Raw genomic sequence first — 144,179 nt, forward strand, 5'->3', positions numbered from 1 at the left:
TACATACAAATAAAAGTTAATCTAGAAATACAGAGAATACAAAGACATTTCAAATGGTGCCATCTCATGGAGCAAGTCACTACTGCCAGTTATCTGTAGTTTCCTCTTCTACTTTCCTAACACAGCTAAACGTTTCGTGGCTCTGCCTTTGTATTCTAGATAATTTTGTCCAATAGAAATATGTGAGCCAACTGCATATCTTTAACTTTTCTTGTAGTTGCATTAAAAAAGCAGGAACAGGTAAAATTACTTTTAATTATATTTCACTTAATCAAATATATCCAAAATATTATTTAATTAATACCAAACCATTTACAAAATATTTTTCTTTTTCTTATGTGCTAAGTGTTTGAAATCAGGTGTATGTTTTATACGTATAGGACACATCAGTTTGAACTAAGCCCATTTCAGTTGCTCAATAGTCACATACATTTAGTGCTTCCTGGATTGGACTGTGTAGCTCTAGGTAGAAGATAGTATCAATGCAGGGAAATTGCCTCTTAAAAATCATGAAAATTTGTTATCAGCTGTAAATGACAGAATAACCTATTAAAGAAGGCTTGAAATGAAAGGGCATTTGTTATTTACTTAACAAGGATACTGGAGGCAGGGGGTTGTTCAGAGTATTAAAAATGTCATCAGAGATCCAGGATCTTTCCAGCCTTTCACCTCATGGGTCATCCTTCTTTGTGCTTCTCATCTCATGGTCATAAAGTACCTATCGCAGCTCCTGATATCAACCCCTAATACCTGTAAGGGGACAGAGCAAAAGTCTTTTTCTCTCAAGACTCTCTTTCATCCAGGAAGAAAAAGATTGCTCCCAGCGGACATGCTCTGCCATATCACTGGCTAGATTTGTGTCACATGGTAACTCCTGACTGCAAAGGATCTTGGGAAACTGAAAAGTTACAAAGGTTAAGAGAATGACTTGGAAGGCTTTGTTTTGAGGATCAATCCTGATATATTTCTGCTCCAGAAAAAAAAAAAAAATCAGACTTCTGTTAGCCTACAAGGAAGAAGGAGATGGCTACTGGGTAGCTAGCCAGTAATATCTGCCAGGGGGGCATTCTCTCAAGGAGAGGGGGACAAAGAACAACAAAAATCAAAATGGTCTATAATAAGATAATAATTGCTTGAATAACTACTCGCATTTACTGAGTACTTACATAGCATGTGTAAGTGTTGAATGGCTTATCTAATTCACACACACACACACACACACACACACACACACACGTGCGTGTTATGCTATATATCCTCTGATTGCCCCTCTAGATCTGCTCTCCATCCTTTTCTACCCTGATATCTACCCAGAGGCTGAGCTGTACAAACTACATCTGTGGGCTTCCTTGCTGCAGTGGTTGCTAATAGTAAAATCAGTGCAGAATTATCAGATTATTCTATGAGCTCCCTAAGGGTTTCTTATGTTTGTTTTGTATCTCATAGCACCGTGTTTGTCAATGTTTGAATGAATGACTTTATTCATTCAAGGCAGTTTATGTCTCCCCTTCAAATCTTGTTTCTAGCCTGTGTCGCTTTCTCTCTTCAAAGTCGTGTGTGTTACCCCCTTTAAAATTATTAGTGCAACTACCCACACTGACTCAGGCACAGGTTCAGGCCCTCTCCATGAACCCCCTGCAACTCCTTGCATAGGCTGCCGAGTGTTCCTGTTTTGGAGGGGGTCATGGCTAGAAACCACAGCCAACCAGTGAGTCAGCAATCTCCTCATTGGAGTTTCCCCCATTCAGACTTATTTGAAGACTTTAGGGAAATAACACTAGTTTCTCCAAAACAGATTTGAAGACTCCTAGGCCTATGTCTTATGATCTCTCTTAATCTTCCTTGCAGTTTGCTAGGCTCTTTCAGTTGGTAAGGAATAGAGATTAAACTCAAGTTTCCTCCATTACTGGGAGTTTATTATATAAAAAACACCTTAGCCCCCCCACCTATCCAGACCTCACAGAGAATGGGGGTGCTGTTCAGGATAAAACAGTAGCAGTAGCTCTAATGATCCATCAGTATCTTGTGTTACTCTGAAGCAATTTCTTTATTTCATCTCCTTAGAAATGGGCATCCAATGGCCTGGTGCTTAACCATTGTGGTTAAGCCATTTTCTAATATAGCTCTTCCACCACATAACCTCTTTCTCTACTGCTTAACTCACGGCTTCTGTTTAGTCATTATAGTCTCCACTACTTTAAAGTCTCTGTGCCATTCTGCTATCTAGTGAATTGCTCTGAAATTTCCCTTTAAAATTTCCCAGAAAGAGTGTTTATTTGAAATGATCCTCCAGGATTTTCCATGGTTGGGGTGCCTTCATTGGTTAGAAGCCCCATGCCAGACCAGATCAGTGATAATTAGAGATATCAGGCACCTTTCTCTAGTTCAATCATCCACCTTCAGGATGACCAAGTCCGGTGGTAAACAATGTGATATATGTGTATACATTAAACAAAGCCCTCCAGCCCTCAGGTTTACCCGAACCTATTATGCTCAACTAAAAATAAGTCTGAGCCTTGCATTCCACATGATTTTAGAAAGTCAAGTCATTTATCAACTTTCCCTCTCCCATTTTTCTGGTATTATATTACCAATAAGTACTTATTACTAATAAGTAATACAAATAGTTAGTTATTCTATGAGTCCTTTCTGTTTGTTCCATTTAGTTTTAGTCAGCCCAAACTTGTACTTGGTTTTCCTCTTTCCATTTTGTGAAAAGTGGTTTAATCCAGGGGTTGCCTCTCTGGGGTTGGGAGAAGTGGCTCTGAAAGGAACATGAGAGTCCTTTTTGGGCGATGAAAGTTTCATTTATTTGCATCAGGGTCTTGGTGACCTGGGGTGTGTTCATGGGCAACAGTAACTGAAGTGGACTCTTAAGATCTATATGATTTTATCTATGGAAATTATTCCTCGATCTGATCAGTTAACAACAACTAAAAGGAAGTGGTCGTGGTAATCAGGTTCCCAGCACGAAGCTGGTAAACGCTCCACTGGGCTATTTGAAGAGAGTTTAATAAAAGACCAATTACAAAAGGGTCAATAGGATGTAGCAGCCCAGGTCTGGAATCTGGATTCCCATTGCCATTTCCATAATAAAGAGGCAAGGAAGGGGGCCTGTTATCAGAATGCACCAAACATGCCAAATGGAGACCATTTTGGCAGATGCTGGGACCTTGTAGCAAGGGATGCAGCCAGTAAATCTTAACCCTCTGGTGAGGGAATTGGGGGAATAAATTCCCTAATCTCAGACCCCTCCTTCCCTACCTCTAATTTCCTCCTGAATAAACCCAGCCAGAAGCCCGAGAGCAAGAAAGCCCATAGACTAATTTGTACAGCTCAGCCTCAGGGTAGAGAATGGGTTAGAGAAGGATGGAGAGCAGATCCAGAGGGGCAAACAGAAGATATGCAGCATCATGTTTTCCATTTTCCCTGAATTACTTCATTCCAAGTGTGGACAGTTGCTCCTTTTGTGATTCTTTAAAATGTAAGCGATGCAAATAAGGCATGATTTTGGCATTTAAAAATTTTACTGAAAGCTTGAGGACACCAGATGGGTTTACATTGAAGAAAAAGCAAACTTAAAACCTCAAAATAGCTTTCCCAGATTCAGATTTCATTGGCCAGGCCTTGTGTGGGGAGTCTGTCTCTGTCTTCCTTTTTAGCCTCAGCTACATCATGTGGAAAGGCCAATTCACCTACCCCAGTGGTAAATTCCTTCACTTCCTCCTCACATCCAAAGTCTGATCCTACTCTTCAAACCCCCAAAGACAGAGGGAATTTTCTCCTTCCTTTCCTCCGTCCTTTCTTATAAACGACTAGAGGTCCAGTGCATGAAATTTGTGCACAGGTGCGGTCTCTAGGCCTGGCCGACAATCGAAGCGTGAGCATCTGGCATGGAAGGGCAGGTCCCAGCTGACCTCTGGGACCTGGGCAGCACCTGTGCCCCTGTGCCCCTGCATGGCCCCCTCCACCTGAGGCATTGGGCTCCTGCCCTGCTCCCTCAGTGCTTGGGAGCCAGGTGGTGCCCCCACCCCCTGCCACCACTGCTGGTTGCTGTCTGCGGGGTGATCAGTGGGACAATCGGGCCCCTCTTCCACCCACCTTGGCCTGGCACCACCTGCTTACCTGCTCCACCATCCCACCATGGTCCCACTCTTGCCAGGGCCCATCAGGGCTGGCAGCACCTCCACTGCGGCCCACTGCCAGCACCACGTTGCCAACGCTCGCCATGTTTTGCACTGCCCCATGGTGGTCCGCGCACATCATAGTGAGTGGTTAAACTCCCGGTCCCGGGGAAAATTTTCATATTAGGCTTTTATAGGGTGATTCATAGTGGGAACATTCATTTCATGTGGGGAAGCCACTGTCCTTACCACAGGTAATGGTCTGGCGATGGTACATATTATTCCAATCAGCTGTGGTCAGGTGGTTGTGTCATTAGGTTCAAAAGTTTTGGATGATGAGGAATGACATCAGGGTTGGGAAGAACACCAGGACAGCTAGGCCAGGCCAGGCTCTGGAAGAAGGGGACATGCTATCTAGGGGTATCCTGCAGATGGGTACTCAGGGGCCTCTCAAGAGTCCCAAGTTGGAAGACTTTGGATCGAATTCCATGTTTATCACTTGTCAGCTATGTGACCTTGGGCAAGTGACTTAATTACTTTGAGGTATTAATTTTGATTTTCTTCCTTTCCTTTAAGAAAAGAGTTGATGATGTGAAAAAGATCATGAAAACACTGTGCAAAACAGTACAGTTCAAATGAACATAAGCCCTTCTTTTCTAGTAATTGTCAATCTTTAGCTGTTGCCACGACATCTACATGTATAGTAAGTACACTCCCATCATGTCATGCAATAACTGTTAAGGGCAAAAGCAAATACTGGGGAGGGGAAATATATGCCTCAAGGTATATTGTAAGTAGGCACTGGGTTAGTTGATAAAGTTCTTCATGGAGATTTTGATATGAGGCTACCCTCCCACAGCACCCCCAACTGGATCATTTCTAGTTGAGAGATCTTTGAGAGTGAAGTTTAAAAACTGGGAGTAGAAATGGCTAGATATTTTGTTTGGCTTTCACTGAATTGTGAAGTTTTAAAATTAGGTGTAGAATTTTGAAATCAGAAGGTTTTATACACACAAAATCATACTTCTACTTTTTCTTGAAATACAGAATTTATTTTTAAAATTTTTTATTGATTGATATTTTTTATTTTAGAAACAGAGAGGAAGGGGGGGAGAGAGAGAGGGAGAGGGAGAGAGAAAGAGAGAGAGAGAGAGAGAGAGAGAGAGAGAGAGAGAGAGAGAAAGAAACATGGACTTGTTCCACTTATTTATGCATTCATGGGTTGATTCTTGTATGTGCCCTGACCTGAGATCAAACCCTCAACCTTGGTGTATTGGGATGATGCTCTAACCAACCGAGCTACCTGGCCAGGGCTGAAATACAGAATTTCTGGCAAAATCAAGCTCACATTCTTGAATACCCAAATTTGGTTGGAGTTAAATAGTGTTTGTCCCTTTAGACATTGCATGCCTCCTCCAGCTGGTATCATATATTTGTGTCACCAATTTAGTTTAGTTTGCCATCCCTGGTCTAGGCTATCAAGCCATTGATACTGGAGCCAGAAGGGACTTCCAGTTGTCACTGAGCCCTGGCTTTGTTTTTGTCTTGTCAGGATTTGGTTTCCCCATTTATAGAAAAAGCCCCCTGGTTTCAGTGATCTGCCCAACCTCCCTCAGGTGGGCTGAAGAGGGTCTGGTGATGGCCACTGACCAGAATTGAGGTCAATTTCCTCCCAGTAAGGGCCTTTTCCTAGCACGGTGTGTTCCTTCTCAAACTGCAGATCACAGTCAGTGAAGCGCCATCAGTGGGACCATTGTGAGGAAAGGTCAGACCGTAGATGAGCCAGGCTTCTGGAGCCGAAGAGCAACACTTCCAACACCGGAACACACACGCTCTCATGTGGCTGACCTTGAGCCCCACCGCCCAGCCCCATGGGAACAAATATGAATGGAGGAGCAGGGCCGGAAGGACTGTGAGTTTGGAGTTGCTAGTGTCCTTGACCCTCTGGCAAAACTCCCGGGCTGGAGAAACCCTCTGGCTTTCTTGGTGTGGGGTGGGGATGGAAGGTGGGGGTGGGGGAGGAGGGGAGAAAAACAGGGATACAGAGCTGTTTTCTTTTCTTCCAGAAATCCAGCTCTTGTGTGCCTGTGCCACATGTGTGCAGTGAGGTTTTCATTTTCTTCCTCTTTCTTTTTTCTGGTTCTGGGATTGGTGTGTTGCCGCATTGCTGATGTTTGTTTTGGCTGCGGGGGGACGTATTGACAAAGGAAGTAGAAGAACAAACAAATTTTTCTAAGCAGCCAGCTTGAGAAGAACAATAAGGCGGAACTGGAGACAGTTTGTTGGGGGTGAGATTCCCTGAGACTGTTGAAGGCCAGCATCCCTGGAGCTTGCAGCCAGGAGTGGAGGGAACAGGGCCTTAGGGGTGCAGGGGTCACAGAGAACACTTCAGGGCGCTCTGTGGAGCTGTGCTTTGAGGTTCTGGTTTTCATGCTTTCTTAGACGCTTTCCCTTGGCCTCAGCTTCTCCCCTGTCCCCATTGTTCCCTCCCATGTGTCAATGCTGGGGCAGCAAGCTTTTTCAGTAAGAGATAGTCGACACCAGGGAAATGTCTCTTTTTTTTCTGGGTGTGCATATGAGGTTAAATAGTAAGATCATGATACAAAATTATGAAAAGGATCCCATAAATATTTGGTTTTATCTTCCGGAATTTTAAAAACACCTGAACATTGTCAAAATGCCAAGTAATTTTAGTGAAATCTGGAAAGAATACTCTTTTTAAAAAATATGTTTTTATTGATTTTTAGACCGAGAGGAAGGAAGAGGGAGAGAGGTAAAAACATTGATGAGAGACAAACATCAACATAGATCAGCTCCTCCTGCATGCCCCCTGCTGGGGATCAAGCCCACAACCCTCGGGCATATGTCCTGACAGGGAATTGAACCCGTGGCCTCTTGGCTCATGGGTCGATACTCACTCTTTCACTTCCCACCTAGGGGTTGGAGGAGAGTTTTCACACAACCAAGTGATGGCTTTTATAGGGTGATTCATAGTGGGAACATTCATTTCATGTGGGGAAGCCACTGTCCTTACCACAGGTAATGGTCTGGCGATGGTACATATTATTCCAATCAGCTGTGGTCAGGTGGTTGTGTCATTAGGTTCAAAAGTTTTGGATGATGAGGAATGACATCAGGGTTGGGAAGAACACCAGGGCAGCAAGGCCAGGCCAGGCACTGGAAGAAGGGGGCATGTTATCTAGGGGTATCCTGCAGATGGGTACTCAGGGGCCTCTCAAGAGTCCCAAGTTGGAAGACTTTGGATCGAATTCCATGTTTATCACTTGTCAGCTATGTGATCTTGGGCAAGTGACTTGTTTTACTTAATGGTCCCAAAGTGCAAGAATAGTGATGCTGGCAACTCAGATATGCTAAAGAGAAGCCGTAAAGGTCTTCCTTTAAGTGAAAAGGTGAAAGTTCTCAACTTGATAAGGAAAGAAAAAAACAAACAAACATATTCTGAAGTTGCTAAGATCTATGGTAAGAAGGAATCTTCTATCTGTGAAATTTGAGGAAGGCAAGAGAAATCTGCTAATTTTGCTCTCACACTCCTAATTGTAAACATATCTCATCTCATAGGCACTGTATCATCTCATATCATCACAAGAAGGGTGAGTACATATAGTACAGTGATGTATTTTGAGAGAGAGACACTACATTCATTAACTTTTGTTACAGCATATTGTTATAATTGTTTTATGTTATTATTAGTTATTGTCATTAATCTATTACTGTGCCTAATTTATAAATTAAACTTTATCATAGGTGTATGTATGTATAGGGAAAAATATAGTATATTGGGTTTGGAACTATTATTGGTTTCAGGAATCAACGGGAGGTCTTGGAATGTATCCCCCGCAGATAGGGGGGCTACTGTATGCTTCATGTGTACAGGTATCTGGAGCTGGTGCCTATTGTTTTGTGTGAGGAGAGGACAACTTTAGCACTGTTTCTTGATTCCCTTGGATTTTTGTTTCTGTTTTTCATTTTTTGAGGTATAATTAACAAAAATTGTATATATTTGAGGTGTAAAACTTGGTGTTTTGATATATGTATACTCTCTTAAATTCCCATATTTTGAAACACAGTAAAATATCTTTGGGAAATTACTATTTTTCTTAAGCTATATGAGTGTCCTTTTTATTTATTTTTTAAATTATTATTTTTCTAATTCTCACCCGAGGACATTCTTATTGATTTTAGAGAGAGGAGGATAAGGAGAGAGAGAGAGAGAGAGAGAGAGAGAGAGAGAGAGAGAGACATAGATGTGGGAGAGAAACATTGATCGGTTGCCTTCTTATAATTCACCCCAACCTGGGATCAAACCTGCAACCTAGGTATGTGCCCTGATCAGGAATCAAACTCGCAACCTTTCAGTGCATAGGACAATGTGCCAAACAACTGAGTCACCAGGCCAGAGCTATACTAGTGTCCTTTTAGTATTTGAGTTAATAGGGGAGAAAGAAGAGATCTGCATCGAAGAATGTGGAGGCAGATTCTGGCACAGACTGGAAAAGCCGCACTACTTTTTTTTAAAATATATTTTTATTGATTTTTACAGAGAGGAAGGGAGAGGGATAGAGAGTTAGAAACATCGATGAGAGAGAAACATCAGCCTCCTGCACAACTCCCTACTGGGGGTGTGCCTGCAACCAAGGTACATGCCCTTGACTGGAATCAACCCGGGACCTTTCAGTCCTCAGGCCGACACTTCTCTATTTTAATAGACAGGAGACTCTCCTTGAGAACTTGATGAAGTAAGCAGCTAGGCTTGGTAAATCCATGTAGTGAGGAGTGGCAGGTGTCCCCTAGGGCCTGAAGACAGCAGTCAGCAAAAAGCTGGGGCCCGAGTCATAACTGCAAGGAAACTAATTCTGCCAATGATTGGAGGAAATTTGGAAGTAGATTCTTCCCCATTTGAGCCTTTGATGAGACTGTATCCCAACTAATATCTTGATTGCAGCCTTGTGAGACCCTGAGTGGACAACCCAGCTAAGTTGTACCCAGACTCCTGATCCATGGAAAATGAGATAATAAATATGTGGTGTTGAGTGCACTAAGTCTGTGGTAATTGTTATGCAGCATTAATTCAGAATTCTGGGATTTGTTTCCATTATATTATCTGAGCTGGGCACCACTGAGTTTACTTGTCAAGGTAAATATTTCCCTTTATTTATCAGTACTAGTATGATGACTATAAAAGAATAAACTTCCATAAAAGCTCAATTATGTGCTTTGTGGTTGTGAAGTCATCTATACCTGGGAAATAGTTTCTAGAATGGGAAGAGGAGAATGGCAGTGTAAGAAATAGCAATCTACTCTGCTATGGGGACACATGCATCTCTAGAGACTCTGTTCTAAGAAAAAAACAATAATCAGAATGAAAAAGGAATGCTGATTTATATAATGAATACTACCATATGTTAGGGCCTTCAGGGGTAAGAGGAAACACATGAAGCTAAGGCTGTGCCCTCACAGAGTTTAGAATAGTTCTTATTGCCTAGTCCTCTATGCAGACATAAGCTTGAACCTGATGCTAGCTTTCCCTTACACTTCATTAGCCACATAATAACCAAACAATCCCAGCTTGTGAACACCACTTCTATTTTTAAAACCCATCTAGAACTATCACATCTTTTTTTTGCCATTCATCTCTACATTTAACAACTCTTACATTCAGAATTTTTAACTTATAGTTCACGTAAATCCCTTATTCTTCAGCTAAAGCCTGCATTTTTTCATATCTATCTCCAAACAGACAGGTACTGCTGATTATGTGAATCTCTTGACTACCTTTGTGATACCATTTTCTTTTGTTGCATTTAATTACTGACTGACTTAAGTGAGGCGAGTGAACTGGGTTTTACCCTGTAGCTCAGAAACACGTGTGGGTGGCCTTTTTACTTCCTCTGTGACCTGACTTTAATTTCAAACGTATAGAGATGACTCAATGTGTAGTAACTAATATGAAAAGTCATGCTGTTTATAATATACAGCCAAATAACTAACTTGACACACCTCAATTGACTTTGAAGTTTCCTAGGTAGGGGAACAAAGCAGTTGAAAGTGGTGGGAAATGAATGTCTATTCCCAGCAGAGTGGAAGATTCAATCATCATTGAAATTTCCATCTTCCTTATGTCTCATACCACTTGTCTCATAACAAAAGCAAAGCATCACTTTGTTAAAGGTGGAATCAACTGTGTTTCTCCTTATGTTCACAGAGGTGCCATCCATCTTCCAGTCATAGGGAACAGAGATAGAAGGGAGGGAATCATTCCTTTAGTGATATACATCATAGAACAAGTTTGCTGGGGGAAACAAAGATTACTTGGACATGGGAGGTAGGGGTAGCTCTTTCCATGAATAGGGTCTCATTATTGTTCTTTGTTTTTATTTTCTATATTGATAAAGTGTAGATTACACTTTTGCAGAACAGATGAGGATAATGTTTACAATTATGTAGCTGATTTGATTTATTTGACAATTATTTTCATTTACGGATGTAAAAAACAACACCACATTCTTACCATACTGCAATGCTGGGACACCATGTTGTGATGTTGCCCTACTTCCTTGTTCCATTACCCATATCTCCAACTCTACAAGTTCTTGAGTCTCTACTTGCTGTTCTGCATTTACTTCTCTTGGCAGCTGGTGGGAATTTCCTGGATGGCAATTACTATTTTGGCTGCTCTTTCTAGTGGTTAGGGTCCTTGGCCCTCTTGAGTTGGGACTATCCCTCTGCCAAGACCCCACCCCCCGCTGCATTTGTAATTCCAAATAGTTCACAGATAGATCCTTTTTATAAAGGCATATACTTGTTAATTTGGATTCAAACAGAAATTAGGTAATTTTACATTACACTCACAAATTGCAATATGTTCTATAAAGCAAGGCTTTAATTAAGTGTAAAGGACATACCTTGTCATAAGGATTAAACTGAGGTAGAGCTAATTCTAAATATTTTACTGTTTTTCTCTTCATCCTGAATATAAGGCTGTGCTAGGTAATGATATAAGTCATGCTGCTTATAACATACAGCCAAATAACTAACTTGACTTACCTCAATTGGCTTTGAAGTTTCCTAGGTAGGGGAACAAAGCAGTTGAAAGTGGTAGGAAATGAATGTCTGATTCCCAGCAGAGTGGAAGATTCAATCAACATATCACTAGCCCTACCTATCCCATTTCATTCTTTGCTGTTACTCCATGCGCATGTGTTAAGTACCACATTAACGCTTGTTTGCTGCGTCCATAAGAAACAACAGTGACTCAGCTGGCTGAACACCAGCCGACTTCACCTCTCCAGCCTTTATGGGCATCAATGCTGTTCAGCACTGTTTGCCTTCTGGATTTCCCTTTCGAGTATCTCTTAAACTAGAGGTATGTAAAGGAGTTATCTTGTTTTACTCAGAATTGTTCATTCTTACACTTATCTAACAATCATGTCACTTTGTTTTGTGCCAACCATTGTGCTGGGTGCTAAGAATACAAAGATGAATAAAACATAATTTTCTGACTTGAAAGAACTTCCAAAGATGGAGAGAGTCATGTCAGTGCATCATTATGAAATGATTTAAGTGCCCCAGCAGGGCTAGGAGCACTGAATCAACCTGGAGGAATCAGAGGAGGTAACATTTCAGTTGGGTCTGACAGATGCCTAAGGATTTAGCAGATGTGTAGGTCTGAGGGGGTGGCAGCTGCAGAAGTGATTTCTAGACCGAGGAAACAGCATGAATAATAATGTGGAGGCATAAAAGGACAAGGTTGGCTTGGAGAAAAGTGAGAAGTTGGGTGTGACTGGAGCATAATGTGTGTGTGTGTGTGTGTGTGTGTGTGTGTGTGTGTGTGTGTGTGTTGTGCCTCTGGGAGAAGAGCTGAGGATGGGGGCAATTTGGAAAGAGAAAGGGTATTTGTAGGCGAGGTGTGGAATTCTGATTTGCTTCTGTAGCAATGGGGGATAGTGAAATGCTAAAACAGAGTAGTTACATGATAGTACACAGAGGTGCATAGATGAGACCAGAGTGGGGAGAGATGGGTCAGAGGGAGGCCCTAGAAAAAGTCTGTTAATGCCGCCTACAGGAGGCCACTGCCATGGAGTCCTCTACCAGTAGATCTGGGTATGAGGCTCTTGCAGTTGGGCTGGGGCTTAAGTCAAGTGGAGTGAAATGCAGAGGAAGGGCTCTAGCTGAGAAATATTTCAGAGGTAGAATTGCCAAGATATCATGACTGATGGGGTGAATAGGATGAGAAAGGGGAAGTGAGGGTGACTCCAGAATTCTCTCCTTGGGAGACTCTTTGGCTAGTGGAATCCTCTATAATAAAACCCTAATATGCAAATCGACTGAATGGCAGAACAACCGGTTGCTATGATGCACACTGATCACCAGGGGGCAGATACTCAATGCAGAAGCTGCGCCCTGGTGGTCAGTGCACTCCCACAGGGGGAGCGCCTCTCAACCAGAAGTCGGGTTCATGGCTGGCGAGCACAGTGGTGGTTGTGGGAGCCTCTCCTGCCTCCATGGAAGTGCTAAGTAGCAGTGAACAAGCGGGTGGTAAGGAGCGAGGGGTCCCAGACTGCGAGAGGGATCCCAGACTGCTAGAGGGATGTCTGGCTGCTAGCTTAGGACCAATCCCCAAGTAAGCTGGCAGTCGGACATTCCCCAATGGGTCCTGGACTGCAAGAGGGCACAGGCTGGGCTGAAGCACTCCCCCTCCCCCAGTGCACAAATTTCATGCACCAGGCCTCTAGTTATTAATAAAAATAGACAATAGAAGAAGGACAGAAGTTTAGGCTCAGAGGGAGGGAAGAAGGTAGGGTGGTATAGGAAGCATATTCAATATTCCTGGCTTCCCTTCTTTTTAAAAATATGTTTTTATCGACTTTAGAGCGAGAGAAAGGAAGAGGGAAAAAGTGAGAGAAACATCGATGTGAGGGAGAAACATCAATCAGCTGTGTCCCACATGCCCCCTACTGGGGATTGAGCCTGCAACCTGGGCATGTGCCCTGACCTGGAATGGAACCGGTGACCCTTTGATGCATAGGATGACACTGAACCAACTGAGTCACACTGGTCAGGGACCCTCTGTTCTTGACCTTGGTTGGGGTAGACCATTATAGGGCAGCTTCACTTGTGCTGAGAGGATCTTGCCTCCTGCAGTCCTCTAGTCTTCACTTTCCATCCCTGAGTCCAGGCACGTAAATTTTGAGGTAGTAACACTCAGAATACAATCACAAATCAATGTGGAAGGTATTCAAAGGATAAATGCTCCCACTTCTCTTCTTTGGGAGGCATTCTGCTCCTTTCTAGAATGTCTGCTAGAATTAAGCCCTGATGCTCACAGTGGAACCTCAATAACACACTTTTATGTTGGCTTCCCCCACCTGTCTTGCCCTTTCCACTCCTACATTCCTGCTCCTTAGGGATCAATCACCTCTCATGTAAACTATTTGCAAGTAACTTCTTATTTCAGGCGGAACTTTTCAAGCAACCTAAGCAAGACAGGTGGAGAGGCAAAGATTGGTTTGATTTTAGATGAGTTAAGTATGTGATGGCCAGAACCTCTGCTTGTATCTTTGGGGCTTTATTAAGGGGTCTGAATGGAGGTTTACATTCCATATGTCTAAATATTTAAAAGTTATAAATCAAGCTAACACATTATTAAATAAAATGTTATATTCTCCTATATACCTGCATATGTCTGAACATAGAATTCTTGGACTCCTCTGAGCTCCCTGCTGGAATGTGGCTATATGAGAATGCGCAGGCCCAGAGCTCACCCACTTCTCTTTCCACCTCTGTCCCTGTTACACACTGTGTGTGGCCCCTCCAGCCTGCAAGTTCTGTCCACACTCCCAACAAGAAGCCACCCTCACAACTAGGGATGTCTACAAAGTGGTGCAGCTTGCCCTCACGAGAATCAACCTGGGAAGCAAGACTTTGAACGCTTTGGAAGTGGGTCCTGGGTACCTGGAGCATGTTTCAGATGTGGAGGCATGGACTCTGGGTGGGCAGGTCCCACTGGCCAGAAGAATCCTCACCCTGTGATGAGGGTTGTAGAGGAGAGCCACAGTGAAGTCCTTTAGACTAGTGACTTTCAACCTTTTTCATCTCATGACACACATAGACTAATGACTAAAGTTCTGCAGCACACCACAAACATATTGTATTTTTTGTCTCTCTGACGAAAGAAAAATAGGTATAATTTTGATTCATTCACACTGGATGGCTATTGTGCTGGCTGTTGTCATTTTTTATTTGACAATCTAAGGGAAAAGAGGTCAGTGCCCCTGACTAAATAGTCAGGTATTGCATATTTTAAAAATTCTTACAGCACACCGGTTGAAAATCGCTGCTCATGAGGCCCTCTTGGTGATGTTTATGGGTGTGGCCGTGATGTATCCTGATAGAGCTGTCTGTCTGGTAGGTGATTAGTAACATAAATCTGGGGCTTGGAGAAGTTGGAACTTGATATAAATATCTGGGAATTGGCAGTGTACGGATTTTCATTGAATAGTGGGAGTACATGGACTCAATCAGGAAGATGAGGTAGAGTGAGCAGTGAAGGTCTAAGAACAGAACTCTAGGGGTGGCTGGGGAGGCAAAACCAGGAGAAGAGGCAAAGAAGCAACAGCCTCTTGGAGTGAGTCAGTGTTTCATCGTGACATTGGAGGAATTTTATTTTTCTAAACCGAAAAGGCAAATATGAATTAATCCCTAAGGCAGCATAATAGAGTCAAAGTGTTTTCTCCTTGAGCTCACTCAATGTTCTAAGTATGTAGACTCTTATTATATCACTGGTCACATTATGCTCACCAAGCTGTCTGGGATTTTGAGGACTCTAGTGTTCAATGTCCAATGAAACAAAGTCTTACATAGGGAAATGTATAGTGCCTTTGGAAGCATTAATGTAACACTTAGAAAAAAATATCATGGGATCAAGGAAGAAATCCCTCAGATCATAAGCCCTCACATGTCTCTAGGTGTCCATGTCCTTAAATGGGATATGGGATTAATAACATCATCATTAGTTCTTTGTGAAAGCCAGGTTAAATAATATATAGGAAAACCCATTGGCAGAAATTAAATGTTCTATACAGATGCAGCGTATTGGCTGATTCTAATGATTTCATTTGGAAGAATCTCAAATAGGAGCTCAGTGCTCTGAAGGGCTTTAGTGCTCGTTTTATCAGACTCATCTATTTCCCAAATAAAGAAGAGAGGATGCAGGAAGGGTGAGGAACTTATCCTAAATTTTACAACTATTTAGTGGCAAAGATGGGCCCTAAGCTTTGGTTCATTGACTTAATCTACTTCTGCTATTACAGACCTTTAGGCTGTAAGGACACTTGATGTCCCTAGAAAGAGGGGGGAAATAAAAGGAAGATAAGCACATGAAAGGTGTGACAAGAGTCTGTCAGGAAAGTAAGAGAGAATGATTTTTTTTGTGTTGCGATTTACTAACTGTTCTACTCGTGGCTTGCTGTACAGTCCTCTGATGATTCCTGTCATGGCTCTGTCATAACCAGGCTCTGAGTGAATGATGCATGGCCAGACACTAGGACAACCCTGGGAACATGGAGCCAGAGTCCCCATGGGATTTTATACCAGGGGAAAAAACAGAAATTAACAAGTAATTATAAATATCAAATGTATTATTCAATTATATGATTAAGTATGAATAATTAAATAATTACTCTAGGTTATAAACTTTATGAGGGCAAGATCACACTTGTTTTGCCCCTTACATAGCACAGTATTTGGCAAATCCACAAATAGTTACTGAGTGATATAATAGATGTAAGAAATGCTAAGAAGGACCATTGCCAGATGTTCTGAAAGCATATGAAAGATGGCCAAACCTAGACTGGGGACAGAAAAAGCTCCTAAGGAAATGCTATTTAAGCGGATATATGAAGCAATTGTGGTAACGAGAGGAAAGGAGCAGCATGGGAGAAGACCCACAGGTAAGAGGGAACCTACCATAGTTCTGGAAGTGAGAGAAGTTTAGCAAGGAGCAGCGGACAATGGTGGAGCTAGAGTGTTATATTAGTTGTCTATTGCTACTTAACAGACTTTAGAACATAGTGGATTAAAACAACAAACATTTATGATCTTATAGTTTCTGTGTAAGTCGGGTATCCAGGAGCGGCTTAGATGATGATTCTGGCTCATAATCTCTCATGAGGTTGTAATAAAAATATTGGTTGTGGCAGCAGTCATCTGAAGGATTGACTGGGGTTGGAGCATTTGCTTCCAAGCAGGCTCTCGCATATGGTAGCTGGCTGGATTCTTCAGTTCTCCCCTGGCTGTAGGCCAGGGACCTTGTTTTCTCACCACAGGGTCCATAGGGTGGCCCACAACAGGGCAGCTAACTTTGTCTAGAGTAAGTGACGCACAAGAGAGTTAGAGAGAGGCAGAGGATGTAATGACTTTTATGATCTAGTCTCAAAAGTGAGATGCCATCACTTTTACTATATGCTATTGGCCACCCAGACTAATATTGATACAACACAGGGCACACTTCGCAAGAATGTTAACACCAGGAGGCTGGGATCATTGCAAATGGTAATGAAATAGAGGTTAGGTAGAGTAGGGTGTTTAGATCATACTAGGGTTTTTAGACTTTATTTTAAGAACCATGAGAAGACTTGGAAGAATTTTAAGTAGAATCCAGCCACAGGACTGGAGATTTAAGGGCAAGATTATTATCCTGGAGAGTGTGAGGGAGTGAGCAGCAGGATCTCATTCCCAGGGCCTGGGTGTGCATTAGTTCACTCAGCCAATGTTTATTGTGGAGCACGGATGTGCCAGCCTATATATCAGATGTGAGAATGCAGAGATGCCAAGACCTATTCATACCCTGACCTCCTGGGGCTTACAATCCAAGAGAAAACAGAGATTAGCAAGTGGGCAGTTATACTTCAGCACAGGAACTTCTATAATAGGGTAAAGTACAGGTTTCTATGACAACACTGGGAAGGGAATATAACTCATTTTTGGGGAGTCAGGAAAGGACTTCTGGAGGAGGTACCATCTAAACAGGGACCTGAAGGATGAGTAGGCAAAGGGTAAATGTTCCATGTGTGAACATAGGCCAGGAAATGAGAAAGAGAATGGCTTGTTTGGGGGAACTGAAAGTAGTTGAATATGTCTGGATTCTAGATTGGAGGTGAGTGTGGGTGGAAGGGTGAGCAATACGAAGTCAGTGTGGTAACTGGGGTTTTACCAGGATGAGCTCTTTATTCCTGTTAAGGAGTTTTGACTTTATTTAGGGAGCAAGAGGAAGTTATTGCAGAGTTTTAAGTTGAAAATAGACACTCCAGAATGATTACTCTGGTTGCAACATGGAGAATAATGTGAGAGCAGAAAATTTCAAGGCTTGGAGAGGAATTCAGAGGCCAGGATAATAATAATGCAGGTATGAATCGATGGTGGCCCACATTGAGGTTAGTGAAAATTGGAGTTAAGAGCTATTTAGAAGGTAAAGTTGCTAGAATCTGATGATTATGCAGTTGGGAGGTGAGGAAGAGGAAGTCTAGGGTAGTGCCAGCATCATGGCTTAATCTTCTGAGTTCCAGGCAGTGACTAAGACTAGCACAGAAGAAGGAAGGAAGGGATATGGTCATCGGAACTGAAGTACATGTTAACTGATCAGTTGCTAGGGGTAGAAGGAGATCATCAGTAAGTATGGCTTTATTTTAAGTCTTCTGAAAATTATGCCCTATGCCCTGGGAAGAGGGGAGCCTGCAAATGTGAAGTAGCTCCTCTTACCCTGGGGGCCAGAGGGCAGAAAATAAAGCAGTTTCTAAGAGTTTAAGAATTTCTTCAACTCTAAGAAATTCTTAGAGTTGAGGGCAAAGCAATGAAGAATGTTTATGTACCCCAGAAGACAATGGGGTGAATCCCATGAGACTTTACATGGTGCAAAAGAGAAGTTAATTCTTATCTGAGATATTTTTATCAAAAACATAGTTCTAGCTGGTTTTGCTCCATGGATAGAGTATCGGCCCACAGACTGAAGGGTCCCGGGGCCAATTCCAGTCAAGGGCACGTACCTCAGTTTCAAGTTTGATCACAGGACCTGGTCAGGGAGGCAACCAATCTCTCTCTCTCTCTCTCTCTCTCTCTCTCTCTCTCTCTCTCTCTCTCTCCCTCTCTCTCCCCTTTCCACTCTTTCTAAAAACCAATGGAAAAATATCCCCAGGTGAGGGTTAATAAAAAAATTCTATATCAGCAAATTTGCCTACAATGAGAAACTATAACCTTTTTACTGGGATAAAAACCTCTTGCTCATAAATGTATATCAGTTGTTCATACTTTCTCTTTAAGCTTCTCAGTTCTAAGAGAGTTGAATTAGTGATGAAATCCACTTTACAATACCAATATCCCAAATTCCACTTCTTAGAGTAGTGAGATATTAGCAGCAACTACTATGTGTGTGTGTGTGTGTGTGTGTGTGTGTAGATACTATATACAGAATTGCCCCAAGTGAGACATATTTGATATTGGGTGTCAAGAGTTAAAATTATGTCAAACACAGAGAGCCAAATAACTTTCCATTTGGCTTTTTCTTCTCTCCACTTTATCCCAGATCATTACAACTCTTACTGGTCCCTTTATACACCCAAGCTAGTCTGATTCATCTGCTTCTCTTCCCTCCTTCCCTCCTACAGAAACTGCTAAAATTATTTTCTACTGAGTTATAACAGCATTTCTCTAGAATCCCAAGTTCCTCGTTTAGGTTCCATTGAAAATAGGCTCAAAGATAAGTCTTCACTTGGGATGATTTTTCTGACTTTCTTGGTTGTGTGGTCCATTTTATGACCTCATGGAAGAAGTGTTTGGGGTCCACTGGGACTCACTATGCTGCACCAAGTAAGCTGGAGACCATTTTCTGGCAGCAAAAGCAGCTTTCTCATGTTGTTTGCTGCTCTGTCCCTCTCACCTTCTCCCACTGCAGCTCTGTGGACTCTCTCCCATTGATTGTAATGCTGGAAACCCTTTCTGCAACCACAATTAACTTGACTTTTTTATTTTCCAAAAAATGACTCTGTAAGCAGAACTTGTGCTGTGTTCACTTCCAGAATATTTGCGTATGAGACATTTCATAGAGAAATCAATCGGAGCAAAAGTGAGTTTGCACCATAGCTGCATTAGCTGAGAAGTATTGAATGGAATGTCAGCACTGGCTGAGCCAGACACTCAAGTCAGAGGTTTGTCCCATGGGGCAGCTGCCATATAATGAAGCATGAGACAGGCTAAATGAATGTGGAGCTAGCAACTCACTCCTGAAATCTTGAATTCATTTCTCAGCCTGTTACCTGTGAGACTGGTCATTTGAGCTATCTGTAACAAGTGCACAGACAAAAATGATTCTATTAAGCTCCACTTGAACATAATCACCACCAACCTCAAATATCTTTTCAGGTCTCTACATATAATTAAGTGTTATTCCCATTGTACAGATGAAGACAGTAAAGACTAGGGGTTAGGTGACATAGTTACTATGTTACAGCGAGTAAGGAACTGAGCTAGACAAAGAAACCAATTCTCTTAATTTGTGGCTTAATATTAGATCCTCTTACAACACTCCAAATTTTAATTTTTCTTTTTCTTCAACAACAAGTGTTTAGAAGAGATGCAAGGCGCTGTCATATGTTAATGACAAAAGACACAGATCCGACTGGCATGTACCTTGTAGATATGTAGGTCCTGGGGATAATTGTATACTTAGAAATAAAAAAAATCAGTATACATGAAGATCATTCCAATTCACAAATACAGTGAAAAACAATGTGAGGGTGGTTTAGGAAAAGCTAGAAAAGGTGGAAATAAGGCATAAGATCCTTTTCATACTTTCTCTTTAAGCTTCTCAGTTCTAAGAGAATTGAATTAGTGATGAAATCCACTTTATAATACCGATATCACAAATCCCACTTCTTAGAATAGTGAAATATTAGCAGCAACCACTGTGTGTGTGTGTGTGTGTGTGTGTGTTTGTATAGATACTATATACTAATATCCCCAATTGAGATCTAATTGACATTGGGGGTCAAGAGTTAAAATAATGTCAAACACAAAGAGCCAAATAGCTTTTCCATTTGGCTTCTTCAGGCTGGTAGGTGAGTTCTGGAGACCAGATGACTACTTTGGTTGAAGAAAGGATTTACATAGGGTAGTGCCTTGTAGGCTTGACTGCAGAGTCTTCAATAATAAACTGAGTGTGAATTTCCCTATGAAAGCTACTAACAAGTTCCTAAAATTTTGGGCGGCAAAATGATAGCTTTCCATAATATATTTATTGACATTTATATATCAGATACTGTCCTAGTGTAGAGATTCAACATTAAGTAAGACAGTGTCTGCATTATTACCAAATTTTCAGTTTAATGGAGATAGACAAGTAGACAGGCATCTATAAAATACTACTACTGTTTATAATCACTCAAAAAATAAAATACTGAAGATATATCTAACAAAACATGTCCAGCACATGTGTACTAAAACTATAACATGCTGATGAAAGAAATCAAAGAAGATTACCTACATGGAGTGACATACTGTCCTTATTGATTGGAAAATCAAGAGTGTAAAGATGCATTTCTCCCTTAATTGATATGCAGATTTAATGTACTCCATATCAATATACCAGGAAGATGTTTATGTAGATATAGATTAGACTATTCTAAAATTTATGAGGTAAGGCAAAAGCCTAGATCAATAAAACAATTTTGAAAAAAGCAAAAATAGTTGGAGGAACCAGTCAACCTGATTTCAAGACTTATTGAGTTACAGTACTCAAGATTGTGTGGTACTGGTGGAGGGATAGACACATAATCAATGGAATAGAATTGAGAACCCAAAAATAGATACACACAAATATGTCCAACTTATTTTTTTAAAATATGTTTTTACTAGAGGCCTGGTGCACAGGGGAATGGGCCTAAGCTGGCAGTCGGACATCTTTACAGCTGTCATGGAGGCGGGAGAGGTTCCTGCCACCACCACTGCACTCACCAGCCATGAGCCTGGCTTCTGGCTGAGTGGCGCTTCCCCTGTCGGAGTGCGCTGACCACTAGAGGGCAGCTCCTGCACTGAGCATCTGCCCCCTAGTGGTCAGTGCACATCATAGTGACTGGTCGACCAGTCGACTGTCTGCCCCCTGGTGGTCAGTGCATGCCATAGCGAGTGTCTGAGCGGCCTTAGCATATCATTAACATATTACACTTTGATTGGTTGAACAGCTGACAGGACGACCAGACACTTAGCATATTAGGCTTTTATTATATAGGATTGACTTTAGAGAGAGATGAAAGGAGAGGGAGAGAGAGATAGAGACATCGATGAGAGAGCAATATTGATCAGCTGCTTCCTGCATGGTCCCTACCAGGGATTGAGCTGGCAACCCCAGGCATGTGCCTTGACTGTGAATTGAACCAGTGACCACTTGGTGCATAGGATGACGCTCAATCTACTGAGCCACACTGGACAGGCATGTCCAATTTATTTTTGACAAAAGTGAAAAATAAATTCAGTGGCAAGCTACAGACTGGGAGACAATATTGGCAAACCACATATCTGACAAAGGACCAATAACTAAAAAATATGAAAATCTCTTAAAACTCAACTACTTAAAAAATCCAATGAGAAAAATCCATGAATAGCTATTTCACTAAAGAGGATATACAGGTGGTAAGTAAACACATGAGATATTCAATATTATTAGCCACCAGGAATTATAAATTATAACCACAATGGGCTATCACTCCACACCTAAAACAACAACAACCACAAAAATAAAAACACCTAGTGCTGGTGAGGATGCAGAGAAACTGGATTGAATTATTCATACATTGCTTGTAGGAATGTGAAAAATCATAGCCATTCTGGAAAATGTTTTGGCAGCTTCCTAAAACAAAACTAAACATGCAGCAACCATATGATCCAGCCATTATATTTTCTCATATTTATCCCAAAGAATAGAAATGTTATTTTCATTCAAAAATCTTTACATGGATATTTATAGTAGCTTTATTCATAAAAAAATACCCAAAAAACCAGATGGTTTTAATAAGTAAGTGATTGAACAAACCATGGTGCATTCATTCCATGGAATATTATCAGCAATAAAAAATTGAATTGTTGATATATGCAACAACATGGGTGATTTACCAGAGAATTATGCTGAATGAAAAAAAGTCAATTTCCAAAGGTTATAAATTTATTACATAATTTAAATAACAATATTGAAATAAAATTATAGAAAGGGAGAAAAGATTAGTGGTTGCTGGAGGTTAAGAAGGGTATAGGGGTAGAAAGGAAGTGAATGACTATTATAGGAAAACTAGAGGCCCAGTGCACAAAAATTTGTGCACTCGGGGGGATCCCTCAGCCTGGCCTGTGCCCTTTCACAGTCTGAGACCCCTTGGGGGATGACCACCTGCTGGTTTAGGCCCGCTCCCTGGGGAATTGGGCCTAAGCTGGCAATCAGACATCCCTCTGGCAGCCTGGCATCCCCCTCGGGGGATGTCCACTTGCCAGTGGGGAGCAGGCCTAAACTGCAGTCAGACATCCTTAGCGCTGCTGAGGAGGCAGGAGAGACTCCCACCACCAATGCTGTACTGGCAGCAGTCAGCTTGGCTTGTGGCTGAGAAGAGTTCCCCCTGTGGGAGCACACTGACCACCAGGGGGTAGCTCCTGATTTGAGTGTCTTCCTCCTGGTGGTCAGTGTGTGTCATAGTGACCAGTCATTCCCAGTCTTTCTGCTATTAGGGTCAGTTTGCATATTACCCTTTTATTATATAGGATAGAGGCCTAGTGCATGATTGGGGGCCGGCTGGTTTGCCCTGAAGGGTGTCCCAGATCAGGGTGGGGGTCCCACTGGGGTGCCTGGCCAGCCTGGATGAGGGGCTGATGGGTGTTTGCAGGCTGGTCACACCCCTTTCAGGGTGGGGGTCCCCACTGGGGTGCCTGGCCAGCCTGGGTGAGGGGCTGATGGCTGTTTTCAGGCTGGCCACACCAATTTAGGGTGGGGGGGTCCCCACTGGGGTGCCTGGCCAGTCTGGGTGAGGGGCTGAGGGCCGTTTTCAGGCTGGCCAAGCCCCCCGGCGATGGAAGCTCCCAGCCTTTACTTTTTTTCTTTAATTCTGGGGTTTATTTACCTTCTATAATTGAAACTTTGTTGCTTTGAGTGGAGCTCAGAGCCAGCCGGGAAGCTTGGCTTCCTCCATCACTGGAGCAACCAAGCCTCCTGCTCCCTTCAGCTCCGTGACTGCCGGCTGCCATCTTGGTTGGGTTAATTTGCATATAGTTGCTCTGATTGGCTGGTGGGCATGGCTTAAGGCATAGCAAAGGTACGGTCAATTTGCATGTTTGTCTTTTATTAGATTAGATATAAGGAATCCTTGTGATGGAACTCTTTTATATCTTGACTATATCAATATCAATAGGCTCTGGTATTATACTATGGTTTTCTAAGTTCATACCATTACGGAAACTAGGTAAAGGGTACATGGATTATCTCTTATCTCTTTATTATGTCTTACAAGTACATGTGAATATATAATTATCAAAGGTAAAACTTTAATTAAAAAAATTAAATTGTTTTTAAGATTGAGTTAGCCTAGAGGCAATAGGGGAGAAAGGCATTCCAGGTAGGTGGAAAAATGAACTGAAACTATGTCAGCAAAGCTGGAGTGCAGGGTACTTGTTGAGTGGAGATTAAAGTTGGAGGGGTCAATCAAGGCCAAATTATAAAAGCCATATTTTAAGGAATTTGAAAATTTTAAAACTTAACAAGAGCATTTGAGAAATTTTAAGTAGCAGAGTGATACAATCAGATTTTTGTTTATAGTGATAATTGGAGGAGGACTAGAAATCCAGTCAATAGACAGGAGCTGACAGACTGGGGGAAAGGTGAGATGAAATGTTTGGAGGTGTTGATAAGGTATAAGAATAGGGCTAGTGAGAATAAAGAGTAAGAAAAGGTAGAAAGATGCAATTTGGGGGTAGAATAGTTTTAGAAAATAGCAAAGAACTGGATTTGGAATAAGAGTAAATTGATGAAATAAAGTGGCGAGTCAAAAGACTGTGGTCAGCTAGGTAGTGCACTTGGACATCAAGTTCATCTGGAACCTAGAATGATGGCAGATCTAGAGAAGAAAGGAGAGTAATAAATACGAGCCAGGTGCCCAAATACGTAATAAATGTGACTAGTAACTGGAAAGTCAATAATAACAATGACAATGGGAAGAGTGGGAGTTACATATAGGTGCTATAACCTTTAAAGGAGGTGTTTTTCTACAAAGCAGGAGGGGTAGTAATCTGAAGGGAGCAATATTGAGCAAGAAAAATAGGATTTTTATCCCTCTTATCATATGGGCAGTGAGACAAAGAGTAATTTAGGATTGGGAGGTGGAAACAAGCAAGTAGAGGGAGTGTTTGGGGGAAAGGTAGAAAATCGAGGATACCTTACAAAGATCGAGGATCCTAGAGAGTTACATGAGAAGGGCTAAAGGATTTGTCAATAATGGAAGGGATGATAGGTGGATTTGGGGGCAGAGACACAGAACCGAATGGGGTGAAAATAGAAGAAAGGAAACATGACCAGAGGGGCTTGCATTTTGGAAAGTGGTGAAGGATGACAGTCAGTGACAGGCATGGTTGAATTAACTGGCCTCCAATGCTGACTGGATTTCTGCCATCAAATGGCTTTTAGACTGGCAGAGCCATTAGGCCCTGGTGGTGTCTGAGACAGGGTGACATATGTTGTTTGTGTCCTGATCAGTGATTGCAGCGTAGCCTTCAGAAAGCAGTTGGTTTCTGTTCAGTAAAGTCCAATCCAAAGGATGAGGTTGGAAAGAATTTCCAGCATTGGCAAGACTCAGGTTTTGGGAGAGAAGGTTGATGTGGTTAAGTTCAGGCAGGCCTATCTCTAACATTTGCAGGGCCTGGAGCAAAAGGAGAAACGAAGGCCCCAGCCTGTGGTTCACCCCCTTGTCTTCATAGCCCTGGCTTTGTTCTGTAACAAGAGGAGTCCTGGGGATTCCCCAGCCCACACATCCAAGCTGTGTCCACTAAATCCGGGCAGCTGCCTCTTGGCTGCCATTCAGGTCTAGGGGAGAGGACACTGTTGGCCCAGCCCTTGCTCAGGAGGCCTGTTCTGGGAAAAAGTCCAGGTAGGCTTTGAAATGAGTTCCAGGCTATTGGTTGGGCAAGGAATTCTGAGGTTCTGGGCACCTAGACTCTTGTCTAGATAGGGGTGAGTATGGGCATCAGATTGGCTTGTTCTCATGAACCCCTTGCCCTGTGGAAAGGGCACAACCAGGTCATGGTCAGAAAGGGGCCATCCAAATGACAGGCACAGCTCTGGACACATGGGCCTGAGTCTAAGGCGGGCACTGGGCTCGAGTCAAGGTGAAGTGATGTTCTTGAGGTCTTTTGGCCTGAATGAAGCACAGCATGTGGCAGAAGGCAGTGACATGTTTAGAGCCATTCCTTTACCCTTCTTCCTTCTCTCCAGTTTCATCCTCCAGAGGTAACCAATGTAGATGGATGAAGCATTCGTCCATTTATTTTTCAACAATTGCTTTTTGTTATTCTAAAGATCTCATGGATGTGCGTATCAGCTGTTATACATAGAAATACAACATATTTTAAATGGTAACCTATTTTTTTTTAGTAATAGGGTTACTGTTATTTATTTAGCTAACATTAAGGTTGTTTATAAGTTTTTTCACTATTATAAACAATGTTGAAATTTACCCATTTATTTAACATATACTTATTGAGCACCCACTGCTCCAGGAATTATTTTGTCACTGGAAATACAAGCAAGGAACAATGACAGCAAAAGTGGGGTGTACATGCCACTGGAACAAGTTGGGCCATAAAAATAATTAAATTATATAGAATCTCAGATGAGGGTAAGTGCTGCAAAGAAAAATAAAACAGGGCAGGGTGTTGCAATTTTAAATAAGGTGGTCTAGGGAAATTAATATTCCTGAGAAGAACAAGGAGATGAGAGGACAGAGGCAACAAATGTCTGAAAAGAATATGTTTCAAGCAGAGACCAGTAGTGATTCTCTTTATGTCCTTGGGTTAATATTTACATACAATAGATTCTTAGATGTGTTATAGCTGGGTCAAAAGCCAGGTGCCTTTTAAATGTAACTAATTTATACCTTTATCAGAGACTTGTCAAAACTCTTGAAAGCAACTATTTTGGTGGGAATATATTTGGTAAGACTTTTAAGGTGGGGGATGTACCTCCAAATGAACTTGCTTTAGCTATAATAGTCTCTTAATTGTTTTCTCAAGAGGTTCCATCTAGCTATCTGAAAGAGTTTTATTGGTTTGTAATCATTTTTTGAATATTTTGGAGACCAACACTTCATTATGTGTGTTGCAAGTATTTCCACGCATATAATATTGTCCCTAGGGGTGGTGGACCACAAGGTGGGTGTATTCTGAGTTGCTGTATGACATCATAGAGAGCTACCTGCTGACCAGCAGCACTTCCTCTAAACCCAAATAAACTTCTTGTTCTTCAGGCAACTGAAATATTGTCCTTTATTTGTGAGGGCAGCTTAACTGACCCTAACTAATGCTTTTGATTTTCTAGGTAGATAATCATATCATCTAGTAAGAGTATATTTAGTTTTGTAAGAAACTGCCAACTGCCTTCAAAGTGGCTGTACCATTTTGCATTCCTATCACCAATGACTGAGAGGACCTGTTGCTCCACATCTTCACTAGCATTTTGTGTTGTCAGCATTTATATTTTAACCATTCAAATAGGTGTGTAGTAGTATCTCACTTGTTTCCTAATCCCATTTTGACATGGTCTAAAAAATGTCTTTGCTTAGAGAATCTTTAAATGCCATAGAATTAATTATGTTCCTCTACTGATTATATATATATGCAGAAAGAGAACTTGAAACAGAGATGGAAATAAAATAAGCAATTTTAGGGTTGTGGGACAGGATTTTGTGTGTGTGGGCATGCACATGTTCTTACACTAAATAGGCCATTTTCCCTTCTGTTTAGTAATCTAGAAATCTCTCCAACTCTTGAGAGTTCAAGACAATTCAAGAACATACAGAAAGGTTGATAGAGTAATTTAGTGGTATGTGGGAGGCTCTTGAGTCATTAGGTGTAGTAAATTTATAACCTAAAGTATTATCTATTTTATTGTTTAATAAAAAGGAATTACAAGGAGGAAGTTGGTTAAATAAAAATTTTGTAGGACGATTAAGACTAGTGGGCCTGAAGAGAAACTAAAGGTATCTGGTGACCCATTATGGCACTTTGAGAACTAGGTAGGAAAGTTTAGAGACCCTTTTATATGAGAAAATATACCAGGTTACACTCAAGAGACTTAAAGTTTAGGAAGGACTGTATGATAGACAGAATAATGTACTCCTGAAGATATACATACATTCATCTCTAGAACCTGTGACTATGTTGCCTTCCATAGCAAAAGATTTTGCAGATATGATTAAATTAACAACCTTCAGGTGGGGAGATTATCCTAGTGGGACCAACATAATCACAAGAGTCCTTGAAAAAGGGAGGCAAGAGGAATGATCAAGCAGAAACTGTGGGGACAGGAGCAGTGGTAGGATGCCGGGAGCCGGTCCATCCTTGCTGTTTCAAAGGACCTGGCATATATGGCATACTGTTCTTAAAGTGTTTGCTCACCTTCTTGGCACTATGTGTTTTAACCAAGGTCTCCTCTCTGAGAAAGGTTGTTTCCCCAGGTAGGGATTTTCCCCTGAAGTTAGGGAGGGAATAAAACCCCTCAACTAAGTGCCAGGCGGGTACTTAATCACTTTAACTACGAACAATCATGCTTAAACTACATAATCTTTTCTCCCTGGAATGGAGATAAGAAATGCCCTAACCTTTGTAATAGAGATTGATAGGATTGAATCAACTGGTATAAATACAGTTGTAACAAGACAGAAAGACACAGAACTTAGGAGACAGGACTTAGAAGACAGGACCAAGAGAGACAGAACCTAGGCACAGAACCTACAAAGAACATTCTCTAGAGACAGAAGAACTTCGCTGGAGAGAACATGGCAAAAGATCCTGGACAGAAACTGGCCTCAGAACCTAGAGACAGAACCTAGCGAGAGAACATGGCAAAAGATCCTGGACTGAACCTGACTACAGAAATTGGCAAGAGAACCTGACTAGAACCTGGTGACTGAACCTGGCTGGAGAACCTGGACAGAACCTGGCTGGAGAACCTAGCGAGGGAACATGGCTACAGAACCTGGAGAACCTGGAGAACCTAGCAAGAGAACATGGACACAGAACCTGGCTGGAGATCCTAACCAGAACTTCGCTGGAGATCCATACCAGAACCTCTCTGGAGATCCAGACCAGAACTTGGCTGGAGATCCTGGCTGGAGATCCTGGCTAGGCTGCTGATCAACTGAACACTGTCTCCGTGTCCTTCCTTCTTCGCCGACTCCGTCCACACCTTTGGGGACCCCTGGACCTGCTGGGGTTGGACCCCGGCATCTGGCGCCCGAACAGGGACCCCTAGGTAAGCCCCACTCTCGGGATGGATAGGACTCCACCATAGGAAGAGGGTGGATAGTCTTTGCCGACTCCATCCACGCCTTTGGGAACCCCTGGACCTGCTGGGGTTGGACCCCAGCAGTCGGAGAAGAGGAAAGAGAGCCGTACACTGCTGGCTTTGAAGATAGAGGAAGGGGCCATGAGCCGAGGAATGCAGCTTGCCTCTGGAATCCTGAAAAGAAAAAGCGTTCTCCCACAGAGCCTCCACAGGGAACCTGAGCTCTCTAGGAGCCCACCGAGAGCCCGCGTTAGCACACACTCAGGTATGGCTGACGTGGGCTTATTATGAGAACCAAACGATACTCCCTTTACTCCTGTCACTCAGGAAATTTCAAGAGTTTCAGAAATTTTTGTGTCAGGAACTGGGGAAGAAGACTGAAAATATATTTCTTATTATAGTTACAATATTACAAGCAACTGTAGAAATCAAGTAATTATTTTTCTTAAAGTTTGGTATCTGGCAAAATAAAGTAGAAAAGAATACTATTCGTGTGAGCTCTAGGAATCTTGCTAAGTGTGTTTTCTTTATTTCCAGTCATTACGTGTTAAATTAATAGAATGGGTCACTGGAACTATGAAACTCAGAATGTTCCATAGATTGAATTAAGGAAAGACATCATGCATGGAATCATGAGTCTAAGACTCTCCTGGGTGTTAGCAGGTTCAGAGAGCTGAGACTAGAGCTGTGCCTCTTCATTGGTGATGCAAGTTCACCTGCTATTGATTTATTGCCTCTCAGCTCCGAATCCACCCTGCATTGTCATGCCTGAAGTGGATCTTGTAACCATTTCTTCTTTACCTCCGGGCACCGCGTTAAGTTTTGTCAGTAGAGGGCAAAGAGGAAACCCTCCAGGCAGCGGCTTTCCTTCCGGGTTCAGAGGTGCTTTTCTGTCCTTGTCCCTGTGGTGTTTGGCCATCCTGCTGCAGAACTGCCAGTGGAGGGGCTGGGCCAGCAAGCTTCAGCGGTCCCAACAGCAGGCAGCTTCTCTGTGAGGCAAGCAGCATCCCTGTGGGTGGGGCCTGTGGGTGCCTCTGACACCTTCCCAGTGAATGTCACAGCCGCCTCTGCTGGCGGCTTCCATTGGCACCCAGTGGTGGTGCCCTGCACCCCAGCCTTGGCCCTCTGACTGCAGAACAGCTGTGGCCTCAGGCAGTCCAGCAACTTCTCTTGCATCCCATATGCTACCCCACAGCCTCTAACCAGGTCTGATGGCCAGCCTTGGGGAGGGGCCTCTTTCTTCTTTGGGTTCCCTCACTCAGACCTAGGGTAATCTTTAGAGTTCGCTTTGATCCCCTTTTGGTAGCTGATCCCCTGGAAATAGTTCATAATTCTCCATGTTAAACCTTTCCTATCCAAATGACTATGGGGTTTCTGCATCTTGACTGGCCTTTGATTGATATTAAGACATGAAGCCAAGGAAAGACTTAGGTAGTGTTCCACATGGGGCTAAGTTCACACATTAACTGCACTTCCTTTCAGAATCCTCATCACAGTGTTGTTTCTTTCGGATATATTTTTTTGTCCTGGCTTGGGGTTTGATGTTGTTACAAACATTTCCTGAGTACATTTTGTGTACTTGAGAACTAATCAGAGTATCTAAAAGCAGTGCATAATGAACGATGCATACGTGCACATGAACACACACACACACACACACACACACACACACTAATTTCATGAGGAACGAGACAATAGGCTCTAGACCAGCCGTGGGCAAACTATGGCCCACGGGCCGAATCCGGCCGTTTGAAATGAATAAAACTAAAAAAAAAAAAAGACCCTTCCCTTTTATGTAATGATGTTTACTTTGAATTTATATTAGTTCACACAAACACTCCATCCATGCTTTTGTTCCGGCCCTCCGGTCCAGTTTAAGAACCCATTGTGGCCCTCGAGTCAAAAAGTTTGTCCACCCCTGGTCTAGACTCAACTCTGACCCTGACTCTGAGAGTAAGAGAGTGTCAGAGAGAAATCACTCGGAGCTTTGCTCTTCCAGAGTTTGATGAGGCAGAGTTAAGATATTTTCTGCTCAAAGGTTCTATGAAATTTGATCTAAGTGGTATGAACATTCAAACAATAAAATGTTGCTGAAACAATAGGAAAGTTTTGAAGCTTAGATCCTGGGGTGGAGAGAGACACATGTGACCCTGAGACATAGAACATCTTCATTGAGAATGAGATCAGCCCTGGCTGGTGTGGCTCAGTTGGTTGGGCCTTAGCCTGTGCACTGAAAGTTTGCTAGTCTGGTTCCCGGTCAGGGCATGTGCCAGGGTTGTGGGCTTGATCCCCAGTAGGGGTGTGCAGGAGGCAGCAGATGGCTGTTTTGCTCTCACATTGAAGTTTCTCTCTCTCCTCTTCTCCCTTCCTCTTTCTCTAATAATCAATAAAAAATGTTTTAAAAAAGAGAATGAGAAGAGATGTAAGCTGGAAGTTATTCTCGTTGGGCCAAAGGCAGGGAAATCTAGAAAAGTCCTCTCATCAGAACAGCGACAGATAGAAGCCATTTCTAGGCAGCTGCATAGCCAACATTTTGTTTAGAGTTGGAGTGGTTATACAAAAACACATGGAAACAGATGTAAAGTTACAAAAGTATTGTTGATACTTCTTTACTTTAAAGTCTGAGTTAAGCATTTGCAGATTGAAAGACTGGGATTTTTTTTTTTTTAAACAGTCCTGCATTTTACAATAAGCAGATCAATGTGAGTTAGATTAGTTCAATATATATATTTTTAAATCAGCTGATTATGAAGAAGATCCAGGAAAACTATCAAATTAAAAAGATTGTGTGGAGTAATTATTCTGGGTAGTTAATGGTCTTGGACCTAGAGAATCATTTCTAACCAGGACAAAGAAGAAAACAGGATGGGCTATCCCTTTGAGAGTAGGTTAAAAAAAGACGCTGGCTTCTGTCTTCTCCCTCTCTCTCCATCTCTCTCTTGCTCGTTCTGATGAACTCAGCAGCCATGGTGTGGGCTGCCCTATGGAGAAGCACCTGGGACAAGGAGCCAAGGGCAGCCTCTGCCCAGCACTCAGTGGGAATCCGAGGCCTGGAGGCTCCCGAAAGCCTGAATCCAAGTCCTGCCTGTTTTTCTCATTCAAGTGTAAAGATGAGACCACAGCCCACACTTGGTCACAGTTTTTTAAGAGCCTGTGAGGCAGGGATGCCTTGCTGAGTTGTGCCAAGATTCCTGACCCACAGAAACTGAGACAAAATAAATGCTTGTAGTTTTAAGCCTCTGAGTTTTGTTATGAGCAATAGAGAATTCATATCAATGTCTAAAAATAGCATATTCGTGTACTATGGCTGCTCTAACAAACTTGATGGCCCCTAGAACAACAGAAATTTGTTCTCTCTCAGGCCTGGAGGCCAGAAGAGCAATATCTTTACCACTGGGCTGAAATCAAGGTGCGGGCAGGGCTGCACTCCCTCCAGAAGCTCTGGGACAATCCCTGTCTCTTCCAGTTTCTGGTGGCTGCAGACATTCTTTGTCTTTTGACCACACCACTCCAGTTGTCAAGGCCAGCTCCTTTAAATCTCTCTCTGCTTCATCTTCAAATTGGCTTTACCTGTGAGAGAGAGGGAGAGAGAGAGAGAGAGAGAGAGAGAGAGAGAGAGAGAGAGAGAGAAATCTCCCTCTGCCTCCCTCTGATAAGGATACCTGGGTTGCATTTAGGGTCCCCTCAGGTAATCCAGATATTCTGCCTGTCTCAAGCTCCTTAATTAATAACATCTCCAAAAATGCTTGTTCCAGGTAAGGTAACATTTAAAAGTTCTGGGATTTTGGACATGGATATCTTTTGGAGGGCCATTTTCAGCCTACCACACATAGCTAACATTTAAAACTCTTATTATGCTCTAGATTCCATTGTAAATACTTTACATGTATTTGCATGTGTTTATTTACATGGGTTATCATTCCTCATTTATGTACAAAGAAGCTGAGTCTCAGAGAGTTTCATGACTTTGACTACGTCACACAGCGAATATGCAGTGAAGCCAGGGGCAACCACACAGTCTGACCTCCGAGCTTGTACATCTAACTGCTATGTTGTCTTGCCTCCCTATAGGTTCATGCACTTAACCTAACTAATCAGAAAAGGGAATGTCTATTTTACTGCATGCAATATGTTCAGTGAGTTCTTGTTAACATTGTGTCTTTTGCTATCTTTTAAATCCTTAAGTTAAAAGAACCCTTTCAATTATTCTTAAGGAGAGACACTTGAACTGAGAGGACCTTACTTAACACTTAGAACAAAAATCCTGTCCCTATTGAAGATAGACCAAGTAACTCAGCTTCTGTACAGAATGGATCGTGAACGAGGTCTATTCTTCTTTGGATGTGCCACAGAAAACAGTCTCTGTGGTGGAGGATTTAAAGAGCTGGAATAGCCCAAACCTCATTCTTTTGTGCAAGGCTCTCTCGGAAAACTGATTGCTTTGAGCACCTACAAGCACCTCTCCATCATTAGTTTTTGGTGGATTTATTTTTATCTTTCCTGGGAAACATGGGTCTAGAGATGAAATATGAATGGAAAAAAAGAAGAAGAGGTTATGCTTGCATTGATCAATGTTCAAAATGAGAATGTAGGTAATGGATTCCAGATTAGGTTCTGCTTAACATTTGCTATGTTATTCCAACAATTTGCTGATTTTCTATGTATGACCTGGTAGTCTAAAAATTGCAGATCACACACAAACTCCAGCCCTGTGTAGATTTAAGCTTTGGGTAATGAATCTCCTTTCCAAATGTTTCTTCATGGAAGCAAGTAGATCCCAAATTTAAGGAAGTAATGGTATTGGAGGCCTTGGAGAAATCTTGAGCTTTTGCTTTCAATGCCACTGCATTAATGATGGCATGACCATCCCTTCCTCAATGTGACATGCCTGAGCAGGTGTGCACATGGTTAAAGGACTAGGGAGATGGAACTCAGATGGCAGATGGTGATACCTTGTCATGGTTCCAACCACACTTTGAACATTCTGTTCCCCCTCAGACTTACGTCACTTCAGATGGCAACCTCATTTGGAGGTGAATTGTTCTTTGCTGTTGGTTGTTTTTTTTCATGTTGGAGTTGACCTCATGCCTGGCACTGTGTGAAATGTATTGGCCTGCTTTCTGCCCCAGGGATGACAGTGGCTTTTTGGTACTTAGTGTGTGCTTTGTCATATTGATTTTAGAAAATAATGCCTGAAGAGATCCTCTAATTGTGTTGAGATTACTCAGTCACTGGCACTATTCTATTTACCTCAGAGCAGTATCTCTCCAAGAACAGGTGCTTCATAGAAGGAATTCTAGAGTCAAGTGAGTTGGGATGCTTCCCAGTAGAAAGTGTTTTGAGGGCAAATGAAGTTAGAGAATGTTGACATCCCCATGACCCCTGTAGCCAACATGTTGACACTCATACTTTCTCTCTTCATCACCTCTTTGAATATAGCCTTGGTAGATGCTTCTGACAGTTCACCTAGAGTGGTGAACTGTCATCTGGTTCAAACATCTGAGATTTCAGAAGAAGTACGCAGACATTATTTAGCCCAAGGATAAGTAACTATGGCTTATGGACAAAACTCAGCCTGCTGTCTATTTTTTATAGCATGCAAGGTGAGAATAGTTTTACATTTGTAAATGGTTGGAAAACATTTTTTAAAAATAGTATTTCATGACAAATAAGAGGAAGAAGAAGAAAAAGGTAAAGATACAAATCATGAGCAACAAATACACATCTATCAACAAGTGAATCTAAAAATCAAGTGAATAAATAATCTGATGAACAGAATGAACTGGTGATTATAATAGAATATGGGACATAGAAAGGGAATGGACTGACTATTCTTGGGGGGGAAAGCGGTGTGGGGGATGCGGGAAGAGACTGGACAAAAATTGTGCACCTATGGATGAGGACAGTGGGTGGGGAGTGAGGGCGGAGGGTGGGGTGGGAACTGGGAGGAGGGGAGTTATGGGGGAAAAAGAGGAACAAATGTAGTAATCTGAACAATAAAGATTTAATAAAATAAAAAAAAGTCAATGTGAAATTCCAGCTTTAGTGTCCATATATAAAGTTTTATTGGAACACAGAAACACCCATTTGTTTATGCATTGTCTATAGCAGCAATGGCAGAGCCAAGTAGTTGTAACAGAGACTGTATGATCCACAAGCCTAAGATATTTACTGTCTGATCCTTTACAGAAAAAGTTTGCCAGTCCCTGATTCAGATTCTTAAAAAAATGAAAAGAATTGCATAAGTCCATATATGCATATCATCATCAGTCAATAGATGGTAGCAGATAAGTCAGAGGAGAGTTGGGAGTAGTGCTTGGGAATTCTATTCCATGAAGCACTGCTAACAAGCTTCAGTGGATTTTGGACAAATGATACTGCATTTTAAAATATCAGTATCCTTATTTATAAAATGGAAGGACTGGACTGAGGCTTCTTAAACTCTATTAATGTTTTTAACTATTTTCTTAGATTCTGTATTTGTCTACTTACACTCACTAATCAATCACAAGGTCAAACTAATGGCCAGAGTTGTTTATAGCTCCCATGCAATCCAGTTTTTGCAGGTGTGCAAAAATTATATTACAAATTCTCCAACCTATCCCCAATCAATCAACTCCTTTATCTAACTCTCACCAAAGCAATGTTTCCCCTGCCTAATCACCCAGGGCCAGGTACCAGATAACTAGAGATCACCTCTTATAACCCAAAAGCTGCCAACATTATTCAAACTTGCCAATCTTAAGCTACTTTTCCTTCCCTGCCTTTCCTCTTCCATGACTAACAATCCAAGCTGCAGATCATGCTGTCTCCTCTCTCCTGCTTCCGCCTCCTGATCAGCTGTGGTGCTTCCCAGTGGCCCTGCCTGGTGTGCCATGACTCTCATTCCTAGGGGACTGTGAGTAATAACACACTTCTTTTAGTGGCGCTGATCTCTTCGTGTCGTCACTTAGTCACCTCTGTAAATTCAGACTCAGGCACCAACTATTTAAGCACAAATGATTTCTAGTTCTGTGCAATTGTCTAAGAATTTAATGTGTATAATCCGAGAACATGAGTTGTTCCTGATGTTCAGCCCATGCCACGCCTCTTTTATTGCAGCTCAGTTCCGTCACCCTTCATCTACGAGCTGTGGGAAAGTGAACACATAGGCTGTACCCTTGCCGCACAGGGAGCCGTGGACCATTTCACATGACTTGTTAGTAAGTCTTGTGGTTTGCCTCCTCATAAATCGAAATCTGAGATTCAGGAAAGCTTTCTCATCACATCATACGGTTTTCTAGTTGTCTCTCCTCCTCTCACTGCTCCGAGTCCCTATGTTTTCTACTTACACCAATGTGAGCTATGCTGTATTAACTTTTCTAGGTGTTTTCTTTAGTTCTGTCAGGTATGGCCATGTCCTTTTCAGAAAGTTGTCTGTCTTCTGGGACCTCCCCTCACTGTTGGCATCATCATCTTCCTTTTAAGGATTCTGTCTCTATGTGGCCCTTAGGAATCAAGATCAATCAGGACTTACAGGGGAGTGGTGGTGGCACTGATGGCAGACCAAGTAGGACACAGTAAGGGTGATGGGGACTATGGTGAACAAGTGACTATATCCTCTGTTGACTTGGCTGCTATTTCTCAGCCTTGAGTAATTATTGTCACATAAAAATTCTGTCCAGTGGTGACAAAATTTTTTTAAAATATATTTTATTGATTTTTCACAGAGAGGAAGGGAGAGAGATAGAGAGAGTTAGAAACATCGATGAGAGAGAAACATCGATCAGCTGCCTCTTGCACATCCCCCACCGGGGATGTGCCCGCAACCCAGGTACATGCCCTTGACCGGAATCGAACCCAGGACCTCTCAGTCCGCAGGCTGACGCTCTATCCACTGAGCCAAACCGGTTTCGGCGACAAAATTTTTCATTTTTTTTGAAGAGAAGTCCAAAATCTAGACTGTTAGATAGCATCTCTAGAATTTTAAATATTTGCAACAAATGCAAATTAAAAAACAGAACTGTATGAGCCAAACCAAATGTAACTGAGAATTTGATGGAGCCTGTAAGCCATCACTGTGCTATGTATGATCTGTGATACATGGGAAAATTCTTGCAGACGTATCCTTGCTTGTACCTCAGTTTATTTCTTGACTTTAGAACTTAGGACTGCCAAACTTTTTGGCCTTTGTTGGCACTTAATTTTCCCATACACCATCTTCTCAGAATCCAGCTTCTTGGTGAATTAACCAATCTAATGAACTCATTTATCCTAGTGGGAATTCTTCCTAGGCTCTTTCCTTCCTTCTCTGTTAAAATGTATGCTTTATGAGTGAAGATATAGAGGTAATATTCTTAGCAATTCTTCACTAAAGTTGAGGATTTTAAACCTGTAAAAGAATCAAAAGTCTATGGCAAGCCAGAAAGGGCTTTTTGGGTATATTGCAAGTGACACTTTGTCCTACCTCCCAAATCAGCAAGCTGCCAGTGTCTAGGGCCAGGTCTGAAAACACTTCGGACCAGTATCACTGTGCTCATGGTTGTATTGTTATCAGTACCAGCATCTGGTAAGGGCTGATTTATAGAGGACGTTAACGAACTTTTGTCAGTTCTCCCTTTCCAAAGTTGAGGGAGCTTTTTGGTGTTGACAGGTACCATGTTTTTAAAAAAGTCATTTGTTTATACACCTGGTAATTGGTTCTATTGGTAATTGGTTCTATTTGGCATCTTCTATATTGCCTAAGACTGTTTAGCATATTTAACAAGATTCTCCTGAGCTCTAAAAACATTTAAATGGAAGATTTAGATTCCATGAAAAGAAGAGGCAGCTGGTGAGACTTGGTCGTATGACAGGTTGAGAGCATATTTTTGGGTTGAGAAGCTCAAAACAGACTTTCTAGTCTTTTCTGCCTATTGACTTGGAAGGCACCACATTGAACCCTCCTTCTTTTATTCAGCAACACCAGTGAAATGTCTGCTGCTTGCATCTTCTTCTACTGCCAGCAGCACTTACCAGAACCCACTGAGGAGCCTTCGATGGTTAGTCGACCAGCTCCTTGTCAGGCATAGTAGGGTCCTGTGCCAGGATTGCATACATATATCAGCACAGCGGGAGTCATTCTTTTGCCCCAAGCGTTGGTAAAAATCCAATCAGTGAGTTGAAAAGAATGGTGATTTGGTTCCTTTTATTTCCACTGCCAAGTAGAGTGAGGATGAAGATTAGCACGCAGTCAAATTTTTTAGATGCTTATTCGCAGAATTAATGTATAGTCCCCTTGTGGGAGGGATGTCTTGACCACAGTGTTAAATTTTATCTTTCGTGAGAGGAAAGTGAAACTGTTTTCATTTCCTTTTGGGGTAATTTTTTTGAGGCTAGCACCACCATGTGGATAAAGTGGATACAGGCTTCTCCTTGGCTTGCATAACAGGCCAACATCGTGTCTCTGGAAATGTGATTTTGGTATCTTCTTGCCTATGTCTTATATCTCTTCTGAGTCATCGCAGAGCAGCATAGTGATAAAAATATATTTTTTTCAGCAGTGTTATACTGCTTGCAAGAATCTGCGCTTATAAAATGACTGCACTGCATGCAGGAACATGACAGGGGAAGACTCACAGAGCAGCTTTGTACTAGGCAGAGTGGAAACCAGACCCCTGTGTGGAATCAGCTGATTTGGACTCCGAGAAATGCCAGGGGCTGTTATTGAGGCAACTTCCTGACCTTTATTGCCCAAGGGATGTGGGCTGTATCAAAGAAAAGGAAGAGAAATAAAACCTGATTGTAGGGTGTAAAATAATTTTATCCTATCACCTTTCCCCCCTTTGACTCTTTTGGGTGAATGAAGAGGAAAGAAGAGAACAATTAGAAACACTCTATTGACTATGGCTGTAGTCCTAATAACATAGTGGGGGAGTGGCTGGCAAAGATAATTTTTTTTTTTTACCTGCACAGTGGCCTTTCCCGTGCCACTGGCACCAAGATCCCTGGAGAGGGGAAGGCCTGTTTCTCAGAGGTTCCTCATTTCCAAATTGGCTGGTAAGCATCTCAGGAGAGGGCTCTGATAGTGGAGATAGGGAGAGCTGTTGCTTTTCAAGATCTAGTACCACTCTCAGGTGTGCTACCATTTTCTTCTCTTTGATGAGCTACTAAAGTGATAGGAAAATAAATGGAACAGTTTCTTGCCACCCATCACTATTGCCTTAACACATCCCTTCTACTCTTTCCCATAACCAGTCTTGCTCCTGCAGCTGTAGACATTAATATATCTGGAGTTACAGATTGAAAGAGCTTCTTGTGGTTGAATATGGGCTGATGCCCATCTGGGGAGAGTTTCTAGGGGCATATTGAGGCGCTGTCCTCTGTAGAAGGCCATTTATCAAACTTAAGTGTGACAAGAAGCTGAGTGAGCCAGATGATATGTGTAGATTTAGAGTTAAATTAGGATTAGAACACAGATAAATAGAGGACAGCAAGAGAAACCAAAAGTTAGTTCTTGGAAAAGATCAACAAATTGACAAACCTTTAGTTAGATGACTGAAAAAAAAAGAAGGGTTAAGTAACTAAAATCAGAAATAAAAGTAGGGGCATTATTACCAATGCTACAGAATTTAAAAAGTATTAGAAGAGAGTGTTATAAACTTCTGTAAATCAACAAATTATATAATCTGGATGAAATGGACAAATCCTAGAAATACAAAATCTGTCAAGACTGGATCATGAAAAAGGGTAGAAAACCTATTCTATGTAACAGATTTATAACAAGTATGGAGACTGAATTAGTGATCACACATCTCCCAACAAAGAAAAGCCCTGGACCTGATGGCTTCACTGGTGAAATTTAACGTTTAAAGAACTAACACTAATTAGTCTCACTTTTCAAAAAAAGGAAGAGGAGGGAACACTTCCTAACTTATTCTCTGAGGCCAGCATTTCTCTGATATCAAAACCAGACAAAGGCACTATGAGAAAACTGGAGACAAATTTCCTTATAATTATTGATGTAAGAATTCTCAACAAAATACTGGAAAATCAAGTTCAGCAGCATTTTAAAAGACTGATGCACCAAGTGGGATTTATTCTGGGAATGTAAACATGATTGAAATGAAAACTGATCAATGTATTACACCACAATAACAGAATGAGGATAAAACCTCATGATCTTCACAATTGATACAGAAAAAACATTTCACAAAACCCAACATTCTTTCATGATAAAAATACTCAGCAAACTAGAAATAGAAGGACAGTACCTCAACATAATTAAAAAGCCATATATAAAAAAAATCTGTGGTGAAAGACTGAAAGCCTTTTCGCAAAAATCAGGAACAAGGGAAGGATGCTGGCTTTCACACTTCCATTCAATACAGTGCTGGATATTTTAGTCAGAGAAATTAGGAAAAAAGTAATAAAAGGCATCCAAATGGGAAAGGAAGAAGTAAAATTATCTCTGTTCATAGATTTTACACACACACACACACACACACACACACACACACACACCCCTAAAGATGTCACCAAAAAACCTGTTAGAACTAATAAACAAAGTCAGCAAAGTAGCAGAATACAAAATCAACATGCAAAATTAGTTGCACATGTAGATACTAACAATGAACAGTTTGAAAGAAAATTAGGAAAACAATTCCATTTATAGTAGTGTTAAAAAGAATAAAATGCTTAGGAGTTAACTAAGGAGGTGAAAGACTTTAATAATAAAAGCTACAAAACATTGCTGGATGAAATTAAAGAAGACATAATTAAATGGAAAAATATCTCATGTTCATGAATTGAAAAAACATAATATTAAGATGCCAATATTACCCATAGAGATCTACAACTTCGATGCAACCCCTACCAAAATTCAAGATCCCAATGACTTTTTATTTTTTGTTTTGCAAAAAAGCAAAAACTCATTCAAAAATTTATATGTAATCTCAAAGAACAATGGATAGTCAAAATAATCTTTAAAAAAAAGAAGAAAAAAGTAGGACTAACATTTTTCCGATGTCAAAACTTACTACAAAGTTATGTAGTACGCTATCAAGACAGTGTGGTACTGGGATAAGGACATGCACATAGACAAATGGATCAGAATAGAGAGCCCAGAAATAAATCCTTGCATATGTGTTTAAATGATTTTCAACAAGGATGCCAAGATCATTCAATGGAGAAAGGTCACTTTTATTTTCAACAAATGGGGCTTGGAAAACTGATTACCCACATGCAAAAGAATGAAGTTGGATTCTTACCTAACACCATCTACAAAAATTAGATAAAATGGGTCAAAGACCTAAACATAAAAGAATTTAAACTATGAAACTTTTAGGAGAAAACATGGTATAAAACCTTTACACCATTAAATTTGTCAATGATTTCTTGAATGTAATAACAAAGGCATGGCAACAAAAGAAAAAATAGACATATTTGACTTCTTGAAACTAAAAATAATGTTATGTTAACAGGATAAAAGGCAACTAAGAAAATGGAAATAAATATTTGCAATATATATCAATATATATATCAATATATATATATATATATATGATAAACAATATTCACAATATGTCAAGAATTCCTAAAACTCAAAAACTAAAGAATAACCCGATTCAAAAATGAGTAAAGGACGCGAATAAATATTCCTTCAAAGAGGATATGGCCATATAAACAATAAAAATGGCCAATAAGCACATGAAAAGGTGCTCAACATGACTATTTATTAGGGAAATCAAAATCATAAAAAATCACACCACTTTACACCTATTAGTATGGCTACTATATTAAAAATACCAACAGCAAATAACATGTGTTGACATGGATGTGGACACTTGGTGGGAGTGTACAATGGAACAACCATTGGAAAACAGTATGTCAGTTCCTTAAAATTAAACATAGAAATACCATATGACCCAGCAATTCCAATCTTGGGTATATGTTACAAAGAATTCAAAGCAGGGTCTTGAAGAGATATTTGTCCACCTATGCTCATAGCAGAATATTTACTTTAGCTAAAATGTAAAAGTAACCCAAATGTCCACTGATGGATGAATGAATAAGCAAAATGTGGTATATCCATACAATGGAACATATTTACCCTTAAGAAAGGAAGGACATTTATACAAACACTACAACGTAGATAAATTTTAAGAGCATTACGCTAAATGAAATAAGCCACTCACAAAAGTAAAATATTGTATAATTCCAGTTATATGAGGTACCTAGAGTAGTCAAACTCATAGAGACAGAAGTATAATGGTATTTGCCAGGGACTTGGGGTAGGGGTAATGGGAGTTACTGTTTAATGACTTATACTTTCAGTTTTGCAAGATGAAAAGAATTCTGGAGATAGATGGTGGTGATGGCTGCACAACATAATTGTAATTAATACAACTGAACTATATATTTAAAGTGGTTAAGACAGTACATTTTATGTTATGTGTACTTTAATACAATAAAAAATGTTAATGGATGGCCCTGGCTGAGTGGCTCAGCTGGTTGGAACATCATCCTGTACACCAAAATGTTGCGGGTTTGATCCTCGGTCAGGGCGTGAATGAGAGGCAACTGATTGATGTTTCTTTCTCACATCAATCTCTCTCTCTCTGCCCCTTCCTTTCCCTCTAAACCCAATAAAAAGCATATCCTTTGGTGAATATTTAAAAAAAAAGTTAATGAACAATCTGAACAGACCAATAACAAGTAAGGAGATTGATCAAAACTCTTCCAACAAAGAAACATTCAGGACCATGGCTTCACTAATGAAGTCTACCAAGCATTTACAAAAGATTACCAATCTATCTCAGACTCTTCCAAGAAATTAAAGAGGAAGGAACACTTCCAACTGGCTTCATAAGGCTTGCAATACCCTAATACCAAAGCCAGACAAGGACACTACAAGAAAAGAAAATTACAGGCCAATATCCCTGATAAACATAGATGCAAAAATCCAAGATAAAATTCTAGCAAAACAAATTTAACAACACATTAAAAATATCATACACTATGCTCAAGTGGGATTCCAGGGTGCAAAGATGGTTCAACATATATAAATCAATCCATATATTACATCACATTAACAAAATGAAGGATAAAAATCATATGAACATTTCAATTGATGCAGTAAAAGCATTTAGCAAAATTAACATCTTTTCATGATAACTCTCAACAAATTAGATATGAAAGGAGTGTACCTCAACATAATATATGGACATATATGACAAGTCCACAGCTGACTTTATACTCAGTTGCAAGCTTTTCCTCTAAGATCAGGAAAAATGTGCCTATTCTCATTACTTCTGTTAAACATAGTACTGGAAGTCCTAGCAGATTAATTAGGCCAGTAAAAGAAATAATAGGTATCCAAATCAGAGAGGTAGAAGTAAAATTGTTTCTGTTTGCAGATGATATGATCTTATACAGTGTGTCCCAAAAATGCATACATACTTTAACAGCTAATAGTTCAATTTTGAAAATGAGATGTATTTTAAGAAAACCTGCCTTTATAATTATTCAAAGTGTATACATTTTTGGGGACACTCTATATATAGAAACCCATAAAGACTCCACCAAAAAAAAAATAAAAAGCATTAAAACAAATAAGTGAATGCAGTCAAGTTGCAGGATACAAAATCAACACACAAAAATCATATGCATTCCTATACACTAACAATGTCTTATCTAAAAAAGAAATCAAGAAAACAACTCCATTTATCCTATCTAATAATAGAAAAACATGGTAATTAACCGTACCTCCAACATGCTTCCCATTGGCTAATCAGAGCGATATGCAAATTAACTGCCAACTAAGATGGCAGCCAGCAGCCAGGCAGCTGAGGTGAACAGGAGGCTTGCTTGCTCCAGTGAAGGAGGAAGCCAAGGTTCCCCGCCTGCCGCTGCTGGGCTCTGAGCTTGCACTCTAAGAAACAATGTTGCAAATATAGAAGCTGAACAATCCCCATGCTTTCAGCCAGCCGGCTGAGCTGGAGTTGTAACAGTGTTTCAATTATAGAACCCAAACAAACCAGATACCTGCTTTCAGCATCCGAGGCCTCAGAGCTGGAGCCGAGCCTCAGAGCTAAAGCTGGCTCTCAGCTCCAGTGACAGCCATAGAAAGTAAATAAATCCCAGAATAAAAAAGACAAAAAAGAAAAAAAAAAGAGGTTGGGGGGAGCTTCAGTCACCTGCCAGCCTGAAAACAGCCCTCACTCAGCCCCTCACCCAGACTGGCCAGGCACCCCAGTGGGGAACCCCCACCCTGAAGGGGGTGTGGCCAGCTGCAAACAGCCATCAACCCCTCATCCAGGCTGGCCAGGAACCCCACCCTGATCTGGGACACCCTTCAGGGCAAACCAGCTGGCCCCCACCCATGCACCAGGCCTCTATCCTATATAGTAAAAGGGTAATATGACTCCCAGCACTGAGATCAGCGGAGCCGCAAGGCCTCCCGAACCCGGGATCAGCGGAGCAGCGAGGCCTCACTGCCCCTGTGTCAAGAGGAGCTGTGAGGCCTCCCAGCACTGGGATCAGTGGAGCCGTGAGGCCTCCTGGCCCCTGGAACAGCGTGACAGGGGGCAGTGCTCAAACTCCCTGATCGCCCTGCAGCTGTGTGTGTGACAGGGGGCAGGGCCACAACCTCCCTATCTGCCCTGCTCTGTTCGTGACAGGGGAAGGCGCCCCAACCCCCTGATCAGCCCTGCTCTGTGCCTGAGAGGGGGGAGCTCCCCAACCCCCTGATTGCACTATGGCTCTGTGTGTGACAGGGTGCAGTGCCCCAACCCCCTGATCGGCCCTGATCTGTGTGTGACAGGGTGTGGCGCCCCAACCCCACCATGGGCCCTGCTCTGTGTGTGACGGAGTGAAGCTGCAACCTCCCCATTGGCCCTGCCCTGAGTGTGACAGGGAGGAGCGCCCCAACCCCCTGATCCACCCTGTTCTGTGTGTGACAGGGTACGGAGCCCCAACCCCCCTGATGGGCCCTGCTCTGCATGACAGGGGGTGACACCACAACCTCCCCATCTACCCTGCCTTGAGTGTGACAGGGGTTGGCGCCCCAACCCCCCAATCGGCCCTACCCTGAGTGTGACTGGGGGTGGCATCGCAACCTCCTGATCCGCCCTACTCTGTGCATGACAGGGGGCGGCGCCCCAACTCCCCAATCGGCCCTGCTCTGAGCTCCATCAGGAGCTGCGGGGCAGGCACCTAGGGATTGCGCCTGCCCTCTGCCACCCGGGAGTAGGCCTAAGCCAGCAGGTTGTTATCTCCCGAGGGGTCCCAGACTGTGAGAGGGCACAAGTGGGGCTGAGGGACACCCCCACCTCCAGTGCACAAATTTTTGTGCACCGGGCCTCTAGTAATATCATAAAAAAGAATAAAATATTTAGGAATAAATTTAACCATGGAGGTAAAAGACCTGTTTACTGAGAACTGTAAAACACTGATGAAAGAAATTGAAGAAGACATAAATAAATGGAACTGTGGAGCCTACACATTCAATTCAATCTCTATCAAAATTCCAATGGCATGTTTTGCATAAATAGAAAAAACAATCCTAAAATTTGGATGGAACCACATGAGTCACCAAATGGTTCAAGCAATCACTAGCAGGAAGAACAAACGGGAAGCATCACACTTCCCAATTTCAAACTGCATCGTAATCAAAAGAATATGCTATTGGCATCAAAAGAGACATAGATCAGTGGAACAGAATAGAGTCCATCATTAAACCCAGGCATACACGGTCAACTAAGTTTTGAGGAAGGCCTCAAGAATACACAATGGGGGAAATAGTCTCTTCGATAAATGGTTTTCTGGATAAACTAGATATCCAGATGCAAAAGAATGAAGTTGGAGCTTTACACCACAGATAAAAATCAACTCAGAATGGATCAACGCAAAACACTTAAATGTAAGACCTGAAACCATAAAATTCCCAGAAGAAAACATGAGGGAAAAGCTCCTTGACATTGGCCTGACTCTGGAGAAAACCAAGAGGAAAGAAGAGAAGGATGTATAAGATTCTTCTCTAATCTAGGTGTCACCAGGGCCCCCCGCTCTTTGATATTAGCTGAGACTGCCTTTCCTGCCATCCTCCACATTCCAGGTTTTTCTTCTCTTCCTGAGGATTTTTGCAAATCTTTTCTCCTAGTTACTTCTCCATTCTATAACTAACAAGGCTGTTTATCTCTGATTCAGCATTGATTTAAACTTGAGACATAATCCTTTATTTTCTCCCAAAATTTGCTCGTAAGAGTCAAATATCTACAATCATGTGTGGTAGATTTTACTAGCAATTGAAGTAAGTGTGTGGGAGCATAGGTTGCAGCACCACTTAGAAAATAAAATAAAATTGAAAGTAGCTTCTAAAAGTCCCTTTATCATTTCTACCAACTTGGATTTCAGTGTTTCATCCCATCTCAGCTTTCTCTCTTGCTTCCTCTCCCAGATGTGACAAAAATTCCTTTATATCATGATTTAAAGAGCATTTCAGCTCTAGCTCTTACTACTCCCCCACAATTTACACTTTGCATAGCTCAAGATTTATTAATGCTCTCTGCTAAAAAAAGGTTGATGTGTTCCAAATGTCACCCTTTCTTCTCTTGCCTTTCCTGTTAGTTTCTATAGGAGCAGGGACAGAAATATGGAAATTTACTTCCCCAGAAGTAAGAATTATACCTTTACTTTAGAAGACAGGAGGGTAAAATTGATTTTGGTTTTAAATAACAATTGCAACAAAATTGCCATTATGTTGGTGCCTTACCTTAAAGGCTGAAAGAGTCTGGGAATGCTAGTTTACTAAAAGGACCACTGAAAAGGGACTCAAGAGACCAGGTTCTTGTCCTGGTTCTGTTACTAACTAGTTGAGTGATCTTGGGGAAAGTACCTCACTGGATTTGAATGAGCGATCCCCAAATTTCCTGCCAATTCCACGAGTCTATGCTTTGTTTGAGAGTCTCCTGGTTGCCTAATTCTTCTATAAATGCAATTGTGGCTGGGATTTCCCCTTTCACAGGTGGGTGAACATACCAACACTCTGGACTATGAACATACCAACCTCTCCCTGGCCAGCTGTCTGGTCAACATCTGCTGTCAATTACAGGGGTTTTACAGGCCAAGCTTTGGAGCCAGACACAGGCATGGATCTTGGTTACTTCAACTCAGAACTTCAGTTGCTTGATTTGCTTTCAGAACCAGCTTCCTTATTTGTAAACTGGGCATGATAATATCTACCTTGTAAGACCGTGTTTAATATAAGAATGCAAGAGAAACACTAAAGTGCCTGGCCTATGATAAGAGTTCAATAAATGGAATTTTTGATCATTAACATCATGTCTGTTGTAAAGGGGCTGAGTGAGTGTCATGGCAAACTCATGCTGTGCTCTTTCTGGATCTGCTGAGGAATTCTATTGTGTGTGGTAAAAAGAACTCAGTTAACTGTATAGGTCACTCCTAGACTGTAGTTTTGTTGAGTGGGAAATACAATCTGAGAGGGAGAGCCGAATGGTTCTAGGCAGCAATATTTTTTTAAGGCTGTGTGGAGTAAGAAGCAAGCAGATTATTGAAAGAGTTGGGAGGAGAGAGGACTTTAAAAAGGAAAAATAAACATTGCCAAGAGGAAACTTGGTTAGGTTTCTGCAGAGTGATAAGCACCATGCACCCCTTTTTCCTCTGACTTCATAAATTTTAAATATTTATAAAACTTTATTTAGCCCCAAGGAGTACGATCTGTTGTTTGGATTTATCAAAGTGTGGAGTCCTGCTTCAAGGTGGGCGTAGGTGTAAGAACAGAGTATGTTAAGGAAATTTACTCAGAACATATGTTTTGAAGATTTTAGGCAGGTTATAATAGCTCTTGGGACAGGGTACTACGTGTGTCATCTATGCTCTTGAGGTTCAAACCTTTCTGGCCTAGGAACCTGCGGGAAAAAATGGGACAAGTTTGCTTTTATCGTGGACTTGCTCCTATCTGGTCTGCATCTAGCAGGCTGGTTGGTAATGTAAAGAAAGAGCGGGATAGCACAGGCATCGTGAAACAGTGCCCTCTACTGTTCCTGAGGGAACCATGCAGCTGTGGTCAAATCATGAGGGAAGTGCAAGGCTCCAGAGCCAAAAAAAAAAAAAAAAAAAAAAGCCGCTCTGCTGTCTGCAACCATTAGGACACTGGGAGGCCAGCTGCTGGCACCTATAGCCCGTCTCAGCTGTACATACTCAGCAGAAGCAAGACAGCCCCGCCAGCAGCAGCTTACCTCCCCACTCTAGTTTATAGGCAGGCGCTGACCCCGTGCTGCCTGTGAATGCTGCCCTCCCACTTCTCCCTGCAAACACAGAAGAGCTATTCGTTTTGGTTCTTAGCAGAAATAATTTTTAAAATATTTAAAAAATTGATTTCAGAGAGGAAGGGGAGGGAGGGAGGGATAGAAACATCAATGATGAGAGAGAATCATTGATTGGCTGCTTGCTGCACACCCCACACTGGGAATGGAGCCTGCAACCCCGGCATATGCCCTGATGGGGAATCAAACCTCCACCTCCTGGTTCATAGGTTGATGTTCAACCCCTGAGCCATGCCAGCCAGACAGCAGAAATAATTTTTATTATTTTTATTGTTATTTTTATTTTTTCGAGGTTACTGGTTTGTTATAAAAATCTAACTCGGGAACAGACAAATGGAAGAGATGCGAGGTATGGGGAAAGGGAAGGAGCTTCCATGCCCCCCGCCCCCCCCCCCCCCAGCACATCACTGCCCCCAAATCTCCACATGTCACCAATCTGGAAGTTCCGACAGAAAGAATTTTTAAAACAGTGATTTCAACCATTGAACTTTGCCTTTCGAAGACTTCCGCTTCTCAGTATTATGACATTAAAAAATTTAAACCACTTCAAGGAGGCTGTCATAGAAAACAGTTCATTCAAAGTTTATACCAATAAGGGATCAACATATTCTTTTTCCTTTTCTTTTCTTCCTTTCTTCCCCCCTTGTCTTCCCCCTCCTCCTCTTCCTCCTTTTTTTTTTTTTTTAATAAAACCATCTAAAATACCACAGAATCTTTTTTCTTCATCTTTTATTTTCAAAGGCCACAGAATCATTTTCTATAGTAATGATGTTATTTGGGGGAAGCTGTTTTGCTAACTTTCTCTGCCTTCTGGGAACAGGTTAGATTTATTTTTTATTTTTATTGCTGGCCCTCCTCACCTTCTGAGCAGACATCTGCGCTCTGAATTCTCACTCTCAACTACTGTATTCTGGGTGTGACCCCAAACCGTAGTCAGCCTTTTCCTTTACTTTAAACAACAAAGAGGAGAATTCTGAGGATCTTAAGCCTGCAGTGGGGATTTGCATTCTCTACAATAACTTTTGAGCTGTTTTCTCAGCATCATTCTACTTAGCTACGGCAAAGAAAATACAGCGATGAGTAATGAAATAGGCATGAAAGGAAACATTTTAAAAAGTTTTCTTAAAAGACTCTGAAGCTTCAGTGTGTGAAAATGCGTTTTCTTTCATGATTCCAAGTTTCAGTTCATGAGTTTAGAGCAGGGGTCTTCAAACTACGGCCCGCGGGCCACATGCAAATACAAATATTGTATTTGTTCCCATTTTTTTTTTTTTTACTTCAAAATAAGATATGTGCAGTGTGCATAGGAATTTGTTCATAGTTTTTTTTAAACTATAGTCCGGCCCTCCAACGGTCTGAGGGACAGTGAACTGGCCCCCCTGTTTAAAAAGTTTGAGGACGCCTGGTTTAGAGGGCACGTATTTCTGGCTCTATCATGTGGCAGGACATTGGTAAATGGAAGCTGGCCACACCTCATCTTTCCCTTCCATCAAGAATATAGTCCATTTTAATGCAGTATTGGCCACCCCGTGGAAAGGAACTGCCAGGTGCCACTGGATCCCAGAATTCCACTGCCATTCATTACAGGAACAAGTGGTGGGGGGAATGCAGATCTTATTGACATTATGGAGGGTATTTCCATGTAGGGTGCTGGGTAAATAACTCAGAGTTCATTGTATTGTCAGCCTGCAGGTATTTGTGCATTACTCCACGCACACAGACACAGCTTTGGTGTTCTCTGAAGCCAGGAGTTAGGAATTTACTCATTACATGAAATTTACCAGATTAGAAAAGTTGCTCAATTTTTTGGTATTTCTATTTGATTACTTCTATTTAGTTACTACTATTTGGTTGCTTCTACTTAAAATATTCATCTTGGGTAGAAGATACTTTTAGTCTTTCAGTAAAGAATGGCTTTGCTAACACACGGTCAGCTGACTTAGTGCTTGGTATGTCATTTCCTGTCTCAGACTAGCATAATACATGGATCTGATCTCACCTATTGAACATAGATAGGCATGGGAATCCCTCCTCAATTGTTTCTATTGTAGGACTCATCATGCATGCATGTGCTTTATCTGTCCTTCCTACCTTCCCAAGGACATCTTGTCTCTAAGAGGAGAATGCACATTCAAAGAGAGAAGAGAGAGATGAAACCCAATAACATTGCTTTGAGGCTTCTGAGTCCAACCATACCTGAAGCCGCAGACTTTTAGTTCCATGAGGCAATAATATTTTTTGATATAAATTTATAAATCAGCTAAGCGAAGGTCACTCGCAACCAAAGAGTGCTAATATAAGTAGTAAGCAATCTTCTGCATTGCAGGGATCCAGTTTCTTAGATTGTTAACATTCACTAGAAGAACTGATAAACTCTAACTTTGCTCAGCCTCCATGACATTATTCTAAAAACAGTCAAGTTCGTTTACTGTCTGGTACTGTTTAGCTTATCCATAGAGCCACAGACATCTATTGACAGAGCTCTTTACTGGGCAAGGTCAATCTTGGAAAGACAGCATGGGGAGGAAAGGTAATCAGGTAGGCAAACCTCAAGGGGAAAACGGAAGAAAACCTTTTCCCTCCTCAAGTTCTGCTGTCTCCTAGACGGACACCACTTGCTTCTTTTGCTCAAGGATATTTCCTGGGGGTCAGTGGGGTAGCATGTCCTCTGTCTCAAGCGTGAGAGATGGAAACAGGAAGCTTCTTAGCTTCCACAAGATGCCCCTGCTCAGTATCTTGGGCAGTACGTTGATAAGTACATCTGGATTTATAAAACTTATATGGAAAAACAAGTAGCCCAGAAGTCTGATGAAAAACAGGGTGATGAAAAAGGAGTATCGGAAAATCCTGAAAAGAGAAAGCCAAGAAACTGTTAACCAGAGGTTCGAAAACCTGGAACAAAATAAGTCATATGTAAAGGCATGTCTAGCTTCTTCTGGGTAGTCAGATGTCTCCCACTCATTGCTGCTTTTATTCTCAACAATCCCTTATAAAGGCAGCCCCTACCCATAGCTACTCTCTCCTGTCACTGGGTTTTACTTTGTTCTAGCATTTCTCACTGTCTGAAATGTTATTCCTTTATTTATTTATTTATTTATTTATTTATTTATTTATTTATTTATTTATTTATTTATTTTTGTTTCCAAAAATTGTTTTACAAAGTAGTGGTACCAAATTATACCCCACCAGCAAGATATATTTTTTTGTGAATCTGCATCCTCCCCAACACTTAATATGATCAAATTAAAAAAAAATTGGCCAATCAAATGGATGTAAATTAATGCCTTAGCATAGTCTTGGTTTTTATTTTTCTGATGAACAATGATGCTGAACATCTGATCATAGGCTTATTGGTCTTATGTGCTTTCTCTTGCCTGTTGACCTAGTATGTTGTCTGGGCTTTCTTATTAATTATAGGAGTCCTTTATATCTGATATAAATCCTTTTCCATTGTGTGTATTTTAGTATCTCCCCTCTACTTTATAACTTTCACTTGCTCTAACGTATGAAAGAACAAAAATTATTAATTTTAATAGTCTAGTTTATCAGCCCTTTCTTTAATTAGAATCAGTGCTTTTTGTGTCTTGTTTAAAAAATAAAATCATTCCCTAACTGAAGACCTAAGAGACACTATTTTATTAAGAGTTTATGGTAGTTTAAAAATATGTCCACAAATTCTTTGATATTTTTCCCTTCAGGAGATTCCTCTCCATTGGAATGCGGACTGGACTCAATGACTTGTTTCAAAAGAAGAGAATATTGTGGAAGTGACAGTGTGTGACTTCCTAGACTGCATGCTGAAGACAGTGCAGCTTCCTCTTTACTCTTAGGAGCGAGCCAGCAGTCATGCTGGGAGGACACACAATCAGCCCTGGGAGAGGTCCATTAGACGAGGAACTAAGCTCTCTTGCCAATAACCAACAAAATTTGCCAGGTGTGTGTATAAATTGCCTTAAATGTTGACCCCCTAGTCCCAGCTAAGCCTTCAATGACTTTGGCCAACATCTTAACCATAACCTCCTAAGAGGCCCTGAGCTAGAACCATCAACTAGGTGGTTCACAAATTCCTGACCCATAGAAACTGTGAAATAACAAATGTTTGTTGTTTGAAGCCACTAAGTTTTGGAGTCATTTTTTTTTCTTTTGAAAATATTTGTTTTGTATTGTTTTATTTATTTTATTCATTTTATTTTTGCCATCACCATTTATCCCCTCTATGCCCTCTTCCACTTCCATCCACCCCCACAATCACCACACTGTTGTCCATGTCCATGAGTTCTCTCTCTCTCTCTTTTTTTCTTTTTTGCGGCAGTAGATAATGCCCATTTTTGTTTGTTTGTTTTTTGATATTTAATTCCTCAACACATCTGGACTTGCTTTTTGTATATACTGTACAGTAATAACCTGATCTTATTTTATAAATCTGGATAACCATTTTCTCCTCACCATATTTATAGAACAATTCTTCCTTTCCCCTCTGACATACAATCGCTGTCACATATCAATGTTCTATAAGTGAACTGTTTCAGAACTTTTGTTTTATTTCATTGGTCAATTTTCTAAGTCCTGTGACAATATTACATGATCATAATTGCTGTAGCTTCATAGTAATTCCTGGAAGGGCATGTTCCCCACTCCTTGCTCTTCTTTAAAATTGCCCAGGTTATTTTTAATCCTTACTCTCCCATATACAGTATTTTTTAGAACTTTATTCAAGTACATGAAAAATCTTTTGGGGAGTTTGGAGTTGAATTGACTCTATTAATCACTTGGAGAACAATTGATATCTTTATGATGTTAAGGCCTCCTATCCATAACTATGATATTTCTCTTTTTTCACTCATATTACCTTTAATATTTCCTGATAAATTTTTATAAATTTCACTATGGTATTCTTTATTTCTTCTTTAACTGATGTATTATTTTGCACCTGTGGTTTTAATATGATTTGCAGGCAGAAACTTCCATTGTTTTTGTTTGTTTTTGTATTACCCTTATCTACCTGTGCTGGGCTTCCCTCTGCCCCAGGACAAATTCACTACCCACGTTCACCCACAGTCAAAAACAGTCCTTCCCCACCAGCTTTTAACGTTTTCCTGTAGAGTTAATCTTGGTGACAGGATCCAGGATCCATTCCAATACAGCATCTTGGTCAGAATTAGAATCAGAAGCCCTTTACAAGCCCCTTCCCACCACTCTCCCTGAAGCTGGATACAACATTCATGAGGATGTTTTGTGATGACATCTCAGGGATGACATTTCCAGGGAAAATCCTAGGAATAACTTAGCTTTCTTATCTCTTGAGTCAGTACTCCACAGGATGTCAGAGCAGAACAAGAGGAAAGACATTTATAGTTTGATGTGATGAACTAGACTAGTAGGATGTTGTGAGGTTCTCTTCTGGATACCAACTCTCTGTTGAAAGTATTACATATGTCCCCCTTGTTTTCCCCACTGACCCCCTCCAGCCCCACCCCCTGCCCCAGGCCCTCACCATCTCACTGTCTGCATCCATGGGTTATGCATATAAGCATACAAGGTCTTTGGTTTATTACCTCCCCACTACCTTCCCTCCCCACCTTCTCTCCGAGATTCCACATTCTGTTCCATGCTTCCATGTCTCTGGATCCACTCCATTCATCATTTTATTTTATTAGATTCCACATATGAGTGAGATCATGTGGTACTTGTATTTCTCTGATTGACTTATTTCACTTAGCATGATACTCTCCAGGTCTCTCCATGCTGTCTCAAAGGGTAAGAGATTCTTCTTTTTTATAGCTGCATAGTATTCCATGGTGTAAATGTACCACAGCTTTTTTTATACACTCATCTACTGATGGACACTTGGGCTGTTTCCAGATCTTAGCTATTGTAAATTGTGCAGGCAATTCCAGGCTGGGTACTGGTATTAAAGTATAGGTGAAGAAATTCTGCTAGTTGTTCAGGAAACTTTATATTTAGAAATATCAAAATAAGTAATGCATCACTTATCTGGTATGAAAATTTCCAGAAAATTGAAGCTGACCTTTAAGTACCAATAATTTCATGTTAACTATTTTGATGGAACACTTTTTACATCCTATTTCAAACCACTTTGAATATATGTTTCTCTATGCCTTCCTAAGCAGATTACATTGAACACAATTTGACCTTTTCTTGGAAATGCAAGGGCTTCATGAATACCAATTTTACTTTGCTATCAGAACTAATAATATCCACTCAGTTGTTTGAATCCTGAGTTCTTATTTAGTTTAACAAGTATTTTTTGAGCAATTTTTATGTGCTGGGTAGTAGTGTTAGGTGCTATCTCTTTTCACAGTCATTTTTCTCTTTTATTTGCTGTTAGGCAGTGGTATACTTGCATTTAGAGGTTCTCTCCCATTTCTATTTTTTCCATGTCAGAGGGGTAATGTACTGACATTGTAACAAGGTTTGAGGGAGGAATATTGTACAAAATAGCATGAAAACCCATTCATCATGCTTATGAACCACAGAAGCATGAAGATCTCCCCATTTCAATCTACTGATGCTACTGGGGAACTAGATACATCAAGATAATTCAAATTGTTAAAGGCAAAATGGAGTAAGAGGAGATTTGCTGTATCTGTTTTAGGTGAATGATTCTTGTTTCTGATAGCCATTAGGCCATTATTTTCTAATATTGGAAAGTTGAGATTAGTAATTGCCTTTGAACAAAGAAGTCATAACATTAGAACTGAGAAGTGTAGTCATCGATGACATTAGTTTGTTGACTTAACTGTTTGTGTATGCGTGTGTCTATACAAGGTTCTCCTTGTCTAGACTTTGCTTTCTGCCAGGATGGCTAAGCATAACTCCCAGTTTTCCAGGAAGTGTACTCAAAGATATTTACTTACCTTTTACAGAACCATATTCCCTTATTTTGGAGAGAATTAACCTGGGAGAAGAAGGAACATTGATAAGCAATTTCTGGAAGCTACCATCACTGTCAAATAATATTTTGTGATGACAATATATTTGTGAATAATATTCAGTGAACATTAGTTAATGTTACACTGTATTTAGGTAATATCTTATGTTTTAATATGCATAAATAGATAGATGGAATATTAAAAAATGTTTTTATTGATTTTTAGAGAGAGAGGAAGAGGGGGAGAGAGAAAAGAAGATGGAGAGAGTGAGTGAGAGAGAGAGAGAGAGAAAGAGAGAGAGAGAGAGAGAGAGAGAGAGAGAGAGAATTAATGTGAGAGAGAAACATTGATCAGTTGCTTCTCACATGCACCATGACTGGGGAGTGAATCCACAACCTGGGCATATGCTCTGACCTAGAATAGAAGTGTTGATCTTTAGGTGCATGGGGCAATGCTCAACCACTGAGCCGCACAGGCTAGGGAAACAAATGAAAACTTTAAAGATAAAAATATATGTATAAAATTTTGTTTGCTTTTTACATACTGATAGGAATAAATGAAGGCATAGAAAGGTAAAGCATGTTGTAGAAGATCAGTGTTCCTAGAGACCAGGTGTTCTGATTCTTGGCTCTTTCAGGTGCACCCTTACTTTCTCTTTAGCCAGTAATCCTTAGAGAAGTTACAGGCTTTGAAAACCATACTAACTTATTCCAAGGGATACATTTTAAAAGTTATAAAAATGTAAAGGTGAGGATAGATCCTGAATTTCTGTGGTATCTCTATTCTAAAATATTTTCTTAGTTATTTCACTTTGCTTTTAACTTTTAAAATAAAAATATGTACAGAAATTATAATTGTTCAAAGTGGGAGAAATGAGGTTCACAGAACTGGAATTAGAAACTTTCTGGGGTACAGATTTGGTTACAGCTGGAGTGAGATCAAGTGGCATGCTAGCTGGCCAGTTGCACAGGCAGCCTCTCTATAAAGATTGCTCAAACATCATAGGTCAGCAAGCCATCATGGGATTAATAATCTTGATAAAGACAACTGTTTTTCCTCTAATAGGTGGTCAGAGGGAACACTGATAGCCACTGGTAGTAGATGGTGAGACACATCAGGGAGCATGCCACGCTTGGTTCTAGAGAGGTTAGTTTCAGTTTTGTTTGCTGAGGGTATGCAAGCTTGGGGCCAGAGTCACTTGTTCAGGACAAAGGGAACCATGGCCACTGTGAACATTGTCTAACATATATCTAAACCTCTGGAGAATCTAAACAAGGGCAATCGATGGTTGATTATTATTTTAAAATATGTTTTTATTCATTTCAGAGAGAGGAAGAGAGAGTGAGAGAGCAAGAAATAGAAATATTAATGATGAGAATCATTGATTGGTTGCCTTCTGCATGCCCCCTACTGGGGATAGAGCCCACAACCCTGGGCATGTGCCCTGATCAGGAATCGAACTGTGACCTCCTGGTTCATAGGTGGACACTCAATCACTGAACCACACCCACTCGGGCTCAATAGTTAATTATTGATACTTGTTTATAAGGAACAGATAAGTTCTCTTTTCTTAGATTATAAAGACCCTATGTCATAACATAACATTTCTGGTGAATGCTAACCTTGGCTCTAAAGCCAATATAAATTACAAAAGCAAAGTCCAAAAAGTTTATTTTTTTGTCCTATGTACTTGCTGCTACAAGATGTCACATGAGCCAAGAGGCCTGGTGCTTTATATCCAATCCTATTTCCTTCAGACATTTGCATGCTAGTATATTCTGGTGACATCATGATGTTAAATATAAACAGACATAAAGAAGCAATGACTTCCTATGTTTTAACTCAGGCCAACTCTGATTAGACAGTGGGAGATGCCTGATACTCTGTGTTGTAAAAGATTCAGGACCATGTTGGGATCATCAGGAAAGAGTATGTGTTTGTGGGAGATGGAAGGAATGAGTGGTGTATGTGCCATGTGCTGGCCTCCTCTCCATAGAGCATACCCTTAGTTATATGTTCCTTCTTGCTTCCATTCTGCATTCCCTTAGGTCTTAGGCTAGTTTCTTTCAGAACATGTCATTTGTGTGTCTACAAAAAGAATGAAGACAATTGTTCCTCAGCATCCTCTTTGCTTGCTTAGATTTGGAATGTCTTGGAATGATGTCTGGTACTGTTCTTAGAAAATACACATGGGAAGATTGGCAGATGATTGGTGGCTTGTGGATTTTAGGAAACTCCTTTGAGAGGCAATGGCACTGAGAGAAGCTGAGGCACAGTGGAGTGCTTACCTTATTATTTCGGTTGTTATACTCTTTGCTTGCAGAGCTCATGCTCAAGACTTTTGATCTTGGGGAAAAGAACCAAAATAGGGATTGAGTAAAGTACACTCCAATATTCATATTATGGTTACTTAACAATTTTAGATCCTAAAGCTATGCTGTCCATTATTGTAGCTACATGTAGATATTTACATTTAAATTAATTTAAAAAAATCAGTTCCTCAGTGACAACTCAGTAGGTGACTAGGTCCTACCTATTGGATAGCACAGAAAGTTCTCTTGGGCAGCCCTGTTCTAGGATCTTAGCTTAGAAGCCAGGCCATAGCTAATGCTCAGGAAGAAGTTGGGCCATTGTGAAGGTGTCCTTTAGAGGCGAGGATCTCCAAGTCCTGGTACCCTTACCCCCAGGCCACGGTGTGTATTTGGGCTATTCAGAGGCCGAATGAAGTTTTGGTCTCCTTCTCTTGATTCCCAAGATTCCAAACTATTTAATAAACAGAAATACTTCTTGACTAAATTTAGATTTGACTTATAAAGAGGGTCAAGAAATGGAAGTGAGATTTTCGGTTTGAGTTTCTCACCATTTAGACCCTTATTTATCATTTCTATTTTTTAAATTTTATTTTCCCCCATCACCATGTATTCCTCTTATATCCTCTTCCACCTCCACCCATCCCTGCCCCTCATTTCTAATTTTTAATGTTCATAGTTTAATAGAGTTTGAGTTTTATACTATGATAGATTGAATGTGTGTCTAGGGATTAGTTTCATTTTCATCCCATGTGGTTTCGTTTCCACATATTTGGAGGAAGTGAGGATGGTACTAAGTTTTAAGGCATTTTCTGTAATATATAAGGAGTGTTCTACTTATCAAGGTGACTGACCAATAACCCTTTCTAAAGCATATGTTCTTGACCTTAATATAAACTTGAATAATTGATAATATGATAAAAGTATAAGGGGAAATGCGTTTCTCAAGTCTTTTAAGAAGCATGGGAGCAGGACCTGCCCTTTAATGTTGGTGTGGTTTAAACGGAGGTCCACCAGATCACTGACGGGAATGCTGTGATTTGGGGCACCCTCAGTTCCAACTAAGAACTGGTCAGAGAAATGCTTGCTCTGACCCAGGCTGAGATGGAGTTACCACTAAAACCAGGATGTTCCTTTGTTTGCCAAAGCTCACACTTCTCTCTCAAGGAACCGAGTCTCTAATTCTTCTTCTATTTTCTTCAAAGTTTCCTGGTACTTCTTCAAAGGGAAAGAAAAGAAACCACAGTTACTAATGAGAAGCTTTATGCTTTTGCTAATCATAATAAGCATGTATTATTACATTGTAACATGAATGTTTGGTATTCCTATTGCCCCTTTGTCTGCTTTCCTCACCCCCACCCCCACCCCACCACTATTGATCTCTCACTATACTTGACCATTGGGCAGCACCCTGGGGTAACAGGGATTATAAATACGCAGAGTGCTCATTATTAATTTAAGAGCACAGAGGTTGGGAGACCATGGAAGTAATAGAACTATATTAGTGGCGGTGATTCGAGGGCCCTGAAGTCTTTTGTAATACCACCTTGAAGACTTAAAATTGTTTGAGATAGTATTCTTTGAAAAGCCTGGTTACATTTCATCCTGTGCCTTATCAAACCCGTTGCTAGCCCTTTACTTAGGAGCTGTACCTTTATGCAGAGGGCCTGGTCTTCACAGAGCTGGACCACAAATGCAAAGTCTTCCATTACCTGAGAAGCCAAAATTCAGTTTTAAAATTCTCTCAGGAAATTGCTTTAAGAACAAGAGTATGCTTGTTTTGTTCTACATCAAGACCCCAAATGTGAATTGTTCTAAGTATGTTTTAGCTGTATGTATGTACTCATTTTCCTTTCTCTTTCTTTCTTTCTTTCTTTCTTTCTTTCTTTCTTTCTTTCTTTCTTTCTTTCTTTCTTTCTTTCTTTCTTTCTTTCTTTCTTTCTTTCCTCTCCCTCTCCTCTCCCTCTCCTCTCCCTCTCCTCTCCCTCTCCCTCTCCCTCTCCCTCTCCCTCTCCCTCTCCCTCTCCCTCTCCCTCTCCCTCTCCCTCTCCCTCTCCCTCTCCCTCTCCCTCTCCCTCTCCCTCTCCCTCTCCCTCTCCCTCTCCCTCTCCCTCTCCCTCTCCCTCTCCCTCTCCCTCTCCCTCTCCCTCTCCCTCTCCCTCTCCCTCTCCCTCTCCCTCTCCCTCTCCCTCTCCCTCTCCCTCTCCCTCTCCTTCTCCTTCTCCTTCTCCTTCTCCTTCTCCTTCTCCTTCTCCTTCTCCTTCTCCTTCTCCTTCTCCTTCTCCTTCTCCTTCTCCTTCTCCTTCTCCTTCTCCTTCTCCTTCTCCTTCTCCTTCTTCTTCTTCTTCTTCTTCTTCTTCTTCTTCTTCTTCTTCTTCTTCTTCTTCTTCTTCTTCTTCTTCTTCTTCTTCTCCTTCTTCTTCTTCTTCTTCTTCTCCTTCTTCTTCTTCTTCTCCTTCTTCTTTTTTTTTTTACACTGTACTAGGATAGAATGAACCACCTCAGTAGCTTCTGAGGTTCTATCACCACAATTACTTTAGCAAACCTGGTTCCCTTCACTTCTGCAACATCATTCTTCTCCTTCTTCTTCTTCTTCTTCTTCTTCTTCTTCTTCTTCTTCTTCTTCTTCTTCTTCTTCTTCTTCTTCTTCTTCTTCTTCTTCTTCTTCTTCTTTTTTTATAAACAAGCAGTATTTTCCAATCCCAATGGGAAATAATTGGGAACAGTTGGAGAAAGATACTAATGTTGAATTTATGGATTATGGAATGTACCCTGTAGCAATGTTAGAAAGAAGTATTAGGGGACTGTATTACTGTTTCTTCCTCTCCTCCTTGGCCCCCTCATGGTCTGGATCTGGAATCCTATTCGAACTCAGTCATTTGAGGAATGCATTAGATGGTCTGACCAAGGGTCAAGTTTCCCTTCCGTTGGAAGAAGTGACGTGGAAATCCCTGCTGTTACCTTGGTCAGCTTCTTCTCTTGGTCAGCACAGGAAGCTTCCAGCTGCTGTAACTTAGCCTGCAGAAAGGAAAGGAGATTGGTAACACAGCAAAGTGGAAACCAGAGGGGACCCCATTCGAAGGTTATCCCACAGGTGGCTGGAGTCCATCAGGCACGATTGCAGATGTCTTTTTGATGGAGGAGCCAAACCATCCAGCATCCTTTGCAGCTCTCTGGGGACCTGCTTTTCTAAACTTTCGACCTCTTCCATCCATCAGTGCTGCCTTCACCCCTAAACTTCAATTCTCAGCTTCCTTTTTAGTTTGTTCTCTTAGGGAAAACATCAATCTTGAAAAATTTCACTATTCCTTTTCCTTTTATAAATCCATTGCTCATGCTCTCCTCCCTCTCTGCATCCCTTCTTCCCTCTTTTCCTTCCTTAAATATTTGTTGAAAGCCAGTTCTATATTGGCCACTATGCTGGAGTGACAGGGAGGGGGCAGGGGGAGCACTGAGGATACAGGGGTGGTAGGATTGATAGGCTCTCTGCCTCTCAGAGCTGACATTCTAGTTGGGGACCTAACAAATAAGTCGACATGATAATGATCAGTGCTATGAAGGAAATGAAAACAGAGTAATGTGGTGAGAGTGAGTGATGGTGTAAGAGCTATTAGAGGTGGTTGGCTGAGGCCTCTCTGATGAGACACTATTTTAGCTGATGTCTAAGTGATAAATATTACACAAATGGATATCTGGAAGAAATGTGTTCCATGCAGAAGTTACAGCAAGGGCCAAGACTGTGAAGTAGCACAGTTTGGTGTGTATGGAGAAGTTATGTGGCTGGAACATGGGAGAGACTGGTAAGAAGAAAATGAGGTGAGGAATGTTAGATACGGATGAGATTATGTGGGGTGTTATAATTTCTAAAATTAGTTTGATTCTTTATACTAATTGCAGTGAGAAGCCAAGAAAGATCTTGAAGTAGTGAAGACACAATCTGATTTTTGTTTCTGAAGAGGACTTTTCTATGCATGGAACATTGCGTAGGAGTAAGAGTAGAAGCAGGAAGACTAGGTAGGAGGCTAGTGTGGTGTGAAAGGCTATGGTGCCTTGCAAAAGGGTGGTAGCCGTAGATAGAGAGAAATGGATGCAGTTGTGGTATACTCTGTAGCTAGAGCAGTCATGATTGCATATCCCTCCTTTTATTTTTCAGCTCTATTGTTCTCACTTTCATCTAGGTACCATTATTTCACATCTGTACTCTTCTAACAGTTCCTTTCCCTTCCAATCAATTACATCCAGGGCCAGACAATCAAATGTGCTAAGGGCTATATTTTCAAGACAATGATCTGAGTCACAAGGAGTTGAAGCAAGCATCCTATTAAACTGCTGAACTGATCACCCACATGCAAAAGGACCAGAAGCAAAAGAAATGCTGTATATTTCATAGAATTAGAGATATCACCTGATAATTCTAAGTCACAGGTGGGCAAAGGGGAATGATTCAAATAGTTAATAATCCCCTAGAACTCTTTAGGGCTGGGCTGATCATTGACAGGAAAAAATAGCCATTGTTCTGACAATGCCTGGAACTCTATTGTCTATCAGCTCAGCTCACCTAACACAGCCAGCACAGCCAGACTTAAAGTGTCACCTCTAGATTCTGGCTGGGTTATTGTCAGAAAAACTTGTCCTGGAGAGAAGAAGGAAGAAAAACTCCTCACTGCTGTAGTTATATAGCAAAGGAAGTCAAGGGGCTTCATGATCCTTTCTAGTCTGAGCTCTAATTTCTTCCCAATGTACGCTATACCTGCAGGATCCAGATTCCTTCCTTTCCAGATAAATTTCCTGGATAAGCATGGCCAAGCAAATTTACTTGGTAGATTTGAACTTCCTGTGTTTTTTTCGGTCATCAAAACTAATTGGCCAACAGAAGATAAGGGAGTAATTCCCTGCTCTTTCATTTTCTGTTTCTTTTTTTGGTGTGTTCATATCTTTGGAGATTTCATACATACAGCGTGAGCTTAAGTGTGGGTTTAAGAAACTAAAGAGAAGTTAGATAAGGCAAAGAAAAAGACTAATTCTACAGAAAGTATTTAGAATTTTATCTGCTCTCTGAATAAAATAGGTAAGTCTTTAATTCTTCTTGTATCTTTGATCAGATGGCTGTGGTTGTGCCCAGATACGTAGCTTTGGAACAAAATCAGAGAAAGGCCAAGCCCTGTGTGATGTGCTTAGTAGGTAGAGGTCACTATATACATCGTATAGACAATGGGGATACTTCCTCCATGCTCAGAAAATAACAAAGCCTTATCACGCCAAGTAAATAAAGCAAACTCTGAGATGTGGATGGAAGGGTGGATTTTTCTTTCTTTTTATTGTTGTCAGTATTATAGATAGTCTCCATTTTCTCCTTTTTTGCTCCCCTCCACCCAACCCCTGCCCCACCCCAGGCCTTCCCCATACTATTGTCTGTGTCCATGGGTTATGCATGTATGTGTATATATACATATATATGATTTTGGTTAATCACTTCCTGGCCCCTCCGTCCCCTTCCCCACAGAGATCTGTTAAGTGTGTTCCATGAATCCATGCCTCTGGACCTGTTTTGTTGGTCAGTTTATTTTGTTCATTAGATTCCACATATAAGTGAGATCATGTGATATTTGTCTTTTGCTAACTGGCTTATTTTGCTTAGCATAATAGTCTCCAGGTTCATCCAGGCTGTTGCAAAGGGTAAGAGTTCCTTCTTTTTTACAGCTGCATAGTATTCTATTGTAGGTTACTAAATATTTAAGTGAACAATTGAACAAATTCTTTCTGGATTGGAATTATTCACAAGGTGTGTGAACTGTCTAATGCATAGTAGATTTACAAATCCTAGTTCTGCCTCTGGATTCATACATATATTTCAGTCAGACTTTTAAATAATGACCTTAAAATTATGTGTCTTTTTAAAGTTTTTGCCCTCCAAAAAAGGGAAAAATATTTTATCCACACAAATTTTTATATACACAACCTCATTAAATCTTCAAATCGAAGCTGGCAGTACCTGATTAAATTGCTCAACTTCATACATCAACCACACTAAATGCCGGGGCCAGGATTTAAACTACAGACTTTACCTCCAATGTTAATATGTATTTGTGTTCTACTTTTCCTGATGGAAGTGAGAACAAAATATGTAGCTTCAGAGTGAAAATTCTTACTAAGGGCAGAGGAGAATTCAGCATTCAGTGGCTCTGTCTTAAGCTTGACAGGGACTAAAACTACAAACAATTCATTCCAACCGTGACAATTGTTTCCACTTGAAGGCTTATTTCCTAGTCACATACCCCAAACCCATTTAAAATAGTCTTTTCGTTTACCTTTGACTCTTCTGGGGTTCCCTCTAGATTGCCCTTTTCAGACCTGGTTGCTTTAGGTGATTTTCTTGTAAGCTATGGTTTCAAATAATAATAATAATAATAATAAAGCATTTCAAATAAACAAAAATACATCAAATTAAAAGCTATAGAAGACAAAGGCATTTTCTGATGGGTGGGGGCCAGTAACTTGGTCTTGATAAAAAAACTGCAAGAGGTCTAGCTGGTTTGGTCAGTGGTTAGAGCAGCAGCCCAGTCTGAAGGGTTGCGGGTTTGATTCTGGTCAAGAACATGTACTTCAGTTATGGCTCAATCCTGGCCCAGGTCGGGGAGTATATGGGAGGCAACAATCGATGTCTCTCTCATGTTGATGTTTCTCTCTCTCTCTCTGTCTCCCCCCACCCTTCCACTATAAAAATCAATGGGAAAAATGTCCTCAGGTGAGGTTTAACAGAACAATAACAACAAACAAACTGCCAGGAGATGGTCCCTTGGTGGATACACAGGAACACCTTAATTCTACTTTCATCTTCTCACTAGTCTTAGCCACCAGAGCTAGAGTCCACTCAAAACACCAGTACTTCCCTGAACCCAATTTTGGGTCACTCAGGGTTGCAGGTATGAGTCATAAAGTAGGGTAATCATAGGAAATCCACTGAACTCTGAGTAGAAGTTGGGGTAGAGGGAATGCCTGGACAAGGGAAAGGAAAATATTGGAATTTGTTTTTTAAAAGTCTCTATTGAATGTAAAATTAACTTTACCGCAAAGGCTCCAGTCAATTACTTCAACAGAGAGTGTCTGTTGGAATTCATATTCTGTGGTAGAATGAAGAACCCATGGGATCACTGAATACCTTGGATATCCCACCCGCTGCTCTCACCTGGTGCTTCCAGGGAGAATTGATGGCATTTAGATCATGAAGCTCAGCCTCAGGAAAGTAGAGCAGGAGTAGTTCTTCCCCCCTGCCCCCCTCCCCCGCCCTCCCCAGCTCAGGCCTCCCTGACATCTGGGTTCCTCTATAATGATTTTCCCTCCTTGCCTCTTTGATGACTGGGATTGGTGTGGGGACACTGGGGAACACAGAACTCCATCCCACCTTTCTTTGAAGTTCTTCTATACTGTGGACCAGAGTCTCATTCTTCCTTTCCTGTTGAAAGAGGTAGAGTATAAGTGTGTATCTATATACCACCATCCTTTATTCAGTGGATTCTTCTCCATTTCACCCCAGTGATATTTTCCTGCAGTAACTCTACCTTGCTTCATAAAGCACCTGTGGTTTGATCTCAATATATACACACCAACTTTCCAGGGACAGAGACACCCACATGTAGGGCCTACCAATATTAAATGTTATCAAAGAAACTCTGCCTTCCACACATCCCTTTCCATGCATGAGCCCACTCTGCCATGACTTCTTTTGTTTTAATTAAATACTTTTAGTTCTTCTTTTTCAAATTTATTGATGACACTATTACAGCTGTCCTGTACGCCCCCCCCCCCGCCTTTACCCACCCTCACCCAACCCCCACACCCCCTTCTTCTGGCCATCACCACAGTTGTCTATGTCCATGGGCTATGCATATACCATGTTCTTTGTCTCCCATGATTTTTCAGCTGACTCTTTGAATATAAAAAGGGAGGACTAGCTTTTCTGACAATTGATGAAGGACAGGATGAGGAATAAAACTTATCAAATAGCTCTCCCCAGCTCCTAGCTTACAAGTCTATCTGTTTCTTCTTCCAGCTCCTGCAAGGCTCTTTCCCTTTCTAGTGTGGTGCAGTTTTCCTTCTCCCACTCCTCATCTTCTGCCGAATCTCTGGTCTGAGTGACCTCACTTTCCAGCCTGAATGGCACAAGCACAAACTGTGAGAAGCTGGCAGTTTCAAAATTGATAAAGCACAGATATCAGTTTTAAGGGTACATCAATGACAATAAATACAGACCTCAAGTTTAGAACCCTTCTCTCCTGGATCCTTAGAATCAGATTCATTATAAAGGTAGGAAAAGTAACACTCCCCTGCTTTCTAAATCAAACACACAATGTTCTTCCTACTCAGGTAAATGTCAACTGGTCTCTTAGAAATCTGCTAGAAACTTACTATATTTCAGGGCATAAGCCAAAGAGAAATGCCCAAGCATGAAGAAGAAAGTTTTAGCTAAACAAAGTAGAGGTCTCTAGAGCAAGCTGGTAAATTTAATTGTGTCTCTTCTTCACCCTTCTCCCCTCTTTTTGGATTGGGAGTTTTGCATATGAAACCCTCATACTCACCTCTGAATCTCATCTTCTTTCTCGTGGATTTTGAGGAGAAGTTCCTGATTTGCTTCGTCTATTCTCTGCATATCCTTTTCAAGGTCCATGTTCAAACTGTTAATGTTCCTCTTTGACTGGGCCAGTCTTAAGATTTCCACTTTCTTTGACCTATAGGCTCAGCCCCCAAATAAACAAGGGCCAGTTATCTTAAGATCAATAAACTTTGGGCTAAAGGGGGTATCTAGTAGGCCTGTAATTCATCAATATCACTCTTTCTGGGAGCAAGCCTTTTATTTCTCATTCTTAAGAAATTATATTTCTTAATCATGCTCTACAAACTCAGCCAGCGATGGAGCTCTTCCCCCAAGCTGTTTCGTCCAAAGTGCTCCACTCTGATTGCAGAAGCTTTGCTTCCCTAAATCTCCTAGTGCCATGGTCGGCAAACTGCGGCTCTTTGGCCCCTTGAGTGTGGCTCTTCCTAAGCCTTAGGAGTGCCCTAATTAAGTTAATAACAATGTACTTACCTATATAGTTTAAGTTTAAAAAATTTGGCTCTCAAAAGAAATTTCAATCGCTGTACTGTTGATATTTGGCTCTGTTGACTAATGAGTTTGCCAACCATTGTCCTAGTGCATTGAAGAGAATGGTTTCTCATACACATTTTTCACAAACATCTGCTCATGCAATCAATACACTTTTATTGAGTACTTTTATCCAGGCAGCTGGCACATCACGTACGGTTGGGCCCAGGTCTGTGCAGAGCCACAAGAGGTTTCCACCAGCAGGTAGGGCTTTAGTCTTTCCCTCCCTCCCATCTCAAATATTCTCCATTGCCTACTAGAAACCTTAAGAGCTACCGTGGGAAATCACGCCATTGAGCACACAATATGACTGAAGCATTCATTTTCAAGAATGCAAATATTGGAATCAGAGGAATGGCAGTGTGAGAGGTTCCCCTATTCTCTCCCCTTAAAGTTTCAACAATTTAAACAGCTATAATTCAACAAAGGATTCCCTGCTCAACGCACAAACATGCCTGAGACACAGGCACACTGAAACTTCTGAAGGTGGGTGAGTGGGAGAGAGCCGGGGAGGGGGGCAGGGAGAAGTGTGGGACAGTGCCACTGACTGACACAGCCTGTAGCTCACTGTGGGTCTTGGGAGAGGGGAAGAACCAGATTGCTGCCTGCACTCCCTGAGCCTAGAGAAGCAAGGTGACATTGTGAGCTCTGCCAGAGTGATTGGTGCACGCTGCGTAAACCCATGGCCCAGGTGGAGACAGAACAGAGAGGTTACTGTGATTGTCTGGCAGCTGCCATTGCCAGGCAGAAAAACAACTCCAAGGAGCCTGGCCACCTCCCTTCATCCACCCAGAGTTCGCTCCCCCTCACCCTCTCAGAGCTTGCAGCAGGCCCCAGAAGAGGCTGTAGTGGTGAGTGCTGGGCTATAGAGCACATTGTAGTCAACCCTGAGAACTGGAACAATAGAGGTATTTTTTTCCCTGAGTGGTAGGCACATGCTGCTGCTGATCCCTGTGACAGGGGGTAAAGATACAGAGGTGATATCTGGCAGTCACCATTACTGGGGGGAGACAAAGCTACAAAGGTACCAGCTTGTCTCTCCCAGCTCATCTCACTCCCACTCATTGTGGCTACACTGTTGGCAGAGGCTGGTTGCAGGGTACAGCTTGGAACCCCAATGCTCAGCTCATTCCCCCATGGGGGTGGTGCCCTGAGACCAATGAGACCTGATCACAAAGAAGATGCCGACCTCACTAGGAAATAAAGGGCATTTTTCACTACCCTCAGAGATCCCAGAAAAAAGATAAAGCGGCTATAGGAAATCCCAGAAGCCAGAGCAGTGCAAGAGAAACTAAAAAACTGCCAGTGCTTCATTGCCCCTAAGTGGGAAACAAAAGAAAGACTTCTCCTTATCAACTAGAGAATGCCACTCTTAATAATATAATTCCCTCAGATGCCTAGACAGAGAAGGAATCCATCAAATACCTAAAATAACCAAAATAATGAGGTAGCTCAGAAAGAAAATGAAAAATCCCCAGAAAATAAATGTAAAGACAGAAATATGTGATTTAAATGACAAAGAATTCAAGATTTCAGTTCTGAAAAAAATTCAATGAGACACAAGAAAATGCAGAGAGTTTAATGAATTCAGAAATAAAATAAATGAACACAATGAATACTTTACCAGAGAGATCGAAACTTTAAATAAAGAACCAAATAGAAATTCTGGAGATGAAGAACTCAGTAAAAGAGATGAATGATTAGCAAACTTAGGAAACAGACTTGACTAGATGGAGCAAAGAATTGGTGACATTGATGATAGAAATCTAGAAATGATACAGATGAAAAAAAGAGATTTGAGAGTAAAAAACAAACAATAAACAAAAAAAACCCCAAAAGATGAAAAAACTCTACAAGAACTATCTGACTTCATCAGAAAGAGTAATAGGCTTACCAGGAGAAGAGAGGGACAAGGGAATAGAGAGACTATTCAAATATTTGATGAAAACTTTCCAAACCTATAGAAAGAGCTAGATCCTCAAATCCAGGAAGCAAACAGAACACTTATCTCAATCTAGAAAGGCCTTCTCCAAGGCACATTATATTAAAATTTTCAAAAGTTAATGACAAAGGAAGAATTCTCAAGACAGGCAAGGGAAAAGAAGACAGTAACATGTAAAGAAAAACCCATTAGATTTATCAACATAAACCCTACAAGCCAGGAGAGAGTAAAATCAAATATTTAAACTATTGAAAGAGAGAAACTACCAGCCAAGAATAATACTAGTATATCCAGCAATGTTATGCTTTATATATGAAAAAGAAATAAAGGCTATTCCAGACATACAGAAGCTGAGAGAATTTACCACCACAAAATGAAGTGGGTTAATTATATCTGAAACAAAACTATGAGTAAGATTACTAGACAGACAGAAGCAGTATATTGTATCCCTTTTTCAGAAATGGGTATTATACATTTAAAAATAAATTGTAGAGGAAGTAAAAACATTAAAAAAGGAGAGAAGACAAAGACAATATTACTGTAATTTGGAAATGAACTCACAGCAAATATGGAGATAATTTGTGACAATAAAAACATAAAAGGGGAGGAGGTAAGGTCTGAATTTGCAAAGGGGAATGGAGATAAGATGCATTCAGAAGAAAAAGGACTTTCTTTTGCTTATACCCAATGGTAACCACATACAAAAAAAAAATCTAAAACTGAGACACATTAGTTAAAAAAAGAGAAAACAGAGAAAAAAAAATCATAGAATACCACCTAACTAAACAACAGACAGACACACAAGGGAAAAGAAACAATGGAGACACAGAATTATCAGAAAACAAAAAATGGCTATAGGAAATCCTCATACATCAATAATCACCCTAAATATAAATGGACTGAATTTAGCAATAAAAAGGTAGAGGAGCAGATTAGATAAAACAACAACAACAACAACAAAAACACACAAAACAAACCCAATCATATGTTAGCTTCAGGAGGCACATTTTAACTGTAAGAACAGATATTGACTCAAAGTGAAAGGGTGGAATATAATTTTTTGAGCAAATGAGCAGAGAAAAGTGGATGCAGCCATACCCACATCTGACAAAATAGATTTTAAGATAAAGTAGTAACAAGAAACAGTGGACATTTTATAATGATAAAGGGAACAATACTTCAAGAAAATATATACTTTTCAACATACATACACCCAACCAGGGAGCACCAAAGTATATAAAGCAACTACTAACAGAATGAAAGGGAAAAACTGACAAAAACACAGTTATAGTAGGGCATCTATATACACCATTGACAGCTATGGATATATCATCCTAACAGAAAATCAATAAGGAAATATTGGCTTTGAATGACACATTAGACCAAATAGACATAATTGACATTTATAGAGCCTTTCATCCCAGAACAACAGTTATACATTCTTTTCCAGCGCACATGGAACATTCTCAAGGACAGACCATATTTTGGGATGCAAAACTAGCCTCAACAAATTCAAGAAGATTGAAATTATACCAAGAAATTCTCCGACCATAATGCTCTGAATCTGGAAATTAACTGCACAAAGCAAGGGAGGAATACCACAAATATGTAGAGATTAAACAACATGCTACTAAAAAAACTGGGTTAAAGAAGAAATAAAAGGAGAGCTAAAAAGATCCACAGAGACAAATAAGAATGATAATATGACGTATCAAACTATTGAGATGCAGCAAAAGCAGCAATAAGAGGGAAGTTTATATCATTACAGGCTATCAAGAAACAAGAAAAACCCTAAATAAACAACCTAATATTACATCTTAAAGAACTAGAAAAAGAAGAAATGCAGCCCAAAGTTAGCCAAGGGGGGAAAATAATAAAAATTAAAGCAGAATTAAATAAAACAGAGAATAAAAATACAATACAAAAAAATTAAGGCAACGGAGAGTTGGTTCTTTGAAAAAGTTAATAAAATTGACAAACCTTTGCCTGGACTCACTAAAGAAAATAGAGAAAAGACTCAAACAAAACCAGAAATGAAAGAAAAGTTACCACATACATCATAGATATACACGAATACTGTGAAAGCCTATATGCCACCAAACAATAACCTAGAAGATCAGACAAGTTCTTAGAAATATATAACCTTCCTAGACTGAATCACGAAAACTTGGAAAATCTACACAGAATGACCATCAACAGTGAGGAAATTGAAGCAACCATCAAAAATATCTCAAAAAGTAAAAGTCCAGGGCCAGATGGCTTCACTCATGAATTCTACTAAACATTCAAAGAAGATTTAATGCCTATCCGTCTCAAACTCTTCCAAAAAGAAGAGACAATACTTTCTAACACATTTTATGAGGCCAACATTACCCTGATACCAAAACCTGGAGAGAATAACACACCAAAAAGAAAGCTACAGATGCAAAACTCTGAAACAAAATACTAGCAAACTGGATACAACAATACATTAAAAAGATAGTGCATCACAATCAGATGGCGTTCATTCCAGGAGCTCAAGGATAGTTCAACATACGCAAATCGATCAAAATGATTCACTTCATTAACAAAATAAAGGATAAAAATCATATGATCTTATCAATAGATGCAGAAAATTAATTTGACAAAATATAACATTAATTATGATTCAAACACTCAATAAAATGAGTGTATAAGGAAAATATCTCAAAATAATAAAGGCCATGTATGACAAACTGTCAGCTCAGCTAATATCATACTCAAGATGAAAAAGTGAAAACTTTTCCTCTAAGCTCAGGAATAAGACAAGGTTGCCACTCTCACCACTGCCATTCGACATAGTACTAGAAATCCTAGCAGGAGCAATCAGGCAAGAGAAAGAAATAAAAGTTATCCAAACTGGTAATGAAGAAGTAAAAGTGTTACTATTTGCAGGTGGCATGATTCTTTACATAGAAAACCCTAAAGACTCCAGCTAAAAACTATTAGAAACACTAAACAAAATCAATTTGCAGTATACAAAATCAATCTACTAACAATAAAATTTCAGGGTAAGAAAAAAATAATTCCAATTGCAACAAAAAGAATAAAATACCTAGGAAAAAACTTAATAAAGAATGTGAAGGACATATACACTGAAAACTATAAGACATTAAAAGAAATTGAAGAAGACACAAAGAAATGGTAAGATATTTTGTGTTCATGGATTGGAAGAATTAACATAGTTAAAATGGCCACATTACTCAAAGCAATATACAGATTTAATGCAATCCCCATTAAAACCCCAATGGCATTTTAAAAATAAATAAAATAGCCAGCTGGTTTGGCTCAGTGGTTGAGCATTGACCTATGTATGAATCAGGGGGGGTCACAGTTTGATTCCAGGTCAGGGCACATTCCCCAGTAGGGGGCAGGCAGGAATAGCTGATGAATGGTTCTCTCTCATCATTGATGTTTCTCTCTCCCTCCCTCTCCCTTTCTCTCTGAAATTAATAGAAATATATTTTTAAAAATAGAACACAAAGTCATCAGATTTGCATGGACCCACAAAAGACCCTGAATAGCCCTGACTGGTTTGGCTCAGTGGATAGAGTGTTGGCCTGCAGACTGAAAGGTCCCAGGTATGATTCTGGTCAAGGGCATGTACCTTGGTTGGGGGCACATCCCCAGCAGGGGGTGTGCAGGAGGCAGCTTATCAATGTTTCTCTCTCATTGATGTTTCTGACTCTCTATCCCTCTCCCTTCCTCTCTGTAAAAAACCAATAAAAAATATATATATATTTTAAAAAAGACCCTGAATAGCTAAAGCAACCATGAGAAAAAAAAAAAAGACAAAGCCAGAGGTATCACACTCCCTGACATCAAATTATACTACAAAGTGACAATAATCAAAACAGCATGGTATTGGCAGAAAAACAGACACACAGACCAATGGAACAGAATTGAGATTCCAGAAATATGCACAGATATATGGGCAAATAATCTTCAACAAAATAGCCAAAATCATACAATGGAGAAAAGAAATCCTCTTCAATAAATTGTCCTGGGAAAATTGGAAAGCCACATGCAAAAGAATAAAACTAGATTGCTAACTGTCACTATACACAAAAATTAGCTCAAAATGGATCAAAGACCTAAATACAATCCTGAAACAATAAATTGCATAGGAGAAAACATAGGTACTAAACTTATGGGCCTTAATCTTAGAGAAGATTTTATGAATTTGACTTCAAAGGCAAGGGGAGCAAGAGCAAAAATAAATGAATGGGACTATATCAAGCTAAAAAGCTTCTGCACAGCAAAAGAGACTTTCAACAAAACAAAAAGGTAACTAACCAAATAGGAAAAGATATTTGCAAACAACACTTCCAGGAAGGGTTTAATATCCAAAATATATAAAGAACTCATACAACTCAACAACAAAAAACAGTTCAATTAAAAAATGGTCAGAGGACCTGTACAGATACTTCTCCCAAGAAGACATTTAAATGTCCAACAGATATATGAAAGAAAAGATACTCAACATCACTAGCTATTAGGGAAATGCAAATAAAACTACAATGAGATACCACCTCACACCTGTTAATGGCTATCATCAATAAGACAAGTAACTGAGTGTTGGAGATATTGTGGAGGAAAAGGAACCCTCATTCACTGCTGGTGGGAATGTAAATTGGTACAGCCACTATGGAAAATAGTACAGAAGTGCCTCAAAAATTAATAATAGAGTTACCATATGACCCAGCAATTCCTGCTCTCAGTACCTACTGAAAACATTTGAAAACATTTGTAAAGATAGATATATCCCTATGTTCATTGCAGCATTATTCACAGTAGCCAAGACATGGAAACAGCAGAAGTGCTCTTCAATAGATGATTGGATAAAGAAGATGTGGCACAAATATACAATGGAATGCTTTTCAGCCACCGGAAAAGATGAAATATTGTCATGTGCAACAACATGGACGGATCTTGAGAATATCATGTTACGTGAAATAAATCAGATGAAAAACGTTAAGAACCCTATGGTATCACTCATATGTCAGATATAAAACTGAAAACAACCAAGGAACAAGACAAACCAATAAAAACTCATAGGCACAGACAACAGTTGGTTGTTACCAGAGGGAAAGGAGGGTGGGGAGGAGGTGATAAGGGTAAAGAAGGTCCGATAGATGCTGGCAAGAGGAGATTTAGCTTTGGGTGGTAAACACACGATGCAATATACAGATGATGCACACAGGGTTGTACACGGAAACCTATGTTATTTACCAGTGTCACCCCAATAAATTTAATACAAAACCAAACAGCTTTTTTTTAAAGTAAATTTGCAAAAAGGAATGGTAACACTAGAGTAGTCTAGAAAGGGTGCTTGGCACATGTGAAGCTTTCAATAAACTTTTCCTTGGTTTGTCTTTGAAATGATTAACCAGAATTAAGGTAGTGAGATAGAAGGACTTTGAATAAGAATGGGATGATTTTAGAAAAGAAAGTCCTACCCTGGAAAGCTGGCTTGGACAGGGAATTTGCAAATGTTCTCACTTCAGGTAGGCATAAAGTCCTTGGCGTGGAGTGCAGTGGGAGACGGATAGGTAAGAGTAGGAGAAAGAGAGATGAGGAGATGAGGGAAAGCACCAATAGCAGACCTGCTTCATACCTTGGTCCTTGGATGTGGCTTTGCATAATCATGATTACTTACTCATAATCTAGCTGATTTTCCTTGTGTTCTTCCATTGTAGATTCCCTAAAATACCAGCAGAGATGTTGCTAATGAATTGGGGAAATGGGTCTATGTATGAAACATAGAGTAACTAGCTAAGCGTCCAAATATAGGAACAACATTAAGTTAACTGGTTTTCTCCCTTCAATCCTCACATTTTGGCCATGACAAAACCTAGCCTTTTGATTCTTCTGCCCATATCTGATTATGCCTTAGTAAGGATACAGTGAGGAGATAGGGATAATGCTGGCAAGTTAAATATATGTCCTCCTAGTAGGTATATTCGGAGATGGATCACCTACCCAAAAACCTTTGGAAGTTTATACACAGAAGTAAGAATAAAGATTATCAATTATTCTTAGGTCCCTTTTTTCTCTAGGCCCTGCTGCTTTCTTTAAGGCCCCAATGAGAATGGTGTGCATAACCACCCTAAAAAGTAATCTCTCTGCTCTCTAGCCTGGCCTCTGCAAGAATCTTTCTGTATTAAGATCTTTGATATTAAATTGGCGAAGGAAAACCAAGCCAAAGTTTTTGTCTCATTCTGCCCCTTAGATTCCTCTTTTACTTCATTTCTTCAACAAACTCTACCTCCCCTCTGCTGGATATGATCTTTCTGACTCTGCCCTAGTCAATATTCTTCTGAAGAGTCTAATCTTTTCCCACTGGAACTATCCAGTAGAATCTCAGAACCTCCCAAGTGGTCATAGCTCTGCTGTTGACATTAGGTGGGTGGGGCAGCATGTCACAATGGGGAGGATGACAATGGGTTCTCATGACTGGTATAGAGTTAAGAGCCTAGATGGGCGCACGTGTTTCATGGCCGAGTCTTCCCTCTGGTAGCAGTAGGTTTAATGGGCCTGATTTCTGGGGAGCATGAAGGGGTAGCCCCTTTCTTTTTTATTCCTCTGGCAGGTTGAGCTCCCTCCCAAGTGTGACTTCTATGAGAAGTCTGAGTCCCAAGACCAGCAGTGTGATGCCATCATGTAGCTAACTAACTAACTAACTAACTATTCATTCATTCATTCATTCATTCATCAAGTACTGAAACATTGAGAGAGCAGCTGTGTATGCCAGGCAGGCACTGTTCTAAGCACTAGGCAGACAGAGTGAACAAAACACTTTGCTCTCATGGAATTTACATTCTAGGATGTGTGTTTATGGGGAAAGCATAGCACAAGCAACAAAATAAATGAATCTTATTTATTTTTATTTGGTGTGATAACAGAGGAGAATGCTAGGAGGAAACAAATGGGTGAAGTGGGTAAGGGGAAATGCATTATGTATTGTGTGTGGGAGAGAAGGTGTTGCAGTTTTAAATAGGGCAGAGCAGAGAAAGCAGCTGAGCATTTTCAGAGCCAGTAGTGTAGATGTGTTAGGAGGCCTAGTAAATGGGCCACCTTATGTCCTGCTGAGATAGATGCACAATCCACAAACATCACAGTCACGGGTAATAGCAAGTCTGCGGTCGGTAGTAGCATGGGCCAGCATGTTGCTGAAAAGGCCAGTGGGTCCAGGAGCACTGAGGGAAGGCATGAAGACCCGAAGCTCTTCCTTCAATGTTTTCAGGATACAGAGCTTTTCCTTATCCCTCCCACTTCCTGAGAAAGAAGAGAGCTCTGGAGAGAGAGAGAATCTTCTTAAAACACTGGGAAATTACCCCAAAGACATTTTTTAACTGGGAAAAGTTCATGATATCTTGAATTGGCCCCACTGAGTTTCCCTCTCCCCCCGCCTCCACCCCCTCCACCCCCCCAACTATAGGCATAGGAGCTAGAAGAGGAAGATAAAATTAGTTGCGGAATACATACAATGAATATGTTTCTGTATACTGGAGTATGTACATTTTGGCCTCATTATGCACCATTGGTAACTTTTTGTGTGTGTGAACCATGTAAACCTGGGAAGTTTGGATCTTGGCTTGATAAGGACCGCATTGATTTGATTTGTGGTCCAGAGTGACTTCTTAACACACTGTAGTTTCCAACAAACTATTTGTAAAATTAATGGCCTCTGATGACCCCATTACCATCTCCCTTCTTCCTGAAAGAAGGCATTTCATTGCTTTATGAAGCTGTACACAGAAGAGTAATTAAGTAACAATTCAGGCCAATGGCCTCTCCCAGGAATTAATGGTAGGGAGAGTTCATTAACCCCAGCAGGTTATAGCATCTCCAGGAAATGCCCTGGACCAAGGTTATCGTAGCTATTAATGCGTTGGATAGGGACTTCAACTGGGATAAAAATAAAGCGCTCTCTCCTTCCAGGGGAGCTTTTCTCCTTGAGGAGCCACCAAAGACAAGCCCATAGGAGCAGCAGAACCCCAAGGTTGGGGCCTCGTGTGGGATGAGGACAACAGATTGCTGTTAGTGAGAATTGCTAAATCAAGGTAAAAACAGGGCCTTGGGGGCAAATTAAGGTCCTTGATATAAGCCTTCCTGCTATTCAGGAGGTGGCTTGATTAACGCCCAGCGCAGCTTTAGAGCAGCTGTTTTCACCTTGCTAACTTTTCCATGTCAGGCCCTGCCCTGTGCAGAAGAGTTGCTGAGAGGGGTCAGATTTTGCTGCGCTGCTGCCAGAAACGCAGTGGCCTTTGTGTGGAAATCTGTTGTGAAAACACTCCCACTTTTTCCAAACTGGGCAATCAGGCTGTTTGCTGGGCCTTTACCCTTCTGCAGGGAGGGGACTGGCTAGGGACATGAGCCATAAATGGAGGTCCTGGGCCTTGGCCTTCCTGCTGCCTCACAGGGTGGAAAACTATTTCTTCTGCTCACCTTGCTTGCCTGCATGTCACTCTGGCAAATTTTTCTTAGATAATTTATAAATGAGCCCAGTTTTGAGGCTCATATCCAGGCAAGGCTCTCTAGAACCTCATTTTAAGTCACTGTTTTTGAATACAGAATCAATTTTGCTATTTTCCTTATGTCCCTACTTCTTTTTATTTTTACTTTTTTTAAAAAGAATATCCTCACCTGAGGACATTCTTATTGATTTTTGTTTCTTGAGAGAGAGATAGAGAGATAGAAAGAGAGAGAGAGAGGAAGCATGAGACTTGGTTGGAAAGTTTGTAAGGAGGACATTCTGAGAAAAGGAAGTGTGTGGAAGGCCGCCTGCCCTGTTTATGGGAATTCTGACTTAGGGGAGACTTAGGGGAATGTCAAAGACAGCACCCCTAATTAATACTTGACCTTTCCAAACAACGCTGTGCATATGCAGATCCCCGGGTGTTTACTGGAATCCTTATGCTTAATCTTTGGGTGACCTTGCCAAGCGGACAATACAAACACCTGTGTCCTCCCAAGATTAGTCACCCTACTGATTGTATTAAAGATAAAAACTCCAATAAAAGCCTAACGAGGCAGACAATCGAGGCTGCCTGGCTGCTATCAGCCAGGTTGTCCCTTAGCCCTCTCTTTCACAGTGCAACTGTGTTGGAGTAATCTGGTCATCTGTTGTTGAGGGGCTGCTGGTCAACCTCGGCAAGAAAGAAACTTCTATCAGTTTTCTCTTGCACTTGTCCCAATTGGGTATCAAGCCTGCAACCCAGGTATGTGTCCTGACCAGGGATTGAGCCTCCAACTAAGACATCAGCCAGAGCTATTTTTAATTTTTGATCCCTACTTATTTTTAGTGACTATTTCTGTACAATATTTAGGTTCATAAACTTTGCTTGAATTTCCTTTCAGAATCTTCTCAAAAGTAAAAACTTCAATTAAAATGTGAAGAAGAGAGAGAGAGAGAGAGAGAGAGAGAGAGAGAGAGAGCCATTAGCAATAAATTATGGTAGTTTGAACCAGTAAAAAATTATGTATTTTCTTTTAAAATTAAATGTTTTTAAGTTTATTGCACCATTGCAATTATGACAGCAATAAAAAAATGAAAAAGAAAGTTTATCAAGGATCTCGCATTAGCAAAAACCCTGTATTTTTCCATTTCTTCTATTACCAAACCATCTTTTATTATCATAGAATAGAAATATTGTTGTGTTTTGCCTTTTCACTTAATATTTTTATAAACATTTTACAGGTTGCTACATATTCTCTATAATTTTTATTTCATTCACTGCTTAAAATTCTGCTAGTTGATCAGATTCATAATTTGCTTCACCATTTTTTTCTAACCATACAGTTTCTCTGTTTGCATATCTGTCTCCTCTTGAGGGCCAGGAGGATGCCTAGATTCATTTTCTAGGGCTGCCATAGATGAGTACTACAGACCGGGGGGGGGGGGTGCAGGGCGGCAGGGGAGGGGTTTGAACAACAGACATTTGTTTTCTCACATTTCTGGAAGCTGTGAGTCCGGATTGAGGTGTTGGTAGGGTTGTTTCTCCTGAGGCTGTTTTCTTTGGCTTGCAGATGGCTGTGTTCTCTCAGTGTTCTTACATGGTCATCCCTCTGTGTGTGTGTCTGTCTTAATTTCTTCTTCTTATAAAGATAACAATCATTTGGGATTAGGGTTCACCCCAATGACCTCATTTAAAATTAATTACCTCTTTAAAGACCCTATTTCCAAATAAAGTCACATTCTGAGGGATTAAGATTTCATTCTATGAATTTTGGGGACACAACTCAATCTATATGAACTATTCAACAAGTTTATAACATTCAGGTGGTTTTCCCATTCCCCAAATAAAAGCACTTCAAAAATATATTTAGCTTGGCTGGCGTGGCTCAGTGGTTGAGTGTCAATCTATGAACCAGAAGGTCATGATTCACTTCCCAGTCAGGGCACATCCTCAAGGTTATGGGCTCGATTCCCAGTGGGGGGCAGGCAGAAAGCAGTCAATCAATAATTCTCTCTCATCATTGATGTTTCTATCTCTCTCTCCCTCTCCCTTCCTCCCTGAAATAAATAAAAATACTAGAGGCCTTGGTGCATGAAATTTGTGTATGAGTTGGGTTCCCTAGGCCTGGCCGGCAAGGCAAGCAGGGCCTTCTGGCTGCTGGCCAGCACTTTCTTTCCCCAGCTGCTGGCTGCTGGCTGGGGCCTTCTTTTGTTCTGCACCACCCCCTTGTGGTCAGTATACATCATAGTGAGCAATTAAACTCCCAGTCTCCCGGTCGAACTCCTGAGAGGACACTTTGCATATTAGCCTTTTATATATATAGACTAGAAGCCCAATGCATGAAGATTTGTGCAAGAATGGGCCTTCCTTCCCCTGGCTGCTGGCACCACCTTTGCTCTGGCTAGAGCCTCTTTTCTGCCTTTGCTCCAGCCCAGAGCTGCCTTTCCGCCTTCCCACGCTGCTCAGAGGCCTGGAGCGGCTTGGGTGGTGCAGAATGCCTGCATCCCGGCCGCTAGGTGCCTGCATATGCAAATTAACCCACCATCTTTGGTGGGCTAATTTGCATACTCACTCCTGATTGGCTGGTGGGTGTCTTTAAGGTATGGTCAATTTGCATCTTTCTCTTTTATTAGTGTAGATAGTCATTAAATTTTTTTTAGGTATAATCAAATCATGCACTTAGATTTTTCCCATTTTAAATTTTTATACAGTCACACATCAGTCAACTGTTTTTTATTTTACAGATGAGGAAATAAGGATAAGAGAGTTTAAATGTCTTGTTGGAATTAAAAAGGAAGATTAAAATACCTCCTATACTGCCCTGGCTGGCTTGGCTCAGTGAATGGAGTGTCAGCCTGCAGATTGAAGGGTCCCGGGTTCCATTCTGGTTGAGAGCACATGCCCAGATTATAGGCTCAGTCCCCAGTGAGGCATGCAGGAGGCAGCCAATCAATAATTCTCATCATTGATGGTTCTATCTCTCTCTCCCTCTCGCTTCTCTGAAATCAATAAAAAAAAAATCTCCTATACCTGAGACCACACCTCTCAACATTTTTCTGATTTATTCTTCTGAAAGCCTGAGGAATTACAATAGGAAGAGGAATTTCCTTAATTATAACATGGAGCTAGTATTACAGAGCAATTATTCAGTGTACCCTACATATTAGTGACATTATTTTTGTTTTCAATGAGGTAATTTCTTTTGAAGTTAATTGATGCTTGATCTCTGCTTTAAGCACCCTTAGCTTTATTTTAAACTTGCTTCTTTGGCTTTACTTTTTAAAATTTGCAATTAGAAAGTGAGCAATAAATAGAGGATTCCTTAAAAGGAATTTCTGCAAGCAAATGTTTATAATAAAAATTACACTGATATTTGGTGCAATTTTATATAACCTTCTCAGTTGTCCTGTGTTCTTTTGTGCTACACTAGAAACACAGCCCTTTACATATTTTTGTTAGTCCCATTTGATAAACATAGAGAAGTCTTTTATATGTTGAAATTTTGGAATGTATTTTGTTTGACAGAAATAATATAATGTTAGAATATTCATAGCATAAATGACTTATGATTGGCTTAGCTTTGGCTATACCAGTTATGCACTGCTTTATGACAGAGTATGTTCTGAGAAATTAATCCATAGGCAATTTTGTCATTGTGCAAAGATCATAGAGTATACTCACATAAACCTAGATAGTGTAGCTCACTATTATAATTGTATGTGCTGTACTTTTATATGACAGGCAGCACAATAGCTTTGTTTTCATCAGCACCACTACAAACACGTGAATAAACACGTGTTAAACTACGATATTATGATGTGATGATAGCTATAATGTCATTAGGTGATATGAAATTTTCAGCTCCATTATAATTTTATGGGACTACTATTATATATACACTCTATCATTGACAAAATGATATGTGGTGTATGGCTGTATTCCATCATTCTTCATTTATTTAGCAAACATTCTTATGAGTAACCAATAGGTATTGATCTAGATAATGAAATGACCCAAAGATGACTAGAGAACTAAGTTTCATAAGTCACTACAATGTGGTAAATGTTACAGTGTTGGCAGGTAGAAAGAGTTTAGGGATACAGAAGGGAACATGTAATTATGATTTAGGGACGCTTCAAAGGGGAGGTGTCTTATGGGTTGAGCTGAGTCCTAAAGGAAGAGAGAAAGTTTACAGATAACAGGAAAGGATATACTAAGAGGAGGGAACAACAGGTTCAAAGGCACAGTATACTCATTGGTAAAAAACTTACTGTCATTCCTGTCTAGAGTAGCATATCCCAGTGTTTGTTGCATGAACAATTGGTGGTGAAACAGATGGTTTTAGGTGGGACACAGAGGTAACATTTTTAATTTTAAGAATGAATTTTAATAGCAATAGATAATTAACAACACTATAAGTAGTACATTAAAATTTGATTTAAAGACATAGCTTTGAAAGAGACTAAATTATTTGAGCAAAAACAGTACTAAGTTAATAGAAATATATTTAGTAGAGAATTCTAATAGGGAATGTGAATATAGCAAACACTGTGATGGTGGTATGTAAGTAACTGAAGATGTTCTATGAGCATTTGTGGCAAGGGAGGGGAGAGACAGCTAGGTCAGGTGGGGAGCACTGCATACTGTGCTCAAGACTTTGGGTTCATCTTGAAACACCCCAAGAGGCTCAGATAGTTTTTAGGCAGAAGAGTGGCATGGCCATTGTATTTAAGAAAGATAATTCTGGGGCAGTGAAGGGTGCATGGGAGGAAGAAGGCTGAGTGCTGATTCACACTGTGCATTACGACCAGACATCTTAGGGGAGCTAGATTACCTTATGTTTCCATTTTGGAATGGGGTTTACATTTTCGTAAACATTTTTTTCCTATTAGAAATTGTATATTGAAGTTTTCCCCCCTTTGTATTATTTATCCTCTGGTTTACAAAGGCAGCACTGAATCTTTATGGTTGAACCATGTCCACCAAACTTGCAGTGGAAGAGCTTTTATCCCTAACTCCTCTACCTAGCCCTAGGTGACCATTGTGTTGAACAACTGTAGCACATAGATTATTTGGTCTCCCATTGTTCTTTCAAATTGTTTTTATTAGGGATAATTCTTCCCCCGATGAAAACTTGGCATTTTCATGACATTTTCTGGTTGCTTTCAGTCACAAAACAATGTTCCAGTTCAGTAATCAAAGAATCCAGTACCACGTCATAATCAAAACTCTACATTTGGTGTAGTGTCAAGGGTTCTTTCCTCTGGCAGCTGAGGCCTACTGGTAGGTGGGAAGGCAGCAACTGGGAATGGGTTTATTTGACTTATCTCTTTCCACACGGAGTACCTCTTCTTCTCCTTCTCACTGAGCTGGCCACACTTTCAGACATCCACTAGGTCAAAGAGGAAGGAAGGACTTTAAAGTCTTTACTTGATTGATGCAGTTGTGCCCTGGCACCCTGTGCCCTGAGGCCTGGTTGGTGACTAAACCTGATTCTTTCTCTTGAGGGTGCTCTTACAAAGTTTGTGGAGGTCGCCCAACCACTGTCATGATGGACCTAGAATCTCTAGCTCTGTTTTGGGCCCTTGCATGTCTAATACAGCTAGCTATTCACTTGCTTTTCCCTCAGTCACTAAGTCTTTTGTCATTCTGCCAGCTTCTCTTGCTAGTCTTTGGCCCTTCCATGTGGCCAGCACTGGTTACAAAATTTGCTGAACTCAGTGCAAAATGAAAATGTAGAACCTCTTGCTCAAAAAGAATGATGAATTTCAAGTCAGTGGCAGAAGAACATTAAACCAAGTACAGATTTCTTTTGAAAGCAGGTTCCTGTATGTCCATGAAGCTGGCCCTGCAAATAGCTTTCATGAATAAGATCTAAGATAATCCTATGTAGGCAGCACACACTCATGTATCCTTTGTCTAAACAGGCTCCGGAACATAGACCAATTCCCACTTGTTTGCTCTGCTGTCAAAGCAGTTAGCTAACCTGCGTCATGTCCTTAGCTCCCCCAGATGAGAGTCCGACAGCCGCTCCCAGTACTTGCTATGCTTTAGCGGTCACATAGTAAGATCTCCTAAGGAGCTCCCCAGAGCCTTCTCTTGTTCTATTAGTTTCCTATTGCTGCTGTAATACATTACCACAAATTTTGGGCTTAACACAAAACAAATGTGTTATCATATGGTTCTGGAGGTCAGAAGTTTGACATGGTTCTCACTGGGTAACAGCAAGGTGTCAGCAGAACTGCGTCCCTTCTGACTGCTCCAGGAAAGAATCCGTTTCCTGGCCTTTTCCAGCTTCCTGAAGCCACCTGCGTCCTGAGGCTCATGGCCCATCCTTGGTTTCCAATGCCAGCAGTACACAATCTTCAAATCTCGGACTCTGACCTTTGCTCCTATCATCACATTGCCTTCTCTCACTCTCACCCTCCTACCTCCCTGTTGGAAAGACACTATGATTACCTCTGGCCCATTTCAATAACCCAGGATAACCTCCTTATTTCCAGATCCTTAATCACATCTGCAAAGGCCCTTTGTGTGAAGTACCGTATTCACTGAGCATTAGGACAGACATGTTTGGGGCCGACCTCACTTACCTTGAGGAAAGGGAGAAGCAGCTCCCATCCTTCCCTTTGGCACTCACATCTCACTGGGCTGGGAGGGTAGCACTCTCACCTCCTCATTGTGGGCATCAACTCACACAGGACACGGCTCTCTGAAGAAATCTTCCTTCCAATCCTGGCTCAGGTTCAATTCTAAAAGTAGGTGAGGGTTTAAGAATCATGTAAGAAGTTTTCTAAGTAAACTATTTACACTCAGTCCTTATCTCATGGTCTGCTTCAAGTTCATCTTTTGTCTTATGCTTTCCTATTTTAACTGTTAAAATAGCAATTTATATGTCAACTTTGATATTTTAAAAAATGTTATAATCATGGTTAGGTAGGAAAAAATAACATAGTGGTTCAGTTTTTTTTTTAATATATTTTATTGATTCTTTATAGAGAGGAAGGGAGAGAGATAGAGAGTTAGAAACATCGATGAGAGAGAAACATCGATCAGCTGCCTCCTGCACATCTCCTACTGGGGATGTGCCCGCAACCCAGGTACATGCCCTTGACCGGAATCGAACCTGGGACCCTTCAGTCCGCAGGCCAATGCTCCATCCACTGAGCCAAACCGGTTTTGGCAGTGGTTCAGTTTTTATGAGTTAACTGATTTATTTCCCTCCAATAAACAGTTAATGTGAAAATTGTGGGAGGTTACAGTTTTCTTTTACTTCCAGCTTTGAGTCCTAATGCCTTGCAGTTTTCACATTTGTGTGACCCAGAGTAAAATCTTCAAGTGGCATTTCCAATAAAAGGTTTTCTCCCTTCTTTGAAAATGTAATATTGGAGTAGATAGCTGTGTGTCACCGACAGATTCAGCTCCAAGTCAGGCTCCAGAATCACTCCCTCACTGACCATGGGAATATGAACTCGGGTAGAATCCAGTTAGCCTTTCTTCCTATCTTCTCTGACTGTGCTCCTGGTATGGCACCTCAGCTTGTGCCTGGTCCTGTGACCAGGGACCTAGTTTGTTCCTCAATTTCAGGGTCTGAAACTCTGCTACAGTCTACTTGAGAACGCAATTCTGCCTAATGCTGTGGTTAGACTCAGTTCTTGCCAGAACCGCTATGCATGGATTTCTGACCCAAAGCTGGGGCCAATCCTGTGCTTCCCCATCTCTCCAAGGGCCTGCCTGCCCAACTCCCCACATTTCCACGGTCTGCCTGTTTGCTGGGGCATGCCCCTGTTACAGTTTATTGGATTTCCTTAGTTCTAAACAACTGCCCTGCCCTTCTCCTTTGTTTATACCAGCTCTCTAGATCTCAAAGGCTTCTTGGGCAAACATCTTCCCTTTTGCTGCTGATCAGAACACTGAAGGCTGTTCCCTTCTAGAAGTTGTATTTCACCCATGTTCCAGCAGCTGTGGGCAGAATGCTTGTTGTACTAATGTTAATGTATGAAGTGGGGTACTTCTTATAGAAGTGAAAAATGTGACTTTAGAATTAGGATGTGGTTTGAAAATTCTATGCATGGAGTGTAGTCTGGTGACACTTGAACACATAAATCATTTTAGGGAGCTATTTTCACAAATCACATATTATTCTCAAAGGTTGAGTTATGCTACTGTCCAGGAGAGAGCATGTTTCCCTTTAAAGCTGACCTTTGTCTTCCAGTAATCACTGATTTTTATTTGGGTCCTTGTAATATTTAATAGTCCTTTTTCCTGAGGAGATGTCAACAGATAAAATTGAATGTTTTCTTAAGGCAACTTTAGTTTTGAACAAAACATATCTGAAAGGTGAAACTCAAGATAATTTCAGAATTCTACACAGGTTTTATAACCTTTATTGGCAAGAGATCTGTATTTGCAGAATCCATAAAGCTTTTAAGGTATAGTTGATATTGAAACAATAATGACCCTGGAACAGGATATTTCCTGGAGATTAATGACGGGCTGGGAGGGGTTGATGGCCTGAGGTGTAGTTGAGGGCCATTAACCTCAGACAGTCATTAAAGCCCAGGAAATGTCCTATGTCTAGGTCGTTATTGTTATTATAAATTGAAAATGGAAAAAAGAAACAGGCACACAGATGATCTGAAGGGCGACTCCATTTCCAATGGTTTGAACAGCGAGCGTTCTGGGAGAATTTATTCCCCGTCCATTAGCCAACCAATCTCTCTCAATCCTCTGTCACATCGCCCTTCAACTGATGGGTCTTTGTGCTGGAAATCCCTGAATTCCCCAGACACTGGAGTGGAGAGTATGGTTCCCTCCCTGTGGCTCCTTTGCTTAGAGAGACTGGATTAAACAAATACTAATGGTGAATGACTTTGCCACTGCTATTAATTGCATCCTACGTTGCTATCTACTTGCTTCCCCCCGGATCAGCTGTTTTCTTCTCTATTTCACTGCAGTAAATTTCCCACACCTATATTTTAAGCCCTTGGATATTTCATCTGTGCTTATTTCCCAGGTCTTGGGGGTGAAAGTGCATGTTATTCGCTTTGCAGTTACACTGTCTCTAATCATGCTAGATATGGCACACCTGTCCAATTCCTTATTCACTTTTCAAAAGGAACTATAATTTAGAGGTGTTTTGAATTCCCAACTAGTAAGTATTGCTTAGATTGGAATGTACTAAATTTCAATTTTTCTCTAAGTCCTATAACAACAGATTCACCTTCCTCTTTTTTTTTTTAAGCAACCCAAAAATTTAAAAGGCAAGGCAGTCACTAAGTGTTTATAGTGTCTTTGGTTTTTTTATGTTTTTTTTTTTTTTTTATAAATAGTTGGATATGATCTATTCAGCTGGAATATTCTGAAACAGAAGTTGCCAAACTTGTTTTATTCAAGGGCTGTAGGAGATTTTGTCTGACTTAACAAACCAGAACACTATGATCTGAGCATCATGTAGCTATGGCTCCACTGTTTCATTTATTCGGTTGTCACAGAAAGTTGGATCAGCTCAAATTCATCACCAGTAAATGTAAAACAAAAGAAATCCCTCAAAACATTGTCCTTATAACATTGGTCAGAAACAGTGGCTTTGTAGAAGAATAGCATATTAATGTACAATTTTAGGCTGCCAATACTGTCATGAATTTTATAAATATACATCCTTAAAAGACTTCTCCCTATAGTGCTACCTAAAATTCCTTTTACTTATGACTTTGAGCTAAGATATTGAAAGGCCCAGTTAAATTACAAATGCTAATTTTTTCAACCATTTTCACTTAACTTCATTAAAATTTATTATAACTTCCAGACCACATTTAGCCTATGCATTCAATATAACCAAAACTATAAGATTAATAAATAATAAAGGGAAATATCATGAAATTATTCTTTTTAAAAATCCCTATTAATGTAATCTTTGAAATTCTTTTTCCTGACAGGGTCTTCAGAGTAGTTCATATTTTCTTTGCTGCCCCTAAAAGTATTCCTATTCCACTATTCATGCTCATTTTAACAACTGCTTATTGAACATGTGTTTTGTTCCAGTCTGTGCTCAGTTGCCTGCTGAATCCCTTCTTTAGGCTGACTTTCCTTGGTGAGGTGGGCGGGGTTTGTCCTTGCCTTAGGATGGCACAACTCTTGAAATGAATGTGAAGCTCTAGTGTGGTTAGTGTTCCTCTGGAGAAATGGGGGAAGAATTCTCTTTTCACCAGTACAGCTATTTTTCCCCCCACAATAATCTGATCTTGAGTCTTCATTTTCTTAGTGTGCCTATTGATTTCCTAATTTATTTTAATAACTTGCCTCCCCACCCCTTTGACTTCCTATATCACCCATTCTTGTGGGTTTTGGTGTGAGTTACTATTGGGAGGGGTTGGGAGATTTTAATTGATTTTGCCTCTAGGAAAATTCATCCATGGCCCTCTGCTGTAACCAGGCATTTTGAATCTCTCCCATCAGGGTGAATGCCCTTCATAGTTCACATTGCCAAGGAGTCCTAAGGCCCTCTCTTTGAACGTTTCTGTTATCATATCTCTACCCCATCTAGTCATTGCTGCTTGATGAAAGCCCTGCAATCTTCCAGTCCCAGGTAATCCACACAGAAGCCCTCTGGCATGTTGGAATTCTTGCATTGCAAAGGTGGAATTGGGGCCCTTTGAGGACTCTGACTTCAGATTATCCCTTCAAGTCATTTTTTTTTGTGCTGCTGTAGGTGGTACCAGGAGGCATAAATATCCTGAGTGCACAGTTACAATATAACTCAGACAAGGGAGAAAAGGGGAGAGAACATCAAATAATGATAATCTGACTGTTACCATTCTAAAAGAAGACAAAAGCATGGGAAGGTACAACTAAATATGGAGCAGGGCAAAGGTATGTTTACAGTTCTGAGTATGCAAAAACAGTTCTGAGTTTATTCTTATATTATTATTTATTAATTAATGTATTAGTTTCCAAATGAACAACTGTAAACCTACTTTTGCCCCACCCTATATATTTGGTGAAGAATTTCTATTCATTTAGGTTTAAGCTTTCAATAACTGTTCTTTACTGTACCTAATTGCATGCAATTAATAACAGGTACCTTACTAATATGTTGGCCAGAATGAAGAATGTTCTTGTCACTTTTAATTAATAGAATAGTCTTGTGTTATTTCAAAATTTTAATTTTATATTTTCAAAGCTCTTTTTTCCCCTTCATTCTACAAAGAATTGACTTCTCCCTCTTGTATCTTCTGACCAGGAGCTTTTCTTTCATGTTTAGGCAACGTAGAAGAGGAACAGGGGCAAATTCCTCCTTACTTGACTGCCTGTGGGGAGGTTGAGTTCCCTGCTGGTTACTTGTCCTCATTGGTTTGACTCAGGGTCGTCATTAATGCCTTCTGTGTAGCAGGCATGTAGTTGCTGGTTCTCTCACATGTAGGTGGTTCTGAGGGCTTCCAAAGTCCTTCCCTTGTTAATACATAGTTCTGATGGGTGAAATCTGGCTTTACTTTTTCCACTCCCTTACCCCCTGCAAAAGTTACCCACCCCAAAACTACATCCCCTTTCTGATCAGCCTTCTTGGTGAACTCTGGGAAGACAGTTAAAATTCAACAACTTTTCTCCTTGTCCCTTAGGAAAGTCATTCATCCATAACATGTCAAATAATGGGGCAGGGAGCTTAATGGCTGACTTTTACCCCAGCTTTACTATGCCCTCTAATTTCTTTCTTATGTTTTTTTTTTTGTTGTTGTTGTTGTTAATCCTTGCCCAAGGATATTTTTCCATTGAAAAATGGAGTGAATGGAGAGAGAGTGAAAGGGAGGGAGACAGAGACAGAGAAACATTGATGTAATAGAGACACATTGGTTGGTTGCCTCCACACATGCCCTGATCGGGACCAGGGATTGAGCCTGCAATTGAGGTACGTGCCCTTGACAGGAATCAAACCCAGGATACTTCAGTCTTCAGGGCGATGTTCTATCCACTGAACCAGACCGGCTATGCCCTCTAATTTCTTTTCCTTGCCTCAAGTAGGCCAGGTGTGGTGGCCAAACAGATTGCCAACTGGAAAATGAATTGCCCATCTTTCCTTCATGTAGTCAACCCTATTCTCAACATGAATTTCCTATGAATCCTCTTTTCTGGGTTTTAGTAACAAGTTAAACTATAGTCCTTAGTAGCATAGTGTCTCTTTAAAAGGCTACTCTCCTCACTACCTTCTAAGTTCCCTTCCTACATTGCCCAGGAAGTGGCGATAATGGTTGGTAGTAAAGCTTATTCTAAACCGATACTGATTAGTAAGCCCTACAGGGATATTTTATATATTAGAATATGGGAGTCTGAGTGTATTTTAGTCTTCAGCTTTGATCATGAATACAGTTCTGGGGACATTGTAAAATTCCCATTTGATATCCTGCTTTAATCCAGAGGAAAAAGGAAAGGGGGAGAATAATAACTAAAATAACTGCCGCTGTTCCTATACTAACAAAATGAAATCGGAGTCAAATAACTACAGATGATGGGCATATAGGGAAATGTGCTGGCCCAGAGAGGGAGACACTTGATAGAAATCTTAAAAGACGTCCAGAGAGATAAAATTCCTTTCAAAGGCAACTGGCACAATATTAACAGCTAACAGGGAAAACAAAACTCCTACTATGCTCCTGTTGGCTTCGAGTACCTGATCTCCCTCTTGGAAAAAGTAGAACTGAAAATATGAAGAGAGGATCAAATTGTAAGGGGCTAGAGGGGTACATAGAACCCCGATGTGCTTTACGTAAGTTCAGATCTTCAGGCTGGGTTACATTATACCGTAGGATGCAAAGACCCAATACAGATAATTTCTGGTTAGCTTTTAATCATCATTAAAAGTGCTTTTTTTGGTTGTTTCACTTTTTTTCTTGAAAGTTCACTGAAATGTTATATAGAAAATGCCAAAATATTAAACGAAGAAAAAAATAGAAAAGGAAGAGGATTTAAAAACATATAGCCTAGACTCTGGCCGAGTAGCTCCGTTGTTTAGAGCATCATCCTGATACACCAAGGTTGTGGGTTCAGTCCCAGGTCAGGGCACATATAAGAATCAACCAATGAATGTATAAAAAATAAGTGGAACAACAAATCAGTGTTTCTTTCTCCCCGCCCGCCCCCCCAAAAAAGTGTAGCCTGGTAATTCTGATGTTACTGTAAGTGTAATTCTCAACTAGACTATTAAGTAGATGGTTTATGAGCGATTGTAAGGGGAGGGTGATCACTGAGAGGAATATGAGCTCAGGAGGAAATTTAACTGGACCAATTAGATCTCCTTTCCTTTTTTTTTTTTTTAAACTAATAATTCAGAGTAAAGTTGCAATAATAATGTATCCTAAATTCTACAGAGTATCTTACATTCTCTCATTGCATTCTCAAATAGTTGATGGGGAAACCCGAGCAGTTTGTTGTTTGCTTGGTGGATTCACAGCTGTTTGAGAAACTATTCATTCATTCAAAAATATTTTTGAATTCTTACTGTAGTATGCTTGCCCCTCAGGATAAGAGCATCGAGAATTACTTTTTTTTTTTTAAAGCCACACCTCATAAATTTTGGTTTGTTGTATTTTTTTTCCTTTTTTGTATTGTCTTTTTTTTTTTAAATTAAATGTAGTGGGGTGACATTGAGAGAATTAACTTTCAGTAAATACTGTGTATACTTATACTAGGTGTTTTACAGATGGGTCCTCTTTTATTTGTCTGAGAAATAGGTATCATTATCTCCATTTTGAGGAAACAAAAGTTTAGAGTTGTTGCCCAAGAGCATAATACTAGCACAATGCTGTAGCAGAGATTCAAACTTTAATCTACCTGATGATAAAACCATGATCTTCCCATGACACAGTTTTTATTCTCCAAAGAATAGAACTAGGGTTAATGATTTGTAGTTACCAAGGGGTGAATCAACATAAGTAAATTCAGCGTAAGATGCTGTCAATACTTAAGGGGGAATTCTCTACCACTTAGTTATGAATCCTCTTGAGTATAAATCAGCTTTGTGCCTTGCTCCTCCCACTGTCACTGCAGGTCTTCAAATGGAGAAGGAAGGACCATCTGTCAGAGGTGCTGCAGATGTGGTAGCTGTATTAGGGGACATGTTGATTCACATCACCTCTGAAACCCTTTCCAATTAGAGTACCATTGAGTGTGACATTCTGCACCCTCCAAAAGTCCATATACATCTGAAAAAAATGGGACAAAGAGGCAAGCAAGTTTTTAAAAATAATTTTAAAAATTTGCTTTGATTATCAAGATTATACTTATTATAGATAATTTGGAACATTTAGAAAAGTAATATGAAGAAAAAAAAAACCCATTACCCAATCACCCAGTGATAGTCACTATGAACATTGGTTTACTTTTGTCCTTTTTATCTCTGTTCATACAATTTTTCAGTCACAATCATATCCAACACAAGTTTGTTTGCTGTCTTTTTGATTTAAGGATATAATGAAAATATTTTACTAAGCGTTTCAAACTTTTTGTAAATGTAACTTTTAATGACATAATTTTTGAAATTTCTTAAACATAATCTTTTATCTCTATTTCAGATTATTTCTTAGGATAGATTTCTAAATGTGGAATTATTTTAATGAAGTGTTAGAGCCTTTAAGTGTGTGTGTGTGTGTGTGTGTGTGTGTGTGTGTAGTTCTTTAAAAAGTTGGAGGAGGTTATGAAGAAGATGTTGGACCTGGGCAGTCAGAGACTGCTCACCTCTTCCTCTGTCCTTAGAATGTATGCTCTACCCACTGTCCTTACAGTGGGAGTCATCCTCAAGGATGCGGTCTTGAGAGAGCAATGTGTTGTTGAGACCGTTCAGACGGTATGCATGATGGAGCCCAGCTAAGGCCTCTATATAAACTTTAACTTCTGTCCAGTGGATGCGGAGATGTATTTGTCTCCAGTCACCCAAAGCAAGCCTCGTATGTAAATTCCCTTGCTGAGTAAAAGTGCCACCTACCAATCTGGAGTGGCCTGCCTCTTTCTTCAGTCTCTCCCTGACCTCCATGTACAGGGCCAGTGCCATATTTCACAGGGGAATCCCTCGAACCAACAAAGTGTCTGTCTAGACAGTAGACTCCCACAGGCAGTGGTGGAGAGCGCTCATCTACATCATCTTTGCTCTCATTTTGGATGATGAACTTTTTGGTAAACCTCAAAGATGAAGATGATACTTAAAGTATGTTTTAATTGCATTTCTTTGATTATTATAATGCTAAATTTTAAAATTTTTGTGTTTATTAGCTATTTTATCCTGTTATTAAATTGCTAAGCTTCTATGAAGTAAAATACGGATCATTTTTTTGTGAATAATTTAAATATTCAGAAAATCACCACCCTTCTGTAATGTTATATTCTATCCCCCACACCTCATTGCCTTGAGTTTTAATTCCTTTATTTTTGGTTATAAGAGACAGAAAACCAACTCAAATTAGCTGAATAAAAATAGGAATGTATTGGCTCACGGAAGGCTTCAGAGAACTGCCTTCAAGTAGAGGTGAGTTCAGGGGTCTAATAGCATCACTCAGACTCAGAATCTGTCGACCTTTCAGCTTGGATTTCCTCTTGATTGACTCCATTCAAGCAGACCTTCTCTATGGGTGGCGAATGACCATGCAGAGAGGGAGACTCAGCTCTCTCTGTTACCCATTGCAGGAGTCTCTTTCCCAGCCATTCTAGTACAGCAGTTCTCAACCTTCCTAATGCCGCGACCCTTTAATACAGTTCCTCATGTTGTGGTGACCCCCAACCATAAAATTATTTTTGTTGCTACTTCATAACTGTAATTTTGCTACTGTTATGAATCATAATGTAAATATCTGATATGCAGGATGTATTTTCATTGTTACAAATTGAACATAATGAAAGCATAGTGATTAATCACAAAAACAGTATGTAATTATATATTCAATATGTGTTTTCCGATGGTTGTAGGCGACCCCTGTGAAAGGGTCGTTTGACCCCCAAAGGGGTTGCGACCCACAGGTTGAGAACCGCTGTAGTACAGTCTCTTGAATTGAGTCTCACTAGGTGGACATGACCATGTGCCCATTCCTAAAATAGTCATTCTTTTTTTTTAAGTTAAAAAAAAAATTTCTGTACCCTCCAGTGATCAGGTATTACATAACTTAATCTGTGATCATCCCAATGAATCCCGCACCCATCCAGCAACACACTAGTTATTAGAATACATCCCCATAACTATGCTAACCACCAATTCAAACTTCTTAATCACCGTGGTTGAAACATAGTCATAGATATAGAATATAGGATGGGCCACACACTTCCCTCATACAACTAGTTTTAGGGAAATGTAGATAGACCCAAATAAGCCCGGAGGGAGCATCATTTGCCCATGAAAATGTAAAATTAGCACTACCTCCCCAAAACTAGATGTTTATTGTATTTTTAATTTGTTCAAGGTGTTTTCTGATATAAAGACAGAGTATTTATATTGTCAAATTTAACTTTTTTCTCTGGAATTCTTATTTAACTTAAATGCTTAAAAAGCTAGAAAATTGATAAAGCTACTTTTTATTTTTAATTTTTCCCCTGGTATATATTTTTGCATTTATTATTTATTTATTTATTTAAAAAATATTTTTGTTGATTTCAGAGAGGAACATCAGTGATGAGAGAATCATTGATAGACTGCCTCCTGCATGCCCACACTGGGGATTGAGCCCACAACCCAGGCAATGTGCCCTGACCGGTAATCAAACCATGACTTCCTGGTTCAAAATTAGAGGCTCAACCACTGAGCTATGCTGGCCAGGCTGCACTTATCTTTTAAATAGATTAGGAATTAAATAGATTTGAATGCTTCTAATAGTTAACTAACCATTTCAGTAATATTTACTGGTAAAGCTGATTTAGGTTATCACATTCACAATATATAAATTTTAATAAACTCTACTTCCTATTTCTAAGCCATTTATTAACTTTTTTCTTGTCAATTTGTATACCAGCACCACAGCACACCAGTTATTGCAGCTATGTAATATGCTGTGATATTTGGTAGGTAGCTTGAATGAGAGGGAATAAAGATACCTAGAGGCAGGAGTTGTATTTAGCACAACTAAATTTTTTTTTTAATCCTCATCTGAGGATATTTTTTTATTGATTTTTAGAGAGAGTACAAGAGAGAGGGAAAGACAGAGAAACATCGATGTGAGAGAAACACATTGATTGGTTGCCTCCTGCATGCCTCTGAGCAGGGCCCTGGAGGAGCCTGCTACTGCATATGTGCCTTTGAGGGGAATCGAACCTGGGACCCTTCAGTCTGGCGGCTGACGCTCTATCCACTGAGACAAACAGGCTAGGGCAACAGAGCCTATTTTTACTAAACAACAGCTTGCCTGTGTACATGGGTGCTCCTGGAGCTGTAATTAAAAAGCAATTGAAAGGAGGGAGAGAGTAAGAAAGCAGGGGAACATGGTCCAGAGAATTCAAACCTTGCTACTGCTTTAAAGTATGGTGGAGCCTGTGTGTTACAGAAGCTGTTTTCTCTGCTGGGAGCTTGGGGCTGATTAAGTAATTAACACATTCCTTTTGTTTGTTTGTTTGTTTGACCTCACTTGCTTTTGACATGTCCAAATCAACTATTAATGCCGCTCATCCTTCAGAGAGTGACCTCAGTTAGATGTCATGAACTTGCTGCTTCAGGGCCATTTACCGGAGAGATGGGGTGATGCCCAATGCTGAGAAATGTTCCTCCATATTTACTAGTAAACAGGCTCTGTAACCTGTAGGGTTCCCACCTAGGCCCTCTCTGGCAGGGCCTTTGCCCCCTCTCCAACGCCCCCTCCCCCATCCTGGGCCTGGCTTCGTAAGTGTGCGATGTTAGCATCTTTTTTGGTTTTGCTTATGATACTTTGCCTAGTTTTTCAAACTCAGTGTGCCCCTTTTCTAATGTCAATGGCAAGATTTTTCTACCCTAGACATCTTAAATCTGGGAAGCCTGAGCTCTAACTTAGCCATTTTGTTGCATTCTTAGAGTTGGGGGTACTTAATCATTACATTTTACACTATTTCTATGAAATTCTCTTGTTAACAGAGACGTTCTGGTCGGTCAGAAGATGAACTTAATACTGTGTCAAAACCATCTCCCTCTCAACAGGTCAGAAATTCATCAGCTCTGGATGCTTCTCAGTGGCCAGGAATATGCTTCTTTCTTCATTGATCCTGTTAAGTGACAAGATCCTGTCTTTTGGGGTGAAAAATACCCATGTGATTATATGCTTTAATTTATCATGCAATGACCATATTAGCTCTGTCGCCTTCTTACATTCTGTCATCTGGGCCCAACTGAGTGGTGAGGCCATTACCCTTCTCAGGAAGGCTCTGACTCACTCATCAAGGTGGGGGACTTCCTGTCCGTACTGCTGTGCCTCCCTGGAAGCTTTCCAATGGGGACATCCATCCTTTACAAATGGATTTGCACTGCCTTGGCCAGCATGTAATTGCAATTCCGATTTCATCTCCTCTAGGCCTTCTACAAAACCCCACTTATTCTCTCCTGACTTTCCCTTTCTTGTTGTCTAATAGTTGCTTTTCAGTTTTGTTAGTTTATTTGCTTTGACAAAAGTTACCTTAATCAAGTTTACTGGTCCCTCCAGGCCCTATTCTATTTTCCAGCTCTTCCAGGAAGCTTACCTGAACTACACTGACTGACTTTAAAGTTATAATAGAGGTACTGATTTGGTACTTAATTAGTGCACACCTTGCATCACATCACAGTGGTTAAGGTCACAGGCCTTCCAGATAGATTCTCCGGGTTTTCAAGCTGCTTGACCTTGAGGCCAGTTATTTATTTTCCATCTTTGAAATTCAATTTCTGCATCGCTAAACTGAGGCCAGGAGTGACCATTTTTTGTCATCTCTAAAGAGTCTATCTAGTGTTACAATATAGCAGATGCTCAAGAAGAACATAGGAAGTGCTTCTTTCTGCCGATGATGGGTTTACCTTAGAAAATGTTCCCCTGCTGCTCTAGGACACAATTTCTTATAAACGTGGATAGTCTGTAAGCTAAAATCTTATGGATGTCGTGGACTGAGGATTATGGCCTAATGGGATCTATCCTCAAAGTTTCTGAATTAACAATATAACGAGAGACTAACGCAATCTCATTGGAGCTCAAATCAGGCTAATAACAACTGTCATATATGTAACTGATAGATGTCAAAAGAATGAGTAGTACATTGACAAAAAAAATGTGACTACAAATAAATCATATTATTTATTGAGACAGTCAGAGTGATTGACTTTTCTCATGAAAAATATTGAAGTGAATCTAGACAGACTTTCAGGACGTTTTCTTCGTTTTGTCTGATAGATTTTTCCAGCGATCTTCTTGATCATGTTTAATCACAGACGTGTAAATGAGCATTGATTTAGTAGAGGGGATTTTTCCAGAGAACTTCTGATGCTGTTTAATGAGAGTTACTGGTTGGTCCTAATTTGGCCTATCCATTAGGTCCAAGCATTTAATTTCACATTCTCCCTTCTATGAAGTCTCCCTCTCCACCCCGCTTTGCTCATAATTTTTAGTTTGAATTCTGTCCGAGTTGAGCTGTGGAACTTTAGGACCTCACTTTTCAAAACAAAGGAATGAATAAGATGATCCCCAATAATTCTGAAAATAAGTCTATTTCCTCGGATATTCCCATTGACTTTTGTTGTTGGTGGTGGTGCAAGAAAGAATTTACATAGGTTTTATGTATGATGCTTTTTAAATGATCATTGTTACATGTAATTTCATGCCATTTTCATGACTATCACAATCAAAATTTTTGTTTAGCTTTTTTCACTCCAGCATTCAAAGGCTCTCAGCCACTGGCCTTCATAAATGACATGGTGGTACACTGCTCTTCTTGTGTGTAATCTCATCCTTTTTAGGACGTGGGCTATAATCTTATTGATAGTAGCAAGGTTTTGTTTGCATTTCTATTTTTTTTCCTGGTAAAATTCATATATATATATATATGTGTGTGTGTGAAAAATTATATATATATATATAATATATATTGAATATAGTATAATATACATCATTGAATATATATGCACTTTATAATTGAATTAGGGAAAACTATATCCAATAATATTTACATTATGTAATTATATATTAACTAGAGGCCTGGTGCACAGATTTGAGCACTAGTAGGGTCCCCAGACAGCTGGGGAGGGACTGCAGGAGGGCTCCAGGGTGTGTCTGGCAAGTCTCGCCCAGTCCCCATTGGTTGGACCCCAGCAACAAGCTAACTTATTGGTCAGAGCGTCTGCCCCCTGGTGGTCAGTGCATGACATAGTGACTGGTAGAACTATGTTTGAACAGTCGGACACTTAGTATATTAGGCTTTCATTATATAGGATTATATTATATATTATATTTTATATGTTATACATAATTATATAACATAATATTTTCTATATATTTTAGACATCGGTTCTATGCATGTAGAAATGCAATTCTAGAAATGTTTCAATAGAAAAATTATATTTTAGAACCAAGAAAGTATGGTGGATAACTTTGTTAATTAAGTGTGACTGACTTCCCTTTGCTTCCCTGCTCCCAAAGACAGGATAGTATAATTTACATTGGTTTATCATACATATATTATCCATAGAGATTGAAGGTTTTGAAAGCCATGAATTTCTTGGGGTTAATTTTGTATCCTGCTCCATTGCCAAATTCATGTATTAAGTCTAGTAGCTTTTTGATGGAGTCTCTAGGGTTTTGTATGTATAATATCATGTCGTCTGCAAATAAGGACAGTTTTACTTCCTCTTTTCCAATTTGGATGCCTTTTATTTCTTCTTCTTGCCTAATTGCAATGGCTAACACTTCCAGTACTATGTTGAACAGGAGTGGTGAGAGGGGGCATCCCTGTCTTGTTCCTGTTCTTAGGGGAAATGGTGTTAGTTTTTGTCCGTTGAGTATGATGCTGGCTGTGGGCCTGTCATATATGGCTTTTATTATGTTGAGGTATGATCCTTCTACTCCCACCTTACTGAGAGTTTTTATCAAAAATGGGTGTTGAATTTCTATACACCAATAGTGAACTTTCAGAAAGAGAGATTATAAAAACAATCCCGTTTACCATCGCACCAAAAAAATTAAGCTACCTAGGAATAAACTTAACTAAAGAGGTAAAAGACCTCTACTCAGAAAACTACAGGACGTTGAAAAAAGATATAGAGGAAGACATAAACAGATGGAAGAACATACCGTGTTCATGGATTGGTAGAATCAACATCATTAAAATGTCCATACTACCCAAAGCAATCTATAAATTCAACGCACTTCCCATTAAAATACCAACAGCATACTTCAGAGATCTAGAACGAACTCTCCAAAAATTCATCTGGAATAAAAAAAGACTCCGAATAGCTGCAGCAATCCTGAAAAAGAACAAAGTAGGTGGGATCTCAATACCAGATATCAAGATGTATTACAAAGCCACTGTTCTCAAAACTGCCTGGTACTGGCACAAGAATAGGCATACAGATCAATGGAATAGAATAGAGATCCCAGAAATCGGCCCGAACCAATATGCTCAATTAATATTTGACAAAGGAGGCAAGAACATACAATGGAGCCAAGATAGTCTCTTCAATAAATGGTGTTGGGAAAATTGGACAGATATATGCAAGAAGATGAAACTAGACCACCAACTTACACCATACACAAAAATAAACTCAAAATGGATAAAGGACTTAAATGTACGACAGGAAATCATAAAAATTCTAGAAGAATCCAAAGGCAACAAAATCTCAGACATATGCCAAAGCAATTTCTTCACTGATACAACTCCTAGGGCACTTGAAACGAAAGAGAAAATGAACAAATGGGACTACATCAAAATAAAAAGCTTCTGCACAGCAAAAGAAACCATCAACAAAACAATGAGAAAACCCACTGTGTGGGAAAACATATTTGCCAATGACATATCTGATAAGGGCCTAATCTCCAAAATTTATAGGGAACTCATACAACTTAACAAAAGGAAGATAAACAATCCAATCAAAAAATGGGAAAAGGACCTAAATGGACACCTTTCAAAAGAGGACATTCAGAAAGCCAAGAGACATATGAAAACATGCTCAAAGTCACTAATCATCCGAGAGATGCAAATCAAAACAACAATGAGGTACCATATCACACCTGTCAGACTGGCTATCATCAACAAATCAACAAACGACAAATGCTGGAGAGGATGTGGAGAAAAAGGAACACTTGTGGGAATGCAGACTGGTGCAGCCACTATGGAAGACAGTATGGAGTTTCCTCAAAAAACTGAAAATGGAACTCCCATTTGACCCTGTGATCCCACTTCTAGGCATATATCCCAAGAAACCAGAAACACCAATCAGAAAGGATATATGCACCCCTATGTTCATAGCAGCACAATTCACCATAGCTAAGATCTGGAAACAGCCTAAGTGCCCATCAGTAGATGAATGGATTAGAAAACCGTGGTACATCTACACAATGGAATACTATGCTGCTCTAAAAAGGAAGGAACTCTTACCATTTGCAACGGCATGGATGGAACTGGAGAGCATTATGCTAAGTGAAATAAGCCAGTCAATGAAGGAAAAATACCACATGATCTCACTCATTCATGGACAATAGATACCATTATAAACTTTTGAACAATAATAGATACAGAGGCAGAGCTGCCTCAAACAGATTGTCAAACTGCAGCGGGAAGGCCGGGGAGGGTGGGGGTGCAGGAGGTAGGGGGGTAAGAGATCAACCAAAGGACTTGTACCAATGGACATAAGACACCGGGGGCTAGGGGGGGCTAGGGGACTGTCTAGGGCGGGGGGGGGGGCGGAAATGGACACATATGTAATACCCTTTGTAATACTTTAAGCAATTAAAAAAAAAAGAAAAAAAAAAAGAAAGCCATGAATACCAATGATGTTGGGTGTGACCAAAATAAAGTCCACCAAGTGGGTTGAAAAGTTTGGTGAGAGTTTTGGTATCCTCTCACTCCTCAGGGGAGCCTTTCTGTTAAGGTATCAAAAGCTTTCCCCTTGTTCAAGAAGCCCATTGTCCTGCCCAGGATGAGAAATTCAATTGGTGGGGCACTTTGTAGATCTGTCTTGTTCCTCTGGGACGAAAACGGGAAAGCCCAATACCTGACACTTGCAGAGCTTGAGCCTCTGAATGAAAAATTGCCATGAATTTGAATGAAGATAAGAGAGAAGGGGACAGTGAAAGATGTTCCAGCGGTGAGGGATTGTCTGTGCTGGCGACTTCCCATCCCTCTTATCTCACCTAATGGCGGGTGCCTGCCAATGTTTATTTGGCCATCGCCATTCACCAGCTGCTCCTCTACCATGTTGTTTTTCTTCCCAGATGGCAACACGATGTTCCACGATAAAACTGACACAAAAAACAATGCAAAATTTGTCTAAGAGAGGTTCAGCAAGCATGAGAAAAACATCTGATCTCTCTCAGAGCCCGCCAAGTTCGCAGTTTATAGTGCCAGAGTAATTATGGGATGATTTGAACAGAGGCAATGCATGGGGAAGCCACTTCCAAATGTATCAGGTAGGTTTTCAGAGGAGGCAACACATTCAGCGCGCTCGTTCCTCTGGCACCCCGACAGAATCAATGAGTGCCGCCCGTGGTCCCAGAAGCCTCCTACATTCTGAGTCCCTGCTTTACCCAGTGCCGCCTAATTAATGGCCCACTATTTTAAAAACTCTCTTATTCAATTAGACTCTGCTTTCAAGGAGACAAACACTCCTGCTATCAAAATCCTGGGGAAGCAACATTTATAGCCTGCCTTCTCGCCAAAGCATCTGCTTTTCTGCTGCCCCGGCCTCTCATGCTGCCCAGTCTTCACTTGGCTGCTTGGTGCTGTAAAAACTGACTGCTGTTTGGGGGATTGATATGAAAGGAGAGGGAGTCGCTGCCATCTTGTCACTCTGAGGGCTATTTCTCCCATACCCTCTGCATGAGAACACACAGAGGATCATTTTATTATTATTGATTACAAAGAGCCACAGATGTTATTTTAAATGGAGCATTTCATATCCATCACTATTATTCAAAGTACTGCTTTGTATGTGGGTGACCATTACTACATGCTTTGCCCACCCAATTTTAGATGAAGTGCTAGAGAGCTCTCTTTTCTTTCATTCAGTCATGTGCCTCTTCATTTGATGCAGAATTGTCTCCTAGGGGTGATTGCATTCAGGTCTGTTTGGTTAGATTTTTCAGTTATCACAGTTTTATTTGACTTACATTAGAGACTATACTGCAATAAAAATAGGTTTTAAAAAATGCTGTCTAGCATTTACAAGATCTGCCCCCAAATGATTCCTCTGCACGATTGTTGGTTTCATAAAGTGTGGTTAATGAAAGTATAGAAAAAGTCCAGTAATCTGGACATTTGTGAACATATTATTTTAGTGAATGAATCCATCCTTTCTGAATTATGAGTGGTATAATAACCGATACAATTTGAAAACAGATTTTGCATTTATTTGTTCTGGGAAGGAAGTTTTCATTGTAGGTAGTATCTAACAGGAAAACCTGTTCAAGAAACAATTGACACATCCCCACATCCTGGGAAAGGCAGTTGAAAGGGCTCAGCGTTTCCTGACTAGGACCTGAGTGCAGGTCTTATCTGTGCCATTAACATTGGATGAGTCACTTGACCTTTTGCAATCTCTATTTCCTTATTTAGAACATGGAAATATGAGTAACAGTCACCAAATACAGCTGTTGTGAAGATCAACTGGCAGATACAAAAGAGTTTTTGCAAATTGTAAAGCATGTCACAACTACCAGGTGTCAATGTGGTATCGATGACATGTTTTTCTGTATCGCTGTGTCGTCATGACGTTTCCTTTTTCTTGGACTATAACTTTCCTTTCATAGGAGTTTCTTTTTCTTTAATTTTGTAATTTGTTACTGCAGCCTCAGAAACCCTGAGAGGATAGCGTGGTGTAGACTTTATGACTGTTGTGAATATTTGACCTTCTAAGGGCAGAGGAAAGATCTGCATATATTAACATTTGAGGTCACACTCTAAATTCGGTTTTGTAGGAAGCAACGTCATTTGACATTTCAACCTTTTTGCAGGACAGATTGTTGGGCATTTTCCAAGGCAGCAAGAGCTGAAATTTCCATCCAGCATTGAAATCACTTGACTGTTTTAATACAGGTGGAATTAATATGATGTCCACAATCTAGTTCATATTCATGCTGGATTGAAATGATTCCATGGAGCAGAGCAAGGTCGGGTTGAAGATTCTCAGAATTTGGAGAGAGAGGTTGGTCTTACTAGCCCACACCCATTGGGGTTAGTATGCATCTGGACTAGAGCAGTAGTTCTCAGTCCTGGCTTAAACATCATCTGCATGGCATTTGTGTCTCTCTGATTCCAGTTTTCCATAGTTACTGTAGCTTAATTATCTAGGATGAGATAAGGAGATTAGCACTGATATCCAGAAGAACCCAAGTTCAAACATTCTGACCTAAATGGTTTGGGGGTTGTGTTTAGTCACCCCAAAATGTTAAGCTCCCCAGGTGATTCTAATGTACATCTAGGGTGAGAACCACAAAATTAGAGGTAAGTGGCAATAAATTACCTACCAGGAGACAAGCACTGCTTAGGGTTTCAGCTCCCTGTAGTTTAGCTAGGCATGATTTTTGAGTGCTCACTTGACCCAACATTCCATGATAGTGTAAAAGTCATGTTTTTTTTTCTTCTTTTTGAGTTATAAATGTTGACACTAAAATTTTATATAGTTCTAAGCATCAATTTCTAAGCATTTAGCTTTTTGATATTAAACTTGGTGTTTCCACATGAAGCATTAAACACATGTCCCCAGTTTTTGAATTTGGAACTGGATTAAATAGAATAAGGTTGTAAAATAGTAAATATTGACAGATATATAACCCTTATATATAAAAACTTTTGGGGTTCAAGAGGAAAAAGGGATTCTGAGATCAAAATGTTTGAGACCACTATTCTAATTCATTATTTGATCATTTACAGAGCTCTATGTCTATCTAAAATTATCTTGTTTATTTATTTTTTGAACATTTATTGTGTGACTGTCTCAGAAAGAACACAAATACCCTAAATACAGTTCGTCCACTTCCAGACTGCTAGTACCTAGAAGTTTCTGGCACATAACAGGTATTAAAGGCTGAATTATATAAAAATTTATATATTCATGTCCTAATTCCCAGGACCTCAGAATGTGATCTCATTTGGAAATGGAATTGTTGCAGATGTCATTAGTTACAATAAGGTCACACTGGAGAAGGGTGGGCTCCTAATCCAATACGACTGCTGCTTTTATAAAAGGAAGTTTGGACATAGATGGACACACACAGGAAGGGTGCCTCGTGAACACTGGAGTTACGCTGCCCCATGCCCAGGTGCTAAACAAGCAAGGAGAGATGCCTGGAACAGAGCCTTCCCTAGCACCTTCCGAGGGAGCAGGGTCCAGATGAGCCTTTGATTTTAGGCGTCTCACCTCCAGAGCTATGAAACAATACATTTCTGCTGGTCTCAGCCACCTAGGTGTGGTACTACGTTACTGCAGTCCTAGGAAATGAATACAGTATGTATTCAATACTTTCCATAAAATGCATGAACCCTCTACTGCTTCCCATGGACTGCCACATTCTTCACAACAACCTGATCAGGTGGTGCTATTGTCATTCTCTTTCTGCATGTGAGCAAACCGAGGCCCACAGAGGTTAACTAACTAGCCCAAGGCCATGCCTGTCTGCCTCCTTAGCCAGAGCTCCTAAGCACTACACTGTGTTCTGAAGTATGTGCTGTGTAATAGGCATATATGAAAATAGGAAATTGCCAGGAGTAAGCAGCACAATGCATCGAAAGAGTACTCAACTTGGACGCCCAGTATCTGGAATGTCAAGAATTGCATCTATCATACTCAATTTAAAGACCCTCTCCCCAACTTCATACCCATAACTCCCAGCCTGACTCAGGCTCAGAAACCTGAAGTGGGGAAAGAGGATGTGTGATCTATCCTTGCCTTCTGTATTCCACTTTGTCTTACTCATTTCTCAAGTTCAGGATGAGGTGAGAGAGAGAAGGCGAAGGAGACGTAAAAGTCTTTCTTAAATAGCACAGTGGTCACATAGCTTTGTAGCCCTCTGAGTGTCAGATGAAAGATTTTTTGGGTTCCCAAGAGAACCCTATTTTTCTCTGGCAGAGGAGAGGTACCCTCTGGCTGAGCCTGGTCCCAGTTATTTCTGTTGGAGTCACCTAATCCTAGAGGGCAACCACCTGGGCATGGTCCCTTTCTGGCAACTTGAACCCCCCTACTTCCCTTGGCATCTATTCTGGCTCAAAGGAAACACTCGGCTCTTTTGTGTTATAAACTCTGGAAGCGCAGGTTGGTCCTGCCCAAGCGCTCTCTTCTCCTCAGCCATAAAAGGCTGAGGTTTCTGCCCTCTTTCTAGACTAGAATCAGCTTCCGGTCTCTGTCCTTCAATCTCCATGGGGGTTGCATGTTGAGCCTTCTGGGAGGTTTTCCTGGGCTTCCCTCAAATGGCCTGAGTGGTTGTGCTGGAAACATCCTGATGCATCTGGATTTTAAAGTGAGCTTCATGATGTCATCATAAATCAAATCTTGCTAGGACTATTCTTATGACCAGAATACCAAAAAGTGCTTGGTATAATGTAAATAAATGTCTATGTTCCAATCAATGGGTCCTTTATTTTAAATATTTAAATCATTTTAAGTAATCTAGCTATTCTTACTGAACATCTACTGTGCCTGGCACTGTACTAGGTTAACATGGACAGCCCCATTTCATAAATTCATGTCCAACAAATTCCTTTGGACACTAACCTGGTATGCAGGCTAATGAACGTGGGTGAGGGTTAGAGACTGGGAAGAGACTAGGTAGAGAGACTGAGGTGCCCTGAGTGTGTGTGCACTCACATGGCCATGCTGTCAGCTAACATACATACATACTTGCTGTGCCAGGCATGGGGTCTTCACAGGATGAGTGTAAGGAGGCCAATCTGACTGCTCATCTCATGCTTACATATGAAAACTTGAAGAGTTCATACTGTAGCTGGAGGGACAGCCTTGTACAAATAAGCACAACACAAGTGACCTTTGATACTAGATTGACTTTTGGACAAAGCATTACACTAGCGTGGATCACATATCACAGAAAAGAAGTGTGGTTTGGTAGACAGAGCATGAGCCAGATCATCTCTGTAGGCATCTCAGCTTCATAATTTACTGAGATGTGTGGCCTTGGACATATTCAGTTTATTTACCTGCAAAATATGGATAATGAGACTTTGTATATATCACCCACTATATTTAGCTAGCTTGCTCTTTTTACCTTGTTCCATATATGATTGAAATGTAAAGTTCTGTTCAATACTAGTGGATAATATTTATAAAACACTAGAGGTCTGATGCACAAAGATTCATGCAAGAATGGGTCTTCTTTCCCCTGGCTGTCGGCACCGCCTTTGCTCCAGCCAGAGCCGCCTTTCCACCTTCCCACACTGCCCAGAGACCCGGAGTGGCTGGGGTGGTGCTGAATGCCTGCGTTGTTGTCATGGTGATGATGCAAGCGTCCTGCCCCAGCCACTTGGCACCTGCATATGCAAATTAACCCGCCATCTTTGTTGGGTTAATTTGCATACTCACTCCTGATTAGCTGATGGGTGTCACGAAGGTACGGTCAATTTGCACCTTTCTTTTTTATTAGTGTAGATAATATTTTCTAGGTTCTAGGTACCATACATGATTAGTACACTCTCACGAAGTTTGGATCATAAAGATGCCTGAAATTTATGGGGAATTTCTGAAATAAATATTATGAAACATTGTGGAACTGATTTTTAGAATGAGAGTCATATGTAGAGTTCCAAAAACTCCAAAGGACAACTTATGAGTTTCACATCATTGCTTCTATTTTTTCTGGAGTTTTCTTTAGCTCATATTCCAGTTTTGACAGAACTCTTTATTCTGGCATTTTAATAACAAACTAATTTGGTGCCTGCCAATCATGCCTTTGCTAATCTTTAGGTCTGAAGGACATTAGTCTCTCTCCAAACACATGGCTCTTTTATCTCCTTTCCTTACAGACAGACAGACAGACACACACACACACACGCACACACACACACACGCACGCACCTCCCTTCTTATGTGCAATCTGAGATTTGGGATGCTTAATAAATTCCAGTGATCAAGTAGGGAGTTCTTAAGTCAGTAGAAAATTGTCTAATTTGTCTCAGGAATAAAAAAAAATCTTAGTTACCATTCGGAGAATTTGTTTCATTTTAAATGATTTTAGAGTGTGGGTAAAGCTTACTATGTTAAGGACTTGTATGCATGCATATAAGCCTAACCAATGGACACAGACACCAGGGGGGTGAGGGCATGAGTATGGGGGGGGGAATGGGGGGATAAAGACACATATGTAACACCTTAATCAATAAAGAAAAGAAAACAAAATAAAGAAAAGAATTAAAAACATAAATATTTATTACGTTAAAAAGCACATATAGTGTTTTATCATAATTTTCCATTTTAAAATATTTTACTATATTTAAAGATAACTGTTTTCTTTGTTATTTTATATATTTTATCATATACACTTAAAATATTATTCTCACCCAGCCAGTGTGGCTCAATGGTTGAGCATCGACCTATGAACCAGGAGATCACAGTTCGATTCCCAGCCAGGACACATGCACAGGTTGTGGGCTGGATCCCAATAGGGGGTGTACAGGAAGCAGCCAATCAATGCCTGTCTCACCATTGATGTTTCCCTCTCTCTCTCCCTCTTCCTTCCTCTTTGAAATATATTTAAAAAATATTATTCTCAGAAAGGATCCACAGATCTCACCAGACTGTCGATGGATTCCATGGTACAGAAAGAAGTTATGAACCCTAGACCAGATACTTTTTGAAGTAGATCTAGAATTACAGATAGATAATTAGATAGATAGATAGATACCATCACCCTAAGGTCAGACCACTCCTTTGCCTCTCCTGTTTTCATGAGGTGGTGGGCAACCTAGTAGCAAGGGACATTCTTAAATTGTTGGTAATACAGCCATAGCAGAGGACTGAGCATAGTTTTCAGAAAACCTTTGCCGCTTAACTAAATGGTTATGCATGATGATCAAATACAGAATGTTTTATCCCAGAGAGAAAACATTAATAGATATAATATATTTTTTGTTCAGCATGTGTTTAGGGGAAATGTTAGCAAAGAGTTTCTGCAAAAGAAATTCATTGGTTTGTTTCTTAATTTAAATATTTTCCCAAGCAACTATGTTTGTGATTACGTGTGGTATATACATATATTCAAATACATTTACACATACAGGCCTATATTTATATACACATGCATAGACATATATAGATATCAACTGTGCAGTGAAAAGTCATTTTTATTAATAATATGCTTTAGAGCTAAGACTTAAAATGAAAGTTTTTCACTGCCTTAAAGACTAATATTCCCCATTTATTAATCTCTCTGCTTCTTAACTATTGGGGGTTTAAAAAAAATTTTTTTTAAATCTCCACTAATTAATTACTTTTGTCCCATCAGATTGTATTAATACACTGCAATTTACTCATCAGTTTTTAAAATATTAGTCTAAAAAGGAGGTAACATTTTGGGTTTTAAAACTTACTTTTCAAACAAATTGCTTATTTCTGGCAAAGGTAATTATCCTATTTATATGTTACCTTATTTATCTTTTTTATCCACTGATACTTTACTTTTGATCATTTGCCACAGCTTTTAATTGAAAGCAAAATTCTTATTTTAGTTGCTTTATAAAGACTTCTTGGGTTAGTGAAAGGCAGAAGTGATTTGTGTTTTCTATATTTACCCCTCCCGATAAATATCATTCAAACGACTTATTTTTTAATATACTTTTTCTGTACAGATATTGAGTAGGCTTGAGTGTGCCATTTAGTACTATCTGACTGCAATAGGTTTTATTCTATTCATTTACATTGGGATATCTCTAGTTGGGCTTGTGTTTCAACTAGTTTCTGTCAATGCTGGCCACTCAAATAGTCAGTCAAGTGGACCTGGAATTGCTCTGGTTGGGGACCATGGTCCTTGGCATCATCTATTACCTTTGCAGTCAACTAACGCCCATGGTGCTCTGGATCTGGCAGGTGCTCCGTAAATGCCAATTCATGACAAAGATTGGTCCTACCTGATCAAGGGATGCCTGATGCATTTTCCAGTGTCTTTTGAGACAGTGCTGAGAAAACTTAATTTGGGCATATAGGTTGTTATTATGGACTTGTATTGTGCTGTGTGATTTCAGGCTGTAGAGGGAACACACAGCCAACTCTGTCCTTTGGATTTTTAGAAAGTCACATTTAAAAATACCTGAGGTATATGTTCCCTTAAAAATTTTTATTATAATTTATCAGGTAAGTATCTACAGCAACCATCCACCACTCTTAGCTGCAGCACTAATCAGAGTTGTGAAATTAATGAGCAGATTGCTTGAGAAGATATTTAGTTTAGGATATTGTCCAAGATAGTTTAAGATTGCTCAAGGATATCTTTTTTAAAAAAGGTGAAATTTCCCATAAGCTATATTGTACAATTTGATGTTGACCTAGTAGTAGGTTTTGAATTTTTTACCTGAGTATAACTAACTCTTAAGCTCTCTGCTAAGGTAGAAGGCTGAGGGTTGCAGTTAACATTACACTATGTTTTCTGAAGATTTTTTAAAGGCAGAGACCCGGTAAGGGAATCATAAAACTTTGAGTTCCTCCTCTTTCCTTTGAAACATTTATGCTACCTAATACCATTGGATCCTTACTGCTGTGCTCAAGTTCCAAAAGTCCTAAAAGGAAAGCAATTGAAAAATTTACCAGGGCATTGGGTCAAAATAGATTGAAGAAAGAAAACCTATTCCATCAATGATACTACTAAAGATTTTCTCCAAATGAGTTCTTTCGCATCCCAAGATCCTTTCAATTGTCACAAAGCCCAACTACATGCCGGGCACGGTGCTGAGTTCTAGGGGTGAGGGAGAAACAATAACATAGTCCATGCCCTCATAGAATTGACAAACTATTTTGTCAATAGCTAACCACAGTATAAGACAGAATGATATAAATTCTAAATGGAGAGAGAAGAAGGGGACAGATGACTGTTGGCCATAACTTGTCCTCAGAGGCAGCTTGTAAGAGAGAACCATGTGTTCCCTGATGAATTGCTATTAAAATCCTGGCTTTGACTGAGAGGGTGAATAGTGATCTGTGCCTGCTGACCAGGCTTGAGAGGGATGTATATTGAAACTCATTTAATGAGGCTTTCTGAAAGCAGAAGTGCTTTCACTAGAGGCGACTTCCACTTGTCTAGTCATCATTGTGGTTTTCTCATAAGTAAAGGGCTTTGTGGAAATACATTCTTTTATTTTTTTCCCCCCCCCGAAAGGGCTCTTTTGACAAGAGAAGGGGCTTGCAGTGCTCTCTGCCTGCCAAAAGAGGGCACCTGGAGCTCTCTGAATGGCGGTCACAGCAGCATGGAACAGGCGCTGGGCTCAGGTTTGCCGGGATGTTTTCTGACTCTCCGGACAGATTTGATTAAAATATGGCTTTGGAACCTGGAAAGGATGTGTTAGTAACTGGCCTTTTGAACTGAAGGCACACATTTATTTAGGTGCATCTATATTAGTGATTCATAAACTTACTCTGTGTATTTATAGGGTAGTCATAGTGTCAAAAGGAGCTGCTGTCTTGATAGCCACAGAATATAGCAGAAAGAGACTCATATTTATCTTCACTTATAGATCTGTTGTCAAAACATTGCTCAGTTATGATTAATTTGGACACATGACTATAGACGTCTTCCCCCTTTTATTTATTTCCCTTCGAAGTCCTCCATTTCTCTACTGAGAATGTTAGACTGTTTTGAGGTCTATAGGGTTATGGCAGCTCATAAAGTTTTGAAGATGCGGCCATTAAGCTTGAAAATAGCATCCCAGTGGAGCCAGTATAAACACCACTGGCCAACTTTGTTCACAACTACGAGGATTAGCCTTATTTTTGTTTTGCCTTTAAGGGCAATCCTGCCTAGAGGCCAGGATGAACTAGGCGATCTCTGGAGGTAAGATCAAGGACACTGCAAGAATGTCCATTAATCTTTTAAAAACAAAATAACGAACTGGCCAGAGCATGGATGTGAACCAGGATTCTTGAGTTTTATCTTCTGTCCAAAATGGACTGAGTGATCTGAGAACCTCATCTTTTTGCATGTTAGTTGTCTCCCCAATTAAATGGAAACAGGATGTTTACCCTTATTCATTTAGACTTTTTTCAGCAGGGTTAATTTTTACAGACACACTAGTGTAAACTCTATGGGTGAGTAAGGACCAATTTTTTTTTATATCTATCCCCAGTGACAAGTACAGTCCCTTGGCTTATACTAATAACCCAATGAATATTGAATGAATGAAGGAAGGAAATAAAAAGGGCACAATGTTTTCTTAAGCCAGGATACCTTATTATTTGATACTATTGACAAAACATTCCAATGATGGTGATAATACTGTACATGAATGTAGTATTTAAGAGGGTGCAAACTCCTTTTGTGTATATTATCTCAATTTGATCCTCAGTTCTGCAACTGAGGAAACCAGGGTTCTGAACTCTTGAATTAATCTTCAAGGTATAACTAGGGTGACCATATCATTTATTGTTCAATGGAGATAGTTTTGAGATTGAAAGAGAATAAGATTAATAAATATATCAGTTCAACAGCATAAACTGGGCCATTCTGGGAAAACAGAATGTATGGTCCCCTTTTAATAAGTGACAAAGTGAGGATTGTATCTGGGTCTCTGACTATGTTTTCTGTGCTCTCAAAGGATATAATTTCCACATCTCCCCTTTTGTTAGCAGGCTCATAATAAATGACCTTCATGAGGCATTGCAATATGGTGGTGCCATACTCACAAAAATGAATTGTATTCAACATATTTTGGGTGTTAAGTTAATTTACTTGTTTTGTTATGCTTTCTTAGAAATAGGCAAACTACAGAAGACTGAAATACTTGATTAGTTTATGTCCTCAGTACCCTATGGTGTCGAATAACAGAGGGTTCTGTGTATCCTCATACGTGCTTACAATAGTATTTTGCAAATGCTAAAGAGTTCAATAGTTTTGCCACTTTATAGATAAGGGAGACATACTTGTAATTTGTCATCATTATTATACTCAATTATAAGCTTCTATTAACACAACTCCCCTATCCCTTACCTTATTGCCATCATGCGTGGCCTTGTGACTTGCTTGGGACATATATAGGTAAGCAGGATAAACATATCACTTATCTATAAGGTGGCAAAACTATTAAACTCTTTAGCTTATGCCCTCTACTGACAAGCCATAACATTGTGGCATATGGCAAAGGAGAATGTTTACAGGGTCCAGCTCCACTATTATAAAGTAGAGCAAAGAAGGGTACATTTGGAGCTGAGAAGCAATAAGTTGCTAACTGGCACCATGACCATACAATTTATTGTCCAAATTAGAAAGCAAAAGGGAGAGCCATTAATTAATATTTATACAAACTAGCACTGTTCTGGGAGCAGATAGAGATATGTTTACCCTATATGGAAGCTGAGCCTGAGCAGTGAATAGAATCTGGATGTGGGAAGAGGAGAATCAATAGAGAACACCGGGATGCAGGGAACAGTGTGAGCAAAGAAACAGGTGTTAGAGATGTGGAGCAGATAAGCTCAATGTGTGGTCTGAGAGAGAAGCAAATGTAAAGATGAAATAATAGCAATTTTTGAATAAAGTTTTTGGATAAGAGGCTTAACAAATTTATCTTAGTTTCTTAATATTAATTCCCATAAATTTGTAGTGATCCTTTTCAAGAATGTGTTTCCCTCCATGCCATTCCCATCTTCAGGACTTGCAGTACCTTCATGAGGCATTCACTGTGCTGTCTGCTACGTTGAGAATCCAATGCCTTCTGCAGACCTACAGTTCAGTTGTTGAAAAAACTGATTGCGTCCCTCAAAATTAGATGAGGGAAACAGTGGAAAATGTGCTTACTGTCAATCTTTGAATTGAATGGAATTTTATTTTGTAAAACTTATGTGTCTTGATAAGAGAAAATAGAAAAATATGGAAGGTTCACTTTTCATTTTTTTGTAATTATGGTATAATGCATACCCCAAAGAATTTTGTCCAGGTTATCTTATTTTTTCAAGCGTACAGGTGTGTGTATATGTTGAGAGAGAGAGAGAGAAAGAGAGATATTAAAGTATTCTTAGTCTAAATCCTCAGATCATATAACTTAAAAAACTAAAGCAGGTGATTTTCATCACTTTCTTTCTTGATAATCTAAATCTTGTAGTAAGATTTCTTACAAGAAGCCTGTTATCCAAATTCTTGATACAGACAATGAAGAAACAAAGGCCAGAGATGTGAAGTGGTTTGCTCAAGCCATCAGCCAGGTGGTGGTGGCAGAGGCGGGTTTTCTGTTGTTTCTCACACTAACGTCCCTTCTTTTCCACTAGGGTCTCTTGCTTGTCTCTGAGCTCATGAAGGTGTTACCGAAACTTCATTGTCTGAATTCCGCATGTAAGTGCAAGTGAGTCCCCAAGATACACCTGTGGACATTGCTTTCCAGTTAAAGGGATAGTGATTTCAGTTGCCATGTTTTGGGGCACTGACCCCACAGAGTAATCTTCCCTCCCTCCTCAAAGCTACCTTCTAATCTACTTTCATTTCTTGCCCAACTCCCCCAAATCTCAATTATTTTCTCCTCCTTTGTCGGTGTTTCACAGGTTTGCAGAATAGAAACTGTGTTCCTTTGGAAGGCAGGGGTCAGATTCCAGCCACTATCTCCCACCTTGAGCCACTTCTCCAGAGCATGTGTCCCCACAGGGGTTTCTTCATTCCACAGTTTCTCTCTCTCTCTCTCTCTCTCTCTCTCTCTCTCTCTCAAGAGAGAGGGAAAGATAGATAGAAACATTGGTGTAAGAAATACACATCTTGGTTGCCTCCTGCAGGCTTTATCCACTGAACCAAACCGGCTAGGGCTACAGTATTTCTTGAGCCTCTGGTCTTTAAGCTCCCTACTCTAACCCTGACATCTGGTAAACCATGTTGATTTAAATTCTTCTGGAATTTCTATACATCCCTACACACATTCCAGATAATAACTGAAAAGTATTTGGGAAAAAATGAGAAATGAACAGTTCTCAAAAGTTTACTTTAGATTGATTTATTGGCTGACCTTTCTGTACCTTTCTAACAAAACTGCTATTAAAAACAGACCCATCTATTCAAACTCACCACGTGACCCCATTAAATTCATGGCCAGTTTGTCATTGTATAGAACTCTATAGAGATTTGCAGGCCTATTTCCAGCATTTAACTTCTCCAGTAAAAACCAATGACTTTAATAATAATTGAGCAGGAGGGAAAATACTTTTAAACATTCCCATTTTAGAGACTATTATACAATGTTTGAAAACAATTTGATCAAAATCAACTTTGTAGAAAATTGCAAAATATATACCGGTCTCCCCACCCGCCCCATTTTTGAGGTAGCGTCCTGACAGAAAGAGCAGAAGTTGAGGTCAGCTTATTTATTTTGTCTTTGTCTCTGATATTAGTCAGCGCTTCCTATGGACAGTCATTATTCCCAGCGCCAAAGGCTAAATGAAACATTTATAGAAACCTTAGAAATGAATAGTCATCTGTATTTTCTTAGATCCATGTTTCCCAAATACTTTTAAAGTTCATAAAATTTATAAAGCAGCTTTATTAACTGGGAAAATGTCAATAAGAAACACAATCGTGTTTAGAGAAACAGCAAATCTGGCTTGGAGTAACAGCGGTGTGATCTTGTCAGGAAGCCTCCCTTCACTAACGGTCCAGAGTGCAGAAGACTATAAATAAGTTAGCATCTCCAAAACTTTGAAAAGAGCCACACCACTCTTTCCTCCTGCCTGACTTAAAAATATGTGACAAAGTAAGAGAATTGGAAAAAAACCCTCTTCCCATACCCTGTCTGGCTAATTCCGACCAACTGGGAAAAATCACATGATGGACAACACATCAAAAATCCGGGCTGAAAACGGCCAAATCTATGAATAGCAGATATGGGAACCAACCCAAGGCTTGTGTGTAGAAGGGTGACAGATAAAAATAGCGCCCTGAATTTTTCAAAGGTGATTTGAAACCTCCCAAGTCTAAATGCCCTTGCTACTGAAAATAAGATGACAAGGGCAGAGTTGAAACTGTGACCCTTTTCAAGGGTCTATAGACTTAAACTAATGTTTAAGAAAGAAGGGCTCAGTCCCCGTCGCCCACCCACCCCTTCACCCCCATCAGCAAGCTGCACATAGGCAAGAGGCATTTTCTTTTCTTTGCCGAATTCTTAATATATTTGTCCTTCCCCTCTGCTCTTTTCAAGGAAGTTTCCTCCTGCTGATGAAAGCAAGGCCCAACAGACAGAGGCAGCGCCCACATAAAATGAAATACGTATGTATTTCTCACATCACAAACCACAGTTTGTTGTTGCTGCTGCTGTTTTTCTGTCTTTGGCTGGGCATTCTTCATTGTGCCTCTCCCTCCACACTGGGCTTGGTCGCAGTGGGGGTGTGACTTGCCAGCTGCTGAAATTAAAAAGTTTTCAAAACTTGTATGTGTGAGGTACAAAGATAAAGGCCACACCACTTTTTATTTTATTTTTTTTTAAATTAAAAAAAAAAGTTCTGTTTTTGAGGCAGGAAGAACGAATGCAGTGGGAGGTTGTTTTTGAATGTCCGTTTCTGACGTTCTTTGCGTCTGTCCCATGCTCTGCTGTTGATTAAAATGTCTTCACACGTCGCCGAGGCTCTCTAAGCTGGGTGGGGAGAGTTTGGTGACAGTGTGGAATACCATTAGTGAGATTTCTTTTGGTGACAGACAGATGTAAATGTATCCATCTAATTCTCTCCGCTCAGGTCTCTGCCTGCAGATGGATGTTAATAATTAGCCCTTGCATCTCCTCCTCTTTATCAAATTGGATTCTCCATAAATTCATCACTTCTTTTTTATTTTCTCAAAGTCGCAGCAGCCCTGACAGCTTCCCTTTGTTCTTGTGTTTATAAATAATTTATGGCACAGAAATATCTCTTCTTAGTCTTAAAACATAAACTAATGGAATAACACAACACACCGGCCCAAACCACCTTCCACTTGGGGAGAAAGAAACCTCGGGGTGGAGTGGAGGAAGCATAGAGCTTCATTCTTAACAAAGGGAACCTGAAGATAACATGGAAGAAAAATTCGTCCACTTGAATATAGGCTTTTTTTGTGGGTGTATTTTGTTTTAATTCTCCCAATCCCCAGATTCTAGCCACATATGGGAGTTCTAGGCAGCAGGAGCAAATTCATTTGATTTTTTTTTTCTCCAAATAGTATACCTTGTTCAAATTCCCCAATACAGAATGCATTTCATTAAGCTGTACATGGAGGCCATTATGCAATTAAAGCATCCACAGAAACTAAAAACGTACCATGGTACACTTATTCAACAACTTCATGCTCATAACCCCTGCACAATCTTTAAACACCAAATTATAGGAATTTGTTCCAAATTAGCAATAAAATACAATGTGCTTGCCCTCTGCTGGGTAGTAATGACTGTGTAGTTTTCCTTGCATACCCAGTGGCCTTGTAGACAGCTTCATAACTGTTTCATGGAGTCACTCACACAGTGTTATAAACAAGTATGGCCAGGATTTGTGCCAATGAAGGTAAACAGAACAATGTTAAATCTGTTTGTTTGAGCTAAGGCCTTCGGTAGAGGTGGTTTTAAAATTTTTCTTATATTGCTCTGGCATGCACATCACATCATAGAAGATAGCTTATAAGTCACCATTTGATATCCTGGAAATATATTCAGGCTGTAGATAAATAACCCACCTAACAATGTTAATGCAGGCTGCCTGGCATGTAATTTAGATAGGAATCTGAACACCTCCTTACATCGGCTGTTAAGATTTTGCACTGAAGCAGAAATAACGTCTTATCTTCCATCTGGAAATGGAACATAGAATAGTGACACAAGTTATTTACAGAGTTACTGGCAAAACAAGGGTGGTAACAGACTAAGTACAAAGCAACTCCCTGGGTTACTGCTCCAATATAATGCCAGATAAAGAATCATGGCAGGATAAATAAGTTGGGAGATGCCCGATTTTATTGAGCATAAATGTAACTTGCGTTCCTGTGGGGCTTGAGCTTTCCCCAGTCCTAGCTGGCCCTGCGGAGCAGCAAGCATGTACCCGGGACACTGGTGCCATTTCTACCTCTCGGGAACCTGGGGGAGGGGGCAGGGGGTGGGGCCTCAGGACAGTCCAGAAATACAAACACACCTTCAGATTGAAACTGATTAAATGAAGGGACTGGGTTTGACTGGAGAGGAATATGGCTGGTATTCGGGTCAGGTCCTCTCTCATGGCCCCAATTGTCTTGCTCTTGGCCAATGATTTAGTATTTTTTTTTCCTCTTAAAAATGAGGTGGGGTTAATATCCTGACTTGGGGCCTTGGAATGTTTTCTCCCAGAAGCAGCATTATCAGTCGGAGTGATTCAGGCATGAAGCATTAAGGGGAGGACTTCTTTATTTGATTTTATTTTTTTCTGTCGAGGTACTGGGGGACAAAATAATTACTGGCTTGTACCACAGCCCAACTATTAAGAAGAAATGAAATCCTTTCTTTGGCTTAACAACATTTCTACATTAAGTACTGGGGCTCCTCCCCCTCCCACTGGCCCACCCACGGAATATCTTCCCAGCTCTGCCTTTAACTCTGGGGTCTTTCTGGGGCAGGGATTAGCAGTATCTCTCAGAGAAAAATACTTTTTATTCAAAGCTCTGAATGTAAAGTGCTCCAGTGCCTCTTTTTTTTTTTTTTAATTGACGTAAGTAATTTGGCAGAGTGCATGTGAGGGTGGGACTAGGAAGAGGTAAAGAAGCAAATGAGAGCATGGCCTACTTTGGGGTAGAGATTTTACAAGAGGAAAGCACCATTCTGACCCCAAAAGAAGACAGTTTGCTGCAATTGAGAGAACCTAAGGGAAGAAGAAAAATCTCACGGAACTTAGTTAATAGGATAATATTCAATTGAATGATGGTCAGATGGGCTCAGAGCATCTTCCCACATTCGGGAATTGTCCGAACTGCCTCCTGTGTTGTGACACACAGGGCAGGCATTTGTCCCTCTGTTTGGGTCCTTGTCATCTGGCGATTTCTGTACTTAGCTACATGGCTGAAGATGTTTGGGTGTGTAAGGCAATTCTTGTTCCCGGCTGCATTAAACTGCTATTATTAATAACCTACTTTGGCCTAACAATATGCCTTTATAATACACATGTTGTCGGGCTTTTCATGATTATGGGAAGGCTATGCCATACACCAAAAGGATTAAGCTTAAAACAAGAGAGGCTGCTTATGTGACGGTAGGAGATGCCGGGTGGAGACAAGCACAGTTGGTTAGAACTGACTCGAAGCTCGTCATAAGGAAATAGGGGCGAGGTGATCAGAGCACGGCATTAACTGTGCGTGAGAGACACACAGTTCTACATGGCGGCTTCTATCATGCATTTCCCTCAGAGGAAGGCGGGGGGGGGGGGCCCAACTCCAAGTCAATGATGGGTGAATACAGAATCAATTGTAGTGTGTGACAAGACACTTTCTCTCTTTGTTTAATGTATAAATCAGGAGCACTTACGAATTGATATTAATTAAAATAATGTATTTGCTTTCTTTCAACAGTCATGTCAGCCTTGTTAAAAAAACCGAACACTAAATCTTCATTAGACTTTCAATATTTAAAAAAAAACTTGCATGAAATATGAATTAACATTTAAACTTGTTGCCAGTTAGATTGAAGGGGAGAGAACGCAATAGGCATGGAGCATTCGGGACAAAGCAGGATGGGCTCTCCCAAACCCGGGCCTGAGTTGGCCTGCCTCCAGAGGCCCCACGGACCAGGGAATCACCCATGTTACCTTTCCCAGGAGTGACTGCATCCCTGATGGAATTACCGAATGCTGTGGCTCCCAGGAATTAAGTTCACATCAAAAGGCCAATGCGTGGCGAGTCAACGTGAACGTTCAGCTTCTGAAGGTCCTTTCAGTTCTGTTGATATATATATGGAGACATGAGCAAAACAGCCTTTGTTCTAGAAGAAAGCTCATCTATATTTGCACTTTTCTAAAATCTTCCCCACACGTAGGAACATGACGAAAAGCTGCAAGCGTTGTTTTTACTCAGCTATGCTACATTTTGGAAATTAGTGATTCTTGGACGGGAGCAGATGGGGGTGAAAGGCTCTCTGTTCATTTTATTCAGATAAACGGGTATTTGATGTCTTCCGATCTTTCCTGCACCGGTGGCCTGGAATTAGAGCAGACGAAATTGGAATGACCAGGCTGAGATCTAATACGACATTCCAAAGTACCTTATGAAACTCCGAGGATCTTATCGGCGATGCGTTGTCTTAGGCGAAAGCTGCTCATAAATGCGCGTGCTTATAAAACACACCATCGATCTTATAATTACCTTCCACCTGGATTTATGTGTTTGGAAAATGTGATTGAATTTTAGACCTCTCCCCGGGGGTGGCGTGCACCTGCACAGAGAGACCACAAGGTGGTGGTATGGTGTCACCATATTTTTCAAGAACAACAAGGAAAGGGGGTTTGTTTAATGAGCTTGCACTCACAAGCCTGCTCATCTAGTGAACTGTGACTTTTCAAATACCAACCTATTAATGTCAAAGGCAATACTGAAGGGAACGGTTCTGTTTGATTTAAAAAATACAGACAATATGAAGTCCACTATGGCCCAGTATCTATCACCTATGGGGCTCCATTCATGCCTAATGCCTTATTCAAGCGAAGACCTGGATTTTATATATCAGATTAATACGTATCTACAGCTTTGCACCTTTCTGGTTTGATTTTTTTATCATCAGGGCTCACTGGGGCCATTTTCATTCCCTTACTATAGCATCTGCAAGCAGGTGGATTAGAGATAACTCTCATTGTGCTTTGTTTTTCTCCCGACACTGTCATTAATCATTCCTTAAGCCACACTTCAACTTCTAGTAATCAGGACTGGCTGCTCCTGAGCTGCACAAGAATTGCCTCTCACCGTGTAATATGGAATTGGAAGCGAATGGCTGAGGCCAGACGCCTCTTCTGCATTCCCCGTCTATCTCATCATTTAGGTATTTATCCATCTCGGGCTTGTACGGAGAGCACCTCTCCGCTTCCCATGAGGACGCAGATTGCAACAGAGGATCAGATTTGTTACCAGGCTTTGGGCTTTGATTGTCCTCTTATAAGTTCGGGATTAAAGTGAAATTTCCCACAGGGCTATGCAGGATTTGCTAGCATTTAACTGTTTAACCTGGCAGTTTGTGAATGAGAATCCTGTGGTCAACTATTCCGTAGAGAATATGAGGGTAAGCCGAGCCGGAGTGGTACGCATTCCGGTGTGTGCCTGCGAAGGTGGGAGCAGTTGATTCCAATTAACCTCCTATCTGAAATCAGTTGTTTTCATGGGCACAGAGAGCCCTGATCCTCGGGTGAAAAGGAAGCCAGAGCGTTCCCTTTTATGAAATATAGATGTCAGTTTTAAACGAATGCAAATCTGCTCCCTGGAAATGATGATTTCCACTTAGGCTTTTTACACTGATGAGAGTATTAATCAGTCTTGCATTCGGTTGTTTTCTATGTTGTGTCGCTGTTTCATGCTCTCTAATTTGTTTACTGATTCTAACACCCAACAACGGTTTGATTCTTTATTCAATATGCCTTTGAATATGACCAAACAGGAACAGAGTTGCGAATTTATTTACACTCACTCTATTCGCAATTATCTCTGGAGAGGAAAATTCTTCTAATGTGTTCTTCATCCCCAAAAGCAAGGCAATGGGGAATTGGGGGAAAGGATTATCCAAAAATCAAGTTTACATTAACCATTTTTGCCATTGTTTTTTAGATTTGTGTCTGCTTAAGGGAAGGGTTTGAAAGAAGTTACAATCATTATTACCTCGCGTGGAGGGGGTTGTATGCTCACCCGCTGTAGTTATTCTATTTAACGTGAATGTTCTTTAAGTGCTTAAAAGCATAGCGCTCATTTTGTGTGCCTCATCAAAGGAAACAGAGCAATGCCGCAACAGAAATATGGAATTTAGGAAAGCTTAGGGCGAAACCTGCCTTTTTCCAGAGAACCCCCCAAATCATTAAACCTTTTATTCTTCCACAAATCCTAAATCCTCCATTACATATTACCTTAATTTAACAATGTAAAAAAAATAAAATAAAGTGGAACACATACGTAAGCAGAATTTTTTTTTTAAAAAAAGCATTATATTTAAAATTATAAAAACCCCACACTGGTCACAACAGATTGAAAGACATAAAGACCAGTCTCAAGCATGTCACCGGAGCTCCTTTGCAATGGCTAGTGTAGGTGGCAAGTGACCATTTGGGGGCAGGAGAGGAAGAGAAAGTGGCGGGGCTACCGTGGCCTACAGACTAATTTATTTGTTTTGCTGCCTTTGCATCAGATCCCCTTTTATTCTGGAGCAGCTTTCAAAGCAGTTGTGATGGACACTGCTCTTGAGCCTGGTAGGAGCTTTGTTTGGGTGTATGCCACAAGGACACTGCAGGGTTGGTTCCACGTATCGTTAACCCCATTTACTTTGTCCCATGGAATTTGTATTAGGAATGGGTGGGGAAAAGTTCTCTCTCTCGCTCTCTCTCTCTCTCTCTCCCCCCCCCCCTCTCTCTCCTGCAAGAGAAACCTCCTCCAGATTCACATGAGTAATTTTCAGCTGTGTCTTCTGCTCCTGAAGTAACCTCTTCATTCCCATTGTTTTAGTGTGAAATCATTTCCTCGGGAGATAATTAGAGTAGCTCCATTTATTACATTAAATGATTAGCATGCACTTGAAATGATCCAGTGTATTTTCCTTTATTGCTGATGACTCTTAAATATGAGCCTCTATTCTTAATGGATAAATTAAGGTTGTTTTGGCTCTTGTAGCCGACTGTGTAGCCAAACAAGAAAGACTTTCTTTTGCAAACATAGGCCAGGTGTGCTGTGGCTGAATTCTAGGTCTGAAGAGTTTCTATTCATATGGATGTCCCACCTGGTTCAACAAAGAGCTCGATAACACTGCTTAAAGGGCTTCTCTCCCAACCCCTTAATAAAAAATGCTTTTAATGACAGTACTTTACCTGGCATTACTCATCCTATGTGTAGGGTAAGTTTAACATAAAGTAATCCAAGATCACATTTCAAAAAGGTACCTCACAGGAGAGGCATGCCCAGTATCTGAGTAAGCAATATGTCCTACAAAGCCACGGAAAAGTGATATTTGAAGAATTACCAAATTTAAGGGCTTCTTGCTCTCTCTGAACTAGCCTGGTTGTGCAGCCGACAGAGTCATCTAAAATCCACTGGAAAGTTCAGATCTGGCAGGCACTGCATGCTGAATAGGCACCATTGCATTCATAACTAGAGAAATGGGGGAGAAACTGGGCGCATCTTGTGGATAATTTATATATTTAGATTTTACTGCACGGTAATAAATGGAATAATTTCAGCATAGTGTCAGAAAACCTTAACCCAGTATTTAGCTACATGGTGCAAACATGCATAGATATAAAGACTAACTGTGGTTAGGATTTACCAGTTGGATGTTTGTCCACTCTGTCTAAATGTGTGCTTATCTCTAATACATTTTATGAAGAGACGTAATTTTAGGTACAAAGAAGAAGAATTTCAAAGAAAATTGGGAAAACAATTTTCCTGCAAACTTCAAATAGTTTTATATGTTTTGAGGATGAGAATAGTTTTGTCACCTGGACATGATGATTAAAATTTCTCTGTCGTTTTGCCTTTATTGATTTCTTTGTGCATTTATTGTGTCCTAATGGCATCGCAGTTTTCAAGAAGACACTGAGTTGCTGTGGGAGGTTTACGGTTCACGGCTGCATGATTTCTTGTGGATAATGGAAATGCTCGCTATCAGGCATTTTTGTTTAAATGGAATAAATGTTTGAGAGATAAGTGACTGGAGGATTTAAAAAGGAAAGAAGAAAGGAAGCGTAGGGTGTGAAGTCAAGACCGGGTAGTTCTACATCCTGGCAGCGGCGACTCCCTTGCCCTAAAGGAGTGAGGCTGTTTGGATTTCTCACACTCGGATTTCTCAGGTTCAGTGAATCGAGGTATAAGTTCCTAGAAATCAGGTGTTCCCTTAGCAAGTGAGAGGAGGGTTTTAATACTTCTCTCCTATAATGCATTCACTACTTCTCTCTTATAATTCATATCCCAGGAACGAGCGCATAAATTCTGTGTAGACACCAGCTAGCAGTTTACCACCACACAGCCGAGTGCAAGGCACTCGTGGAAAAGTTCTTTGCATGTAAACCATGGTGTTCAGAAGAGAGGCCTGTCGATACTTATTTAAAGGGCACTTTATGTTCCTTCATATACGAGAACAGCAACAACAAAAGACTGTTTTTATTTGTGCTTTACTTTTGTGTGTGGACAATTTTAGATCTGCAAGCCATCTGAGAAACTGTGCAGAAATTCTTATTAAAAGTTACTTAAAACATAATAAATTAAAATGGGAATGTTCTGCTTTAACATCTAAAGGACCTTAAGTAATCCTGTTATATTCCTATTCAGTTAGATGAAAACTTTGCATGTTCAGTCTGTTACGTGACAGCAAAATGCCACTGGACTTTGGCGGAGGCACGCTGGCTTGGAAAACACGGCTCCGAAGACCCACTCACTGTATAATGTCACTCTCTCCACTCACATTCCACACTGTCTGCAGCAGACATCCCCCTGCTGACACTTAGTCATTATAGGAGAGGAGAGAGCTTTCTAGACCATCTAGACATATTTTATATAAAAAGTGACCGAGATCCACAGACACAAGGGATCTGTCTGCATATACACAGTGGTGCTGGCGGGATTTCCACCAGCCCCTGACTCTCTGACCAGTGCTCCTTCTACTTCCACCGCAAAACAGAATCCCACTGTGAAATATCTGGGATGCCTCCTGCAGCCTTCATCCCTCGTTGGAAATGTTATTTATAAATGGGAGTTGGGAGCAATCCAGTACGATTAGGCATAATCCTTATTGATGAATATTGCCACCAAACATGATTTTAATTCTATGCAACATAGATGTTATTTAAATTACTTTAAATGGATAATGGTCAATTGTATTTCCTTTCTGATAACCATACTAAATGATTTGTGGGAGATGGCAAATTCAATTAATGCAAAGGTGTTGGCAGCCTATTTATATAGCAAGCCTATCTTTAATTTCTTTAAGAACTTCTGAGAGCAGTGACAATGCATGGCATGTTGAATTGGAGGCGACATTATCCAAAAGAGGCTGTGAGGTTGTTTAGCTCTGACAGGAGAATTCTCAGAGTCAGGATGCTTGAAAGTCTTCATCAGTGTCCTTATGTAGGAGAAATGATCCACTTGCAAATGATGGAGATAGAGGATAGCATTAAATTGCACTTCTTTTTATGACTTTGTGAATTTCTTTTTAGCATGTGTCTCCTTTTCAAAAGATGAAGTTATACCAGTACTAATACTAGTGGTGTGGAAGGTTACAATGGCTGAACACCATCTCTCTTAAACATTTATTCCATTTAAACAAAAATACCTGATAGAGAGCATTTCCATTATTCACAAGAAATCACCCAATATAATGGTTTCTAACACTCCTTTTGTAATAGATTATTTAAATACTAGGGGATGCAATTCAGATTTCCACTTTGTTCAGACTTCGCAGGTATTATTTGATTGATCACATTTTTATTCTTTATTGTACTCTAACACGCCTTTGATTTCTTAGAACACCAGAAGTGAAAATCAAGTCCTTAGTCATGTAAAATGCACAATTCCTCCTCATGCACTTACTTAAGTCAAAGTAAAAACAAACACACAAACCAAACAAAACAAAGAAGTAATGCAATTTAAAAAATTGCTTCCCCACCAATAATTTAACAAAGATTCAAATTTATTTTGTTAAAGGACAAATAAATTCTATGGATTATTTTATATTCTAGAATTTGAAATTTTATACCAATAGACTTTTCTTTAGTTGAGATTTTTGTTTCTCCCAACAAGCTATTGAGATATTAGACATTTATGAAGACAACCAGAAACCTCGGTTGATGTTTTCAGTGGTTGCATCAGATTAAAGATAACCCCACCCCCCAAACAAATCTTCATGGATGTACATGAAATCACAAAAACTGGCTAACGTCTTAACTTTTAATAAGCTTATGTTGTAGCAGTGTTTTAAATTTAAAGAAGAATGACTGTAGCCACTGTGGTGGCATAACTTCTCTTTATTAAAACTTTATCTCAGAATGTATCGTCTAGAAAAAGCTTTAAAGGACTTCAGCGCACTTTTAAAGAAAAAAAGACAGACAAAGCTAAAAAAAAATTGATGGTAACATGTATATTAAGTTTATTTCAAAAGTGCTTTTAATGCTGCCTTTATGCAAATAAGAGAAACTCTGTTCAAATTAATCCACAGAACAAGAGCAATTCAATTACCACAAAGAAGATGACACAAGCCACCAGGTGAGAGGAATTCAGACTCCAGGGCTGGTGCATTTTGCTTTTTTATCCAAGTCCCTCCCAGGTGAAAATGGAGCACCTACAGCAGCATATGGGATATTTGACTTTATTATGAGAATGCTGCAGCCCCTAAAGGAAAGATTCATGGAAACACAGCAGTGTGTGCCTTTACATAATAGAAGTAAAAGACTGCACAGTTATAACACATAATTTAACTATGCAAATACAGACTTAGGTGTGCGGCAATTTATCCATTTGCAATAGCTTGAAATTCTTTGAGAGGATTTTTAAAGACTTTATTGTCTAAAAATGAATATTTATAATGCTTTAAAGACAGTGGTTACTTAACAGCTAGGCTGTGATGTTTGGAACCAATAAAGAATGAAATAAAAAAACATATTTAGAAAAACTTGTAAGTGGGTTTTGGATAGATTCTGTGAAGATATCAAATTACTTGAATTGATATAACTCCTTTTAGAATATGCTACCCACATTTATATGTGTTATATATGTGTGTACGTACATAAAACCTATATAACTATTGAGTTTTATTCAAATATCCTTAATGCAAATTAAGGTACCTATTTATTGTTCATTTTTCTTTATTCCCAGGAAACGAGGATATCTCTTTTAAGATCATGCTAAAATGTTTTTATATATTGAAACAGAAACATCAAAATTCATTAAGAACAAAGCTCTGGCATATTAATCTGTCTGCCAGTTCTCAGTCTAGTGTGAATTCATCTGCTCGTATGTCTTGAAAGTAGATATAAAAAATATGCTCAGTAATGATTTCAATCGTATTGACAGACTTGCCCTTTATTAACAACACAATGCTTGATAATCTTGTGATATCTGTGACCTGAATAAACTGATCAGTAATTTAGAAAAACAGTTTCCCTCCCACATTTTGTCCTAAATCTATATGGAGAAGCGTCCTGTCCGTTACTTGCAAAGTTTCAAATGTTATTTGATTTATATGCACTTGAAAGAAAGATCCCCTTGAAACAACAAGGACAAAATGTCCAAAGACATGGTAAATATATAGTTTCTTAATTGCAAAGCCAAAGTAGATTACACACAGCCTTGCAAAATCTAAGACATCTGCTTTGTTTGAGCCAAGAAGAAAGACATCTGGGGGCTTGAATGTTTCTTTGTGACCTGTTCCAGTGTGAGCAACCTTGTAGTTAACTAGGCATTTAGTCAGATCCCTCCAAGATCATTGCCTGGACTCCGCCTCAGAGGGTGACGGGGACCCAGGCCAAAGCCGAAATGTCATACCCAGAAAATCACTGTAGCCATGCAGGCGGGTTGCCGTATGGTAACTGGGGCAGTGTAATAACAGCTATCACCCGATTATCTCTCTGGCAATCACAAACATACACACATGAAATAATCAATGGAGCAGAAAAAAAAATTTAAACCTAAACATAAAAATGTCAGCTCCAACTCTTCTAGAATCATTTTGTTTTCCCACTAATTTGTAACCTTATTGTTATTTTCAAATATCCTCAAATGCTTGGGCCTTTTGTCATCCAAGAAAGAAACCTTTGGTGATTTCACATGGCCTTGGTGGAATAAATTCACATTGAACACATTTTGATGATGGGCTTCTGCAATTACATTTGACTTCTCTAACTGCAAAGAAGCCACAAGAAAGTAGCTCTTCAGCTGTTTGGTTGTATTCCTGGGTAATGTTATGTGTGTTCTGTCTAGCGCAGAGTGGTTTATTTGTTCAAAGCCTCCTTGATGTTTGGGTTTATTTGCTTGTTCATTGGCCAAAATGAGCGCCCTTCTCCAGGGTTTCCCGTCCCTGTGTGACTTGGTAACAAAGTCCAGATGCAGTGTGAAGACTTGTGCTGTTTGACAAACAAAAGCAAACCCCAAACTGCCTGTGAGTTGTTGATAAATCTTTCCATTGAAATGATACTTGTCTAAGTGGCAGAGATACAAGACTCACTTCTCATGCAGCATTTGAATGCGCGGACGGCACATTTAATTGCTCCCCATAGGCAGGAATTTGGCAGAGAGAAAGCAGCGTGTTTTAATCAGTCTGTCTAGCTATCTTTTCAAGCACCCCTTGCCACGGTGCCTGCGTATCTGTGTTAGCATTAATAGAACAAAAATGTGTATTGGACTTGAAAGGTGTTTTGATGGTAGGTAAACATTTGTTTTCCACCTGATTCTGTTTTCTGTACGAGAAGATGCAGCCCACAGGATGCTGCTTGCATCAGGGGGATTCGAAACTGAGGTTTTCTTTTGCAAAGACCACCTTTAGAATGCGACTACGGGGTTAATTTAATAAAGTGACAAACCCGATGGTGGAGTTCAGAAAACAGACCCAAGAAGAGAGGTTTTTGTACATAAACAGCTGTAAATAAATCAATGAACCAGATGCTTTATTTTTAAAACATTTTTATTTTTTGACTTTTAGACAGAGGGAAAGGGGAGGGGGGGAGAGAGAGAGAGAGAGAGAGAGAGAGAGAGAGAGAGAGAGAGAGATCAGTTTTCCATTCCACCCATTCACTCATTCACTGATTGACTCTTATATGTGCCCTGTCTGGGGATGGAACCCACAACCTTGGTGTATCAGGACTACACACTAACCAACTGAGCTACCTGGCCAGGGCCAGAGGCCTTATTTTAAAAATATTTGATTTTCTGGATTAAAAAAGTAATTCTCTTTATACATTTATCATCCCTTTTTATAAAGAACGTTAACATAACATGTGGCTGATTCTCAGTGTTAGAGAAAATAGTATAAGTGTCTGGGCACACATGTTTGTAAGCGCCACAGTATTGAAATTCAGTGTTGCGCTATGAAGAAAATATCCTTGGAAAATTGTTTGTACTTCTTTGTGGAGCACTTTCCTGGGTCTCTCTCATCTATGATAGAAGGATCTATTTCACTGTAAAAATGCCTGATATTCAAATATCGTACTTTTGACATCTTTCACATTATAAATTGTTTCTACTTTTTTTTTTGGAGCAGCATCTCACACTAGTATCCTGCATTTACGTTGAAAGCTCCTTTGCATGCTTGTCTTGTTTTGAACTAACATGGGCTCTAGAGACAGAAAAACGGAGTTATCATGCAGGCTTTCTCTTGACTTGTTCTAGGCCTGCAGACACACACTTAACTCCCCCTCTTCCAGTCTTTTTGCAATGGCCCTACCTGGCTACTTGCCTCCCAGAATAAAACAGCCAGGTCATTTGGCTTATATGCAAGGCACCTCTTTCTTCTTCCCTGAAGTGACCTAGCATTTGTTAGTTTGCGTCATTGTTTAAACATGTTGGTAGTAAGAGCAGAAAACAAAGTTGTTTGCTGTGTCAGGAAACTAACAATGTACCAACATAAAAATAAGTACTCACAGCCTGCTGGTAGCAAGCAGAGAGAGCAGACTCTTCGTGAAGGAAAAAAAAGGTTTTTCTATAAATTTAAAGAATTTCTTCCAATTATGTCTTCCATCAAAGATACTTCGCTAATGTTTAAGAGCGGTATCCTCTATTACCACACTTATTATCGTGAAATGTAAGAATGCAGCGTGGTGGGTGTTTTGTTGTGACATCTGAACTATTTGTAAATATTGTTCACAGCTTTCTTAGCATATTTTAGCGAGACAACATTTCAGGAAAGTATAATTTATTGCACATGATATAGACGGGGAGCTTCCCAACCCATTTGCTGTAGATGCGTTTGCATAGAAGAAAACTGACACCAGGCATATGAGATTGAAGTAGGAAATTGTGGTCTGTGGGACTAGAGCCCCGTAGTGGTCGCTCTGCCTTTATAAAATCACTGGTGAGTCCAAGAGGCTGGCTTCACTTCCTGCCACATCCCAAATGCTGTGAGCGCCAGACTGGCTAGAGGAAAAAGTGTTTTTATCTATTAGTGTGCCATGTTTGTTTGTGTGTATATACATATGTATGCATGTATGTATGCATGTATGCATGTTTTTCTCCCCAGACAGGCTTCTCTGATTGTGACATGCAACCCCAATTCCACAGTGTGTGGCATTTTCTTTTTTTATTTCATATATATATATATATATATATATATATATATATAGAGAGAGAGAGAGAGAGAGAGAGAGAGAGAGAGAGAGGAGAGAGACAGCCTTTGCCTCTGATGTCTCTTATGGCTTTGTCTTATTCTTTTACATTTTCCTCAAAAGGAGATAAAGGTCTTAGAAGAACTGTTCAGATGTTTTCTTTCCTCTTGCTTCCCTGCTCACTTTAAATAATATTGAAAACAAATTCTACTTTAGTTAGCTTTTATTTTTTAAAGCTGTCGTGGTTTTTTTTTTTTTTTTTTTTTTTTTTTTTTTTTTTAAGAAAAAAGAGTTGGGACTCCTTTGAAAAGCTGTTCCGTTTTCAGAATAAAAGCTAACAGCAAATTATTTGGTCGGCAAAGCCTGTTTGTTTTCCATGAGGAGACTTGATTCTCCTCTCTTTTTCTCTTCCTTTTTCTCTTCCTCCCCCTCCTCCTTGTACAATGGGGCGTTAGCTCAACTTCACAGAAAAGCCACAACTTAACTTTACAGTAGCTCTGCGAGGCAGAGGGGATCATCCCCATTTTACAGAGCTGGAAACTGAGGCTTGAAGAGCTAAAGTAACTTGTCCAAGAGCACACAGCCGGTGAGAGGCATGCCATGATTTAGAGGAGCAGTTATCAACTATGGCTGCAAACCACAATCACCTCGTGGAACTTAAAAATTAAAATGCTTGGTTTCCAGTCCTGAAAATCTAATTTAGTAGATTTAGGGTGAGAAACTGGCATCAGTATTTTTTTTGAAACACCACAGGTGTCTGATACCATCATTATGTGCCAATAGCATAGTGACCCATTCTCTCTCTCTCTCTCTCTCTCTCTCTCTCTCTCTCTCTCTCTCTCTAATGAGACAGGCCTGACAAGACAAAAGACATTTATGTTAAGTTGGTGCCAGATGCAGTTCTTATTACAGATAATATGCTGTTCCACATAAGTTTGTTTTCCTCGTTATTTTTCTGAGCTAGAAAATCCCAAATGGCCACTGGTCAATGCTGGTAGAATGGCTGCTAGAATTGCTTGTAGAGGCATTTTGTCCATCGAAGATGACCCCACCACAAGCAAAACGGTGGCGTGTGGGTCGAGGGCATTGCATCACTCATTACAGACGTGACTTTGCAGTTTCCTCAGCTGAGAGAGGGTATTTGTTTCGTTTGTATCATTCTGAGAGGTTTGGGGAGTCCACACACAACTCTCAGTGATGTCAGCATCAGTGTTAGGAGGCCTGGGTGGGAAAGCCTTGCCTGCCAACTCAGTTCAAATTCACTATTCAGTTGATTAATTTCATGTAATATTAAAATGAAAACCAACCAGATCCCTCTCTTAACTGCCTTGAAGTCGCGTGAATTGCTTAGGCTATGCATTCCTAAATCATACAGTTTGAATAGAGCATTCATGCCTTGTTTACATCTGATTCTGGCATTGAACAACCTTAAATGCTACAGTGTAATTCTATAATGATTTTTTTTAAATGGGCTTAAACAGTTCTCTACAATCTTCCAGTGAATGGTTTGTGCCAATACATTGAGTAGGTGTAGACACCAGCAAACCATGAAAACGTTCAGCTTATAGCTCACTAGGACGGAGGAAGTCACTCATGCTGCTGATTTCTCTTACCTGAGCGCACCTCTCGGGTCCCCCAGACCTATTTTCAGGGGTTTTGCCATCAATGACTTATCACTGATCTCGCGAGGTTTGCCCAAATAGCAGCTCAGGAAACATCTTTAGGGGAATCTGGTCTTAACCCCAGAGTCTATTTACCAAGCATTATCAAAATTAAGTTAAAATGGAAGTACTTAAAAAAGAAACCCTCACACTCAATGGTGCTATTCCTAGTCTGATACATGTTTTTTTTTTTTTTGTCATATAAAATAAAATTTACTCTTTTATAAAATATTCCCGGTATTTTCAAACAACATGCTTGTGCACATCCTATACATGTATCTTAGTTAAAAATACTTGTCAATGAGTTTTTACAATGAAAATGTTCCATCCTATTCTGTATCTTCTTTCTCTGGCGGCTTACCCCCCCCATCCCCCGCCTCCCCAGAAACAAAGGCGTAGATGCCGAGGCAGCCGGGGCACATCCATCTCTGTAACAGAGGAGCCGGTGATGCTGTGCGATTCTTCCGAATGGTGCCAGCATGATCTCTGCCTGGCTGAACCCAGCAAAGACCCCGTGATTCATGGATGACTTGCAAACATTCTCTCCTGCTTCCTAAGTGCAAACATACCTTGAAACGACCCTCCGTTTATATATAAATTATAAGCAGCAAAAGGTATGCTGTCTTAATTTTCCGTCTAACCCTCAAGACATCCTCCGTGGCATCAGTATTAAAGCAGGAACCAGGACTACATTTTCCTAGTCGATAATAAGCTCTGGAAGTTGCATGGGGTCGAGTCTCTAGGAAATCCCCTCTTTCTTTGAAAAAATGTCATTGGTGAGATAGGAGATTGGCACCACAATGAGCAAAATGTAGTGCAGGCTGATATGCATTGTCAGGTAGAATTTGGTTTGAGACACTGACTTTTGTCTGTGTGGTGTCTCCGTTCCAAAGAAGATGGAAGATGCAAAATTGCAAGTTTCCAATCTCTGGTTAATGCGGTCTATACAACTGAATAATGTATAAGGAGATGTTCCTTTGATAATGTCACAATTATTCATTGTACCGCCATAAACTCAAATATTCACATTAACAGCTAGGTATTATTTTTCTTCTCTGAAATTAAGTGAGCGGCATCAGTGGTCATAAATGAGAGCATTCATCAAAGGCGGAGCCATGGCAGAGGATTAAGAGAATGCTGATGAAGTGTCCAGATTCCCATAACTTGGAATGGAGCTGCATTCAGCATTCCTTTATTATCCATCTGCCACATAACAAAAAGTCTCCTATATTTAATGCAGGTTTGCCCTGGGCCACGTAATAGGATTAGGAATAATTTCTACAAATTTACAAAAACAAATCACATGGGAAGGCTTAGAATTTGCTAATAATTTCTCCATAGCTGGGAGATCAAAGGGATGGAAGAGTCCCTAGCCAGGCGGCAGTTTGACCCTGGCCGGGCGTTTTTAATGAAAGGGTTAATCTTCTCCGAGGTGACCATAGAGGAGCAGATAGTGTGACCAAAGGCAGATCCAGGCCCCCAAAAAACAAGGAAGAAAATAGTCTGAAAAGTACAACAGCAAGAAAACATTTACAGGATCACACTACATTTTCTGGTTAGAAAAAAAAGAAAAAGAAAACTGCAGAACCTCATTGAAAGGGGGCGAGACAAAGGAAGAGGGCTGGCTGAGAAACAAACTCAGGAAAGATCAAAACCCCTCACCGTTGCCTTGAGGAAAAAAAAAAAAAAAGAAATCAGGCTGCTTGCTTTTCCTTTTAAAGGTTGCCTCTTTGTGGGCAGGTGAGGCCGGATCCCTGAGCCCGCTCCCACTGCTCCTGCTGGACTCAGAGGAGGAGCAGCCACCTGGCAGGCTGCCAGCACAGGAGCCTGGTAAGGTGGTGCCACTTCAGATGCGCCCCTTTATGTATAGGCAGACTAGGAGGGAAAATTGTGAGTCCTCACAAGGACTTTCCTTGTTCATAAAGGGAAATGAGGGTAGACAAAGGCACATTAAACAGAATAAAGGGCAGCTAGGACTCATGGCATTGCTCCAATGTCTTCTAAGTTCTCTATTACCAATTTGGACGAGTGGCAACCTGTAGCCCAAATCTCCTATCCTGCCCTGCCTTCCTCAGTGGCTGTAACGAAGAAGCCAAGACTCGCACATGTCAAGAGCCCCATCTGCTCCTTGCCTAACAATGGCTAGGGGTCGCTGACAGCTGCATGATGCGTTCTCAGGCATGCTGAACAGAGTGCCGCTGTCCCTTTCTCTACCATGCCACTGATCACACGGAGAGGTTCAGTATAGTCTGTCTGATGAAGGAGAGATGAGAGGTGGTTTCTAGTCTCTCTGAAGGGCAAGTCAGCCCTGTGGTGGAGGTGAGAGGTTCCTGTTACCAAGCCTCTCAGTCTGGGAGTTGATCCCACCTGCTGCTATTACCTGTTGGTCTGTGAAGACTGAGGTGAAGGTCTTTTTCTTAGAAAGCTCACTAAAAAAGATTGGCTTGGAAGATAAGGAAGAAGTTAGATGAAAAGATGGTATGAGTAGTCAAAAGGATGGCCTCAAAATGAGGAAAACTTCTTTGTTCTTTTAGTATACCTTTCCCCCCAACCCCACTCTTATCTCCTGATAACAGGCAGGCTTAGGCTGAATCTGCCCCAGCTCTGGCAAGAGGGAAGGTGTCACTCTTTTCCTCCAGTGCCCTCTGATCCACTAACTGCTTTCCCCAGAATTGGGGAAGACTGATAATGGGTTGTTTCAGGGCCTCATTGAGGTTGGTGAAGGATAAATGTCAAGATGGCCTTCCAACACCTTAGTGTCCTGCCTGCCACTTTCAAGCAATGCCAGACTTCTTTGTATCGGCAGTGTGGTGGGATGGCTGGTTCTTTGGCAGAAACGGCAGAGTAGCTAGAGAAGATAATTCTATTCTGGACAAGCAGAATTGAAGGGGCTTTGGGGCACCCAGGTGGTCCCCCAAAAGGACTATTGTAGCTCAAGGGAGACAACTGGGTGGGTGGTGGAGATGTGGGCGCTTCAGGCTGCAGGTGGCAAATGAAACCGTGAAAGAGATAATATTTTTTTCAAGGAGAGTGTATAGGGTATAAGAGGGTCTCAGTGCTCAGGAGCAGGCAGAGGATGAAATCCTGCAAACGAATCTGAGAGGGGTCAGTGTCAGAGGAGCAAGAAATTAATCAGGCAAGGAAGTATATGGCCTAGAAGAGAAAGAAGGAAGCGGGGAGGCAGTCAATACAGAGGCAGTGGTCAGCAGCGTGGCTAAGCAATCAAGAAAATTCAGGATTGAAAAGTAACCATTGGGTGTATCAAATATTAAGAATGAGGGCTGATTGCAGGAGCTGCAGGAACAAGTGATGGTTAGGAGGAAAGATGGAGAGTGGAGTTGGAAATGAAAGGAAGGTGAGAGGAGGCAGTCACAATGTAGGTAAAAGAGTGAGGGCATAATAAACCTCTGGTGGCTGAGGAGAAGGATCTAGAAGAGAGGACTAGGTTGAAGACATGGAATGAGACTCCAGGAAGGAGTTGGGACTGGATGGAATCAAGAGATGGCCTTAGTCATGCTCAGCCTTAATGGGCATATGGATAGAGGAGACATCTTTCTCTCAAGGGATCTCTTTGCAGCCATTGATTTATCTGGGGATGCGTGAAGTTTATTGGTAGGGGTCTGGGAAGGCTTGAATGATAGAGGTCAGGGATGGGATGGGGAAGGAACTCTTCGGAAATCGTATGAAAGGGGAAATACGTTCTGATGGTTGAGGGTAGGGATGGGAAGAGGGACTGGATGAAAGTCATGTTTTAGGGGAAAGGTCAGAGACCAGGCAGGGACTACCTCTTAGGTGGTGAGGGATGGAGTCTGTAGGAGCCTAAGTTGGCACCAGGGCCTCAGGGCTAAATGCAGTTTTGGGGGTGGTGCTGAGCTTTCACAGAACCTTTGTAACCACCCCGTGCACTGATAGATGAAAAGGATGTGTCTGCTTGTTGAAAGTGCTCTTTCTCAAAATACCAGCATATAATGGGGCCAGGCCACTTAGCCCCTCTCGAAGCAGCAACACACAGAGAAGGGGAAGTTGTCTCCATCCCCCCATCTCTTCTCCAACACCAGAGGGACGCTGGTGCTGTTTCTCCATTGGCCTGTGGTGGGCAGAGAGAGGATACGATTCCAGTTTTGTGGGTGGTGAGGTGGCAGCTGCAGGTTGGCTGGTGGCAGGAGACTAGCTTAAGAGAAAAGAGAAAAAAAGATCTGCCTCTTAGAGAGACCTGGAACACTCTGGGGCACTTGCTGCATATCGCCCAGAAGCAAGGAAGGAGGCAGCATTCATATTGTACAAAACTATCCCTGGCCACTCGGCAGGAATCAGGGTGCGGGCAGTTGTGGCTGTGCGGATGGTGGCAGGGTTTGGTGGTGGCTGTGCGGGTGGTGGCAGGGTGGGTGGTGGATGTGCGGGTGGTGGCAGGGTGGGTGGTGGCTGTGCAGGTGGTGGCAGGGTTGGTGGTGGCTGTGTGGATGGCGGCAGGGTTGGTGGTGGCCGTGCAGCCTTACTGGAGGCCTGATGAAGGAGTGCCAGCTCCGGGTGTGGTTTGTCAGGGCCAAACCTTGAAAACACGGAGCACAAACGCTGTGCTCCCCTCGCTGTGGCGTATTTGAAAGGCACACAGAACTGAATTGCAACCATAGCTCTCCCAAGTATGGAGGCAAAACATTGAACTTCCCTAAACCTCAGTCTCTCAACTGAAAAATGATGATTGCATAACACCTACCTCATTGGGAAGTTTTCTGATAACTTAGTTTAAATCTTTCAGATAATGTAGGTAAAAGGCCTGGCCAAGAAGCAGGCAACAAAGCCCTCCATGGTGAGTAGCTCACTGAAAGATGTAATACTTTGTTATTGGCATCAAGGGGTGGGATCTGAATGAATGGAGCGGGGAGATAGACTGAGATCTGAAGGCTAATGGTAATGGCTCTGTTTGTGTCATAGGTTGGGGAGACCTGGACATTGTAATTAAATTGTTTCCCATCTTACCTTAAGCACAGTAAGCAAGTTTACTCAAAGAAGAAAGAGCAACAGTTAATTGCATTAGAATGCTGCTGAGCTTTCAAAAGCAAAAGGATTCCTGGATTTGGACTCTGTAGCGTATCTTGTTCAGGTGCATATTCTTCTCCCTCCTGCTCTCTCTCTAATTTCATTAATTCTGTCTTCAAGCTATTTTCAAAATTCCTAAGGAAGATGTAGATACATTTATTCACTACTGACTTTGCTAACTATTTCCATTCTAGCGAGCTCTAAAAAAAATTCACAGAGGTAGAAAAACTGAAACCTGGTCTTGTTTGATTCACAGCTGTTACTGTGTTTCTCAAACGTGTGTTTTGTGGCACTTCCTAGTGGATGTTACTGCAAAATATGAAGTAAGGATCCCTTTTCCCAGAATGAAACAGCCTGCTAAGGAGGTCTCGTTTCCATAGTAAAGGTTTACCAGAGACTTACTATGCAGATGTAGATGGATCCGCCAAATCTATAGTTTAGTAACTATTGCAGAGCTTGTGTTCCATGGATCAAACATTGGGAGACTTGTTGGGCTTGGGATCTGAAGTTGAAGTGAAAAGAATCCTCTAGAACAGTGGTTCTCAACCTTCTGGCCCTTTAAATACAGTTCCTCATGTTGTGACCCAACCATAAAATAATTTTTGTTGTTACTTCATAACTGTAATGTTGCTATTGTTATGAATCGTAATGTAAATATCTGATATACAGGATGGTCTTAGGCGACCCCTGTGAAAGGGTCGTTCGACCACCAAAGGGGTCGTGACCCACAGGTTGAGAACCGCTGCTCTAGAACCTTCTAGAGGAGTGAGGAAAAGTGGGGAGGTTTTAGGAACTAGCTTTTGGTGGTCTGTGCTTTCTCTCCAACATTTCAATCTATTTCATTTGCACATTACTCAGAACCTGGAAATTTGGAGTAGGGGAATTCACTGGTAATTCCTAGGCAAAATTCCTGTTACTCTTCTATGAATGGTGTGGCAATGTGATATCAGGTAGTTATTTGTTTGTTTTTTTCATACCATAAACTGGCTGTGTGTTATTATTGAGTGCCAGCAATTTCTGGCAATAGCCATTTCTTTTTTTTTAAATTTTTATTGTTGAAAGTATTATATATGTCCTCCTTTTCCTCATTGACTCCTCCTAGCCCACCCCTACCCCCAATCCTAGGCCTTCATTACCCTATTGTCTGTGTCCATGGGTTATGCATATATGCATACAAGTTCTTTGATTGATCTCTTCCCTCCTACCCACCCTCCCCAGCTTTCCCTCTGAGATTCTATAGTCTGTTCCAAGCTTCTATGTCTCTGGATCTATTTTGTTCAACAGTTTATTTTGTTTATTAGATTCCACTTATGAGTGAGATCATGTGATACTTGTCTTTCTCTGACTGGCTTATTCTGCTTAGCATAACACTCTCCAGGTCCATTGACAACAGCAATTTCTATAGGAATACTTCAAACAGTGGTCAGGGCCAGGGATATTATATATTTTACTAGGGGCCCGGTGCACGAAATTCGTGCACTGGGTGTGTGTTGGGGGGGGGAGTGTCCCTCAGCCCAGCCTGCCCCCTCTCACATACTGGGAGCCCTCAGACGTTGACCCCCATCACCCTCCAATTGCAGGATTGGCCCCTTGCCCAGGCCTGACGCCTCTGGCCTAGGCGTCCGGCCCGGGCAGCGGGGACCTGCAGTGGCAGCGGGGGGCGCCGCGATTGCGCGGGCTCCGCCCCTGCCCCTGCAGGATGCCTCTGGCTGAGGCGTCTGGCCCGGGCAGTGGGGACCCGCAGCTGCAGCGGCCCCGCGATCGTGGGCTTCGCTTTAGGCCCAGGCAAGGGACCCCTAGCTCCTGGGACTGCCAGCTTCAACCGTGCCCAGCTCCCATCGATGGCTCCACCCCTACTTCCTGCTATCACTGGCCAGGGTGGAAAAGGCACCTGATTCTCCGATCATGGCTGGGGGGCAGGGCAAAGGCAGCCTCCTTTAGCCCCTGGGGCCGCCTTTGCCCTGCCCCCCAGCTCTTAGCTCCCCCCTGGGTTTCCGATCACTGTCAGTGGCAGGGGGCTTCTTCCTGCTTTCCCTTTCGCCTCCCTGCATTGTGCCTACATGTGCAAATTAACCGCCATCTTGTTGGCAGTTAACTGCCAATCTTAGTTGGCAGTTAATTTGCATATAGCCCTGATTAGCCAATGAAAAGGGTATCGTCGTACGCCAATTACCATTTTTCTCTTTTATTTGTGTAGATAATAGTGACTAAAATAATAAAATGTTGTTTGAATATGTTTTTACAAAGGACTTTTGTAGTGGACATGATTTAAATCATTCAGGCACTTTTAATGATTTTCTCTTAACTAAGGCATGGTGGGGAACTCTCTTCTTCAGGCTACGTACCCTTTCATTGTGTTAACTATACTAGATAACCCATGTCAAAACTTCTTTACCTGGTTAGTAATTATTAACCAAGGATAGGTAAGAAGAAAAAACAGGTATAGGTATTTATAAATACACTAGAGGCCTGATGCACGAAGATTCGTGCAAGAATGGGCCTTTCTTACCGGGGCTGCTGGCACCATCTTTGCTCTGGTCAGAGCCACCTTTCCACCTTCGTTCAGGCCCAGAGCTGCTTTTCTGCCTTTGCTCCGGCCCGGAGCTGCCTTTCTGTCTTCCCACGCTGCCCAGAAGCCTGGAACAGCTGAGGCGATGTGGAACGCCTGCATCGCCACCATGGCCACTCCACCCCTGTATGCAAGTTAAACTGCCATCTTTGTTGTGTTAATTTGCATACTCACTCCTGATTGGCTGGTGGGTGTCGAGAAGGTACGATCGATTTGCATCTTTCTCTTTTATTAGTGTAGACTAGAGGCCCGGTGCACAAAAATTTGTGCACTCGGGGGAAGGGGGGTCCCTCAGCCCAGCCTGTGCACTCTCACAGTCTGGGACCCCTCAGGAGATAACGACCTGCTGGTTTAGGCCCGCTCCCAGGTGGCAGAGGGCAGGCCCAATCCCTAGGTGCAGCCCCTGGTCAGGCTCAGAGCAGGGCCGATTAGGGAGTTGGGGCACCGCCCCCTGTCACACTCAAGGCAGGGTCGATGGGTAGGTTGCAGCGGCATCCCCTGTCACGCACAGAGCAGGGCCAATCAGGGGGTTGGGGTGCTGCCCCCTGTCACTCACAGAGCAGGGCCCATCAGGGGGTTGGGGCTCCATACCCTGTCATGCACAAAGCAGGGTCGATAAGGGAGTTGAGGAGCTCCCCCCTGTCACTCACAGAGTAGGGCCGATAGGGGAGTTGGGGCACTGCCCCCTGTCACACACAGAACAGGGTGGATCAGGGGGTTGGGGCACCGACACTGTCACACTCAGGGCAGGGCCAATGGGGAGGTTATGGCTCTACCCCATCACACACAGAGCAGGGACCTTGGGGGGGGGTTGGGGTGCAGCACCCTGTCACACACAGAGCTGCAGGGCGATCAGGGGGTTGGGGAGCTCCACTGATCCCGGTGCTGGGAGGCATATTACCTTTTTACTATATAGGATAGAGGCCTGGTGCACAGGTGGGGGCCAGCTGGTTTGCCCTGAAGGGTGTCCTGGATCAGGGTGGGGGTCCCCACTGGGGTGCCTGGCCAGTCTGGGTGAGGGGCTGAGGGCTGTTTTCAGGCTGGCAGGTGACTGAAGCTCCCAACCGCTCATTTTTTTCTTTTTTCTTTTTTTTATTCTGGGCCAGCTTTAGCTCTGAGGCTTGGCTCCAGCTCTTAAGCCTCAGCTGCTGAAAGCAGGTATCTGGTTTGTTTGGGTTCTATAATCGAAACACTGTTTCAACTCTAGCTCTGAGATCCTGGCTGGCTGAAAGCAGGTTTCTGGGGTTTTGTTTAGCTTCTATATTTGTAACAATATTTCAAACTGCAAGCTCAGAGGCCGGCAGCAGCAGGAGGGGAACGTTGGAGTCCTCCATCACTGAAGCAAGCAAACCTCATGTTAGCTTCAAGCTGCCTGGCTGCCGGCGGCCATCTTGGCTGGCAGTTAATTTGCATATCACCCTGATTAGCCAAATGGAAGGGTAGCGGAGGTACGGCTAATTACCATGTTTCTCTTTTATTAGATAGGATGGGAGTGGACCCACACCCATCGATTGCGATTCAGTGGCTTTTGGGAGTGGCTCCCCAGCTTGTGTCCTCTTACAGTGCTCCCAGTGTGATTCTGGTACACACCTTGAGTTGAGAACTCTTGGGGTGAATGTAATTAAAATAACAGAAATGGATTATATTTCATTTATGAGACAGTATGGTGTTAGACTTTACATTGTTCTCAGTAATGATAGTGCCTGCAAGAAGGTATATTTTAAAGTAAAAATGGTGAGCAAACATCCTTATTTGTGTCCGTGTCTCTTATCATCTGAACACCCCTTTGGAGGCAAGTTTGATATCAGCTGTAAAGTGAGGGGGATTGACTTCTCTCCATGTAGGTTGTTAGGTACTAGACTGTTTTTGAGGTGACCTCTATAAGAGCATGGTTTATAAGTGCTTTTGATGCAGGGAAATATGGTATTTCAGGGTAAGGAAACTAAGAAGCGGCAGATTCTCTGGGGGATGCTATATCAAGAAAGATGATAATGAGAAGGAAGTAATGGAGCTGAGTTTTCATTTATTGGTTTGGTGTTCGCATCAGCTTATTCTACTCAGATCATTGGCACAGCTACCAATGATAATATTTTGGATTTGCAAATACCAGAGACACCTAAGCCATCCAGTGTTCCAATGAAGATCTTCCTTAAAAAATAACAATGAATGATTTTGCAGAAAACAGGATGTTTGTCAAGTTAGAAGATCAAGTTCTATTATCCTTTGGTGTGGGTAGGAGGAGAGCCTGGTTAACAAGGTGTTACAGCATTTCTAAATGTCCTAGAGCAGTTTTCTAAGATGGAATGATGAAATGATGGCTTATTGTACAGTGGAAGATCCAGTCATCTCCTATTAACAATGTTACCTTTTTGTTTTTCAGTCTTGCTAGCAAGGTAACAAATGGCTTTAAAGAGAAAAGGTTGGCATTTCACTAACTGCTTGTGGAATGTATAAGAAGGTGTTGTATCTGTGACATCTGTCACCTTACTGATCTCCTGTGTTGATTCAGAATTGTCCCAGAAAGGAATCTGAGGCTAAATTAGATACTGGGTGGCTTAGGGCATGAGTTATCTTTGGGTAGCTTGGCGTAAAGGCTAATCACCTCAATCACATAGCACCTTTGAGTACCTTGGATTCTCATATTGTTTCTCTCAAGAATCAACCACCTTAATGCCTACTTGTTAATCCTTCAGGGAAAGTGCACATGATATTATTATATATTGTACATGATTTTATTTTATATATATTCAAATCATAGGGGTGCATGACCCTGTCTCATACCTGTTTTACTTAAAATGAATCATTTGCCTACACTTCTCCAAGTAGAACCTGACCTGAATCTCATATCCCCACCCCCACCCATACCCCCACCAAATACTCAACCCAAATATTACAATATAATTGAAATTAGATTAAAAAATTAAATGACATTTTGTGAGCTGTTTAAAAGGGTCAGCAATGTGTTTGAGCACTGTGAGATTAACCTTTGCTCATTTGGGAAAATGCAGACTTCAATAGGAATTCTGTGGCTGGGCTTGCACTTGCTAAAAGTTTAAAACAGTAATTTTTTCCTAAGAAAGGTCATCTTGAGCTAAAATGTCAAATAAATTATTTAGATTACTGAATTAGAAAAGTGAGGATCTGACAGGCTGAATTTTTTATGCACATTAGCCACAGCCAGGGTCTCTCCATGCTCTTTTTATTAGGTAAAGTGCACCCCCTTGCCTCTTATTAAAAATCTCTCCATTTAGTCCAATACACTTTCTTTGATAGATGACTGCTGCTTTTGAGCGTCCAAATACATGAGGCTGCTGAATTCAGATGGTCTGTATTCATTTTGCATGTCTCAGAGGCTGGATTCTAGTGAAGAGGCAAATGGGGTGGGGGACACAGAGAAAAGAACATACAAGCACACACCCACATGAAATGTTTATAGATATGTATACATGCAAATACATATATATGTTTTCTTTCAGCAAGGTAATCTTGGACTTCAGAAAAATTGAAATCCTCTCTATTTTTATACAGTTTGTTTCAAACAGGGGACATGTAATATTATCAGATGGTTCCCACTTAGGAAATAATACGAAAACATTAAATGGCTTTGTGACTATGTGGCCTAAACGATTCTCTTAGAGGCAAGGGTCTTCTTTGAAAAAACCTGTAAGTGCCACTGCCCCCTTGGGAATATGGAACTTTATGGTTAGTGCTATGTTACAGAGTACTCTGAGTCTTTCAAAAACTTTCTTATGGCAGGTAGACGACGCTGGTACCAGCTCTATTTCACCCACGAGAAAATTGAGTTACAGAGTTGTGGTAGTGATAGGGCTTGGCTACTATCAGACTTGCAGACTGAGTTCTCACCATGGCTGTGGCTCCTTCACCAGGATGTCCATGTCAAACCTGTGGTTTCTTTTCTTTTTTTTTTTTTAAATATATTTTATTGATTTTTCACAGAGAGGAAGGGAGAGAGATAGAGAGCCAGAAACATCGATGAGAGAGAAACATTGATCAGCTGCCTCCTGCACATCTCCCACTGGGGATGTGCCCGCAACCCAGGTACATGCCCTTGACCGGGATCGAACCCGGGACCTTTCAGTACGCAGGCCGATGCTCTAACCACTGAACCAAACCGGTTTCGGCAAACCTGTGGTTTCTTAAGCAGAGAAGTTCTGTAGAATGTTTAGTTGAATGTTTGGTTTCGATAGGTTTCACGTGTCTTCATGTCATCTACATAGCGTACAGAGAGTATTCTTTATTTCTGTGAGGCTTTTGGCTTCTATCTCTTATGTTTCTGTCTTATATATGTACTAGAGGGCTGGTGTATGAATTTGCGCACGGGTGTGGTCCCTCCGGGTGGCATGTGGAGATCGGGCCCCAGTTTGCACCCCCCAGCCTCACAGCCCCAGCTCACATCCCCAGCCTCGCAGCCCCACAGCCTCACCTGGCACCCGCCAGCTGCCTGCTCACCTGCCCCACCATCTGCTGAAGTCCCGCTCTTGTTGGGGCCCATTGGGGCTGGCAGTGCCCACTGCCCCCAGCTGCCAGCTCCGCATCCCCGAAGCCTGCCATGTTCCACACCGCCCCCTGGTGCTCAGCACATGTCATAGTGAGTGGTTGAGCTCCCAGTCAAACTCCAGGTCAAAGGGGTCCAACAACAGTCTGAGGGGACAATTTGCATATTAGCCTTTATTATATAGGATATATTTTGCTAACTTCTTTTTTTCCCCCAGAAAACTTTACTCTGTTTTTTTCAAGTTGCTTTGCAAATCTATTTCAAGAAATTATCTTTACATGGCTAAGTATACTAAGGCTTGGAGAACTGAAATATTGCACAAGACTGGGGTAGAGTTGAAATTAGAATTCAGAATTTGGAGATTCTTAGTTCTAAGTCTATGGTTAAGTCACATTTTTCTTCTTCTTCTTCTTCTTCTTCTTCTTCTTCTTCTTCTTCTTCTTCTTCTTCTTCTTCTTCTTCTTCTTCTCCTATAAGTTTCATTTTCCCCATTTTCCTTCCATTTTTTCTTCCTTCTTCCTTTGGCTGTCCACTGACCACTCTCTGACATGAATAATGTTGGTGCCCTGTATTTCTGGGCCTCCTGGCAGTTGGGCAGAGCTTAATGAGTCATTCTGGCTAAGAGAACATGGGTAGAAATGAAGTGTGTCATTTATGGGTTAAAGAATTGAAAAACTTTTATGCACCCCTCTAAATACTTCTTCTATTGCCTTGACAATTGTGGAGGAGGCATTGAGTTATGATATTAGGATTAAAACACTGAAATCAATCATTCAAAGATGCCCAGGAAGGGTGCCAATACCTGTGGCGGATTTTTCATGAGAAAAACATTAACTTTTGTTGGATTATGCATATGGTGTTTTGGAATTATTTATTACCACAGCATAACCTAGCTTATACTGACTGAAACAGATTAAGGGTGCCTCTTTGTTCAAAATTTTATTTTCAATACAAATTTATTACTTTTTTTCCTTGGCCCTTTATCCTATTTGTTTTCCTCTTATATATGGTCTCTATGAGTATCTGGGTTCATATAAGGTGAGCATTCTTTTCCTCTATCCTCACTGACTTCTCTGTAACATTCTTACATGATGTCTATACTTGACCTCTCCCTGTGTGTAATCAGAAACCAGGAAGTCCTGACACGCAAAGAATGTTATATCCCAATATTTCTTCCTTGTATTTGAAGAGAAGAGTCCCTGGTAATTTTGGAATTTACCAGTGTCCAGTTCTAGAAAAAGGAGAGTTCAAAAAGAAGAAAATGAAAGGGTTTTAAAATGTCTATTCTTTTTTATCACTATAAAAATAAAGACATATTGCTTTACCCACGGCCCATTAGATCACTGACATTTGGAATGCATGACTGTGGTTTTCAATTGATCTTTAATTTGAAAGCATCCGAGAAGTGGTCTAGGAATTGCTGGGCCCTAAATATAATTTTCCAAATATCATCTAAGTTTTTGGCATTGAAGTTGCACTAACTGTAAGAGCTTAAAAAATTGGCTGATGCAATACAAAGGATAGCTCAAACTTTCCCAGGCTTAAATTCTTTGTAGGGGGTAACACTCTCTCGGGGATAATGCATTCCCAAGCAACATTCTTAAGTTAAGAAAAGGCCTCTGGAACTAAGCAGGCTTTTATTTGAGGTCCAAGCTTTTGCATGTTTTATTGTGTGTGTACCTGGGTATAGTCATGATTTATACAGCATTCTCTAGAGGTTGAGGTCAGGATACATTATGCTCCCCCGCCTTTATTTTGTGTGGTTCTGTGACCAAATGAAATTTCCAGAATATCCCTAGAACAGTGACTCCTGAATTAAGTCCAAATTCCTTTGCCTCTATCTTTTCCTTAGTTTAGGCTCTCTGTGA

At 40.8% G+C, this 144,179-nt stretch overlaps 1 protein-coding gene, 1 non-coding gene and 1 pseudogene across 3 annotated transcripts; all 3 read right to left on the reverse strand.

Moving 5' to 3' along the window:
• Positions 1-50,671: 50,671 nt before the first annotated feature.
• TMCO5A (transmembrane and coiled-coil domains 5A) lies at positions 50,672-100,150 on the reverse strand. Of its 2 annotated transcripts, XM_059673569.1 has the most exons (13): positions 100,087-100,150; positions 83,817-83,860; positions 73,984-74,051; positions 65,802-65,951; positions 65,252-65,375; positions 64,628-64,678; positions 63,534-63,605; positions 60,187-60,243; positions 58,878-58,937; positions 58,379-58,443; positions 57,205-57,262; positions 54,902-54,942; positions 50,672-50,870 (listed from the first exon to the last, which is right to left on the reverse strand). In XM_059673569.1, the coding sequence occupies exons 1-13, from the start codon at positions 100,148-100,150 to the stop codon at positions 50,672-50,674; spliced, it is 1,053 nt and encodes a 350-aa protein (XP_059529552.1). The 2 variants fall into 2 exon arrangements, with proteins under 2 accessions (XP_059529552.1, XP_059529636.1); XM_059673653.1 differs by lacking the exons at positions 54,902-54,942; positions 73,984-74,051; positions 83,817-83,860; positions 100,087-100,150 and adding an exon at positions 73,942-73,973 and having other exon boundaries at positions 57,152-57,262.
• On the reverse strand, positions 54,423-54,526 carry LOC132225239 (small nucleolar RNA U13). The gene has a single exon (XR_009450824.1). It is a non-coding gene; the product is annotated as a small nucleolar RNA U13 (small nucleolar RNA).
• Positions 59,700-59,814, reverse strand: LOC132224411 (small nucleolar RNA SNORA66; annotated as a pseudogene).
• Positions 100,151-144,179: the final 44,029 nt, after the last annotated feature.

The sequence above is a fragment of the Myotis daubentonii genome, chromosome 1 (genome assembly GCF_963259705.1).
Source record: "Myotis daubentonii chromosome 1, mMyoDau2.1, whole genome shotgun sequence".
NCBI lineage: Eukaryota > Metazoa > Chordata > Mammalia > Chiroptera > Vespertilionidae > Myotis > Myotis daubentonii.

What these genes read in the sequence shown, in the direction of transcription:
- TMCO5A (XM_059673569.1), bottom strand. Translation starts at nt 100,150, where the DNA reads ATGGTAGAGGAGCAGCTGGTGAATGGCGATGGCCAAATAAACATTGGC. An exon ending in TGGCAGGCACCCGCCATTAG is followed by an intron (nt 83,861 to 100,086) that starts GTGAGATAAGAG and finishes CATCCCCAGTAG; the next exon opens with GAGATGTGCAGGAGGCAGCT. An exon ending in GAAAATCAGCTAGATTATGA is followed by an intron (nt 65,952 to 73,983) that starts GTAAGTAATCAT and finishes CTGAGCCTATAG; the next exon opens with GTCAAAGAAAGTGGAAATCT.